Source organism: Schistocerca piceifrons, chromosome 4 (assembly GCF_021461385.2).
Source record: "Schistocerca piceifrons isolate TAMUIC-IGC-003096 chromosome 4, iqSchPice1.1, whole genome shotgun sequence".
NCBI lineage: Eukaryota > Metazoa > Arthropoda > Insecta > Orthoptera > Acrididae > Schistocerca > Schistocerca piceifrons.
The window spans coordinates 166,173,061-166,317,239 of NC_060141.1; the positions used below are offsets into that span (position 1 = coordinate 166,173,061).

A 144,179-nucleotide genomic window follows, 5' to 3' on the forward strand; every position below is an offset into this window, starting at 1 on the left:
CATACTTATAAACTTCTTCCTTAAATTGACGCTTATGTTTGATACTACCAGAGTGCTCTTGGCCATCAATGCCCTTTTTGCCAGTTCCGGTCTGCTCTTTATGTCAGCCTTGGTCTGTCCATCATGGATTGTTTTGGTGTCCAAATAGCAGAATTCCTTAACTTCGTGAGCTTCGTGATCGCCAGATCTGATATTATTTCTAACTGTTCTCATTTCTGATAATTCTTATTGCTTTCACCTTTCTTCGATTTGCTCTCAATCCATACTCTACACTTATTAGACTGTTCATTCCATTCGACACCGCCTGTAATTGTTCTTCACCTCCCCTGAGGATAGCAATGTCATCAGCGAATCTTATCATTGATATCCATTCAGTTTCAATTTCAATCCCACTCTTGAACCTCGGTCATACCACACGCATTTACAGAGAAGCATTCTTCAAAATGTGTCTCCAGAGAGGTGTATGAATGTTCGTCTGATCACCGATGTGGGTGATGACTGTTACCGATACTTTTGCAAGTGAAAGCGGCTTCGTCAGTAAACGGGATTAATGGGAGTACTTGGCAATTTGCAATTAGCCAACGCCGAAACTTCAGTTGTCTACCCTCATCGCCTTCTCGAAGCCGTTCAATTCCTTGTAAATTATAAACATCGAGGCCGTGCGTACATACATAATGTCCGTCATATCTTTTTAAGTGGAACATCAACATGTTCGACTGAACAACGTCTTCTACTTCATCCACAGTCTGTGTTTTGCACATTCAGATAAATATGACTGTTAGGCACAGCACTAGTCACAGGCAGATTTGTGAAAACACGATTAACTGCTCTTGAATCCAGTACCCTGCGATTAGGAAATCGTCTGTTGTTTTCTCTAGAAGCTGCAACAGCATTTACGTTACAGAACCTGTACACAATTTTCATATAATCTTAAACGATACAGTGAATCTGGAAACAAATGATAATTACTGTTGAAAATTTTCTGTTTTATGTGTGTGAGGGTGTGTGTGTGTGTGTGTGTGTGTGTGTGTGTGTGTTTCCAGTGGCTGTCCTGTTTATTGCTTTCTTCTCACTTCTTTTTCAAGGTGAGGGACTAAAAAAAAAACTCTAATCACTATGGGACTTAATATCTGAGGTCATCAGTCCCCTAGACTGAGAACTACTTAAACCTAACCAACCTAAGGACATCACACACATGCTTGCCCGAGGCAGGATTCGAAACTGCGACAGTAGCAGCAACGCGGTTCCGGATTGAAGTGCCTAAAACCGCTTGGCCACAGCGGTAGGCGAGGGACTGCAGAATTGAGAGCCTACGAACTGGATTGCAAAGAGTTTTCACAAAAGAAACAGGCTAGACCATAGAAATGTTCAGCGTTCAAGGGGTTTCAACTCAGGTGACAAACACAGCATTCACTTGAAACTTTCCGGCAGTTTAAAACTGCGTGTCGGGCCCAGGCTCGTATTCGTTAGCTTTGCCTTTCACAGGCACGTGATCTAATAATTGAGCTGACCGCACCCGACTCAGGACAAATCTTTACAGCTTTACTTCCTCCAGTACATCTCCTACCTTCGAAAATTCACTGAAGCTCTCCTTCGAATCAGCGCACACCCCGTAGCAGAGTGCAAATCTCATTCTGGAAACATCCCCTAGGCTGTGGCTAACAAGGGAACCTCCCCATCGCACACCCCTCAGATTTAGTTATAAGTTGGCACAGTGGATAGGCCTTGAAAAAGTGAACACAGATCAATCGAGAAAACAGGAAGAAGTTGTGTGGAACGATGAAAAAAATAAGCAAAATATACAAACTGAGTAGTCCATACGCAAGATAGGCAACACCAAGGAGAGTGTGAGCCCCGGAGCGCCGTGGTCCCGTGGATAGCGTGAGCAGGTGCGGAACGAGAGGTCCTTGGTTCAAGTTTTCCCTCGAGTGAAAAACTTATTTTCAGACAATTATTAACGGTCCGTCCGTCCGTCCAATGCGAGGTAACTGCGCCGTAGTATGGGGACGCTACACCTAAACAAACATCGAAACAAACTTTCTTGGGAGTGATTATCACATCCACAAGAAAACCTAAATCGGGCAAGGTAGAAGAATCTTTTTACCCATTCGCCAAGTGTGCAAGTTAGGTGGGTCGACAACACATTACTGTCATGTGACGCACATGCTGTCACCAGTGTCACATAGAATATATCAGACGTGTTTTCCTGTGGAGGAATCGGTTAACCTATGACCTCGCGATCAAATGTTTTCGTCTACTAATCGCACGGTTTTGCGGTGCGGTCGCAAAACACAAACACTAAACTTATTACAGTGAACAGAGACGTCAATGAACGAACGGACAGATCATAACTTTGCGAAAATAAAGAAAGTAAACTTTTCACTCGAGGGAAGACTTGAACCGAGGACCTCTCGTTCCGCAGCTGCTCACGCTAACCACGGGACCACGTCGCTCCTGAGCTCAGATTATCCTTGATGTTGCCTATCTTTCGCATAGACTACTCAGTTTGTATATTTTACTTTTTTTTCATAGTTCCACACAACTTCTTCCTGTTTTCTCGGTTGATCTGTATTCACTTTTTCAAGGCCTATCCATTGTGCCAACTTGTAACTAAATCTGAGGGGGGTGCGATGGGGAGGTTCCCTTGTAAGCCATGTCTCCGCAGTATCCTTTTTTCCAGTAGCGCTAGTCTTGTAAATTTCGCTTTTGTGAAGTTTGAATGGTAGGAGATGAGGTACTGCCGGAAATAAGGCAGTGAGGATAGGCCCTGAGTCGTGCTTGGGTAGCTCAGATGACAGAGCCCTTGAGCGGGAAAAGCAAAGGTCCCGAATTCAAGACTCTATCTGGCGCACAGTTTTAATTTGCAGAAAGTTTCGTATCAGCGCACACTCTGCTGCAGAATGAAAATCTCATTCTACAGTGTTCACTTCCACCGCTCATGCACTCCAGGCAGTGGACGGGACAGCTACATCCTGAAAAAACAGCACTGTCTGAAAAAGCCTTTTAGCTGGATAAATAACACAGCCGGGTGCGCTTTCTCGAAGCTACCGTGAGAACTGAAGTTTCACTCAGCGGCCACGCTGAATACCGTTCTGTTTAAACTTCTGAAACAAGAGTTGCTATTAAGTGTCATTTTGCAAAGAGAGCGCGCTTTTTTATATGTGCTTACATGTGAGCCCTGCAATGATCCGTTTCAGAATCATATCATGGAGTGGGAGAAGTCTCCCGGCTTCTTCCTCATGCCACAACACCATTAATTAATAATAACTAAATCTGCAAGAGTGGAAGTTTGTTTAACCAGTTATTAATAAAATTTTACTGGACAGAGCCCGCAGTTTCTTCCTCTGTTGGCCGGCGAGTTCTTTGCTCTGACAGAAACAGCGACGTTTCAGAGCTTTAAGATAGAGATCGCTTGCCGCTAGGCGTCGGAAGAGAAACGACTTGCTGCTAGAAGATTGTAGAGGATCGGGCAGATGGCAGAGCAGTAAAGACGACTGAGGAAATGAGCCTTGCCGTTATGTGTGACGATGCCTCTACTTCAGCACTGGGTACAGAGAGAGACCCGAACTCAGAGTCTGCAGCCGGTACCACCGCTGCGTTCCGTTTCCACGCTAAGAGTTTGGTAAGATGGACCATCACTGCAAACACCGATGCGGTATGGACGCAAAGTTCGTTCACTTCTTTCAGAAGCCAGCTGCACAGTTTTAACGCTTTACAGCCAGCTGTCTGCTCACACTATGCAATTTGGTGAGCTTTCATGTGTTCCTCCCCTTTTTTTTTCCATGTTGTTCCTGTAATCAGCTAACCACTCTTGCAGTTACTGGTCGTATCTGCGAAATATTCTCACAACTATGGTTTTATCGTGCCCACCCGCCTGTGCCAGGATTAGATATTACTATTATACACTCTTCTCCAGTTATTAAATGTTCATTCAGTTATGTCAGTGGGTAATTCACATATTGATGTTTACGATAATAAACCTGTTTGCTATACCGACAACATGTTTCTGTTATAGGTAGATCATCCTTCCCCTTAGATATCTATGTGTGTGGTATAATACCCATATTTTCGTCTGGCCTGCTGCTATTAATTGTCATTTCGGTGAGGCATTTCCGTTTGTGTGACAGTATAATTTCCTTCCAATGAATTTGCATGATCATATTGGGTGCTTGCCTTCTCTGAAAGTCACCAGAGATCGGACTATAGGATCATAGTGGTATGTTAAACCATACCACCAACACCCCTTATCTTGCTTGCTCAAGAGTAGCCACCTCCAAGAATTTATTTATTCTCGCACTTGGACTGGAAACTAAGAATAGCGTATTTAGGCAAGGTTTGTATTAGTGTTAATAAATTAGTAACTGATTTTTCATTACGATTTGTGTGCTACATTTGTACTTTTAAAAACATATGAGTGAAATAAATTCGTTTTTATGCTGTAAGACAGTCATTTTTTATCCTATATACTCGTAGTATAAGGTTGGGGTAAATAAGTTAGTGATCAACACCAGGTTATAAGATGGCAGGTAAACACATGATGTCTCACGAAAGACACCCAGGAGGGGTCCATAGGTGACATGGCAGTAGTAGGGCAACACGAACATCGCCACAATCTGCATTGTTGTCAAATTTATTCAAGATGGCGAATTCAAGTTGTCGGCCGTATGTGTGGCAACGTCATACTGACATCATGCCGAGAAGTTCAAATTTTGGAGGAAAAATTGGTGAATTGGGATATCTCCACTAACCTAGCTTCACCCCCCTCTTTTTATTATATAGTTGGTTAGGGATACTGCAAATCTTATTATAGCCTTCATACAAGACAATCTGAATTTAAAACACATTTACCAAACACATGTATGAACTGATGTGTTGTTCAACGAATTTTATTTTCCTAAGACCCACGAAAAAATCAATAAATCATTGAGTTAATGATAGGGAAAGGTACCACGAAATACTGCATTTGACTGATGTGCAGAAGATCGCAAAAGGCCAGGTGTTCTCTCAAACTACCTATCACCAATCTGTATTGTGTCCTCAGTTACATTTATGGGCTGCATACACATCGAGTATGGTCTTCCCCTGCTGACGCCAAATGTTGTATCCATCTGGCCAGAGGTGTGAAAGATAATGAATTCGTCAATGGCAACACCGTCGTTATCGTGTCGTTTTGTTTTTGCTAGAAGCTGCCTGAGAGATTCAGTAACCGGCTTAAAGGTCTCTCTCAGTGTTTGCTGTCGATCCACATGCCCTGACCTTAGCAATCTAATTTCTCTCGAACGGCTTTCAGCGCCTGATTGATTTTCTGACATCTCGATGTATACTAAGCAGACGTCTCTTCAGCGAGAGGCATTATATATCCATTCTTCTTCCTCTTATTATGTGCCTGCTCCCCCTTCTCAATAACAAGAAACTCTACATCTATTTTCCCCTCAAAAACCTCAACCTTTTCAGTTAAGTCGGTTACTTTCAAAATGGTTCAAATGGCTCTGAGCACTATGGGACTCAACTGCTGAGGTCATTAGTCCCCTAGAACTTAGAACTAGTTAAACCTAACTAACCTAAGGACATCACAAACATCCATGCCCGAGGCAGGATTCGAACCTGCGACCGGAGCGGTCTTGCGGTTCCAGACTGCAGCGCCTTTAACCGCACGGCCACTTCGGCCGGCTCGGTTACTTTCTTACGATTTCGTTAACTAACTCATTTCATGCATTGATCATTCTCAGAAGTGTCTGGTAATACGTCTCTAGCTTCCTGCGAATACCTCCAACTTTATGCACTATAGTCTGAGTTTTCACATCCATGTACAAGTGAATGTTCTGTCTATGTACACCCATTCTCGCAGGCTGAGAGACAGAAATCTGCTCGAATTTGTCCCTGGTGCAGTGTATACTGATGTACTCACCTCTACCTAGCTATATATTCAGAAACTTACGGAAAGTTTCACCTGTACCTACCATCATTCAGTTTTCTTGTTTTATCAATAACAAGAAACACATACTGTGAATCATTCCAGCAATTGGCACATGCCATTACGAAATCATTGAACGACATGTCAGTTCCTACATGTGTTTGGTAAACGTGTTTTCTTCAGATTGTCTAGTTTGAAGGCTATAATGAGGTTTGCATTATCCCAAACCAACTGTTTAGGGATTCTGGAATATATCTGGCTTAGATAAAAAACATCAGCACACATATGACGATCAAAAAAGAAATATTTTCGTAGTTGGTCTTGGCTTCCCACATCAACATCATCAACTATGAACACAATGTTTGGCTGAACTTTTTCAGGTGGGGTGATATCACTGCTTTCACTGAAAGTCGTGTATGTAACGCCTTTTACACTGTGCAGTATCTCCTGTAATAGCCGATACTTGGGCTGAAACAGTATTTTTGAAAATCCACAAACAAGTTCAAATCAGAGTGCATCTACGTGTGTTAGCAGCGTCACAAGGACATTAGTCTTGCCACAATTGGATGGACCTACAATAATTGCTCATATATTGCCGGGAAGTAGTATTCCATTCTTCTTATTCAGGTCTTCTTTTGAATTTTCATAGGATCAGTCACCAACAACAAAGTCCTTGAGACAAGGATGTTTCAGCCACCCTGTCATGATACCAACTATGTCAGGTACCAACAAGTAGTGGGTATATACAGAAAGACACACTTGTAAAGATAGTAATAGTACGTGTATCCACTATAGATCTATCACTTAACCAACTGAGCTTTTTGGCTACACAGAGAATCCAGCTATATATACATGAGGTGCGACAATAAAGTAATGAGACTGATGTGAAAAAAATGTTGCTTACCACTTTAGTCAAGTTTAGTGTTGTCTCCTTCAAAGTAATTCCCTAGTTCAATGCTGATTGCACACACTTTTTCCAGGACTTCTGCCATTGACCGCCATTTTGATTCTTGGAAATAGAAAAAAGTCGCACAGAGCGATATCTGGTGAATAAGGTGGCTGTGGTAGTACTGAAATTTGTTTTGAGGTCAAAAAGTGCTGTACTGATAGAGCAGTATGGGATAGCGCATTATCATGATGCAGAATCCAATTATCAGCAATGTTGGCACAGACACGAAGAACTCTTTTACGAAGTCTTTCTAAAATTTCTTCGTAGTAATATTGGTTAACTGTTTGTCCAGGAGGCACCCACTCTTTATGAACAATTCCCTTGGAATCAAAGAAGCACACAAGCATGCATTTCACTTTTGACTTTGACATGTGAGCTTTTCTTGGTCTGGGCGATCTCTTGGAGCACTGCAAACTTTGGCGTTTTGTCTCTGGATCGGACTGAAAAAACCAACTTTCATCACCAGTGATAACATGGCTCAACAATTCTGGATTGCTTTCCATTTGGTCTAACAGATCGGCTGCCACATTTTTCTGTGTTTCTCACTGTTGTGGTGTGAGATTTTTGGTGACCATTTTTGCACAAATCTTTCTCATACCAAGAACTTCAGTTATTATTAGACGAACCATTTCTCGATTGATGTTCAGTTCTTCTGCGACCATTTTTATAGATAATCTTCGATCAGATTGTACGAGTTCACGCACCCTGGCCAAGTTAGCATCCACCCGTGAGGTTGATGGTCATCCACTGCGGTCTTCATCTTCAATACTCGTATTCGTTCTGCCTTCACTAAACATTTTATGCCAACGAAAAACTTGAGCTCTTGACATAACCCCCTCTCCAAAAGCCTTCTGAAGCTTACCGTAAGTTGTCGTCGCTATTTCTCCCAACTTATCGTTAAAAGAAATGGCATATAATTGCGCAATATTAAACGGTTCCATTTCCATGATGAGAGACACAAACACGTGTTAACTTACTACAGCACAACTCACTACTGAGCAGTTGCATCAATGTGCTGCTTGGACTAGAAGCAGCTTATAGACCAAGGTCAAAGATATTGTGCCTATGCAAGCCTGCAGGGTTGCCAACACAAGCCTGCAGGGTTGCCACATCTTGCAAAGAAAATCAGTCTCACAGACTTTATTGTAGCACCTCGTATATGAAATAAAATACATACACAGTGTGAGATTATATATATAAACACATTATTTATTTAAATATAGTACATCGGATGTAGTATTTCAAAGAAATCATCAGATTCTATCTTCTTTGTGCCTGTACACTATTCCCCATATAAAGCTTATTGATGTGCAATAAATTCTACATGTATCTCCTTCAAACCGATGGGCACCTCGCAATATCCTGGTTTTTCACACGTTCATTTAAGCTGTTTCTCTTTTGGCTCTGCATTCATGCAGAAACAAATGTACTGATCCAAATCATCAACATGTACACTACACACGTGTAGAAAGTTTACATCATCATCGTATGCAGAGTCTATGCTTGGCAACCAACAACTCAGTCTCTGCAATGCAACGGTAGCACAGTATACACATCATATAAATTCGTGACTGAGGCAGAGCCATTAAACGCTGTTGTAACAGATAGTGTCACACCAGTAAGGTGAATGTCCAGCGGTAAGGAGGGAGGGGAGAACGAGTTGGAAAAACCCTGTGTGGTCATTTGCTGGTTAATGTAGCGCACTGCTGTTGTTATAAGCAATTGTTGTCACTGATGTGACAAGCCCTTGATTCTAGGGGCTTTAATTTTTGCATATGGACATACAGACAGTTGCAAATTAATATCATATGGAGATAGCTTTTACTGAGTGAATTGATAATGTGAAGCTTGTCTGTCCTTCTGAGGAAGACGGGTTTAGATCCATCGAAACCGTCGTCAAGGTTATTTGAAGGCCACCATTTTTTGCAACTGGTTGGGTGTCCTTTTCTCTTCTGTAATCGTTGCTGTAGTGCGGCCATATTCAAAATAGCAAAGCGAACATTGTATTCGGGTATAACAAAGACGGTGGCAGTATCGTTATAAGGTGACTGTGAGCAAAGCATGCATAGCGGCGTGTCCAGTGGCGTTTGGCTGTAACCGTTCTTTTCCTCCTCATCGCTCCCACCTATGTAGACATAGGCTAGTCAGATATGATATAGATCCTGACTGGTTGAGAACTATGGATGACATGTTTTTACCTGCTTGGTGTTTATTTCGGCTGGTATATTGTGTGTGATACTGTACATCGTATTAATGCTCTCAATACTGATTATCCGGAATAGTATTCAAACTTTGTACACCTCGCTGCATTTAATTCTCACGGCTGTTATTATAGGCAAGATTTTGACTGAAGCTAATTTACTGGTTTTAACTATTGTAGCTTACATTATTATGAATTCCCAGCTAGACACATGCCAGGCTTTTCCACTGCTCACAGTACAAGTGGAAACGAACATGACTTCAAGATGCTAGGGTTTCCAGGAAACAAAGACGTAAGTAGTGGACAATGTTTGTTAACTCAGAAGACAGTAAAATGGCCTAGTTGAAACTTACAAATAATATCTGTCTATATAAAACAAACAATTTCTCTTGTGAAGTAAAGTAAAGCAAAGCCGTATGGCATGGATGGCTTGGAGACCCCGAAGGGCAGGTTCCGCCTCCTAATCGGGAAGGTTTTCCCTATCCTTTGCGAATACAGGCACCTTTCCTTCGTGAAGTATGAGAGCTGTATGCGTAAGTGTATGTAGGTGACTGTAATGTGTGTGTGTGTGTGTGTTATGTGTATTGTTATGTTTGTGCTGAAGAGGGTGAGAGAAGGGAGAGCGTGAGACCTGGTGCCAAAATGTAGCCTACTCCTCTCGAAGAACACCAAGGGGACCACCGAGTTTAATGTCTCATTTGACAGATGGATCACCATCAACAATGTCATGTGCCCTGACTTCATGAGGCACTGAGGAGTTGTTTGGAATTTAATCCAGGAGACTGGCGAAAAGACTGGTGAGATGACATCAGTAATGCCCAGCAAACAATATTTTTTAGTATTTACAGTTCAAAAGATTTTTAATTTATAGCATACAATTTTTTTGCTGACAGAAGAACAAAAATATAAAATTTTTATTTGCCACACAGTATAATTTTAGTTCTACACAGCTCGTTAAAATCGTTTCTCAGTTATTACATGACACACTGCAAGGTGCCGAACAAGGACATATCAAACTATGTTGCTCCTTTCTTGGTGTTTCCATGGGCAAAATGAGAAAACTTCTTCCATTTGTCTTTCATATATCTTCCTATAAACTATTGTTCCTCATGAAGTTGCATTCATATCAAATGGAAGAGCACCTTGATTTTCATGTACTAGTGATATTAAATGCATGTATGGGGAAACGATTTCGCAGTCCTCCAGTAGGTCAAACAGACATTAGAGCAAGAATGATTTATAAAAAAATACATTGTGTGGAGACAGGCTGCTAACTTTTTCAGTTATTAACAGGAACAACTGAAGTTTCTTCAGTCTCCCTGAAATTAAACAAATTAAACTTATTTTTCTGGATGGTTACAGTTATTTCCAGAACATCTGGTTATGTGACTAATATTTTTCTCTAATTCTGCCGTTCATCAAACATAAAAATTATTTTGCGGGAAACACACGTTTAATTATACAGATCTACAGCAATGTTGTTTCTTTTAATATGTCATCAAATAATGGATTTGAATTCCAGGCCTGGTGTCACTTGTCAGGTTCATGTCCTGTCAAATTTGGCAGGTGACTGCGTTCCATCTTGCGATGCAGCTTAATTGTAGACGCCAGGCACAATCGCTTAAAAAGTGCAGTGAACTGCACTCTGTCGTATACGTTCTCTAGCTACAGTGCACTGAAGACCTCAAAGAGGAGGAGGACTTGTCTTGCAACGTGACTCATGATGAAATGGGAGGCGATGTCAAAGGCATAGAGGCTCTAGTTCAAATGGTTCAAATGGCTCTGAGCACTATGGGACTTAACTGCTGTGGTTATCAGTCCCCTAGAACTTAGAACTACTTAAACCTAACTAACCTAAGGACATCACACACATCCATGCCCGAGGCAGGATTCGAACCTGCGACCGTAGCGGCCGCGCGGTTCCAGACTGTAGCGCCTTTAACCCTCGGCCACTCCGGCCGGCTAGAGGCTCTAGTGTTAGAGTTTAATAGGGCGTTGAAGTTGCGGTCAAATACAGCAAATGGAACAGGTAATATTCCTTTGGAATTACTAAAGTTACAGGGGAAGTGACAATCAAGATACTATTCAGTTGGTATGTACAAGCGATGAGTCTTGAGACACACCATCAGACTTCCAGAGAAATATCGTTTACACAATCTCAAAGATTGCAAGAGCAGATAAGGCCGAGAGCTAGGTGACAATCAGCTTAACGATCGTCCATTCAGTTTGCTGACCAGAATAATGTAGAGAAGAATGAAAATGAAAACTGAGAATCTGATGATGACCGTTTGGTTTTAGGAAATCTAAAGGCACCAGAGAGTCAGTTCCGACGTTGTGATTGATAATGGAAGTAAGACTGAAGAAAAACCAAGACACATTCAAAGGATTTGTCAAGCTGGAAGAAGTGTTCGACAATATAAAAAAATGCAAAATGCTCAAAACGTAAGCTAAGGAGAAAGGTGAGAAGTATGTAGTATGTAGAAAAATAAAAAATGGTTTTTTCTGTAATCACTTCAACATATAACCACCTCCCAGTGTTAAGTACAAGTTTATGGAAACTTATTTTTGACCCATTTTCTGCCACTTTTGAAGACTGTGGACCATATATGTACACATGCGTAAATATAAGACTTCAAATGCTAAACAATTAGTAAAGTAAGCTATTTTAACAAATACCCATTTCCCACGTTAAACAATTATAACACTGCAGCAAATACACTTTTCCTATGTACCAAGTCTATGAGGAAGTACTTCCTGGTGTGTTTACTGTATCTACTGTGGGATTAATAAGAATTCAAGAAGTTGACAGGTATAGAAGCACACTTCCCAGACAATCAAGACCAATAAAAGGTTATAAATTGTGTTTTGCCTGGAACAATATACATATTATATATAATTATTATATTAAAGCTGGAGAAAATATATTTTTCTCATGGTAGGACATTGTTATTCACAACATCATCAAATATGGATGTTGCTGGTTTAGATGTGATTCGCATGAAAAATGTTATTCCACGAGTCTTAAGAAAAGAAGACATGTTATGAACAGACCTAAAACATACCCTATTAGAAAAACTGAACCTCAAGGACAGTTAATGTGTTATGTCTACTAAAAAGAAAACTGGAAGTGGAAGAAGTCGAATTAAAAAAACGAAGACTGTCGTTTATGACAAAGAAATTCTCCACGAAGGGGGGAGATAAATTGCTATTGGAAAAATAATTGCAGTTGTGCAAGTAAAGCTCACATACTACTTTAAACACAGTGCACAAGAAATCCGGATGCAAGTGGGTATACAATATATATACCAATTGAAAGCGATCATAAAGTGGAGTGTGTGCATAAATCTTTGGATCAGTGGACTTTCACTACATTAAAGGATGCATGATAACATTTTCTAAATATTCGCTCCCATTTGAATCAGCTTGAGGAGGATTATTACACTGTATGTAAATGTGGTGGACTGGACATTTTGCAACAGAATAGTCTTTTGCAGAGTTAAAAATCTGATGGAATAATTACATTTAATGGACATTCGTTGGCAAAAGGAAATTTCACAAGAATGTGGGGCAGAAGAGCTGCCAACATACACACAGGAAGATGAGGAACGTTTTAACAGTATAGTAATGCTAGAAATAAGAGGTAAAATTAAAATTCGCCATTGGTCTCAGCTAGAAGACGTGCCGTAAGGAAAACAGCTAATTGTAAAAGTCATAAAAGAGATAAATTACAAATTAAAACATTAGATGCATATTAGAATTCGAGAATATACATGCTTTGAATTTATCAAATTACTGATTGGAGAAAGTATTAAATGATTCAGATGTAGATTTAAATTATAAGTTTATAATTAAGCTGGATGTTATTAAAACTACACCAAGCTAACACAAAGATACAGTTGTTTGCTCTGTGTAAATGGATATGCAAAATTAATAATATTTTTGTACCCATATATTTGCTTTCTTATTCGGTGTCACGCCAGAACAAGAAAGCCTAAAAATTATCCTATTTATGGTGATCCATATGTGTCTTTTAGATGACGATGTTAAACAATAGCATGACGTCAGTTCTTAGGGCCAAATGTAATTTTTTGACTTTTATCTGCAAAACACGGCATAACGGTAAACATAGCATTTCTCCTGCATGTGAAGGATAATGTGTGACAGAGAGAGGCAAACAGAAATGTACAATTAATGGTTCAGCAGTGAGGCTTATTAGATCATTGCTCCGGACAATTGTTAATCTGCCTCCCTGTATATTCTCGTCATTAAAAAACTATTGTTGTCGAGATATTCAGCGCCTCTGTTTCTATAATTGATACATCACAATTTGGTGATCGACCAACAGCGCACCCGTCCTGTACATGGCAGAACGTTCTTGATACCTCAAAACTCTGTATGGCATGTTTGAAGGCATATCATCCACGTAACCATAAAAAAGTAATCTATCAAAAAAATGAAGCATTGTAAAATTCTATAATAAGAACTGTGAAGATATTGAATGAGAAATAAATGTAAGGAGGACTGAATTGAGAAGCTGACTTGAAAGATCAGCGCTTTGCCACGATGTAGTACTGACTATTCTTCGTATTTTAACGTCCCTGTTAATACAAACGCCAACGGTCTTGCCGCAATGGTAACACTGGTTCCTGCCAGATCACCGAAGTTACGCGCTGTCAGACTGCGCTAGCACTTGGATGGGTGACCATCTGCTCTGCCGAGCGCTGTAGGCAAGCGGGGTGCACTCAGCCCTTGTGAAGCAAACTGGGGAGCTCTCTGATTCAGAAGTAGCGGCTCTGGTCTCAGAAACTGACATACGGCCGGGAGAGCGGTGTGCTGACCACACGCCCCTCCATATCCGCATCCAGTGACGCCTGTGGTCTGAGGATGACACGGCGGCTGGTCGGAACCGTTGGGCCTTCATGGCCTGCTCGGGAGGAGTTTAGTTAATACATACAGATAAGACAAGTATTAAATGGCCACGTAAAATTCTGCTTTAAAATCATTTTGTTCATAATGGGGCACAAACCAACAAAAAATGGTTCAAATGGCTCTGAGCACTATGGGACTTAACATCTATGGTTATCAGTCCCCTAGAACTTAGAATTACTTAAACCTCACTAACATAAGGACATCACACAACACCCAGTCATCACGAAGCAGAGAAAATCCCTGACCCCGCCGGGAATCGAACCCGGAAACCCGGGCGCGGGAAGCAAGAACGCTACCGCACGACCATGAGCTGTGGACACAAACCAACATTTTCTGTCGCATTATACTGAAACACAGTGCTTGCGAAGGATACACTCTATCTCTGAATACTAAGACAGTGGTGTTAAATTTTCTGATACCTTCGATCAGATACTAAATACCATCAGAGAACGACGAGTTTTAGTGTATGTTACAGCCAACATAAAAATGACTACTGTACAGGAGAATTTTGTTAGCGGTAGTAGTATGTCTTTTTTTTTTTTTTTTTTCTTCATTGATTTTCAAGTCCCCCCGAAGGGGGCGGGCTGGCAGCAGCGTAGTACGCTGCTCTACAGCCTACAGACTTTGTTTCTAAAATGGGAACAAGAAAAGAAACAAGAAAAACAGGCGATAAAACGGTGACTTAACGTGTAAAATGGCGGAAAAATGCGGAAAGTTAAAACAGAAAGCAAAAGGGGTTGGCAATGTTTATAAAAGACACAGGAATCAGAAAAGTAACATAGTACACACACAATTAAAAAACATTGCGACAGTCTGGTTTCTGTTCGCAAGAGATAAAAAGCACACCCAGCGACAATGTGATGGCCGTTCGCAACACTTCCCAAAAAACACAACACGGAACACTCACTGTAAAACACTGCACGAAAATGGCGGCACAAAGATGACACTCCCAAGCCAAAGGCAGATGGGGGGGGGGGGGGACCTGGAGGAGGGGAAAGAACAAGCAGGGAGGAAGGAAAAAAAGAAAAGGGGGGACCAAGGAGGGAGAGGACTCATAAAGGATGAGAGGGGCAGGGCAGACGCGAGAGGGAATGAGAGGAGGCAGAGGAGGGAAATACAAAAGGGCTCCGGGGAGAGAAGGGGACAGAGAGTGGGGAGGTGGGGAAAAAAGAGGATGGAAGGGGGGCAGAGGGTAGTATGTCGGGGTTATTAAGCGTTAAAAAGACATATTATCGAAAATATCTTCGAGAACTAGACAGATATTTAATTTAAAAAAATATTAGAGAGATATTGCCTGCGTTCTGTTCCTGTGATCTCAGAGTTACATACTGTCGGTTTCTGCTGATACACTATGTGATCAAAAGTATCCGGACACACGCAAAAACATACGTTTTTCATATTAGGTGCATTGTGCTGCCACCTGCTGCCAGCTACTCCATATCAGCGACCACAGCAGTCATTAGACATCGTGCGAGAGCAGAATGTGGCGCTCCGCGGAACTCACGGACTTTGAACGTGGTCAGGTGATTGGGTATCACTTGTGTCATACGTCTGTACGCGAGATTTCTATACTCCTAAACAACCCTAGGTCTACTGTTTCCGATGTGATAGTGAAGTGGAAACGTGAAGGCACACGTAAAGCGCAAAAGCTTACAGGCCGACTCGTCTGTTGACTGACAGAGACCACCGACAGTTGAAGAGGGTCGTAATGTGTAATAGGCAGACATGTCCAGACCATCACATAGGAATTCCAAACTACATCAGGATCCACTGCAAGAACTATGACAGTTAGGCGCTGTAACATTATGTGATTGCCTTATCATTTTAAATCATTCACAAATCGAGCAGTCGCTCGGCAACAGCTACAGTTAGCAAATAATGTTGCGAGAATGTAAAAGGTGAATGACCTAGGACGTAACTTGTTTATTGCCGAAGCGCCGTCAGAGATGCAGTGAGTTACTGACTTTGAAAACCGCGGCGGGAAAAACGGACAGAAGAAGAACACTTTTACACATTCTTTTGATGTAAGAGATATTCTCGATTAACAGTTACTCAGTTACTCATTTTTTTCTCTTATCTCTTGTAACTTGCGTCGGACGCGCATGTCTTGCCGTAGTATTATTATTGTTAAAATAATATTATTTTAGTGTAAAGTAAAAGTGCAATACTGAAAGTGCAATACTGCATAGCAGTAGATTTATTGTGCGACGTGTATGTGAAAACGTCAAAGGAATTATTTTCATTACGAGAAGAGAAGTGCTAGTCAAAACGGCATCCATGTTAAATCCTTCATTGCAGTGTAAGTTCATCTATTAATTGCCATAAATTCAGAGTTAAATGGAACTGGTGTATGGACTATTTATTTAGTATAGAATCTATGTCTCACTCCTTCATGAAGTTAATTAATTTTCTTTATGTTTCTGCCAAATAGAGAGTTCACAGTCACGAATTCTTTCGTCGAAATCGGACGGAAGTTACATGCGGCGAAATATTTTCTCCGCGCTATATTCTACTGGTAAATGCATGATAAACTACGATCCCTTAGGAAATTCATGTTGAGCTATCCAAAAATAATTATATTTTGAATAGGCATTTACTCTCCTCTGCAATGCAACTTCCGACTGATCAGACGATCCAACAAGAAACAGCCGCACACGGTCGGCGTTCGCAAACGTATTTCCATCGCTGATTATGGCTATATGTTACAGCACAAAAGTAAACATATTGTTATAATTAGCGGCTACGAACTGGTACATTTATAACTGTATGTTTATGTGTACACATTACGTAAACATATCGTTATAGCGGGAGGTGAGAAAACTTGGATTTCATGGTCGAGCCGCTGCTCATAAGCTACACATCACGCCGGTAAATGCCAAACGACGCCTGTCTTGGTGTAAGGAGCGTGAACATTGGACGATTGAACAGTGGAAAAATGTTGTGTGGAGTAACGAATCACGGTACACAATGTGGCGATCGGATGGCAGGCTGTGGGTATGGCGAATGCCCGCTGACGTCATCTGCCAGCGTGTGTAGTGCCAACAGTAAAAATCGGAGGCGGTGGTGTTATGGTGTGATCGTGTTTTTCATGGAGGGGGCTTGCACTCCTAGTTGTTTTGCGTGGCACTATCACAGAACAGGCCATGTGAAATGTGAAATTAATAGTATCTGCTATATAACAGTCATGCTAATCAACATAATTATATAACTACATCCCCTGCTAATAATAATAATAACAGTGATAATAATAATATGGATAAAGTGTCTGAAAAAAAGAAAGACTTGTTTTTTGGGAATTTTGTTGTACTGTTCATAATCAAGTACAGTTTAGGGCAAGCAAGAAATAACGTTCAAACTTTCGGTAATCTTCATTTCCCATTTTTGTGTATATAGGTGTTTTCCTGCTTTTTTATTTTATTCGGTCAAATGTACGAGATCCCCACACAACAATATACGCTTATTATACATTTCTTTTCTAGCCTGTAGTCATTCTCATTGATCTCGTCACTTTCTCAATCAACGAATCTCGCCTGGGCTACCTTTGCGGCTACCTTTCCCTGGTAATTTTCTTTTCTGTTAGCATTTAAAACAGATTCAACAGAGTTCATGTTTACACTACACACGAAAACAGATTCCTGAACAGTAAACAACCAACTCCAAACACAAACTGCTGTTTGTGGAAATGATTAAATTCAAGTACTACTGTCTACCAACATGATCACTTGACTAAAATAAAACTGAAGCGCTGAGAACCATAAGACCCAAAAGCACACCGCCGTCGATCCCACATTTAAGTGAATATCAAAGAAACCAGTGGGACATCTTTTCGTGAATATTCATGTATACAGTGTGGGCCTAAGCACAGATAAACGTGACACACCATAAGATCCAAAGATATCAGAAGCATGGATACAAAGTCTCACATTTGACGCTGATGTATTTTATGGTTCTCAGCGCCTCAAAAATCGAAAACTTAAAATACTTCATCTCATTCAGAATCCCATAAAACAGGTTTTTCTATAACATATAATGATGTCCAGTCTAATTTTACTATATAGTGAGCGAATTGTCATATCTGAAGAGCGTGCTGCCGTCAAGCGGAATTTATTCCAAGCGAACGGGGATAAACGTGTGCTGCAGTGTGCTTCTACCTGGTGGCACTGGCGTGAACTTCTAGTTGAGCTAGCTATGCACGCTGTGAACCCTGCGCACTCTTTATCAAATCTGTATATACTGTACTTGGCCAGCAGAGCAATTATGTCACCCAGTTGCCCCTGCGCTAAAGCTTCTTAAAACGTGCGCAACTGAAGGTGTGCTCATGACCCTCATGCCAAGTTTCACAGAATCTAGAGAATTAGTAATGCAGCAAAGCTCGGTAGATTTAGTGCCGTGTGTTTCAGAGTACCGTATTTCCATTACATTCAACAGTATTCAAAGAAAAATAACCAATAAATGGTTCAAATGGCTCTGAGCACTATGGAACTTAACATCTATGGTCATCAGTCCCCTAGAACTTAGAACTACTTAAACCAAACTAACCTAAGGACATCACACAACACCCAGTCATCACGAGGCAGAGAATATCCCTGACCCCGCCGGGAATCGAACCCGGGAACCCGGGCTTGGGGAGCGAGAACGCTACCGCACGACCACGAGCTGCGGACTAACCAATAAATCCGAAAGATGTCAAAAGCTAGGATGTTCACGTGCTCTTGTACTCTTACACAACAGACGCCACTGTTTATCCATACCGAGACGACTGGAAGCGGTTTTGAATGTCAGTGGTTTCCCTACACCGTATTAGACACGGTAATGTGCTGCGTTTTTGGTGTTTCTATATTTTTGTCCACCCCCCTTTTTCTGTAAATGACCCTACTTAAAAAATTCTCCAAGTGCTATTACAAATTATACAATAAAGGTTCTTGAGGTTTTGCCACAACTTTTATTTATACACGAAATAGTTTTCGGCTTCCTACACCATCCTCGGGTGACAAGGTGTTTTCTCAACTATAGATAAAATAACCGAACCACTGAGGGAAATATTGATAGTACAGAAGTTTTCTGATATAAAAATTGTCAAGTTGGGCATAAGCACAGATGACATACAAAACCAAACGGTTACATTTAAAAAAATTAAGTTGATATCCTTGTAATTGTGAAGATGTCTACATAAATGGTGAAACACATTGGAACAGAGGAGAAAAAAGGAAATTGTTGCTTGTCCGTTTTTAACTAAGTCGGAATCGCTGTGCCCTTTGGGTATTGATTTCTAACATTTCCAGTGGAAATGAAATGAGCGTTTGGCGTCATTGGCCGTGAGGCTCCTTAGGGGGCAGGTCCGGCCGCCTTGGTGCAGGTCTTATTACATTCGATGCCACATTGGGCGACCTGCGCGGCAGATGGGGATGAAATGATGATGAAGACAACACAACACCCAGTCCCTGAGCGGAGAAAATCCCCGACCCAGCCGGGAATCGAACCCGGGCCCGTAAGACGGCAATCCGTCATGCCGACCACTCAGCTATCGGGGCGAACAATATTTCCAGTGGAATGACTTTTTACGTTCATTAACAGTATTTAAAAATTCAGATTCCACATCCTACGGATGATTTTCTTTTGAAACATGTTTAGCGGCACCTTTCGTGTTCTTACAACATAATTACTGTGATTCTGCCTTACGGGCCCTTCAAACTCTTCTGATGAAGAGAACAATCTTCACCTGCACAAGTTACTTCAGACACTTCCCTTGCTTCGGCTAGCTTATGTAATGTTGCATATCACATAAAATAAGTGTCTCAGTTCTTTTTACTGTATCTCCCGCAATGTAACTGCAACGAAGTCGCTATTCCCCTTCCTATCACCTTTCGTTGTGGTCATCTTTCCTTTCTTTATCCTCAATACAAATTTGGTGCTATAAAGAGAGTCTATTGTACTAAAGAGTTCATCCAGTACTTACTTTCACGTGATATCAACTGAGAACCTCAATATTTGTGCAGAATAGAGAATAACAGAAAAAAAGCAGAGGGCGGCTCCTTCGATTCGTGTGAAGTCAAGCGTTGCTCTCGGTGCCATACTGAAACTACTGCCACTCGAAATGAACATTTTTACTAAACGAAATAATCCAAACGAATAAATGAAAAGTTTCGCGAAAGGAAAAGCAAAACAAACAAATTTAGGCATATCTTTTGTTAAAACTTATCACATAAGCTTTTAAATTCAGCCGGCCGAGGTGGCCGAGCGGTTAACCGGCACGGTAGCTCAGCTTGTTCGGCCAGAGAGCTGTTTAGCCTCAGTAATAAAAAAAACTGGGTGGAAGGATGAACAAAATGAACTTTAAAGGATGTCATGTGACGTCCGCAACGACAAAACACAACGAACAAAATTAAGAAAAAAAAAGCGATTTTAGGCGCTACAGTCTGGAACAGCGCGACCGCTACGGTCGTAGTTTCGAATCCTGCCTCGGCCATGGATGTGTGTGATGTCCTTAGGTTAGTTAGGTTTAAGAAGTTCTAAGTTCTAGGTGACTGATGACCTCAGAAGTTAAGTCTCATAGTGCTCAGAGCCATTTGAACCATTTTAAATTCATTACTGTTAGCATGTGCATGCTGGAACTGCCACTGCTTTTAGCTTCAGAGGACAATGAAGCTACTTTGTTTTGTAAATATATGTTTTTTTCTTCCTCGTATCAATTTTATTTTACTTCTTAAGTTTTCTTTTCTAGGTACCATGAGCTGATAAATCAACTTCAGTTCTAACAGAAACAGCTGTTACGGGACTCTCTGCAGGAGTTCCAGTGTTTGCATCAGTGCTGAAAATTTCATATGTAAACAAAAGTGTTGCTTTAAATGAAGGCAGTAGGCTGTATTAAAATTTACTTCATAGAACTGTTTTAAATCAGGCCCTGAACTATAAGTTCACTCTTACATACACAGAAGAACCTAAGAAACTGGTACACCTGCCTAATATCGTGTAGGGCCCCCGCCAGCAAGCAGAAGTGCCGCAACACGACATAGCATGGGCTCGACTGACGTCTGAGCTAGTGCTGGAGGGAACTGACACCATGAATCCTGCACGGCTGTCCATAAATCTGTAAGAGTACGAGAGGTGGATGTCTCTTCTGAACAGCCCTTGCAAGGCATCCTAGACATGCTCAGTGATGTTTATGTGTGCGGAGTTTGGTGGCCAGCAGAAGTGTTTAAACTCAGAAGAGTGTTCCTCGAGCCACTCTGTAGCAATTCTGGACGTATGGGGTGTCGCCTTGTCCTGCTGGAATTGCCGAAGTCCGTCGGAATGCACAATAGACATGAATGAATGCAGGTTAACAGAAAGGATGCTTACGTACGTGTCACCTGTCAAAGTCGTATCTAGGCTTATCAGGGGTCCCATATCACTCCAACTCCACACGTCCCACACGATTACAAAGCTTCCACCAGTTTGAACAGTCTCCTGCTGACATGCAGGTTCCATGGATTCATGAGGTTGTCTCCACAACCGTAGAGTCCGTCCGCTCGATACAATTTGAAGCGCGCCTCGTCTAACCAGGCAACATGTTCCCAGTCATCAACAGTCCAACGTCCGTGTTGATGGGCCCAGGCGAGGCGTAAAGCTTTGTGTCATCAAGAGAACACGAGTGGGTCTTCGGCTCCGAAAGCCCATATCGATGACGTATTGTTGAATGGTTCGCACACTGACACGTGTTGATGGCCCAGCATTGAAATCTGCAGCAGTTTGCGGAAGGGTTGCACTTCTGTCACGTTGAACGATTCTCTTCAGTCGTCATTGGCCCCGTTCTTGTAGGATCTATTTCCGGCCGCAGAGATGTCGGAGATTTGATCTTTTACCGGATTCCTGATACTCACGGCACACTCGCGTAATGGTCGTACGGGAAAATCCTCACTTCATCGCTGCATCGGAGATGCTGTGTCCCATCGCTCGTGCGCCGACTATAACACCACGTTTAAACTCACTTCAATCTTGATAACCTGCCATTGTAGCAGCAGTAACCGATCTAACAACTGCGCCATACACTTGTCGTCTTATATAGGTGCTGCTAACCGCAGCGCCGTATTCTGCCTGTTTACATATCTCTGTATTTGAATACTAATGCCTATACCAGTTTCTTTGACGCTTCAGTGTATAATGTATTGTTAATCACATCCGTTTAATAAACGATGGTTGATAAGTGTAAAGAAACTTTCGTCGATGCTTATCCTAAAGATAGCACATGTTTCAGCTTTTCCGTCACTGGCATGCAACTGTTGGAAATTAACGTCTTCTTCTTCATCGTTTTCTTCCGGGAGTAAGTACGACAATAAATCACGATCACTGATTTTGAGAAACGTGCGTCTACTTGCACGAAGTGATCACGACTGAGCGCAGGCTACTTGCACGCCGTCAGGCAGCGCGCTCGAAGTCAGCGTGCTCAAATAAAATACTTTAACGTCTATTTTCTCCTTAGCGTGGCGGGATGTGGCTTTTCTTCCATCTTTAAAAACAATTTCGATATGTTTGCTGAGTTTAATACGCAGCAGTGTATCACCTGAAATGAACCAAACTAAAAGTAGTTAGCGACCACATTTTTCACCGCAAACCGAGGCCCACGAGAAAGACAAGCTGTGGAGCGTACGTCACAGCATGTGACACTATAGGTCTTACGAGTGCATGCAGCCGCCTCCGGTGGAGAGCGAGTAATTATTTCACACGAATTTAATAATTCTTCACTGCAAGTTTCAATGCGTGCAAATTCTCGATAGGCGTGCAAATTCTCGATAGCACACGACAAAATTAAGACTTTCAATAGGTACCTCTTCAAATACATATCTATTTCTCGTGGGCTTTGCACGGAGCCGAGCTTTCGCGAAGTGTGGCGGACAAGTCCACTAGTGTGACGTTACAAGTTCTTTGCAGGGCCCGTATATCTCGTTGGCCCCACTGCAAACCCTTCAAATTTTATGCTACAGAGTACTTGTAAATTGTCATAACCATTACCAATATCGAACAAAACAGACACTTCATCATCAGTCTGAGATATCAAACTATATAATACGAGAGAAATCAATTGTGTGTTTCATTTTCTTTCCTCAGAATCGAATGAGATGTGTTATATAGTGAAGAAAATGCGCAAACTGGAAACAAGTCTTTTTAATTTTTAAATGAAAAGGAGAATCTCTACCAAAAAACTAACTCCAGAAGTTGATGTAGCTTTGCTTGGTTTACATTAAGTATTTTTACCGGTCAATAAACTTTTATTGTTTACATTGAGATAATCGGAACACTCATTTTCTCAAGTGCTGCTACAGCCTCTTCGTGAGAACGCTCGTTATTCTCCTTTGTGGTCTTTTTTTCTTGCTATTGCTCATTCTAACAATGGTAAGACTCTAACTAAATATTAACACATATTTCTAGTTTTTACAATACATCATACAACTTCAACTTTTATAGTCCTGTCTTCCTCATTTGCGTGTAATATTACGGTATATTAATAATTTTTACTTGTGGACCGTCTGACAGCAACTGAATAAAACACAATTTTAGTGCCATACGCGTTTCGCCTTTATTTTCTGCAAGGCATCATCAGTGGCAGGTTGCGTGGACAATTTCCTACATATTATGCTCCTGTTGAATTTTTGGTGTTGTTCTTCTTCTTATGAACGCCAATTTGCGGTTTTTTTCCCCATTCCACAACACTATGCACTGAACGCTTGTTTTAAAGCATAATATGTAGGAAATTGTCCACGCAACCTGCCACTGATGATGCCTTGCAGAAAATAAAGGCGAAACGCGTATGGCACTAAAATTGTGTTTTATTCAGTTGCTGTCAGACGGTCCATAAGTAAAAATTATTAATATACCGTAACATCATACAACTATTTACTTGTAGGTAAACTCAGCAGCTAAAATGAACAATTAATAAATAAAACGTACCCTTTCGTCTTTCGTTTTAAACACGACTGTTTACTCGGTTTGAATATGGTAGACCTCGCGCTTGCACGCTAAATTTTGGCGCTTCGATTGTAGCTGACTTTTCTTTCTCTATGCTCCCTACTCTGTTGTACTGGTACAACAAAGCGACGTTAACGTGCAACCGTGCGTCACATTTTTCTTAAACACTGCTGTCTTCCTTGATCTTCCTCTTCATTGCTCCCATTTGGTTGTCCTAAAGTACGTTTCTCTCTCTCTCTCTCTCTCTCTCTTTCTCTCTCTAGTACTTCGTCCCTCGCTGACACTGCTGTTTTGAGAAAAGTGGCTGTAATGGGTGAATGCAAAATATTGCTTGAAACAAAGAGAAATGACCAGATAATATCAGATTACAAAATTACTGGTAAGCACATTAGTACGTGACATCGTAGAAGTGTTTCGTAGCAGTATTAAGAAGAGGTACGAAATGGTAGAATCACGTGAAACGAGCATTAGGGAGAGCGAGAGGAAGGCTTACATTTATTAAAAGGATTCTGGGAAAGTGCGAGGCCCCTGTAAAGGAAATATCATAGAAGACGCTAGGGCGAACAACTCTAGAATATTGTAGCAGTATTAAGAAGAGCTACGAAATGGTAGAATCACGTGAAACGAGCATTAGGGAAAGCGAGAGGAAGGCTTACATTTATTAAAAGGATTCTGAGAAAGTGCGAGGCCCCTGTAAAGAAAATATCATAGAAGACGCTAGGGCGAACAACTCTAGAATATTGTAGCAATATTAAGAAGAGCTACAAAATGGTAGAATCACGTGAAACGAGCATTAGGGAAAGCGAGAGGAAGGCTTACATTTATTAAAAGGATTCTGGGAAAGCGCGAGGCCCCTGTAAAGGAAATACCATAGAAGGCGCTAGGGTGAACAATTCTAGAATATTGTTAGAAACGGCGTTCGGAGTCTTTATCAAGTAGACGTGACAGCGGACATCGAACGAATTCAGAGCCGTTCTTGTACTGTCGTAACAGGACGGTAAAGTGTAACAGGAATGCTCAGCGAACTTAAATGGAATCCTTGGAAGAAATACTACGTCATTGTCGGGAAAACCTGTTGGGCAAATTTCTTTTTCTTAAGGAGCCTTCTCCTGACGGGGGCTGGCTCTGCACATAGCCAAATGCCATTGTACCATCTCCGAATGTTCTTCAGCCACGAGTTACTTCGCTCTTCAACATACGTTTTATCTTGTATTTCCCCTTCAACGACGAGTTGTTAACTGGTATTTTTAGACTCGTATAATGAGTCCTAGGTACCGAGTTTGCCTTTGTTTTAAAGTAAGCAATAGTTCTTTTTGCTTTTTCATCATATGAAGGACCTCTTTGTCTGAAATTTTCAGCACCCAAGACGTATGTAAGGTACAGCGATACAGATACATTTCAAAAGCAACAATTCTGTTTTCTAAATGTTGGTCAAGGGTCCAGCGTCCGCGTCCGTAGAGAGATATGGAGGAACTGTAACAACAAATCATTCGTATTCTGAGCTGCAGACTAAAATCCGATGTTATGAAAAGTACTTGCTAATAAATTGTCTCCTGGCCTGTGCTATGGTAGATCTGTCCTCTTTCTTGCAGCCACACTGCTTACCAACAATTTTCCCAAGTACTTCAAGTGGACACTTACTGAATCTTATTTTATTGACAAGGTTGTTGGGATTCTTCAGTTAGAGAAGACAACAACTTTGGTCTCGAAAGTTTTGATAGACAGGCCAAACACTTTACTGCGCTGGACTGAATTGTCTATCACGTCTTGGAAAGCAGGTTGACCATTTTTTTGTATGACAACGCTGTCATCTGCGTACCTAATATTGTTAACTGTCTTTCCTTTTGTAATGATCCCGTTGTTTTATTCCGCCAAGCTCCCCTGAAAATTACTTCGGAATAAATGTTAAACAAGAGATAAATATCTTCAATGCTTGGTGCTCCTCAGGTTTCAGATATTTATTAAAGACATCATCTATACACTATGAGCTGCTCTAGAAAGTTTATTTTGCGCACTATGAACCGAGAGTAACAAATTGGTTTTTGGAATCTGTTTGCACATTGCATTTATTAAACGCAGAGAATAGTGATGTTTATAAAGAGTAACTAATCGTGCCTGAAGAAACTGTCAAACGTTGTTCACTAAAGATCTCTGCCATTTGTGTTCCTGTGCAGTTACTGAAAGGAAAGCAGCATTAACAAGAGTCTGCGATCTTTCCTTCGACAAGTCACCAGTAACATTGTTCTCCCTGAAACTGTGTTTTATTTTGGAGTACGCTATTCCTATCGGATTTAGACCGCAGTTGTAGGGCGATAAATATTCTATCTGTGGTCTCTGCTGCTCTCAGCGATTTTTATCCACGAGGTACACTTTTACGGCTGGTTTGTTTTCCGTTATTGTAGGTAACAGTTCAGCCTTCCTCACTGAATCATTGCAGTTTATTTGCCCATCTTGCAACCGCTCTAACGTCGTAATCCTGAAATCATATTTATTAGGCATTCTTTCGAACTTCCTGCTGTAGTATGGCGCGTTATCCATACAATCACAGAACTGGGTGGAATATTACGAACGACCATATCTGCAAAATATCGTCAAATTCAAGAAGTTCACAGGTTAGTGGAAACAGTTTCTTGCATGAAACTTCCTGACAAAACAGTGTTCCAGATCGGGTTGCCAGTTTTGAGTCTCGGCTCGGCACAGGGTTTTATTTTGTAATGAAGTTTGAAAGCAGCGCCCATTTCGCTGTGGGATGAAAATTCGTTCTAGTTTCTTGCGTCTTGCTGCAAGTACTAGCTGAATTTGTGTTTTCGTGGAAGTTATTCTCAAACTTACAGAAGTTGTGTGTGTTCAGTACCAGTGCGAAGGTATCGCTTTCGAAAAGAGGAATGTCACAGATTTGTCGAAACAAATGTACTGTCGGAACCCCTAAAGAAATATAATTGTCACCATCAGTCAAGGAACTGCGAAATGAGTTTGCGAATTAATTTGTTTCATCAGAGGACAGAGTAGAACGGCAGTAAAGACGTCTTTAAATTTTAGCTGATTTTTTTAATGTTGCTGCAAACATAAATGCATTACATTTGTGATAAAAGTAGTAACTACTACTTGCAAAAATCGAAGAGTAGTTAAAAGGCAGTCTCTTGGCGAGATACCGCACCGCATTTTTGCTTCCTGCTATCGAATACTGACTACACAATAGACGAGAGATGTTAGAAATTTGCATACGACATACTCAAAGTTTTAATCTAAGTGAAGTCCTCTAATTTTAGTTAACTGAATAGTGTTTCGTGGTGACATCAATAATTACTCCTCTACTATTTTTCCCGTTTTTTTTTTTTTTTTTTTTTTTAGTTTTGTGTTTCGTCACGATTTGTATCCATTAGTAATAATGCAACACCAAAGGCAACTGCTGTGGCTTTTAAGAATAACTGCACTTCAGTAACAAGTACTTGCGGCGAGTTCCTAAAATAAACTTCCCCAGTGACTTGCAGAAATAAAATTGGGTAAGTTTTTGTTCTAATGTAAACACCTCAGCAAGTACTTACAGAAGTTATTTGCTAGTGGGCGCAAGTCTTTTATAATACTTCGCATATGGGGGCAGCTTGACGTTGGCAGCACTCAGAGACAAATGAATGTGTTTCAAGTAGTCCCGATTTTCTCCGCTTGTAGTAGCACTAGCGAAATCGACAAGTTATCGTGGTCAAACGGCAGGAACAAATCATATCCGAAGATATACTACGAGGATTGTAATTTACTTTATGGACGCTTCTTCGTGATGTATTATGCCCTGTAGGTCCTTGTTACTATCACTGCATGAATTTGTCACAAAATAAATTAGAAACAGTTTTTCCCTATTTTAGGGGCGCATTACTTTTGAGCAGTTGTTGCAAAGTTCTTACATACAAGGTCGATGTTTCAACGTACTTACACGAAAGATTATAATTAATTTAGAGAAGAAATGATAATTAAATAGACACCCTAGCTGCAAGCAGGCGTTGATACACTTTGTTGGGGACATGTTGAAAATGTGTGCCCCGACCGGGACTCGAACCCGTGATCTCCTGCTTACATGGCAGACGCTCTATCCATCTGAGCCACCGCGGGCACAGAGGATAGTGCGTCTGCAGGGACTTATCCCTTGCGCGCTCCCCGTGAGATCCACATTCCCAACATGTCCACAACACTGCGTTCGTAGTGCGCCCCCTTGCGGGGAGCGTGCAAGGGATAAGTCCCTGCAGACGCACTCTCCTCTGTGCCCGCGGTGGCTCCGATGGATAGAGCGTCTGCTATGTAAGCAGGAGATCGTGGGTTCGAGTCCTGGTTGGGGCACACATTTTCAACATGTCCCCAACGAAGTGTATCAACGCCTGCTTGCAGCTAGGGTGTCTATTTAATTATCATTTCATTTCTAGCAAAGCTGCATGGTCATCCACGGTAACTGTTCTTTCGGGAACAGATACTACCGTCATATATAGTTAATTTAGAGAAATTTGTTGATTAAGCTATATATGTCTTTGTTCACAATTATATTTGATTTTTGTTCATCATTGGTTTAAATGTGACTGTATGCAATTTCCTTAAAGTAACCTGTAAATGTTTGTTCTATTATTGTGGAAGCACTTCATTTTCGAATGGCTGTTCACAAACCATAATAATGGAGTAAAACCTTACATGACTTTGTCTGTGGTTGCGTGATCTTTCGCGTTACAGTCATATTTATTAATGAGTATACCAATAACTACCGGTATACATTCTATGGCTCTGTGATGCTTCGTTAAACAACTGGTAGAAAGTTGTCTGCGAATTTTCTATTTCACAGATCTTTCTGTTCAGTTAAAAGTGTGTCCGATTGGTCTTTTAGATGGATGGAAATTTCAGTTTCTTCCCTCATTTCCATTATTTTAGCTTCCTGTAGCTGTTAAATGCGCTACCAAGTTGGATGGGCTACTGTCGCTCATTGCCGTAAGTTCTTTAAATCGTGTGCTAACTTTCCTTCCTGTTTGTTCAACACAAAATTTTGAGCGTTCTTCGCTGTTAATTTTGTAGATTCCTGATTGCGAAAAGGGCTATTATTTCCCTGTTATGTGTCTCAATAATCGTTGATTGTTGGTGCTCGTGTAGTTAATGTATAAGTTTGCGTTCTTGAAACATCGAATAATTTTGTCGTGAACAATACTTAAATATGGCCGTACAAAAACTTTGTTTTTCTGTTGTTCGTTTATGTCTATATGACTGTTATGTCGAACATTATTAAGAATTGTCACCGTCCAAGCAGTAACATAAATGACAACGTATATACTATTTGATAGGACAGATATCATATTCTATCATATTAACTGACACGCATTTCATTGCTACCGTGGTACGTAACATGCCATTGGCTATGGACTATAAACCCCAAAACCGGTTTTGCGCAAATAAACATTTCTAGTGCAGCTCATGGTGTATAGAAGATGTACTATATTAAACAAGAGAGTTGATAGTATACAGCCCTGAGGAACGCCTTTACTAATTGTCATTACCGGTTACCTCACCTTCTTTTTATGTCTCACGCAGCCAAAGGCTTTTTTTTATAATCGATGAAACAAGCGCAGACATCGACATTTATGTATCTGCACCTCTGAACTAATACGTTTAAGGAGTGCTTCACGAGTTCCAAGTCAGTTTCGGAACCCAAACTGGATCACGTCCATTCGGGATTCACATTTCTTGTAAATCCGTGCGTGTAGGCCTATCATTCGCAGTGAGACATAAAACTAATCGCACGATACTCATCGCACTGTGAGGAGTTGGTCTTCGTCGGAAGTGATATGAATGTTGATGTCGGCCGGGTATCTTTCCTGAGGCACAGATAACATTAAACAAAGAAGGAGGCAGTATTCGAAGAAGACTGTGCTATCATTACCCTGCCACCAACGCGTATATTGCAGAGTGATGATGAGACTCATCGATTTTCATTTCAAGTTATATTCGAGGCAGTGCGCGGTGTCAGTTGATTTACTTCGTTGTTTTTGTCAGATGCAAAAAATGTTCAAATCTGTGTGAAATCTTATGGGACTTAACTGCTAAGGTCATCAGTTCCTAAGCTTACACACTACTTAACCTACATTATCCTAAGGACAAACACACACACACATGCCCGAGGGAGGACTCGAACCTCCGCCGGGACCAGCCGCACAGTCTATGACTGCAGCGCCATAGACCGCTTGGCTTTTTTTTTTGGTCAGATGCATCGCTGATGTTCCTTGCATTTATCCTCGAATGTTCTGATTTCTGATAGTCTGCCCGACGTAAGACATGCCGTATTCGCTAGAAATGCGATACTGCGATACACACGCGGCTCTCGGTAACCTAGATCATCTTTAACATTATAAAGAACATTTTTGAAAAACCTGAACAGTCAACATAAAAATATCGAGTTCACAATGGAGGCTGGCAACAAATCCATAAACGTCTTAGATCTCACCATGGACATAAATACACACACACATTATTTCAAAATTTACAGAAAAACTACGACTACAGACACAGTAATACCCTCTTGCTCACAATACCCCATGGCTCATAAACATGGAGCTTTCCTCTCAACGGTACACCGTCTCATATCCATCCCCATCTTCAGAGATGATTTTAAAGCGGAGTTAGATACAATAAAATTTATTGCCACAGCCAATGGCTACAATCCAGTTCTTATTGACCACATCTTGCACAGGAAACAAAAACGGAAAATTATACCCCTCCTCTATGCCCCACCTGCTTCCCCATCCACTGTCTGCAAGAAATGGTGTACACTACCATTTCTAGGTGAGGTATCACAGATTGTAGCCAAAGCACTGAAATCCTACAAGTGTAGGCTTTCCTACTATGTCAGGAACACGACAGCCCAGTGTGTTTTTAATAGCAAAGATAAGATCCAGTCATTATCCAACAGTGGGGTATACAAAATCACCTGTTCTGATTGTGACAAATTTTACATTGGTCAGTCACGCAGAGACATGACAACTAGACTGGCTGAACATGAACGCAGCTGGAGGTTGGAGAATTCTGACTCTGCATTTGCTGAGCATGTACTGAGTGAGGGTCACAGCTACCAGCCAGTGTCCCGTGTGCTTCAGCTAGCAAACAAAGGCCATAAACTCAACCTGCTGTAAGCCCTGGAAATTAACAAACATCTTGCTCACAGTCCAGATATAATCCTAAATGACCAGACACAGCTCAACACTACCCTCTCCTAAACTTCATGTAATCATCTCTATTGTTCATTACTTCCCACACTGTCTCTTCCTACATATTCCCATTTTCCTGTATTCATTAAGTTCTTTTGTCTTGAAGTTGTCTTTGTATTCCATATAGACTGTAGTTTCAATAGCTAAGGCTTTCTTTTAACTGGTACCTGTATAACTGTCCATGTTTAACACCCCTTGTAATTGTCTCATCAAATATTGTTCATATTTTTCTTTGTTCATTTATTTAATGCAAACTGTTACATAGCCACTGTTTGATTATAATGTTAATGTTAAAATGCAGTACCAACACACTCTCAAAGAGTGTGGTGGTAGGTTCTCTCAAACGCCTCCATTTTCCTGCATTTATTTATTTCTGTTATCTTATTTATATTGCTTAAGTTCCTTATGCATTCTGTAGCTACACTGATAATTGTCTCTGCTTTAAATTGGTTTGTGTCTCACTCTCCATGTTTCATACCTCCTGATGTAGCCTTGTCTAGTACTAATTTTATTTTATTTCATTAGTTTTGTTTATTAATAGAAACTGTTATGTAGGCATGCTATTCCTATTTTGTGTTAAAGGTTTTCCTGTCTACTCCATTGATATTTATGTACTGTTCAATTTTTACTTTTTCATTTGCATTGCAACCACACTGTCAAAGATGTTACTTACTCTATGTTTCTACTTCAGTTTAGACGTGTTACTTCTCTTCCAATGTTATTTGCAAATATTATAACTTCTTTGGTGATAATACTCAGTAAATGCCTGAAGATGGCCTTGCAAGCCGAAAACCGGTTAACACAATAAAAGTAATATTGTAGAACAAAAGCAAACTGGTGCTTTTCATTTATTATAATGAAGACTTTTCGACAGAACATGCGGAAGCACGTCATTAAGTAGCCGTCTTTTTTTATTCCGTCAATATGCGAATGGAACAAGACAGAAAATGGATCATATTGGAACGAATTATCCTCCGCTGTGTACTGAGCAGTGGGCTGCAGAGTGTATGTGTGAATGTACATTCGACTTAGCATTCAAACACCTTGTATTTGTATTCTGCATTGTCGAAGGCTTTTTGTAGATGTAAAAACGCTACGGTCCCAAACTGAGTTTTCCTTGATCGCCCCACCATTACTACATGCAAAGCCCGAACTAAGGTCATCGGACAAAAACTTAATCACTTCAATGCGCTCTCATCGATAAATCCTCAAGCCTTTGCATACTGCGCAGCGATCGAATCATGTGCTCAACTGTGTGCGCACTGGCTCTGCGGGAGCATAACGCAGTAGTGATCAGTGGGACACGTATGTTTCAAGCGGACATTGTACGTAAACATGGGTAATTTAAGGACGTGACATAGAGGCTAAGCGGGGCAATCGTGTTTAGCCGTGCCCATGGCCATACAGTGTGCGAAGTTGCTGGATTTGTTGGTGTCCCGCAGCCGACCGTTCAACGTGTCTACAAGCAGTCGTGTAACACATGTGACCTCGAACATAACGCCAGAATTGTGGTCGGAAAAAGATCCTGACTGAGAGGTACCGGAGAAACGTTTCACAAGATAGCGACTGGAACTCTATGCAGTGAACACCTGGAGCCCGTCACCTCGCAAGAGGCCATCGCTCGCACAGTCACATAAAGACGACAACAGCAAGGTTCATCGGGCTAGAAGAATACGTGACTAGTTTTCTGATCGCTTCCCCCACCCCCCCCCCCTTTTATTACGTCTCGACTGGGCTGCAGAATCACCTGACTTGAACCCTGCAGATGATCTGTGAGACGTATTGGAACAGTGAGTAAAACGCCGACAGCAGCATTCCCGCAATTTGGTGTAAATGTGCAATCAAATCCTCAGCGACTGGCTTAACCTAGACGCGACGTACCTGCACAACCTTGTGGACTCTCTCCCTAACCGAATCCAGGTCTACCGGTGGAATTGCGTGGTATTAAATTATGCTTGTAATGATTTTTCTAGGGGTGACTAATTTTCTGTCCGATGAGTTTATTTCCCTGCTGCCGTTACCTACACTCATCTTCGTATAGTAACTCTTCACTCCTGAATAACTTATCACAAAAGTTCACTCGCTGTTGCTCATTTTACTCGGTAGTGAACCAATGTACCTTCGGTACCAGCATTGCCAATTTTAATCGATTTCGTGCGTGTTCTTTGCTGGGCCACACGACCGCATGAGGGGAGGACAGTAAACTCCAGACGTAAGATGACCGGGAACAGCGCGTGACGATTGTGGTCGGACAGTGAAAACAGTGTCGTAAAGTCCCGCAAATTATGCATTGTGTGCAGTGGCAAAAGGTCTCTGGAGATAAGCCACGTGCCGATACGGACTCACGTTCAGCCGCTCAAACATCACGCTCCGACACGACGCCTGATGTCTGGCACGAGATCAAGGCGGAACCTTGAGGGCCGGTCAACCCGTTTAGTTAGCTTCCAAGATTGAAATTTTTCATTTCGTTTGGAGCGAGCTGTAATGAATCTGGGGATACGTAACTTCCGCAAGAGATTTCCTAAGTTCCGCATTATTGTTTAGTGTAATGGTTCCCAACCTTTCTGAGACTGTTATCCCAGAGTGCAATCAGATACCAGTATTTCTTCCGTCTCCCCCTCCACCCCTCCCCCCCCCCATCCTTCTTCAGGCAACATTAGCGCACTTTAGAACGCACGGGAGTTTCTTTTGAACACCTACATTTTTAAAATGGCGAAAGATAAATGATATTTAGTTTCGAAAGGTGTTTTATTAAATCACGACCGTTGCTAGTCACAATATACATAAATGACCTTGTGGATGACATCGGAAGTTCACTGAGGCTTTTTACAGTTGATGCTGTGGTGTATCGAGAGGTTGTAACAATGGAAAATTGTACTGAAACGCAGGAGGATCTGCAGCGAATTGACGCATGGTGCAGGGAATGGCAATTGAATCTCAATGTAGACAAGTGTAATGTGCTGCGAATACGTAGAAAGATAGATTCCTTATCATTTAGCTACAAAATAGCAGGTCAGCAACTGGAAGCAGTTAATTCCATAAATTATCTGGGAGTACGGATTAGGAGCGATTTAAAATGGAATGATCATATAAAGTTGATCGTCGGTAAAGCAGATGCCAGACTGAGATTCATTGGAAGAATCCTAAGGAAATGCAATCCGAAAACAAAGGAAGTAGGTTACAGTACGTTTGTTCGCCCACTGCTTGAATACTGCTCAGCAGTGTGGGATCCGTACCAGATAGGGTTGATAGAAGAGATAGAGAAGATCCAACGGAGAGCAGCGCGCTTCGTTACAGGATCATTTAGTAATCGCGAAAGCGTTACGGAGATGATAGATAAACTCCAGTGGAAGACTCTGCAGGAGAGGCGCTCAGTAGCTCGGTACGGGCTTTTGTTAAAATTTCGAGAACATACCTTCACCGAAGAGTCAGGCAGTATATTGCTCCCTCCTACGTATATCTCGCGAAGAGACCATGAGGATAAAATCAGAGAGATTAGAGCCCACACAGAAGCATACCGTCAATCCTTCTTTCCACGAACAATACGAGACTGGAATAGAAGGGAGAACCGATAGAGGTACTCAGGGTACCCTCCGCCACACACCGTCAGGTGGCTTGTGGAGTATGGATGTAGATGTAGATGTAGATGTAGATGTAGAAATCAGTGAAACAATTAGTACTGATTATTTCTAGTTTAATGAGTAATGAAGCATTTCTCAGCATGTCGCGAGTGCTACCAACGCCTCCTTCTCAGCAAAGAAGCGAACTATCCACTTTGTGAGTAGACGCTTGTTATAAAATTTGCTTCCTCTGCATCATCCCTCTCCTCGGCGAAAGTTACATCACCCTCACCGTGCACACAGATTTAAAATCAACCAGGTTAAAATCTGAGCACTATGTTTACTGTTTGTAAATCACTTGAGTACACTTAATTCTGAACTGACGGAAACCGGAGGACTTCAAGCTGTCAATGCGTTGTTTCTTATCATTGCTACGGAGAACAGTTACAATAATAATAACAAAAATAATACTGTGTAGGCCCCAATTCATTGTAGTAGCTATTGTATAGCTACTGTTCTGTTGTGCAGTGAATTAGTTCATTTATCTGTTGCGAAAGTGAATAATGAAGCAATTTTTGGCCCCGTCCGTGAACTACTTACAACTCGAAGGAGGCCTTTTCAAAAGATAGTTGTGCGTATGTTACCCGTATGTCTCAATTTTTCTGTCATCTGTCACAGACGCATCGGTCAAAGCACAAAGGATGCGTCTAGTGGGTGGGTGGACATGTAAGTCATGTAAGGAAGATGACGTCCATATACACTCAAAAAGAAAAAAAAAGGATGCACCAGCATGGAATTATCCGAATAGGATGGAAACCGGTAGATGTGATGTGCATGTAGAGAGAAACAAATGACTGTAATTTCAGAAAAAATGGATGATTTATTCGAAAGGAAGAACTTCACATACACGTTGGTCCACCTACAGCTCTTACGCAAGCATTTATTCGGCTTGGCATTGATCAGCAGAGTTTTTGGATGTCCTCCTAAGGGATATCCTGCCAAATTCTATCCAACTGGCGGGTTAGATCGTCAAATTCCCGAGATGGCCGGGGGGGGGGGGGGGGGGGGGGGTACTACCCATAATGCTTCAAATGATCTCAATTGGGGAGAGATTTCCGACCTTCCTGGCCAAGGGAGAGTTTTGCAAGCACGACGACAAGCTGTAGAAACTCTCGCCGCATGCGGAGAGATTTCCGACCTTCCTGGCCAAGGGAGAGTTTTGCAAGCACGACGACAAGCTGTAGAAACTCTCGCCGCATGCGGACGGGCTCTTGCTGAAATGTAAGCCCAGGATGGTTTGCCATGAAGGGCAACAGAACGGAACGCATAATATCATTGACGTACTGCTGTGCCATAAGGGCGCTGCGGATAACACTCAAAAGGGTCCCGCTTTGAAAGTAAATGTCACGCCAGATCATTACTCCTAGCTGTTGGGCCGTATGGTGGGCGACAATCATGTTGGTATCGCACTGCCTGCGGCGTCTACAGACACGCCTGCGCTGATCATCGGGGCTTCGTTCAAAGCGGGACTAGAAGACATTTCTACTCCATTCAATGAGATTCCAAGCCAAAAACGTGTCTAGAGACGCCCCGTACAGCGGCGGGACGCCAGCCTGACTGTCGCTTCCACACTGTCCGACAGCTAGGAGTGATGGTCTCGGGTGCCATTTCATTTCATAGCAGGATGCCTTTGGTTGTCACCCTCGGTACCCTTACAGCACAGCGGTACGCTGACGATATTCTGCGTCCCGTTTCGTTGTCCCTCCTGAGAAGCCATCCTGGGCCTGCATTCCAGCAAGATAATGACCATCCGCTGGCGGCAAGAGTTTCTACTGCTTGTGTTCTTATCTTGGCGAGCAAAATCGCCTGATTTCCCCCCAACTGAGAACGTTTGGAGCATTATAGGCAGGTCCCTCCAACCAGCTCGGGATTTTGATGATCTAAAGCATCAATTTGATAGAATTTGGCATGATATCCCTCAGAGGACATCCAACAACTCTATTAGTGAATTACAAGCCGAATAACTGCTTGCATAAAGGCTAGAGGTGGACCAACGCGTTAATGACTTGCTCAATTTGTGAGTCTCTCATTCTACAGTAAATAATCTAAACTTTCTTAAACTGCAATAGTTTGTCTATACATGTACATCACATCTATCGACTTCCGTCAACTTTCGTGATGCGTCAACTTTTTGCTGTTTTTATTGTATCTGAAATGTAAACTTTTCGATTATTCCCTCTCTAAATGGGCTCAGATTTCACCCATTCCATAGCTTAATAAGAGTTACATTACTATTTCCAACACTATCCATGTTAAAGTTACTGTATTCTCGTGCATTTTAGAGAAGTGTTCTGCGTGTTGTCTTTGCATTTGGTTGATACAGCACTAAGTAACGAATTTTTTCAGGCATGGCTGGATAATCTCGTTAATCTTAACAAGTCCGCACACCTAGCTGCTATTGTTCTTCTACAGTGCCCGCATTTGAGAAGGTCCCAGACCAAAAGGTCTAGGGAATTGAGGACTGGTGAACTTGGAGGCTAACGTGGAGGTTTCGCCTGATCTGCTCATCTCACACACAGTTGGCGCTTTATATTTTCGTCTTACATCAGTACAAAGCGTTCCGTTGCCCCGCCATGCCTGTACCTCATTCCCCAAACATGACCCATTAGTAAAACTTGAGCCCAGTTACAGGTAGCCTTAACCAAAAAGTTTATACTTTTTAAACACATTTGGACAATATTTTATACTGAAGTCAAAAATAGTTTAAATGGCTCTGAGCACTATGTGACTTAACTTCTGAGGTCATCAGTCGCCTAGAACTTAGAACTAATTAAACTTAACTAACCCAAGGACATGACACACATCCATGCCCGATGCAGGATTCGAACCTGCGACCGTAGCGGTCGCTCGGTTCCAGACTGCAGCGCCTAGAACCGCACGGCCACTCCGGACGGCTACGGAAGTCAGTGGAGCCTCGAAACCATACTCTCGGAGTTATTTTGCTAACGGCTCGTTTGCAAACCCGTGTTTACTGTAGCATTTTGCTTCTATAAGAGGCAGTGAGACGAAAACAGGACAGATAGGAAAATTGAAACTGTTTATTATTTCGAAAGTAATCGCCATACCTGTTAATACATTTATTCCACTGTGAGACAAGACAACGGAAAAATATTTGAATTTGCCTACGCAACCGTGATTACAGCCAGCCGTGCACCTCTTCGTACGAAGCAAATCGACGACCACGGCTGTCTTTCTTCAGGGCTCCAAAAGTATGGTAATCGTATGGTGACAGATCGGGACTCTACGGAGGATGTGTAAGGACTTTTCAGCGAAACTTCCGCAGCGTATTCGTCACAACCTTGTGAGGGCTGTCATTATCCTGCAACAGAATGATACCGTCCGTGAACATTCCTGGGCATTTCGACTAGATTGAGCACTTTAATTAATGTACATTAGTACGTGGACACTATGCAAAAACTAAGCGCACCGTCAAGTCCAGCACCCAGGAATGTTGACGGATGGCATTTCCTGTTGCAGAATAATATCCGCCCACATGTTGCCAAGGTTGTTTCGAGAGCGCTACAGAACTTCCGCTGTGAAGCCCTTACACTTTCTCCATACAGTCCCGATCTCTCCCCCTTCCACATTTTTGGGACCATGAAGAAAGACATAATCCGCCTGGGGTCAGTTGCCTTCCAACAGCCACCGCCGATCCCAAGGAGGAGGGTTGGGCATTGGGCTAACTATCCAGTCCCGTAAAAAGGTGTTTGTTACAAAACACAACCTTGCCTTGGACATGGACGTATGTAATGGAAGACGAAAAGTGCAATGGGGTATGGCCTACGATTTATAAATTTAAATTTTGGGTCTTGGCATATTCAAAGACTATGTAGATCAGGAACCATCCAGAGTATGGTCTCAGAAATTAAGCATTACAATGTGGACTTTGTGGCAGTACAAGAGACAAGATGGCTGGGTGAGGGTACTCTCAAAGAGGATAAACATGTGCTATTTCATGGAGGGTGTGTAGATAAACGTAATTCGGTTCTCGTTTTGTGTTACATCACAAAGCAGAAAATTCAGTTAAAGAATTCAAAGTTGTTAACAAAAGGATATCCTACATAGTAGTCGAAAACCAAGTGTCAGGCATCACACTTATCAATATTCACGTCCACACAGAAGACAAAAGTCCGCAGCTCGTGGTCGTGCGGTAGCGTTCTCGCTTCCCGCGCCCCTGTTCCCGGGTTCGATTCCCGGCGGGGTCGGGGATTTTCTCTTCCTCGTGAGGACTGGGCGTTGTGTGATGTCCTTAGGTTAGTTAGGTTCTAGGGGCTGATGACCATAGATGTTAAGTCCCATAGTGCTCAGAGCCACAGAGGACAAACCAGACGAGGAGGAGTTCTGTGACCAACTAGAACAAACAATTAAGAGCACGCCAGCTAGAAATATCAAGGTAGTTCTGAGAGATTTTAATGTAAAAGCAGGCAAAGAGTAATTATATATACCAGCAGTAGGAAGGCACTTTTTCACGACGAGAACAATGAGAATGGTCAGAGGATGATCAACTTATCTATCTCAAAGAACCTGAGAGTAAGTTCGACTTACTTCGAACACAAGAAATACGCAATGGAACGCGGTGCTCACCGAATAGAAAGACTACCAACCAGATACATCACATCTTAGTGGACTAGCACTATAGCCAGAGAGTTGTGGACATTTCAGATCGTACAGAGGAGCCGACTGTGCACTTCCTCATTGTGCGTAGACTTAAAGTGATGTTCACCTGCATGTATAGGAAGAAGAAGGAGACAGTAGAACCTGCTTTCAATGTCGGGAAACTGAGAAAAAAATGCAGTTAAACAACAATATGGTATAGAAATAAAAAACCATTTTTAGAACCTAGAAAGCCTAGAAGCAAGACAAAACGTAGATGAAAAGAAGGAAGAAATAAAGGCTACAGTACTAAGTGTAGCGGAGGATACGTTGTGAAGAAAGAAGAGAATGAAGAAGAGAGAATGATTCAATGAGACGTGACAGAAGGCTAAAAGAAAGAGAAGGAACATGAGGAAGGAGTGGCTGGCTGACAGGGAAAACAAGCAGACAAGGCGACATTTTCTCAACATCGGATGGGAGACAAAACGAATCCTGAGAACAGAGAAGTGAATATATCTAATAAGTTTATTAGAACAAGTTGAAGTAGAGAGCCACGACAACAATTCAAGACAATTTTTACAATGAATCGAAAATCGCTAATGTGAATTCTAGAGCCCAACCTAGTTCATTAAAGATAAGAACAGCAACTTGGCAAACGACAAGGAGAGAATTGTAGAAAGATGGAGAGAATACTTCTCAAAACTCTTGAAAAGTCCAGACCCAGATGAAATGCTACCTGCAGACACCACGGAGGAAAGGAAAGATGAAGAAGAATGGGAAATGACTGAAGAAGATGGGAAGATTGCAATAAAAAATCTCAGAAATAACAAGGCCTCAGGGGAGGACAGAGTAACAGGAGACTTAATCAATGACGGAGGAGAGAGCTTGCAATTAGAAATATATGAACTGATTCAGATGATATGGAAGAATGATGCATTGCATGAATAATGTAAATTGAGCATTGTATGCCCGATATAAAAGAAGTGAGGCAAAATGGAATTTGGTATCCACAGAGGTATCAGCCTGCTGAATGCAACCTACAAGGTACTTTCTATCATTATCCTCAGAAAATTACAACGATTCATAGAGAATAACATACAGGAATACCAAGCTGGTTTCGACCAAACTGATCGGCATTTTCACCTTAAGACAATTGTCTGAAAAACACTAGGAATACGATGAAAATATCTATATCAACGTGCTACGACAGCATCCATAAGAACAGCCTATACAATGCACTATGTAACTTCACAATCCCTGAGAAGCTAGTGAGAATGGTGCAAACTTGTGTGGGTGGATCAAGGGCAGCTGTGCGTTTGCGAGGGTTCGCGAGAGAAAAATTCGAGACTGAGACAGGTCTCAGACAAGGGGATGCCCACTCATGTGTTCTGTACAACGTCATGTGGGCAACAGGAATTGGCTGGAGTACAGATGGATGGCAGTTTCAATTGTCTAGCACATGCAGATGATATAGTACTGCTAAGTGAGTCAGTCCATGAGTTGAAAGAAATGTACAAGGAAATGGACAACTATTCACAGAAGATTGGGTTAAAGCCGACTCAAGACGAAACGGAGTTCTTGTAATTAGGACGAAGACAAGAGCAGCAAGAGTTCCTTCAGATACATGGCATGAGGTTCAAGAGAGTTCACCAGTTCAAATGCGTGAGATCTTGCTTTACCAGCAACAACAACATAGAAATAGAGTTTAAGGAAAGAATAGCAGTGGGAATTAAATGCTTGTATTCTCTCACGGAGACGCCCAACTCAAAATCTATTTCAGCGAATACTGAGATGAAAATCTATAAAACGGTGATATGCCCAGCCGTCATGTACGGTTCAGAAATATGGAGCAAGTCAAAATGCGAAAATGAAAAAGTATTAATATTTGAAAGGAAAGTAATGAGGAAGATATTATGACCAATCTTAGATAACAGAGAATGGAGAAGGAGGGGAACGAGGAAATCTACCTCTTGATGCAACAACCAAAAGTAGTACTGAAGCTGAAGAGCAAAAGAATCCAGTGGGAAGGCCGTGTAGCCCACATGCCAGAAGCATGACAGGCGAAGAAAGCATTTGAAGGGAAACCAAACACCAGACGCCACATAGGACGACCAAGGCAGCGCTAGCTGGACGACGTGGCGGAGGACCTAGCAGCGCTGGAGCCTGAAGACACCTGGAGGAACCGAGCACAAAACAGAAAGGAATGGAGGCAATTTGTGGAAGTAGCGCGTGGTCTACAGGGTCTGTGACTGCTGGATATGTATGTACGAAGAAAAACCTTCGTGGGCGTCGATTCGCTCCGGACGAAGAGGTGCACGTCTGGATACCATCATTGTTCCATAGCGTAATACTAATAACCCAAGGGAAATTCTCTCTATTCCAAATTGACTCTGTGGATGCCGATCCCACTATTAATACACTACTGGCCATTAAAATTGCTACACCAAGAAGAAATGCAGATGATAAACGGGTATTCATTGGTTGGTTCAAATGGCTCTGAGCACTATGGGACTCAACATCTGAGGTCATCAGTCCCCTAGAACTTAGAGCTACTTAAACCTAACTAACCTAAGGACATCACATATATCCATGCCCGGGGCAGGATCCGAACCTGCGACCGTAGCGGTCGCGCGGTTCCAGACTGTAGCGCGTAGAACCGCTCGGCCACACCGGCCGGCGGGTATTCATTGGACAAATAAATTACACTAGAACTGACATGTGATTACATTTTCACGCAATTTGGGTGCATAGATCCTGAGAAATCAGTGCCCAGAACAACCACCTCTGGCCGTAATAACGGCCTTGATACGCCTAGGCATTGAGAAAAACAGAGCTTGGATGGCGTGTACAGGTACAGCTGCTCATGCAGCTTCAACAAGATACCACAGTTCATTAAGAGTAGTGACTGGCGTATTGTGACGAGCCAGCTGCACGACCACCATTGAGCAGACGTTTTCAATAGGTGAGAGACCTGGAGAATGTGTTGGCCAGGGCAGCAGTCGAAAAAAATCACAGCTCACACCTGTCTAGAAGAAGGGTGGTAGAAGTGAAACTACAGTCCAGTATCCTTGACATCGATTTGTTGTAGAATCTTAGAACATATCCTGAGCTCAAACATAATGAGGTATCTTGAACAGGATGACCTCCTCAGTGCCAATCAGTAAGGGTTCCGAAAACATCGATTACATGAAATCCAATTCGCACTTTTCTCACATGACATACTGAAAGCTTTGGATCAAAGCAATCAGGTAGTGCAATATTTCATGATTTCTGAAAAGCATAAGACTCAGTACCACACCTACGCTTATTGTCAAAAGTACGATCGTATGGGGTACCACGTGAAATTTTTGACTGGATTGAGGACTTTATGCTAGGTAGGACATAGCATGTTATCTTGGATGGAGAGTCATCGTCAGATATAGAAGTAGCTTCGAGTGTGGCCCAGGGAAATGTCTTGGTACCCTTGCTGTTCATGTTGTATATTAATGACCTAGCAGACAATATTAATAGTAGCATCAAGCTTCTTGCAGGTGATGGAGTTATCTATAATGAAGTACTATCAGAAAGAAGCTGCGTAAACATTCAGTCAGATGTTGATCGGCAACTTGCTTCAAACGTTCAGAAATGTAAAACTGTGCACTTCACAAAACGAAAAAACGCGGTATCCTATGACTTACACAAATATCTGGGTGTAACACTTTGTAGGGATATGAAATGGAATGACCACATAGGCTCAGTCTTGCGAAAAGTTAAGTGGTAGACTTCGGTTTGTTGGTAGAATACTAGGGAAGTACAATCACAATACAGAAGAGATTGCTTAAAAATCGCTCCTGCAACCAGTTCTAGAATAGTGTGTGGACCGGTACCAAATAGGACTAACAGGCAATATTGAACGTACATGTATACAGAGAAGGGCAGCACGAATGGGCATAAGTTTGTTCAATCCGTGGGAGAGTGTCACAGAGGTACTGAAGGAACTGAACTGGAAAACTCTTGGAGATAGACGTAAACTATCCCGAGAAAGTCTGTTAACAAAGTTTCGAGAACCGGGTTTAAATGATTACTCTAGGAATATACTACCATCCTTTACGTATTGCTCCCATAGGGACCGTGAAGATAAAATTAGAATAATCGCTGCACGCACGGATGCATTCACACAATAATTCTTCCCGCGCTCCATACATGAATGGAACGGGAAGAAACCCCAATTACAGGTACAACGGGTCGTACCCTATGCCACGCACCTCACTGTGGTTTGCAGAGTATATATACATAGGTTGATGAAGATTGTGAAAACATAGGCTGCAGAGTCATGGTATTCTGCTGGTCGGGGAACGAGGTGTGATCAAGTATTCTGTGGAAGTGTTACGCAACCAAGGGCGTACGGATTTGGAGAACACAATTCCGTAACGAGACAATGCCACGGATAGTATTGCATGATCTAGTTTAGAGATTGCTGTACACACCAGTAACTCTAATACCCAGTAGCACGTCCGCTTGCACTGATGCATGCCTGTATTCGTCGTGGCATACTATCCACGAGTCCATCAAGGCACTGTTGGTCCAGATTGTTCCACTCCTCAACGGCGATTCGGTGTAGATCCCTCAGAGTGGTTGGTGGGTCACATATCAATTTATCCCAGGCATGTTTGACATGCTGGCCACTCTAGTCGAGCAATGTCGTTATCCTGAAGGAAGTCATTCACAAGATGTGCACGATGCGGGCGCGAATTGTTGTCCATGAAGAAGAACGTCTCGCCAATATGCTGCCGATATGGTTGCACTATCTGTCGGAGGATGGCATTCACGTATCGTACAGCCGTTATGACGCCTTCCATGACCACCAGCGGCGTACGTCGGCCCCACATAATGCCATCCCAAAACATCAGGGAACCTCCACCTTGCTGCACTCGCTGGACAGTGTTTCTAGGGCGTTCAGCCTGACTAGGTTGCCACCAAACATGTCTCCGATGATTGTCTGGTTGAAGGCATATGCGACACTCATCGGTGAAGAGAACGTGATGCCAATACTGAGCAGTCCATTCGGCATGTTATTGGGCCCATCTGTACCATGATGCATGGTGTCGTGTTTGCAAAGATGGACCTCGCCATGGACGTCGGGAGTGAAGTTGCGCATCATGCAGCCTATTGCGCACAGTTTGAGCCATAACACAACGCCCTGTGGCTGCACGAAAGGCATTATTCAACATGATGATGTTGCTGTCAGGGTTCCTCCGAGCCATAATCCGTAGGTAGCGGTCATCCACAGCAGTAGTAGCCCTTGGGCGGCCTGAGCGAGGCATGTCATCGACAGTTCCTGTCACTCTGTATCTCCTCCATGTCCGAACAACATCCCTTTGGTTCACTCCGAGACGTCTAGACACTTCCCTTGCTGAGAGCCCTTCCTGGCACAAAGTAACCATGCGGAAGCGATCGACCCGCGGTATTGACCGTCTAGGCATGGTTGAACTGCAGATAACACGAGCCATGTACCTCCTTCCTGGTGGAATGACTGGAACAGATCTGTTGTTAGACCACCTCCGTCTAACAGGCGCTGCTCATGCATGGTTGTTTACAACTTAGGGCGGGTTTAGTGATATCTCTGAACACTCAAAGGGACTGTGTCTGTGATACAATATCCACAGTCAACGTCTATCTTCAGGAGTTCTGGGAACCGTGGTGATGCAAAACTTTTTTTGATGTGTGGATATTCATAAATGCATAATACTACCAAATGCATAATACTACCAACCTTTACTAGAAATACTTCGCTAGTTAGGTATATCCATTGTTCGACGTATAGCAGCAACAACATGATGTTGTCCGATGCAATATTAATCACGTTCGAAGCCGTCCTCACACTGGGCAAGGCAGCTAACGTTGACGTGGACGAGATATCCTACCTCACGAGAGATGGCGGCGTCTGCATACTGGGTGTAGAGAGCCTATATAGAGGGATGTGCTACTTAACGTGATTTTTGCTCTCTAAGCGGATCAAGCGACCGTTGTCGGCTTTATTTGGCTCGCAAACCGCACAGTTTCTCTATCAGGGTGGACGCCTGTAAAATAACTGCGTTAACTCGCGAAACAGATTCTGTACTTGTCGATGGCTTGAAGAGTGAACTGCTGGAAGTGGAACACTAAAAAACGCTGTGCAACGATCTGAGATACATACTTGTTGAAGTCATTCGTTAACTCGATCGTATTTTCATCTAATTTTCGGTTTTAAATTAAATATAGTTAAGATTGTTGTTGTTGTTGTTGTTGTGCTCTTCAATCCTGAGACTGATTTGATGCAGTTCTCCGTGCTACTCTATCCTGTGCGAGCTTCTTCATCCCCCAGGACTTACTGCAACCTACATCCTTCTGAATCTGCTCAGTGTATTCATCATCTCTTGGTCTCCCTCTACAATTTTTACTCTCCACGCTGCCCTCCAATTCTAAATTTGCGACCCCTTGATGCCTCAGGACATGTCCTACCAACCGGTCCCTTCTTCTTGTCAAGTTGTGTCACAAACTCCTCTTCTTTCCGATTCTGTTCAATACCTCCTCATTAGTTATGTGATCTACCCATCTAATCTTCAGCATTCTTCTGTAGCACCACATTTCGAAAGCTTCTATTCTCTTATTGTCCAAACTATTTATCATCCACGTTTCACTTCCATACATGGCTACACTCCATACAAATACTTTCAGAAACGACTTCCTGACACTTAAATCTATACTCGATGTTAACAAATTTCTCTTCTTCAGAAACGCTTTCCTTGCCATTGCCAGTCTACATTTTATATCCTCTCTACTTTGACTGCATAGTTAAGATATAGCGTCTAATATCAGTTTGTGCATGCGTAATATCCATAATCTCAATGCTTTCCAATAGAGTGCTGAAGATTTGTTCCCATATAGTAAGCCAGGTATTGTCCGAAATATGTAATGCATCACCAACTCAAGTCATTTTTCCAGAGAGACTAAAATATGCCGTTGTTAAACCCCTCTTTAAGAAAGATGGTAAGAGAGACGTCAGGAACTACTGACCTATTTCACTGCTGATATCATTTTCCAAATTTTTTGAGCAGGTGATGTATTCTGGAACAGTATCTCACCTTGGCAACAATAATATCCTCAGAAAATCACAGTTGGAGTTCCAGAAGGATTGCTCTACTGAGAATACCATTTACATGTTGACACACCAGATATTACAAGCATTAAATAACAAAATAGCATCGGTAGGTATTTTCTGTGACCTATCCAAGGCATTTGATTGTCTGAATCATAGTATACTCCTAGATAAATTGAAGTTTTATGGGACTGATGGTATGGCCAACCAATGGATCATGTCATATCTAACCAAAAGAATGCTGCAAGTTGTCCCTAGTACTAATTCAACCACAGAATCCAGGAACATAATTCTGACTGGGGAGAAATAACGTATGGGGTTCCTCACGGCTCAATCTTATGTCTACTACTGTTTCTGATATAGACTATGTAAATGATCTACCATCTAACGTACTACAAGCAGAATTATTTTGACAGATGACACCAGTATTGCAATCAATCCCAGCACACATACAGAAATGGAAGAAATGTCAAACAAAGTTCTCAAAAGTATCATTGACTGGTTTTCTGCGAATGGTCTCATCCTGAATTTCACAAAGACACATCTGCACCTCTCGGGGTACTGCACCAGTGATAAGTGTAACACATGGCGATGAAATAATACATAGGGTGGAAACTTCAAAATTCTTAGGTGTTCACATTGATAAGAATTTAAACTGGAAAAATCACTTTTTGGAATTCCTAAAACAACTTAGTTCAGCCACATTCGCACTTACAATCATAACAAATTCTGGGGAGAGAGAAATCAGTAAGTTGACATATTTTGCTTATTTTCATTTAGTAATGTCAGGAATTATTTTCTGTGGTAACTCATCTTTAAGAAAGAATGTCTTCATTGCCCAAAAACATGCTGTAAGATTAATATGTGGTGCTCATCCGCGATCATCGTTTAAGGGAGTGGACATTCTGACTACTGCTTCAAAGTATATTTTTTCTCTCATGAAGTTTGTTGTAAATAATCCACTACAGTTCAAAAGGAACAATGAGGTACTTAATTACAATACTAGAAAAAATGAAATTCATTGCTCAACATTAAGGTTGTCTTTAGCACAGAAAGGGGTGCACAACGCTACAACAAAAATTTTTGACCGCTTACTCAGTGATATAAAATGTCTAACAGCAAAGTAAAATCTGAAGATAAATTGAAAAAGTTTCTCCTTGACAACTCCTTGTATTCTGTAGAAGAATTTCTGTGTTTGTAATGCGTAAAAGCTGGTGCGTAGAAATTGCCAACTCAATCTGTATATCTTGTTTTCATTTCAGGGAAAAAATAATTATATGGTGATGTTTAGAGTACAAATAGATTTACAAATTAATTTGCAATATGAATGTAAAATGACTCGTTCCACATCATGAGGATTTATCGTGCAAAATGACCCACGGAACATGAAAGTAACTAACTAGCTGAATTGACTACCGCCCCTCTGAAATAAGTACGTCATCACATATGTATAAAAATTTCAAGGTCGAGATTAGTTTCGTAATTTCATTCAAATGGAAGTAACAAATTTTTCGAAGCAGCTGACATCACTGAGAAAGACATTTACCGGCAAGATACAAACCTTAGCGAGTCCATAAAGTTAGAGATACCTATACATATTTTTCAGGAAGTTTCATAACAGCTAAAACTTCCAGTGTGTAACTTGTATTTACTTTCAAGACTGGAAGTCACGTTAAGGTTTCTGGCCGCAGGGGAAACATTCCAGTCCTTGATCTTTGCAACAAGAATTGCAAAAAATACATTATTTATATTAAATGAATCGTCTTTTAAGATAATGCTTCTGTTAAATGAATAAGAAAGACACAGTCTTTTAGAAAACAAAAGATGAGAAAAAAATATTTCGAAGGAAATGCGGCCGCTACGTTTAACTTCACTACTGTGGGCCGAGCACATTACGCTACCATCTGCGCTACAAATTCGACTTACTAAATTACCATATATGGTATACACTCCGTACAGACTGTACTGAATGTCACTATTTGATATTTAATATACAAATTGTAGCAAACAGGCGCGCGATTGATATATCATTGTGATGTATCATTGAAACTTTCGTAGAACACAAATTTTCACAGTAAAAACATCAACTACTGGAAGTCTTTTCTCAGGCCAGCTGATATCTAGTTTCCAGTCATTTTATTATAACAAATCGCAACTAAAACGACACGCTATCGAGAGATCCTCAGCTTATATTCATACCACGAACTCTGTGAGAAAGAAAACCCAGTAATTACGATGTTTATCGCCATACAATATGAAGGGGGGGGGGGGGGGGGTACTCTATTCTGTTTGTGACGCAAAACGATATCACATCTCACTGGTCACGTTCCTCTCCACGAGGCAAAAATCTGACACAAGAGATTCTTTATTTCACGCTCGGCATTGTAGTGGAACATGGAATCCCATGCTGTGACGTCACCAGCTCCTCGTCTACGTGCGTTGTCAGGTCCCATGAGAGGGCGGCTTTAAAGATATTTATGTTTTTCTGGTAGCCTGACACTGAACACGTTTCGTCTAGTCTTGGCCTATCGTAGACACATAACGGAAAGCGCTGACACTGCGGCGGCTGCTGACGTGTAATTTAGCGATTGGTTACTGGCAATCATCAGTACATTTGCCACGTGACGAAACCACAATACCTCCTCCAGGGAATTTCCCGGTACAAGTTGCCAACCCTTAAAAATGTAATCACTTGCAAGGGCGTGAACTTGTGAAATCTTACGTACCGCTAAAGTTGTTTTTGCAGTAAATCCAGCAGAACATTATTGCCTACCTGTTGGGAACTGTGCTGCAGCCAACTTTTATATTCATCATTTCCAATGGGATTTTCCGTCTCTTTGTCATAGAGATCAGTGGAGACTGAACATTATTGGTCCATCTGTACGTGGGTTGTTGGAAGGAACTGTTCGCCTTCTGAAACGAATGATACGATCTAACTTAGCAAACACGGAAAATCTGAATCGCGATGGAAGAAGGGGGACGTAAGCATCAATTTGTCCCAGATACAAATCTACTGTATTAAACTCTAACCGTACAATGTATTATATTTTAATTAATAAAGAGAGAGAAGGAAACAATGCAATTTAAAAATAGGTTCTGTATGTTAGTAGAGTTAGTTATTCCTCGTCTTAAATACTTTCATAGTTGGGCGCATTCGTTCCTTTACGGTTACAGAAGATTTCAACATTTGAGGCCCGTCGAATTTCTCTCACAGCGTCGCAACATCACCCTGTTGACGAGGGAAAACAATACAGTACGTCCTGCTAAAGCTTAACTTGTGGCATAGATTTTATGTCCGGTTCGAAGTTCCATAAAGCTACTAGGTTTTCGAGGTTTAACTGGAAGACTAGTCCAGTATCAAAATGGTTCAAATGGCTCTGAGCACTATGGCACTTAACTTCTGAGGTCATCAGTCCCCTAGAACTTGGAACTACTTAAACCTAACTAACCTAAGGACATCACACACATCCATGCCCGAGGCAGGATTCGAACCTGCGCCGTAGCGGTCGCGCAGTTCCAGACTGTAGCGCATTGAACCACTCGGCCACACTATCCGGCTGTTCGGTATTAGCGGGGGGGGAAAAAAAGAAAAGGAAACGCTTATTATCAATCATATCAATGTTCGCAATTTAAATGACATCATAGATTACCTGATATTTACACATAAAATCTTACTTTATGGCATCTGACGAAATAGTAGTTCACTTAAGGAGTCTGAGGAGTTTACCCAGCTTTCGAAATTTCCTCCAAGCTTCTCGATCAGCAGAAACAATAGCCAAGCGGAACAGAACTTCCCAATCACTGAAGTATGAAATCACGAAAACAATTTGAAAAGCAGCTATGACATATCTCCGAGTCAATTGTGTATTGCTCGTTATAAACAAACATTTTATGTACGTAAGAACTGATTTTATCTTGTAACTTGTAAATATTACAACGATGAACAAAATTATTTAAGTCACCTGACAGTTGCGTTCATTCCACAGACGTTGGCAGCCGTGGGCCATGTGGCGTAAGGCCGGAGTACCGTAAGCGCGACCGGTGAATGTGTGTCAACGAAACAGTTGTGAATGCTGTGGGTTTTGTGAGAGTAGGTAACCTATTTTATTTTCGCGACCAACGAGAAGAGAAGAAATGGCGAAGAAGAGTGTGTTTTTAACATATCTATTATGGTTAGTTGGTGGTGTCTTTGGTTTGCATCACTTGTACTTAGGAAGAGATTTGCAGGCTTTTCTGTGGTGTTGTACCCTCGGTGGATATGTTGGATGTGGTTGGCTGCGAGATATAGTTTTTATCCCGGAATATGTGGCAGATGCAAATGAAGATGAGAAGTTTATGGAAAAGTACGTCGAAAAAATCAGGAAACATAATACAGTAAGTATTCAATGTTTCATTAAATACTGTGCTTGCTAATTAAGCATTATATCTATTGATGTTTTCATTACATCATTTATTGTGATAAAGTTAAATGCTCTAGATAGCAACGACGAACAATAATAGACATTTGTTACCTTCAGTTGCGTAATAAGGAACTTCTAATATATGCATTTTTGCGCTGTTAGCTGCAGATGATTTGTGGGGACATCAAAGTGTAGTTACATATCATTGGCCTTTGAGCACAGAAGTGCTCTGACAATGTAATCTTGTCCCAACAATAGAACATCTGCTGTCAGAAGTTACTCAATGTTATAGTTTAATTTTTTGTATTGTTTAATTTTTTATTTCAGTAGCTCTATCAGTAGGACAACATATCAGATAAATTGGGACACTCAAGTGACATGTCTGTCTGCGTTGCTGTATTCAATGATCGGAAAAGCCTAATTGGGAAGGGTATGAAAGAAACTAACTTTTTGAAAATTAAATCTTCGTGCAATATACTTATGACTTGCCCAATTTCAGCCTCCATTCTCACTGACGAGGTACACAGGAATGATAATTGTGGCCTACGTATTTACCTCTGTTTTGATGTTAGCAATACCAGAAGAAGAAGTTGGTGGTATTGACTGGAACTGGTTGGTTGTCTTCGTGCCTCTTGCATGTGCCTTAGGTGAGAAATAATTTAAAATACCTACCTGAGCATCATTTAATGAGTGTTCCAAAATGAAGTGTGCTATAAACATTTTATCTTTCTGTCTCAAAGAAATAAATGTTCTCTAACAAATAACAAACATAATGATGGAATTTGTGTTTCATTGATAAGTGAAACATTTGTGAATAATGTTCCTTTTAAATACAGAATTGTATGATGACCATATGCTACGGACATTTAATTTATTTGGATACAGTGTATCAGTTCAGTCTCATGGCCTGCTCTGCGTGAAGTATTTAATCACTGGATTTCTGAGTCCAACTGTCTGGATCTTAATGGAAATATTACATGAACTTTTTCTAAACCAAACTCAACAATAAAGCAGTCCATTTCACAATAATTTTGCTTCTGTGGCAGCTTTAACTGATTTGTTCTGTAATTCAGTACTTTTCATGTATTGTTATTTTCTGGATTTACCTTTGTATGAGCTAAGGGTGAAAGCAAGAATAATAGAAACACACATTATTCATAAGTTAGGGATACTGAATAGCTGCAAAGGAGGAGAGGGTCTGGAGTGCAGCATTAGGGTCATAAACAGTTAGTCTGAGAGACCTTGTGAAAGATGCACTCAAAAAACTCAAACCACACACACAAACACACACACACACAACGGATAGCTCAAAGGCTATAAATTGAATTATTTGGGTAATCTGCATTGGTGATGTAGGTTACATGGTTGGGTTGAAATGTGGTAACTCGTCTTTTTGGAGACTGGACCATTAGTTTGTTCAGTTATTAATTTGTCAAGTTTTGTAGATTCCATCAAGGAGAGCCTTCATAAATGTGAGCAGAATGAGGTATAAATTTTCAAAAGACACAGAAATTAGTAAAGCTGGCATTTATTTGCATTAGCAATAAATTACCACTACACTCTTAATGCTTTTCATATCTATGTCAGCTATAATCAAATAAGTTACAAAGAAAGTAGATAGGCCCTACTTTCAAAAAAGTTTCTGGCTCTTCTGTTAAACTAATTATCTCCTATTGTAGTGTAATTTTTCCATGATTGTTGGCATTCATAAAGGAAATGGCATCTTACATCTATAAAGACAGGCTATTAAAAACAGTGTCACATACTCATACAGGAGATAGTAGTGATCAAAACTAGAAGAAAAATTTCTATAACAATGTGTGTGGAAACCAGTACTTTATTGAGATACGGGCCTGTACATCCTGTCCTTCCCCGTGTGTCTGTTACATTAAGGTAGACACTGTAGGCAGTGCTGCTTGTGGTTAATATGCTTCCTGACTCATCCTTCAGCCCTCCCTTGCAGCAAATCGTGTACTAATTCAAATACATGTGGCCATATGCAGAGTGTGACGCATGCATTTGCAACATGTGTATGCAGTGTCTGCACAATAACCATTGTCAGTGTGTCAGGATGTACACAAATGCCTTGAAATGTCCCCATAGTCAGATATCCCTGGATTAAGGTACGTTGAACACAGAGGCCATTGGACACCTTCAACTAATCCATCACTTACGAAATATTTCAGTGAGGTGACGTCACATGAACTGTATAAAATATGGTGGTGCTCCTGTCACGCATAAACCAGTCATTGTCTTCTTGCAAGAGTAATCGTTTCCAATAGCACTGGTATTTCATCACACAATGTAGTGCAATAGTAAGGTGGCTTACCCATTACAAATTTCTCATCACAAGTAGAGTGGCCAGATGCAACAGGTATTGGTTTCCGGGCATGCAGTTATAGGAATTTTTTGCCAAAGTGTCCAATTTCATGCTGATGTTGGCAGTCCATAGGCATTGGTTGTAGTCAGTTGGGTGATAGTGTACGGAAGCCAATGACTGTCACTGAATTTAATAATTTATTTTGCCTCTAGTCATGAATTGATTACGTTTATGTTTGGGTAATTTCTAAGAGTAGGTGCGCATCAAAGTTGCAGACCCACTGCGAGCAATATATTTCGAACGTTTGACTCTGTCAAGTCTCAAAGTGGGAAATACTACGTACGTACAAGCTCTATTGTATTTGTCTTCTACAAATATGCAACATGCCTAGATGTCTTGTTATTGAACATCACACTGTACATCGAGAACCAGTCATTACATGGGTTTAGCAGTTCTATTTCATTGATGGAAATTCAGTGGGGGAGTTACTGGTAGAAGGTGGCAACATGCTTAGATGTTTATCAGACATCGTGACAAATGTTTTCAAGGAACACGTAAATGTAATTACTGATGGTTTCAGTCGCAGTAATTCAACCTGTACACTTATGTTACTGCATAACCGCATATATGTATATCATGATACATTAGTAGGAAATAGGAATTGTAGCTTTCCCCTTCCACTTCCATTAATTAAATAAAACTGTTACACCCACTTAGTGACTGGTTCTTGATTTATGTCTTGATATTCAATACCATATAGTATCTTTCTGTTTTGGATATGTTCATCTTTTGTTGCATGTCTTGTCAACATCTCTGGAGGCAACTATTTGATATGTATCAAAATGGGTCAGCTACTTCAATGTGCACAGTTTCTTGGAAATTACCTATTTTTGGTATGGAGAAAGCGAAAATTACTTTTACTGAACTTTTAATATTGGTTACCGTTTCCGTATTCCTTCATATGGCTGGCAAATTCCAGATGAGCCAACAGACAGACCTATAATAAAGCCTGAGGCCTAGGTTTGATTGGAATGTTGTAATTTGCTTATGAGATGACAAAGCCAGTGAATCTCAACGTGAAAGTAAAAGATTGCCATAGTAGATTGATGAGTATTGTAGCTTGTGGATATGGTTGTCATTGCAATAACTGATGTTTTATTTTGATGTTACCAAAAATTCAAATGAGTAAATTCTAACCTAATTGAGCAAAGTACCAGCTAACTTCATTTACAAATCATAGGAAATCTCATTGCTGTCTACATCTGACTCATAATTTGTCATGTTGACTTCCCATGATCACCATAAGTGCACTTTTAGCTTTAAAATTTTCTTCTAGTATTGGCCAATGCTACCTTCTTTATAAAAATGTGGCTTAAAAAAAAAGGCGGTGCATAAAGCTCTGTTTATGACTCGTGTGTTGTGGAGCTTTACAACAAACCCTACTACCTGCCACATAGCTCCAGAATTTTGTATTCCTTAATTCTAGATACACAGATAATTCGTTGAATGAGTGGCTGATTGGTATGTTTTTAATTTTGTTTGAAGTGTTTGAGATTCCCAGTTTCTTGCTGTTGATAGGATGGCTAGTGTACACTGTAGTTCAGCTGAAGCTGATTTTTGTTGCCAGCAACAAAAACAATCAAGGAGAAAATATGCAACTGAGTGTAAGGATTCGGAAGATGTAGAATCATGTACTTCACGTGGCATTTTTTCTACTTACGTCTTCTGAACAAACACTTGATTAACTTTATGTACACTACCCCAGAAGATCATTCCATGAATGGAGTGCAGATGTACTTAATATGCCAACACCATTGTCATTGGCTCAAGACAATCAGAGGTGCTTAATAAGCAGAATATGATGAATTTGGATTCTTAATTAGTGTAGCTATGTGTCAACTTCATTTTAAATAATTGTCCCACAAGAACTGAAGGAATTGCGGAGTATTTCATCAATTCTATGCCCATTGAGGTCTCCTGGTGCTAGCAGGTTATTTTTGCTCATTGAAGTAGCATAACACCTGAATTGTTAGCAGAACTGGCCTATAAATGGTTAATATCTGTTACCCGAGTTATGTTTATGTCGACAAACATAGTTTTTCAGCTATCCTTTTAAAATCACTGGAATATTAAATGGATGGATTAACATGCCCTCCCACCCTCAAATTGTAAACTTTGCAGCTGTGGGTTGACTTCCATGTTTCGACAATACCGATAGCAGTGCCATAAGTACAAGAACATCAGAGAACTATCTGTAGAGAGGCCAGATGTATAGTTCCTGAAGAGAGGCAGCAGCCGTATTAGTCCAGTCAAATGGTGATATCAGGAGGAAAAATTTGTAGAAATTTTTTGATAAGTTTCCTTTATATTTTCAAGTATGCTGAATCCAAATTTTCAAAGTCTCCTCAAAATTTTGGCCTGGAAATGGATCAGAAACAGAAGAAAAACAAAAAATGGGCCTTTTTTTTGTTTGTAACTCTGAAATGGTTCAGTTTTTGGTAGAGTTGATTATGAAAATAAAGAGGATAAAATTTCCCACAAACTAGGTATGGTGACCATTTTCATCAGACCAACCATACGACATGTAGCACATGTTGAAGTTAGCATAATTTTGCGTGCCACCCCCAAACCGAACTTCACATCCCTCAGTATGCTATGATGTTCATTTAAAGAGCAATATGAAAGCTTCAGTCACACCTTCAGTTACAAGGTGTTCAAATAACTTATGTAAAGACATAATAATATTTCTTTATTTGGCATTTGGTAATAATAATAATCATCTTTATATTGTTAATATAATCACTTTAAACAAATTACATAGGTGTTAGTGCTAAAAATATGTTAATTTCAGTTCATACCTCAAAATAGGAGAATAATTCTTTACCTACTAAAATTATAATTAGTTATAATACATTAGAGTTGAAGTCAAAGTGTAGTGCTTCTTACAATTATGAGGTCATGAGATTTCACAACAGGAAATTATAACAATAATAATGTGAAACACAGCTTGCCTTTGGCTATAACCATCCTCATTTCAGTCTCCTGTTTCTTCTCTACTTCCAGTATGGGATATGTTAAGTGTTGTGAATTGAGGTGCCTGACATTCTCACAAACCGTATTGCATTTGATGCAGAGCTTCAAGCAGTGGAGGCCTGTTGTTCGGAAGCTACAGGAGCAGCCACGACACCCTGTTTTGCATTTGCCTGCAATATGGGTCAGAATAACACTGGGTGCTGGCAGCTGAAGTATAGTGACTGGAATCCAGCAATCCTTAAACATCATCCTACCCCATTCCGGAGACTTTTACTTCTGCCCAGCCACTGTTGTACCTGGTACACTGGACTCACATTTGGGAGAACGACTGTTCAAACCCACATCCTGCGTTTGTGACTTAGGTTTTCAGTGATTTAAGGAAATCACTTCAGGCAACTGCTGGGAGGTTCCTTTGATAAAAGGCATAACTGATTTCCTTCCCCATCTTTTCCTAATCTGAACTTGTGCTCCGTCTCTAATGACCTCATTGTTGATGGGACGTTAAACACTGATCTCCCCTCCTCCCTGTTGTACATAGTGGTACACTGAGAGAATATGCTGGCAAGCCGCATCCTCAGTTGGTGGCAGAGAAGCAATGTTGGTGCTATTTTGAATGTCTATTTGATGTAGCTTCTGTATCTGAGGTGGTTTAGAGACTCTCCACTTACACCACCACACACTTTGATGAGGGATCGTTTACCACACTCCACTATGGCTTCCTTGTCTGCTTCCATACCTTTAAATATACCTGTTACAATTCAGGGTTTTTCTTCAATGTAGTGATACATTTCACTTCACCCGGACTGTAAATAGCAGAGTAGTGTCACAGCCAGTGACTGCATTCAAAAACAAGATATTCTCTCAAGCAGGCTGGCCAATTCCATGAGAAGAGTAAAATTGCTGTAGGGTTTTGTCTCCCAGTGGTTTCATCAGTAATACAACACTGCATGTGTTGAGCATCAGTGTCCATTAACCACTCATACACGGCAAGTGGCAGCACTAATAGAGGAGGGTATATGAAGTGTGTTGGGGATACGCTGAAAAACTGTGCAATCATTGTTGTAATGTGGTAATTGAGCAGTTTATCTGACATCGTAAAGGATATGATAATTGGCCTTCGGGCTGAGAGTAGAAACATTTCTGAAATGGTTATGTTTGTGAACTGTTCGTGTGCTGCCATGTTTGATGCATACTGTGCATGGAACAATGGCGCTATCCAGAATTGGCACCGAAGCAACTGTGGTGCACCACTGTCATAGATGACAGACGAACAGCAGTTGCGGAGATGTGTACGGCTTAATAGACATTCAAATGTTGCTCAGATGAACCAAAGGACTACCAACAGTGTCTCCTTAATGACAATTCAGCTAACATTGCTTTGTACGGGCCTCTGCATCAGGCACCTGGTTCAAGCACTGATGCTGACTGCTTTTAATCAGCAGAAAAGGTTGGAATTAGCATGCCAAGTGGATGTCCACTGGGTGACGGCAGGTTGCGTTCTCAGATGAATCACGTTTTATGCTCAATTGGACAGATGGCCATTGGCGTGTAGGGCATGAAATGTCTGAAAGTGAACACCCTGCAACAATCATTGGGGCATTATTGTCTGTGAAATGTTTTCATGTCATTCCGCGGGGACCCCCCCTGGGGGTCCGGGATAAGAATAGGCCCGAGGTATTCCCGCCTGTCGTAAGAGGCGACTAAAAGGAGTTTCAACCGTTTCGGCCTTCCATGTGATGGTCCCCCTTGGGGTTTGACCTCCATTTTTCAAAATTCTACAGAAGTACGAGCCTTTTGGGGAAGGACGCCTTATGTGGTGTCTCACTGGTCCTCAGTGCACTAAGACCTTGGCACGCAGCATTGTAACAGCGTTGTAACCACACCCGCTATTCCTCAAATTGGGCCTAAACGCCTGATGGGTTGCACAAGTTACGCCCATAGTGCGTCCCCATCTGCACCTACGATCATGATGGACTTTCCATGGCACCCGAAATCCAGCACGGTAGCCAGCCCGTTGTGGTGGGGTCGTCATGTACCCTCCAGGTTGTAGCCCCCTGACAACACAGGGATCGTACTGCCGATACTTGAGCTGCACCCTCCACACGTCGGCCAAGGAGTAGATGCCCATCTCCTTGGGGCATCAGGACTCCCGGCAACGGTCATCCTGCCAGGTGGCCCTTGCTGCGGCTGGGTGGCGCCCGTGGGGAGAGCCCCTGGTCGGAGTGGGTGGTATTGGGGCGGACGTTTCGCAGATGAAATGTCAACATGTATCGGGTCACTCTGCGGCCGAATCTTTTAAAAGGAAAGGTACTGTCTCTGGTTCTGGTTCTCCTACCCCTTCCCCCTTGATCACTCCCTGGGAGGAAGGACAGGCCCGCCGGCTTGGGGCGAAGTACTTCCCCCGCTATTTAGTCTGTTCTCGGACCGATGGGGGGCGTTCCCGCCTCCAAGCCCATGTTCTTTGTCCAGCACATCGAGGACATCTTCGGGGAAATCGAGGCTCTCAGTAAAATGCGTTCGGGGTCCGTTCTTATAAAGACCACCTCCGCCACTCAGTCGGCGGCGCTCCAGGCATGCGACCGACTAGGGGACATCCCAGTGTCCATTGTCCCGCATCTGGCACTGAATAGGACGCAGGGGGTTATTTTTCATCGGGACCTCCTGCTGCAATCTGATGAGGAGCTCAGGGCCAACCTGGAGCGCCGAGGCGTGCATTTCATCCGGTGAGTCCAGCGCTTCCCCAAAGACCGTCGCGTCGACACCGGGGCCTTTATCCTCGCCTTCGAGGGGGACGTTCTCCCGGAGAAGGTAAAGGTGATGTGCTACCAGTGCGACATGCAACCTTACGTCCCGCCTCCTATGCTCTGCTTTCGGTGTTTGCGCTTTGGGCACATGCTGTCACGGTGTGAGGCTGAGCCAGTCGAAGTGGCCGTGTGGTCAAAGGCGCTGCAGTCTGGACCCGCAAGACCGCTACGGTCGCAGGTTCGAATCCTGCCTCGGGCATGGATGTTTGTGATGTCCTTAGGTTAGTTAGGTTTAACTAGTTCTAAGTTCTAGGGGACTAATGACCTCAGCAGTTGAGTCCCATAGTGCTCAGAGCCATTTGAACCATTTTGTGAGGCTGAGCCCCTTTGTGGCGATTGTGGATGTCCTCTTCGTGAGGACCATACATGCATCCCACCACCTCGGTGCGTCAATTGTCCTGGCATCCACTCGTCTAGATCTTTAGACTGCCCCGCGTATCAGATGGAGAAGAAGATCCAAGAATTAAAAACTTTGGATCGCCTCTCTTATTCTTAGGCCAGGAAAAAGTATGACCGCCTCCATCCCGTGACGTTGACAACTTCGTTTGCCTCAGTCGTGTCCACTCCTTCCACAGTATCCTCACCCCTATCCCATCTCCCCTCCACCTCCTCACCCCATCCGGGGTCTATGCCGCCGCCTCCCAAATCCCTCCCTTCCAAATCCTCCTCCCTCGCAGCCCCTGCCCCAGGGGCCACCCTTCCTCTTCCTCCCCCTCCGCCGCCTGAGAAGCGATCCTCTTCTCAGGCGTCCATCGGGGAAACGTTCCAGACCCCGGCTTCCGAGGTCCGGCGTTCCTAAACAGACCCCGCGCGTGAGGACCTTCTTCGGGTCCAGCCCACCATCCCCGTGCCTCATCGGACTTCCCAGAAGGCCTCCAAGAAGAAGTCTTTATCCCCCTCTCCACCCCGGCACATTTCGTCTGACGCTCCATCCGTGAGTCGCTGCTCTCGGCCGTCCTCAGTTTCGCCGGGACGCTCCGCTGCCAGGCACTCAGCTGGCCTCTCGTCGGCGAATGATGCTGCCCCTCCTACACAACCCGGGAAAGCGGCCGCAGCTGGCGACGACTCGGAACAGGATCCGCCTCCCGCCGGTTGTAGCGTTGTTCCCTCGAAACCTGGCCGTCTGCGGCCGTCGAGGTGACCAGCTCTTCACCCGTTTCGTTCCCCCTTTTTTCTGACTAGCGATGGCTTTGTTACATTGGAACATAAGAGGTATTCGATCTAATCGGGAGGAATTACAACTGCTCCTCTGCCTGCACTGTCCGCTCGTCCTTGGTCTCCAGGAAACCAAGTTGCGCCCAACTGACCGTATTGCTTTTACCCACTATACCTCGGAGCGGTCTGACTTCACCCCTGTGGACGGTATTCCAGCTCATGGTGGGGTCATGTTGCTCGTTCGGGACGATGTCTATTACCATCCCATCCCATTGACCACCCCACTCCAAGCAGTAGCTGTCTGTATTACTCTTTCTGACTTAACTTTTTCCGTTTGTACCGTCTACACTCCATCGTCATCCGCAGTTAGTCGGGCTGACATGATGCACCTGATCGCTCAGCTTCCTCCGCCGTTTTTATTGTTTGGCGACTTCAGTGCCCATCATCCCCTTTGGGGCTCTCCTGCATCCTGTCAGAGAGGCTTCCTCTTGGCGGATGTCTTCAACCATCTCAGTCTTGTCTGCCTCAATACTGGCGCCCCGACTTTCCTCTCGGACTCTACTCATACTTACTCCCACTTGGACCTCTCGATCTGTTCTACCACTCTTGCCCGTCGGTTCGAGTGGTATGTCCTTTCTGACACCTATTTGAGCGACCACTTCCCCTGTGTCGTTCGTCTCCTGCACCACACCCCATCCCCACGTCCTTCGAGCTGGAACATACCGAAAGCTGACTGGAGACTTTACTCCTCCCTGGCGACCTTTCCGGACCACGATTTTCTCAGTTGTGACAGCCAGGTCGACTACCTCACGGCTGTTATCATCAATGCTGCCGAACGTTCCATTCCTCGTACTACCTCTTCTTCACGTCGCATTTCTGTCCCCTGGTGGAATGAGGCTTGTAGAGATACTATCCGTGCTCGACGACGTGCTTTACGCACCTTTCGCCGCCATCCTACGTTGGCGCATTGTATTGAGTACAAACGACTCTGAGTGCAATGCCGTAGAGTCATCAAAGACAGCAAAAAAGCTTGTTGGGCCTCTTTCACCAGCTCCTTTAACAGTTTTACTCCCTCCTCTGTCGTCTGGGGTGGCCTGCGCCGGCTGTCGGGCATTAAGGCCCACTCCTCGGTACCTGGGCTGACTTCAGGTAATGAGGTCCTTGTTGATCCTGTGGATGTCTCTAACGCCTTCGGCCACTTTTTCGCGGAGGTTTCAAGCTCCGCCCATTACCACCCTGCCTTCCTTCCCAGGAAAGAGGCAGAAGAGGCTCGGTGACCTTCCTTCCACTCGCTGAATCTGGAAACTTAAATGCCCCCTTTACTATGCGGGAACTCGAATGTGCACTTGCACTGTCCCGGTCCTCTGCTCCGGGGCTGGATGCCATTCACGTTCAGATGATGGCCCACCTTTCTCCGGCAGGCAAAAGCTTCCTTCTTCGTACCTACAATCGCGTCTGGACCGAAGGTCAAGTCCCCATGCGTTGGCGTGACGCCATCGTTGTTCCTATACCCAAACCCGGGAAGGATAGACACTTTCCTTCTAGTTACCGCCCCATTTCTCTTACAAGCTGTGTCTGTAAGGTGATGGAGCGCATGGTTAACGCTCGGTTAGTTTGGATTCTTGAATCTCGACGGCTACTTACCAATGTTCAATGCGGCTTTCGTCGCCGCCGCTCCGCTGTTGACCACCTTGTCGACATTCATCATGAACAACTTTTTGCGAAAGCGCCAAACGGTAGCCGTGTTCTTCGATTTGGAGAAGGCTTATGATACCTGTTGGAGAGGAGGTATCCTCCGCACTATGCACAGGTGGGGTCTACGCGGTCACCTGCCCCTTTTTATTGATTCCTTTTTAACAGATCGAAAGTTTAGGGTACGTGTGGGTTCCGTATTGTCCGACGTCTTCCTCCAGGAGAACGGAGTGCCTCAGGGCTCCGTCTTGAGCGTGGCCCTTTTTGCCTTAGCGATCAATCCAATTATGGATTGCATTCCACCTAATGTCTCAGGCTCTCTTTTTGTCGATGACTTCGCGATCTACTGCAGTGCCCAGAGAACATGCCTCCTGGAGCGCTGCCTTCAGCGTTGTCTAGACAGCCTATACTCATGGAGTGTGGCAAATGGCTTCCGGTTCTCTGAAGAGAAGACGGTTTGCATCAACTTTCGGCGATATAAAGCATTCCTTCCGCCATCCTTACATCTCGGTCCCATTGTTCTCCCATTTGTGGAAACAACTAAGTTTCTAGGGCTCACACTGGACAGGAAACTTTCGCACGTCTCTTATTTGGCTGCCCGTTGTACACGTTCCCTTAATGTCCTCAGAGTTCTCAGTGGTTCATCTTGGGGAGCGGATCGCACTGTCCTGCTTCGCTTGTATCGGTCCATCGTCCGATCAAAGCTGGATTATGGGAGCCTCGTCTGCTCGGCCATCCCTCTTACGCCGTCTCAACTCCATCCACCATTGGGGGTTAAGTCTTGCGACCGGAGCATTCTACACTAGTCCCGTCGAGAGTCTTTGTGCTGAAGCTGCCGAATTACCATTGACCTACCGGCGCGACGTACTGCTTTGTCGGTATGCCTGCCGGCTGTTGTCAATGCCAGACCACCCCTCTTATCAGTCCTTCTTCACTGATTCTCTCGACCGTCAGTATGGGTTGTATGTGTCTGCCCTGCTGCCCCCTGGAGTCCGCTTTTGTTGCCTGCTTTGACAATTGGATTTTGCCCTCCCTACCACCTTCAGAGAGGGTGAGAGCCCGACACCACCGTGGCTCCAGGCTCTGGTTCATATTTATCTTGACCTCAGCTCACTCCCGAAGGAGGGTACTCCGGCTGCAGTGTATTGCTCACGGTTTGTCAAACTTCGTGCGCGACTTGCCAGTCACACCTTTATTTACACTGATGGCTCCAAAATTGACGATGATGTCGGCTGTGCCTTTGTCGTCGGGGCCGGCACCTTTAAATACCGGCTCCTCGACCGGTGTTCCAGCTTTACGGCCGAGCTTTTTGCTCTCCATCAGGCCGTTCAGTATGCCCGCCGCCACCGCCATTCATCGTATGCACTCTGCTCTGATTCACTCAGTGCTCTTCAGAGCCTTGGAGCTCCATATCCGGTCCATCCCTTGGTGCAACGGATCCAGCAGTCCATTCTTCTGCTGCTGATGGCTCTCCTGTCAGCTTTCTGTGGGTTCCCGGCCATGTAGGAGTGCCTGGGAATGAGGCTGCTGATGCTGCAGCCAAGGCTGCAGTCCTCCTGCCTCGGCCAGCCTCCCATTGTGTCCCGTCATCTGACATTAGTGGGGTTGTTTGTAGGAGGCTTGTGTCTTTTTGGTGGGACACTTGGTCATCACTTCAAGGAAACAAGCTCCGGGCAGTAAAACCATTCCCAACTGCTTGGACAACCTCCTCCCAACCATCTCGGCGAGAAGAGGTCCTTCTGACCAGGTTGTGGATTGGGCATTGCCGGTTTAGCCAGCACTACCTGCTCTCCGGTGACCTAGCCCCGCAGTGCCCTTGTGGTCATGCATTAACAGTGCGCCATGTTTTATTGTCGTGTCCCCGTTTTAGTCAATCTCGTGTTGTCCTGTCTATGCCGTCTACTTTATAGGATATTTTAGCTGATGACACTCGAGCAGCTGCTCGTGTTCTTCGTTTCATTACATTGACTGGCTTGTCCAAAGACATCTAACTCCTTCACTTATTTTATCTGCATCTTTGTAAGAACTTTCTGGTGTCGTGTCCCCCCCCCCCCCTCCCCCCTTGAGTTTTACTAGATTCTGTGTGCTCTAACAATTGTGACTGGGCACTAATGACCTCAGTAGTTGAGCGCCCTTAAACCCCAAACAAACAAAAGAAAAAAAATCCGTGGGTGATCTAACCATACTGGAAGGCACAGTGGATCAACACAGGTATGCATCTATCCTTGGGGACCATGCTGTTTGTTTTTCCACCGCATGATATCTACCAGCAGGACAACACAACATGTCACATAGCTCACGGTATATGTATGTGGTTCGAAAAGCATCAGGATGAGTTTTCCTGGCCACCAAACTCCCCGTATTTAAACCCAACCAAGAGTCTGTGGGATGACCTCAATTGGGCTGTTCACAACATGTGTCCTAACTGAGAAACACAGCGCAGCTGGCCTTGCCACTGGAGTCAGCCTGGCTCTATATCGTTGTCAGTACCTTCTAAAACCTCATTGACTCTCTCTTCCAGCACATCTTGCACTGGCCTGTGCTGCAAAAGGTTATCAGGTGTCTGACAGTTAGTCACATTAATGTGACCGGAGAGTGTACATTACTTTGTTGATTGAGGCCTTTGACAATGATAAAAAGGCCTACAACTATGATAGTTGAATGTGTAGGGGTCATAGATCTTGCAGTGTTGATAATCTGGATATCAGCATTGTCCATAACTTGTTTGGTAGCTATACCTGCTTTGGCCAATTTGTCCATTAAATTGGTACTGAGCGGTCCTTATGCTTTGAATTAGCGAGAAATTTTTCCTGAGTGACAGTTCTTACTATCATTTCATTGAAGATTATTTCTGCAGATCTGTGTTCATAGGTCTTCCTCGCTCACTAGTTATTTATGCTCGTGCTCAACTTACACAAACAACTCGATGCAACAGGTATCTCTCCCATCAGGAGAGCGAGTCAGTGCCATCTGACACAGCTTACCCCTGACCACTGCAATTATCAGCTACCAACCAGACACAATAACATTGTGACACCTCTGGAGCACAGAATTCGGTAATGGCTGTGCAATTAAGCACGGTAAGGTGTGGAGCGAAGGTCTTGAGACAACCCATCTCCTTAAAATTGAAATTGTGAATCTTCCAACATGCACCACTATAATGATGATGGTAATAATGGCACATAGAAAAAGTATTTAAAAGTTTAGAAAATTCATATTTGCTGATACAGCAATTTCTGGGGAGGTAAATTGAAGAAGACTGCACCAGGTAAGAGAGCTAGGAAATAGGGAAGATCTAGTTAGAAAGGAGAGTGTAATGGGCAACGAGTATGTGAAGGGACAAAGTTAGACATTACTGTTGATTCAGTAGATATGCCGTTAACTGTCTTAAGAAACTAGAGATGTTATTCAGTTCGCTGAAGTGATGATGGATTCTAGTTCCTGCTACTGGAAAGGACTTAAAGACAATGGCTGAGTGTTAGAGTGGGACAGAAAGGAATTTGCATTGATGGGAACAACTGTTTCTACTATGTTGATCAGACAAAACCATTAAGGTCAAGGAGAGACAAGAGCAACACTATATGTTATAAGACAATAGAGGACTCAGAGTGTACGGAAATCTATGTGCCTGTCTTCATGCGGTCATGTTAGCTGTGCATGTGGTAGTTAACTTTGAACAGTGCTGATATCTCAAACACAGGCGTTCATAACCAATTCCAGGTGCCATGAGTTTTCCTGAGACAGACGTTGCAGGATAACATAAATGTAATCAATTACTGGCAGTATAAGCATTTCTGCAATTGTCTTTTTTCAGGTCAAGAAGGAAGAGCTTTTTATATTTTGCTAGGGCGCAGAAAAATTCTGATGCCTTCTTGCACATTGCAGCTATTTGCTCCAATTTAGATTTTCGTCTGTTACTACTCTATTTTGAAAAGACAGTTGCAAGTGCTGTATTTTTGTGTTTCTTCAGTTTCTGGATTTGAAGTGTTTTTATGTCTGAAATGCTGTGTATAGGTTCAGATTGTGATGATGATGCTGATGATGTGATTGGTTTGTTGGGTGCTCAACTGTGCGGTCATCAGTGCTCATACAAAGTCACAATTTTTACCCAGTCAATTTTTTTACTCAGTCCAGTTGAGCCACTGTCATGAATGATGACGATGATGATGATGATGAGGAGGAGGAGGAGGACACGAACACCCAGTCCCCGGGCAGAGAAAATCCCCAACCCATCTGGGAATTGAACCTGGGACCCTGTGATCCAGAAGCAGCAACACAAGCCACTAGACCAAGAGCTGCAGACGGTTCAGATTGTGAAATTAGTTGCTCTCAAGTTGTGAACTGCTGCTTCTTGAAATACTACTCAGACAATCAAATAGTGTTATAACCTGTAATCACCAATAATGGCGTGGATATTCAAACACACTCACTTAGAAACAATAGCTCGTTACATGATAACAACTCAGTATCTTTTATTCGACTGCCGTGCCGTGACATGCGGCCGGCGCCGTTCGTAGCTAGGTGGCGCTCCCGCGCTCAGCCGAGTTGTGGAGCGCCTCTATCGCAGTTTGCGCGTACTGTCGTGGCGGCACTGTTAAATGTCGTGGCACTGTCACAACACTCCCCCCCACCCCCTCCCCCTTGGAGACATGGACAGTGCGGAGACATCCATGGTCTCTGGTGAGGCCTTGAGAAGATCCCGCGGAGAGACAAGTATGGTCAAAAATGTCCAGGACAGAAGCTCGTGTGTGGAACGTGCCTCCTGGATGAGATGATGGGTGAAAACTCCGGAGCAGCATCCATAGGTGTCGTGGACCTGGGGGTGTGCTCCAGCGAGATGGGTCCCGGAGAAGGCGGCATCGTGACTGGGGCCGGTTCCGGCGTACTCGGAAGTGGTAGTGACGTCGGCTGCATCAATACGTACGGTAGATCGGCAGCAGCGACAGGACTGGCTTCTCGGGCTGGTGGAGGCGAAGGAAGGGGCGGTGGCACCGGCGTGGCCACCACTCGTGGGCGCATCTGGTCGTAATAGCGAACAACCATGCCGTCGTCCGTACGTATTTCACAAATCTGGCAGCCGCAAGAGCCTTGACCACCCCTGGAATCCATTTAGGGCGAGATCCATACCCTCGTGCCCACACGTCGGCACCCACCGAGTATTTTCCCGCACTAGGGGACACAGCACAAGGCTTGGCAGGGTGAAGCAAGTGCAGTAGAGTGCACAGTTGGCGGCCATGCAAGAGTTCAGCAGGGCTGCGATCACCCAGAGGCGTGAAGCGATAAGAACTCAGAAATTGCAGCAGAGCGTCATCTGTGGAAAAGTCACTAAGGAATTTTTTCATCTGGCTTTTGAAAGTGCGGACTAGGCGCTCGACCTCCCCATTCGATTGCAGATGGAAGGGCGGTGCTGTAACATGATGAATCCGTTGTCCAGTACAAAAATCACGGAAGGCCTGCGAAGAGAACTGAGGGCCATTGTCCGTGACGATCGTGGATGGAAGACCTTCTAGCGCAAAGATTTTGGACAAAGCCAGCGTCGTCGCCGCAGTGGTGGGCGACGGACATCGAACAACAAACGGAAACTTTGAGAAGGCGTCAATCAACAGTAGCCAATAAGTACCGAGGAAGGGGCCGGCAAAGTCAGCGTACACCCGTTCCCATGGCTGCGCCGGATCAGGCCACGGAGAGGGCATTGTACGAGGTGCAGCCAGTTGTTGAGCACACTGACCACACGCAGCAACCATGTGGGCGATGTCCAAATCAATACCGGGCCAATAAACGTGCCTGCGGGCCAGGGACTTAGTCCGAGAAATACCTCAATGGCCTTCATGCAACAGGTTGAGGACATCTTCGCGAAGAGAGGCTGGCACCACGACCCGTGGAGATGCGCCATCCGTGGCCAGAAGAACAGCACCATCACGAACAGACAGACGAAGGCGCAAGGCATGGTAGTTGCGAAGGGGATTTGATGCCCGGCCCTTGGTCCTGTCCGGCCAACCCCGTTGAACAAAACCAATCACCTGACGCAGGACCGGGTCCCGCACAGTAGCCGACACGACCTGCGAACCTGTAAGTGGAATACCCTCGACCGCACGACGTTCTTCCTCATCAATTTGGAAACAGAGTAGTTCATCATGATCAAAAACCGGGTTGGGGCCCATCGGCAATCGCGACAATGAGTCAGCGTTGGCGTGCTGAGCCGTGGGGCGATAGTGAATCTCATAGTGAAAACGAGACAAGTATAAGGCCCAATGTTGCAGGCAGTGAGCTGCCTTATCCGGAAGTGACGCCGATGGGCTGAACAGAGAGACCAGCGGCTTGTGGTCGGTGATGAGGTGAAATATAGAACCATACAAAAACAACGCTGAACTTTTTTAGAGCATAAATGATAGCGAGCGCCTCCTTTTCGATTGGCGAGTAACGCTGTTGCGTATCGTTGAGGGTCTTGGAAGCATAGGCGATGGGTCGTTCCGACCCATCCTCATACCGATGGGCGAGAACAGCCCCTAAGCCATACTGTGACGCATCAGTCACCAGAACCAAGTGCTGACCCGAACAGAATGTGGCAAGACAAGGCGCCGACTGCATATGAGCCTTCAGGCGGACAAAAGCCTGCTCACACTCGTCGGACCAACAGAAAGGGACGTTTTTGCGTAACAGCGGATGCAGAGGATGAGCTACCGCTGCTGCGGATGGAATGAATTTGTGATAATAAGCAATCTTGCCTAGAAACACGTGAAGTTCTTTGACCGTAGACGGCCGGGGTAGAGCGTTAATGGCCACAACGTGCTGACGTAGAGGACGTATACCCTCACGGGACAAGTGGAAACCAAGATACACAATGGAGGGTAGGAAGAACTGTGACTTGTCCAGATTGCACCTCAACCCAGCCGAATGCAAAACCCGAAACAGTGAACGCAAATTGCGAAGGTGCTCCTCAGTGGAGGCCCCCATGACAACAATGTCATCCAAATAGTTTATGCAGCCGGGAACGGAAGCCGTGAGCTGTTCCAAAAACTGCTGAAAAATGGCCGACGTGCTAGCGACGCCAAATGGTAACCGCTGGTACTGATACAACCCACAAGGAGTGTTGATGACGAGAAATTCCTTGGAAGAAGCATCCAACGGCAACTGATGGTACGCCTCCGATAAGTCAAGTTTGGAAAAGAACTGGCCCCCAGCGAGCTTGGTAAATAACTCCTCAGGACGGGGAAGAAGATAAGTGTCAATGAGGCTCTGAGCGTTGACAGTGGTTTTAAAATCACCACAAAATCGCAGACTCCCGTTTGGTTTAGAAACCACCACGATTGGCGATGCCCATTCACTGGAGGTAACAGGAAGGAGAATCCCCGAAGCTGTTAACCTGTCTTTCTCGGCCTTGACAGGTGCACACAACGCCACCGGAATAGGGCGTGCCCGGAAAAACTTAGGGCGAGCTGTAGGTTTAAGAGTAATGTGGGTTTCAAAATCCTTGGCACGACCCAGACCAGCAGAGAACACGGACGAAAATTCCGAACAACAATCCATCCAGCTGTTGATACGGAATATCCTCAGATATGAGGTGCACATCATCATCAATGGAGAACCCGAACAACTGGAAAGCATCATAACTGAACAGGTTTTCAGTGCCCGCATGATCCACCACATAAAACGTGAGGGGCCTAACAACAGACTTGTAGGCAGTGGAAGCATCAAACAGGCCAGTGATAGGAATTTTCTGTTTATTATAAGTTCTCAGATTTCGCGTAACTGGAGACAAGGGAGGGGAGCCCAACTCCAAATACGTGCGAGAATTAATGAGAGTTACTGCAGAGCCAGTGTCCACTTGCATGCGAATGTCTTTATCCAGAACACGAACAGTAACAATCAACTTATTTGTTTGAGAAAGCACACAGTTAACATCCATGTCCGATGCCTCGTCCTCGTCGACAGGAACTTTAGGGGACTAACACACAGAAGCAATGTTGCCTTTTTTCCTACATGAATTACACGTGGCCCAACGTTTTGGACACACGGCCCTGTCATGCTGTACGAAACAACGTGGACAAGAAGGAAGTGCGGAACGAACCTGCTTCTGTGGTTGCTGTTTACGCTGCGAGCGTTGCGGCCCAACGCGACGTTGTTTACGCGAGTGAACCGCCGCCACATCTTCGTTCTCCTGTAAAACAGGCAAATTGTCCGTGTCGAAAGTTGACTGTACAGCGCCTACATCACACCACACGTCTATTTGCGCGCCAGCAGCATGAGACACTTCAAAGGATTGAGCGATGCTTAGAACTTCCGACAATGACGGGTTTGGCAGTTGTAGGGCACGTTGCCGAACTTCTTTATCAGGAGCAAGCCGTAGAATAGCATACCTAACCATTGAATTAGCATAAGACTCGTGATGAGTGTCCGTGACAAGCTGACATTTCCTACTCAGACCGTGTAGTTTCGCCGCCCAAGCCCGGTAAGATTGATGGGGCTGTTTATGACACCGGTAGAACGCCACGCAGGCGGCAACGACGCAGGTGTTTTTTCGGTAATAGTTAGACAATAAGTCACACATTTCTTGGAAGGACAGAGAGGCAGGCTCCTGCAGAGGGGCTAACTGAGATAGCAGCTGGTAGATCCATGGGGAAATCAAAGATAGAAATAACGACTTACACGTAGCAGCGTCGACAACGCCGAAAGCCAAGAAGTGTTGCCGTAAACGCTTCTCATAATCCTCCCAGTCTTCAGCGGCCTCGTCGTAAGGAGGGAATGGAGGTGGAGAAGAGGAAGACAGACGATGAGTAAGTGACCTGAATAGCAGCCGTCAGCTGTGTTTGTTGTTGTTCAGTGAGCGCTTGCATAAGCTGTTCCATGTCTGCCCCATCACGAACACACAAATCCACAATGCAGTGAAAATATCCGACCTCGTCGCCAAAAAGTGTTATAACCTGTAAACACCAATAATTGCGTGGATATTCAAACACACTCACTTAGAAACAATAGCTCGTTACATGATAACAACTCAGTATCTCTTATTCGACTGCCATGCCGTGACATGCGGCCGGCACTGTTCGTAGCTAGGTGGCGCTCCCGCGCTCAGCCGAGTTGCGGAGTGCCTCTATCGCCGTTTGCGCGTACTGTCGTGGCGGCACTGTTAAATGTCGTGGCACTGTCACAACAAATAGCTTTTCTTAACGTGTACTTCTTCACTGCTGCAGCCATTCTTGTGCTGGAATCTTGAAGCTTTTATAAATTCTGACTCTCTTCTGTTTACTAGAATGTATATTTCCTCTGACAAAAGTTAAATTGTGTCTTCTGCTACAATTGATGTGTAACGGACGATCACATTTACAAAGAATGTTCATGCATTCAATAAGATGTTCCATAAACACAGCCTGACAGTACTGATAACAGTTTTGTAACAATCTGACAGATAGAATGCAATGATTGTCATATGTCCTCTGTGATGTTAGCACCATTTTCTTAGAGGCTCCTTTACTCAGTTGCGCGCACCACTTCTTAGAGCTGTATTATCATAGCACAGAAAAACTGCCAAGTGAGCGGATATGACAGTGCACAGCAAAATTGCCATTGTTGTTGTACTTTGGGGACTGCAGTAACTATCCTTCCCATTGTATAAGCACAAACAATAACCAACTTAACTTTGAGACAATTCACAATTCTAAACAAACAAGCTAATAATAAATCATTTCACTGTTTAGATCTTTTGTTGTATATCTAGATGTTCAATAACACTCGCTTTACGAAAAGCTATGTGTTACAACACAGGTTATTGTAGACAGTGCACTAGGGCAACTCGTACATGTACCTGGGTGTAACACTTTGTAGAAATATGAAATGGATTGATCACGTAGGTTCAGTCATGGATAAAGCAGGTGGTAGACTTCAGTTTATTGGTAGAGTACTGGGGAACTGCAGTCAGTGTGCAAAAGAGATTGCTTATAAATCATTTGTGTGACCCATCCTAGAATATCACTCAAGTGTGTGGGACCGATACCAGATAGGACTATCAGGGGATATTGAACATGTACAGAGAGGGGCAGCACGAATGGTCACAGGTTTCTTTAATCCATGGGAGAGTGTCACAGAGATACTGAAGGAACTGAAATGGCAGACTCTTTGAAGAGAGACGTAAACTATCCCGAGAAAGTCTGTTAATGAAATTCCAAGGACTGGCGTTAAGTGATTACTATAGGGGTGTACTACAACCCCCTAGATATCACTCGCACAGGGACTGTGAGGATAAGATTAAAATAATTACTGCACGTGCAGAGGCATTCAGACAATCATTCTTCTTGCATTCCATATATTAATGGAACAGGAAGAAACCCTAATAACTGGTACAGCAGGATGTATGCTCTACACCTCACAGTGGTTAGCAGAATATAGATGTAGATGTTGATGAGAAAGATTTAAACTAGATGAAAAAATAGGCTAAAGTGCACTTAACAATACACCATGGCTCTTCTGTTGCGTGATTCTAATGGCAATTTGTTATTGGTGTTTGTAACCAGTCAGGTGGCAGTATGTGGTAGGCAATGAAAATCACCCAATCTTGTAATTCTGGTTGTCACAAATAGACAATTATTTTTCCCAAATTTGTGAAGATTTCCATGGTTGGGACATAATAGCACAGGTTTAATTGCTGCAAACCCACATGTGACTCATGATTTGTCATATTCAGTTGTGTCATTCATTACGTGAACCCTTACCAACAGCAACATGCATTGGAAAAACTGTGGAACACTGTAGGTACACTTTTACAAAGAAATAATTAGGCTGTATACTTATTTAATTATTTTTATTTACTTATTCCAAAATTTATTCTTGATTAAGACTCTTGATCAGTCATACATACTACTAGGCACAATATTATGAAAAGGAAAGTTACTACTCACCATATAGTAGGGATGCCGAGTCACAGATAGATATGACAAAAAGACTGTCACAAATAAAGCTTTCGGCCATTAAGGCATTCATCAACAATAGCAGACACACACAAACAAGACGCACACACTGTGGCCGTGTGGTTTCACATTCTATTCTGGATTTTCCATTGTTTGATACTGCTAGGTACCTAACGTTTTACAAACTATACATATATTTGTGTGCAATTAATTATGAACACAAGAGTAGAATGAATCTGCCAGTGCAGTGGATTGTATATTGTTTTGAAATGAAAATAGTTCACACACATGTCTTCATTTCTACCAGCCCCTGTCTCCTACTCACTCCTACATTAGAATAAAAAATGTCATGACTGAAAAAAAGGGAGGCAAAGGGAAAAAGTGAACAAAAGAAGGTAGTATGGTGTAGCAAGTCTTCACATTATAACACTTTTGAGATCATTTAAAGAAACATCAAAGCATTTGCTGCGAGTGATTTAGCAAAACAACAGAACCATTAAATCGGGATATTGCACACAGTTCTGAACCATGTACCTTGTGAATAACTCTAGTGTTTAATCACTGCGCCTACCCAGTATAATAAGTAGGAAATTCAAAATAATTAAATAGTTTTGTGTCCACTGCTACTGATACCAAAAGCGCCAATTTACTTTTAAAATAAATTACCTGCTACTATGAATACACCTTTATTTCTGAATAGTTACTTTCCTTGAATAACTCCAGCTACGTACTCCTCAAAATTTTCAATAACATGTCACTGATTTTCCCCAGTAGTGAAAAAGAAAAGTCCAGACTAGCTGCAGTACGTTTAATATTCTGTACCTCAGCTTTTGTGGCTTTATTGCCATTCCGAATTAAGTTCTTATGTGATCTGACTCACATATGGCATCTGTAGTAAACTTCCATTGGCTAATTCATTGTAATTATGTGACATGATGATGATGATGATGATGATGATGATACATATTCCGAGGAGCGTAGGGGATGATGCGGGAGACCCACACCGCCATACTGGCCAAGGTCCTAGCAGAGGTGGTTTGCCATTGCCTTCCTCTGACCATAATGGGGATGAATGATGATGATGAGTGTGACACAACAACACCCAGTTATCTCGAGGCAGGGAAAAATCCCTAACCCCGCTGGGAAACGAACCTGGGATCCCATGTGTGGGAAGCGAGAACGCTACCACAAGACATTTAGTAATTGTAAACAAGTGAAATACTCTTTTGACACTTGCCTGATAGCGTATTTCATCATAGGAAACGAACTATCAAATAAATAATAAATCTTACTTTTAATTCACAAAATTTTTGTTTGTGCGGTGCGGTGCCGCGGCGCGGTTTAGGTGCGCTCACCGCGGATGCGGCGCGCGAGCTGGATGTCCTTGGGCATGATGGTGACGCGCTTGGCGTGGATTGCGCACAGGTTGGTGTCTTCGAAGAGGCCGACGAGGTAGGCCTCGCTGGCCTCCTGCAGGGCCATGACTGCGGAGCTCTGGAAGCGCAGGTCGGTCTTGAAGTCCTGGGCGATCTCGCGCACTAGGCGCTGGAATGGCAGCTTGCGGATGAGCAGCTCTGTGCTCTTCTGGTAGCGCCTGATTTCTCGCAGGGCGACGGTGCCCGGCCTGTAGCGGTGGGGCTTCTTGACGCCGCCGGTGGCGGGCGCGCTCTTCCTCGCCGCCTTGGTGGCGAGCTGTTTGCGCGGCGCCTTTCCGCCGGTGGACTTGCGGGCCGTTTGCTTTGTGCGGGCCATAGCGGTAGCGGTAGTGGAGCGGCGTGGAGGTTAGGTGCGGCGCTGCGTCCGGTGCTGCCTTGACAACGGGCCCGCGCGACGACGGCTTTTAAACGAACTCTTAAAATTTCCAAAATGCTGTAATGTATGTAATGTGGCATAATTCTGGATTAGAATGACATCAGTGATGTAGCCCTAAAATTATGTTAACTGTTTTGTCACCCTTCTTGAAAATGAGAATGTTGTACATTTTCTACTAAAAAATTCTTAGTAGAATACAAACAGTAGAATGAGTAAAGACAACTGCTCGGTGTGTAGTTGTGGCAGTAAGTAATAGGTGGGCACATAAACAAAAAGTGAAACACAGATGATGGATTTAAATACTTGTTATTCTCCAGAAAACACACACACACACACACACACACACACACACACACACACACACACAGGTATTGTATGACAATTTCAAATTTCAGTCCAATAAATTGTGATAAAGGTTACACTTGTATGATGCATTCATTTTCTCTTTGTTTCCCATATTAAGCCTTAAAAATAGTGTTGGGAGGTTTTTTCCCTATCAAATGCTGTCTCAGGTTTTCCTGTTTGTGTGTTCCATGTTGTACACTCTCCGTTAGAGTACTGGTAGACTATCGTCAGATTTCTCCAGGAGGCACAGTGTTGTTGCATGCTTGTAGCATGGCTGCCAACTATTACGGATGTCCAAATTGTTACAGTTTCGTCACCTTAATTATGGAGTTAGGGAAGTTACTAAAAGATTACAGAAATCGACATTTTACAATTTGATGTTACAAAAAAAAATCAGGATAGTTACTTTTCACCTATTACTAATCATTTGCTAGTAAAGTGTGTTAACAGATGGTAATGGTTTCCTTCCTGAGTATATAGTAAATGTGTCAACAAACGATTTCACCGCCACGGCATACTAAGATGGTTATGCTGAGTGACGCCAAAAATTTTTGTTTCTGTTCATATCAACTGAAAGGGTAGGAATAAAATTGCTTTCGTATAAAGTGACGTCACAAGGTTCAAGGCATTTGTCTGTAAGCTGCTGAAGTTTTTCTTAACATGTGAAGTGACAAGACATGCAGTTCCTCTGTTCATCCGTGCTTAGTGTTACACTCCACACTGATGCTATTATAGTAACGGCCGTCTCCTTAAAGCTTTTAAAAAAATTTTTGGGCATAAGTTATTATAGACCGATGATATTTTCAGTTATTTTGTGCATTATGTGTGTTCGGTGATTTTATTCATCTTTTTAGATTTAAAAAACACTGTTTTTTAGTTGATATATATGTGTATTGATTCTGTAGTATTTGAAAATTACTAAACTGTTTCTACAGCACTCTTGATGTTAACTAAACAAATTTTTAGCCTTTTCCATTGAACCTGATCTTTTTATTTGCAATTCTTTTTCCTGGAAAATCTTCTTTATTTAGGATCAGAATGTTTGTAAAATGTAGTGCCTGAAGGACTAAATCGGGCTTCTTATTTACAAAATGTTCTGGGAGGGATGGCTCCTTTGGTCCCCTCCATATTTGCCATGTGATTACGGTAATAACCGCCTCTTCTGAAGGTTGGCAACTATGTTATTGGACATAATAGCACAGGACAATTCATATCAGACGACCTTTCATATAATTGTCGTTCTGTAAAGATGATGTCATTTTATTTTGTTCTTTATGTTCTTTTTCACCTTCATTGGCTTGTAAGGATGCCATCTGTCTTCCCACTTGTACACTATCATTTTTGTGTCATTTTATTGTGCATTTTTTGTTCTCAGTTTGTCACCATTACATTCTCAATATTTTGGTGTATATTCACTGACAGGTGTTTGGGCTGTGGGTAATATTGGGCGACAGAAAGGAACAATATGGTGGGCACTAGCCGCAGCCTTTGCAGTATATCCTTTCCGAACATACTTTCCAGATGATTCCACATGGCTTACTACAATGACTTTTTTATCAGCATCAGCATTTGATAATAAATCCAAACAATGGAGGAGGACACACAAGAGGAGGTCTCTTTGCAGGTAACTGTGAAACATTATTTTTCTTAAATCAGAGATGAGTTAGAATATTTTTTTCACCTTAGGAACCATCTGTTAATTTTATGCAAAGTTTATGAACCACTCCTTTTCTACAGGAAAGGCAGTGGGATAACTGTTCTGCTCTATATCTATTGCTGATGCTTTCCTTTTCTTACAGATAAATTATAATACTTTTTTCTTAAATATGTGTGCAGTCCCTGCAGAATCAATGAGCAACTCATTGACCCTGTGTTCTGTGCCCCTTGAGCACAGTTGTGAACTGGTGGCACAACTGCTCTGCAGTGTCATATGCAGCTATGTTGTAGGCTATAGGTCTCAAAACATTTTGTTTGCAGTAGCAGTATCAAAGTTCTGTGAGATCATAGATTTGAACATTTCTTGTTGATCTGTGGTTATGTGAAGGTGTAGTGTAAAGCCTACGAGCCATCCTTGTACGAAATGCTTTACAACAAGTGCATTTGCCTCTGGCATTGGTAAAAATTTTTACTGACTTGGGTAGTGATGGCTTTAACAATAAAAGATTCCTTCTGGTCTATGAGCACCTGATCAAAATGCTGATTGGACGATGCAGAAGAATCTTAGGGGATTGACAAACTGTTGGCAGTTTCTTGCTGTGCATGTCCAGACGAGTGCAGCTGTGATAATGCTTTGGTATGATCAAGACTATGGGCCACAGCCGTGGCAGATCAGTGCAAAGAGGGCAAAAAGTAGGAGAATGACTGTAGAAAAATAAAATTATCTATGGAATTTAAGTCTATATGTTGTCGTTGTGGTTATTCTTTTAATATATGCTAGATGCATGGTGTCATCATTTACAGTACTATTCAAGTATCATAATTTATTATGTGCTTCAGTTGTATTTCCTGTCATAATGATCCATTCTACGAACATCTCCCCCACCCCACCCCACCCCCACCCCCCACCCCCCCCTCTCTCTCTCTCTCTCTCTCTCTCTCTCTCTCTCTCTCTCTCTCTATATATATATATATATATATATATATATAATATATATATATATATATATATATATATATATATATATATCATAAGAACTGGGTAGTCAAAATTCTTACTACATAAATCATGTCCATTTTTAGATATGTTAAAATTACAGTAATCATACACACAATTCAGTGCACACTGCACACCTAGCAATTAAGGTGCAACATTTCATATGAAGAGCTGAACCATTCAATGAAGTTTAGAATACTAGTAACCCTAGACTACTCCTTAACATCTTCCTTTCATAATTACTACCTAGCAGAACCTTTCTGAATTTTTACTCAAAAATCCTGTGCTGACTTGCATATGTAGTCAGAGCATTCTGACTGCCGCTTTTCTATGCAGGTTGTATGCACAGTCTTGTTCACAATGTCCAAAGTGCTGAAGTTGCAATGACTGTGTAGATTAAAGGTCCCTCATGTAATACATAAAAAGGTGTAATTGTTTTTGTCTTCTAGCATACTTCTTGTGTTCATCTGATTACTATGAAACTTTTGTGAGTTGTTGTTGTGTGCGCCAGCAAAAGTTTTTAACGCAAAAGGAATATTTCTTTGTTCATCATTGTGTCTTAAGCTATCCGTAAACTTGGTGAAACAAGTTGGCTCTTCTGATGTAGGTTTTCAGGCTGTCCCGGTGAGGTGTTGCCGTCTTGAAAAATTGGGTTTTCTGCCAGTGATCCATGTTCTTCTTGCACAATATTTCAATAGCGTAACTCGCAGTCTTCATCAAGTCCTCTGTAAGGCTGAATCCGTTGTGGAACAGTTCCAGTATTTATGCCTATGTGGGGCTAGGCGCTCTGTCATTGATCCACGCCCCGCCAGTCTGAATTACTCGCCAGCCAGTGGCAGCAACCATATTATTTTCTAGCTGTTGCTTTTCTGACTGTTGTGTACATTCTCTTTGGCTGTTGTAATTTTGTCATCTGACGTTCCGTACCACTTCCAAGGTGTACTGGGAGTTCAGTCTTCTGATTGCCGTCATTTAAGCAGTGCTGTGCGCTATAGTGTTCTATTACTGTAGTTGATTGCATCAGGTGCTCATCTGAGGTCCACAACCACTTGGAGTGACTATTGGATTGTTTTCTAGCTGCTGTTGTTCGAATTGCCATTCGTTCTTGAAATGACCATCCTCAGGTACTTGTTTTGCTATCTGAAGTACCACCATCTGTGCATTCTATGTTGGTTTTGGTGGACAATGTGGTCTGTCACAATTTCCAAAGTTATTTGCTCAGTGATTGGACGTTGCGTCATTAGGAGATAGACTATGTGAGATTCGCCTGCTTTATTTCTTCGTTGATAGTCCTCACTGTTGACCTGCTACATTGTTATACTCACTGAAAAATGGGGGGAGGGGTTAAACACCGACTACTGTAAATAATGTAGCTGACAGTTGCACAATTATGTTTCACAGTTCTTTACTTTCACTGTTCACAATCCCCCAATATTGAACAATTATATGGCCAGTTCACTATTGGTAAATGTTGATAAACCTCATTAATAGGTTGCAGGCAACATCAGCATACTGCTACAATAGTTGGATGTTGAACATCTATAAACAGTAATAACCTAACCACACAGTTCACAATTCTTGCTGAATAATACATCCACATTTCTTGCAGAATAATACGGTACGTATTTTTCAAATAAATTAAACAGACATTGTCATTAATTGTTCTAACACACGGCCTATTTGTGTCACACTTACCCCACTGTTAAGCTGATTCATTGTTGTTAATCTAACCAGTACATGTTTCATGTCTGAAAATCGGCCGTAGACTGACTGACTCGGGACCAAAAATTGGTCCTTTATATATCCTCACAATAATAGGCACTGAAACTATACAATGTTCAATGTTTTAAGTTACAGAAATTACAATTAAGACATAACTCATTCAATTACCTAGGTACATCAAAAAATTCCTTTTTACCGGTTGCTTCTACCATAAAGGTTAGGCCGAATTATTTGTTGAAATAATGAAATTAACATATACAAAAAACAAAGATGCTTTAACTTACCAAATGAGAAAGCACAAGTATGTTGCTAGACACAATAAAATGAAAAACACACAAACACACACACACACAAATACTCAAGCGTTCGCAACCCATGATTGATTCATCAGGAAAGAGGGAAGGAGAGGGAAAGACGAAAGGATGTGGGTTTTATGGGAGAGGGTAAGGAGTCATTCCAATCCTGGGAGCGGAAAGACTTGCCTAAGGGGGAAAAAGGACACACACACACACACACACACACACACACATATCCATCCATCCACACATATACAGACACAGGCAGACATATGTAAATGCAAAGAGGTTGGGCAGAGATGTCAGTCGAGGTGGAAGTAAAGAGGCAAAGATGATGTTGAAAGACGGGTGAGGTATGAGCGGCGGCAACTTGAAATTAGTGGAAGTTGAGGCCTGGTGGGTAACGGGGAGGGAGAATATATTGAAGGGCAAGTTCCCATCTCCGGAGTTGGATAGGTTGGTGTCAGTGGGAAGTATCCAGATAACCCAGACGGTGTAACACTGTTCCAAGATGTGCTGCCTATGCACTAAGACATGTTTAGCCACAGGGTGATCCTCATTACCAACAAACACTGTCTGCCTGTGTCCGTTCATGCCAATGGACAGTTATTTGCTGGTCATTCCCACATAGAAGGCTTCACAGTGTATGCATGTCAGTTGGTAAATCACATGGGTGCTTTCACACGTGTCTCTGTCTTTGATCATGTACTCCTTCCGGTTACAGGACTGGAGTAGGTGGTGGTGGGAGGGTGCATGGGACAGGTTTTACACCGGGGGCAGTTACAAGGGTAGGAGCCAGAGGGTAGGGAAGGTGGTTTGGGGATTTCATAGGGATGAACCAAGAGATTTTGAAGGTCAGGTGGACGGCGGAAAGACACTCTTGGTGGAGTGGGGAGGATTTCATGAAGGAGGGATCTCATTTCAGGGCAGGATTTGAGGAAGTCATACCCCTGCTGGAGAGCCACATTCAGAGTCTGATCCAGTCCCGGAAAGTATCCTGTCACAAGTGGGGCACTTTTGGGGTGGTTCTGTGAGAGGTTCTGGGTTTGAGGGGATGAGGAAGTGGCTCTGGTTATTTGCTTCTGTACCAGGTTGGGAGGGTAGTTGCGGGATCCGAAAGCTGTTTTCAGGTTGTTGGTGTAATGGTTCAGGGATTCAGGACTGGAGCAGATTCGTTTGCCACGAAGACCTAAGCTGTAGGGAAGGACCGTTTGATATGGAATGGGTGGCAGCTGTCATAATGGAGTTACTGTTGCTTGTTAGTGGGTTTGATGCGGACAGATGTGTGATGCTGGCCATTGGACAGATGGAGGTCAGCATCGAGGTCAACATCGAGGAAAGTGGCATGTGTTTTGGAGTAGGACCAGGTGAATCCGATGGAACCAAAGGAGTTGAGGTTGGAGAGGAAATTCTGGAGTTATCCTTCACTGTGAGTCCAGACCATGAAGATGTCATCAATAAATCTGTACCAAAGTTTGGGTTGGCAGGCTTGGGTGACCAAGAAGGCTTCCTTTAAGCGACCCAAATATAGGTTGGCGTACGAGGGGGCCATCCTGGTACCCATGGCTGTTCCTTTTAATTGTTGGTATGTCTGCCCTTCAAAAGTGAAGAAGTTGTGGATTAGGATGAAGCTGGCTAAGGTAATGAGGAAAGAGGTTTTAGGTAGGGTAGAAGGTGATCGGCGTGAAAGGAAGTACTCCATCAAAGCGAGGCCCTGGACGTGTGGGATATTTGTGTATAAGGAAGTGGCATCAATGGTTACAAGGATGGTTTCCAGAGCTAACAGATTGGGTAAGGATTCCAGGCATTCAAGAAAGTGGTTGGTGTCTTTGATGAAGGATGGGAGACCCCATATAATGGGTTGAAGGTGTTGCTCTACGTAGGCAGAGATACGTTCTGTGGGGGCTTGGTAACCAGCTACAATGGGGCGGCAGGGATGTTTGGGTTGGTGAATTTTAGGAAGTAGGTAGAATGTAGGGGTGCGAGGTACCGGTGGGGTCAGGAGGTTGATGGAGTCAGGTGAAAGGTTTTGTAGGGGGCCTAAGGTTCTGATTCCTTGAAGCTCTGCCTGGACATCAGGAATGGAATTACCTTGGCAAACTTCGTATGTAGTGTTGTCTGAAAGCTGACGCAGTCCCTCAGCCACATACTCCCGACGATCAAGTACCACGGTCGTGGAACCCTTGTCAGCCGGAAGAATGACGAAGGATCGGTCAGCCTTCAGATCACGGATAGCCTGGGCTTCAGCTGTGGTGATGTTGGGAGTAGGGTTAAGGTTTTTAAGAAAGATTGAGAGGCAAGGCTGGAAGTGAGAAATTCCTGGATGGTTTGGAGAGGGTGATTTTGAGGAAGAGAAGGTGGGTCCCGCTGTGACGGAGAACGGAATTGTTCCGGGTTCAATTTGGATAGTGTCTTGGGGAGTTGGATCATTAGGAGTAGGATTAGGATTATTTTTCCTCATGGTAATGGTTCAGGCAGAGACTACGAGTGTAGGACGGTAAATCTTGGCGAGGGCTGTTTGGTTGAATCTGGGAGTAGAGCTGAAGGTGAGGCCTTTGGATAGGACAGAGGTTTCGGATTGGGAGAGAGGTTTGGAGGAAAGGTTAACTACTGAATTAGGGTGTTGTGGTTCCAGATTGTGTTGATTAGGATTTTGAGGTTTTGGGGGAAGTGGAGCTGGAAGTGGGAGATCGAATAGATGGGAGAGACTGGGTCTGTGCAATGAAAGGAGGTTGAGGTTTGTTGGAAAGGTTGTGGAGGGTGCGTGAGTTGCCTTTCCGGAGGTGGGAAACCAGGAGATTTGGATAGTTTTTTGAGGTGGAGGGTGGCATGCTGTTCTAATTTGGGGTTGGCCTGTAGGAGGATGCTCTGAACAGCCGGTGTGGATGTGAGAGAGGAAAGATTGAGGACTTTGATTAGGGATAGGAGTTGACGGGTGTGTTAATTGGCTGAGTTGATGTGTAGGTGAAGGATTAGGCGGGTGAGGGCTATGGATTGTTAAGTTTGGAACTGGTATAGGGTCTGATGGAAAGAAGGGTTACAGCCAGAGATGGAAACTTTAAGTGTGAGGCCTTTGGGGGTAATGCCAAATGTCAGACAAGCCTGAGTAAATAAAATATGGGAGTGTAATCTGGCTAGGGCAAAGGCATGTATGCGGAAGGAAATGTAAATGAAACTTGATGGGGTCGTTGTGGGGATGTTGTGATGGTGACACGGTATTTAGAAGGTGGAAAGTGTAACATAAGGCTAAAATGAAAATAAAAATATATGGGGAGAGATAAAGGTGAACTAGAAATCAACTGGATTTCTGGTGTGAGAAAAGTCAAAAAAGTGTTGGTTATAGCTGAGCTATGTTGATCCTGTGGTGAACTTAGGTTGGTAAACAACGATGTGCACTAAGGTTAGGTAATTGTATTAACCTCCAAAACACGTTAAAGGGTGGAGAAATTTGGGAAAATTTCGAAAAAACTGCGTGTAAATGTGTTAAAAGGACTGGTTATGTGGTGGCAGATTATTAAAATGAGGCTAACAATTGTCTGACGAAGTAGTAATGATTTTAAAACCTGTGGGAAGCTGCTAAAAAATGATCGGTGATGTTGGAAAAACAGGAATGGAAATAAAGCGAAAGTTATTAGTACTTGCTGAAATGTATTCACGAGGTTACACGAGAAATGTTTGTAAATGGGGAACGGTAGATTTTATAGCAGCCGTAGTGTTGAAAGCGATAAAAAATTTTTTTGGTTATGGTTTGGAAGTAATATTGAGTATATGTAGGCAGGATAAAATGGTATGGTAGATTACGGTATACAGGGAAGGTGAATACAAAGTGAAACTACTTGCACAAACAAAAAGAGAAAGTAAGATGACAGAAAAGATTTCAAAATGCAACAGTGATAATAACAAATGTTAATTGTTGGGTTCAAATTAATGATATGAATATAATAGAGGGAAACATTCCACGTGGGAAAATATATATAAAAAACAAAGATGCTTTAACTTACCAAACTAGAAAGTGCTGGTATGTTGATAAACACAATAAAATAAAACACACACACACACACACACACACACACACACACACACACACACCCATCCGCACATATACAGACACAGGCAGACATATGTAAATGCAAATAGGTTGGGCAGAGATGTCAGTCAAGGCGGAAATACAGAGGCAAAGATGTTGAATGACAGGTGAGGTATGAGAGACGGCAACTTGAATTTAGTGGAGGTTGAGGCCTGGTGAGTAACGGGAAGAGAGAATATATTGAAGGGCAAGTTCCCATCTCCGGAGTTCGGATAGGTTGGTGTCAGTGGGAAGTATCCAGATAACCCGGACAGTGTAACACTGTGCCAGGATGTGCTGCCAGGCACCAAGGCATGTTTATCCACAGGGCGATCTTCATTACCAACAAACACTGTCTGCCTGTGTCCGTTCATGTGAATGGACAGTTTGTTGCTGGTCATTCCCACATAGAAGGCTTCACAGTGTATGCATGTCAGTTGGTAAATCACGTGGGTGCTTTCACACGTGGCTCTGTCTTTGATCATGTACACCTTCCGGGTTACAGGACTGGAGTAGTCGGTGGTGGGAGGGTGCACGGGACAAGTTTTACACCGGGGGCGTTACAGGGGTAGGGGCCAGAGGGTAGGGAAGGTGGTTTAGGGATTTCATACGGATGAACCAAGAGGTTATGAAGGTTAGCTGGACGGCAGAAAGACACTCTTGGTGGAGTGGGGAGGATTTCATGAAGGAGGGAGCTCATTTCAGGGCAGGATTTGAGGAAGTCATACCCCTGCTGGAGAGCCACATTCAGAGTCTGATCCAGTCCCGGAAAGTGTCCTGTCACAAGTGGGGCACTTTTGGGGTTCTTCTGTGAGAGGTTCTGGGTTTGAGGGGATGCGGAAGTGGCTTCAGCTATTTGCTTCTGTACCAGGTCGGGAGAGTAGTTGCGGGATCCAAAAGCTGTTTTCAGGTTGTTGGTGTAATAGTTCAGGGATTCAGGACTGGAGCAGATTCGTTTGCCACGAAGACCTAAGCTGTAGGGAAAGACCGTTTGATATGGAATGGGTGGCAGCTGTCATAATGGAGGTACTGTTGCTTGTTAGTGGGTTTGATGTGGGCAGATGTGTGAAGCTGGTCGTTGGACAGATGGAGGTCAACATCGAGGAAAGTGGCATGGGATTTGGAGTAGGACCTGGTGAATCTGATGGAACCAAAGGAGTTGAGGTTGTAGAGGAAATTCTGGCGTTCTTCTTCACTGTGAGTCCAGATCATGAAGATGTCATCAATAAATCTGTACAAAAGTTTGGGTTGGCAGGCTTGGGTAACCAAGAAGGCTTCCTCTAAGCGACCCATAAATAGGTTGGCGTAAGAGGGGGCCATCCTGGTACCCATGGCTGTTCCCTTTAATTGTTGGTATGTCTGCCCTTCAAAAGTGAAGAAGTTGTGGGTTAAGATGAAGCTGGCTAAGGTAATGAGGAAAGAGGTTTTAGGTAGGATAGCAGGTGATTGGCGTGAAAGGAAGTACTGCATCGCAGCGAGGCCCTTGATGTGCGGGATATTTGTGTTAAAGGAAGTGGCATCAATGGTTACAAGGATGGTTTCCGGGGATAACAGATTGGGTAAGGATTCTAGGCATTCAAGAAAGTGGTTGGGGTCTTTGTGTTTTTTATATATTTTTCCCACGTGGAATGTTTCCATCTATTATATTCATAATGAAATTAACAGGTGTAGTTATACAAACAATACTTTTGACAAACCCGGTAATCATTTTGGAGTTAGTTAAGGGCTAGCTTTGCTAATGTTTTTGGATAGAGCCAAATAAATACTTAAAGAATCCTAGTGGGTCTTCTTCCAGATGTTTATAATTAGTACAGTATTTATATTTCTTTGTAAGTCAACAGTAGAATCTAAGTCCGAAACAATTTCAGATTTCACCCTGTAATGATCTGTACCAAAAGGTATTAACTAGGAATAGTGAAAATAAACGAGGAAATTAATTACATACACAAAACTAAGCAGAGAATTAGACCTGGTGCTATATTCCTTAAGACTGAGGGCCAATGTTTCTCTTTTATGGAAACACAAATTATACTCATGCGCATTAATGGTACTTTTGCAAAAATGAAAATAAAATGAAGTAAAGGAGGCAGATGACAAAACGAGAGAGGAATTAAGAGAGCCGAGCTTGCTTCGTCACAATTGCTTTATTCCAGGCAGAGCTGAGTTGATATCTCATGTCATGGTTGGTAGACTGTGTGACCTTTATTTGGATCGATTCTTTAATAATACTATCCCAGTTTCTGGGTATTTGTATCAGAATCTTGACATAATCGTAGATCATGGATTGATTTATCTAAACAATGTTCTGCTACAGCTGACTTGGAAGCCTGTTGGAGTGTGGTGTGCCGTTGGTGCTCCTTATACATGATGTCAGTGGTTCTGGTGGCCTGGCCGATATCTGACATACAACATTGACATGGTATGTGAAATGCCCAGTTTCTGTTGGCTCGGATCATCCTTTACACTCCCTGACAGAGCTTCAATCTAATTTGGTGAGCAGAATACACTCTTGAGGCTATATTTGAGAAGAATTCTGCTGATTTTGGCATATATTGGTCCAGTATATGGCAAAAAGCAGCCTTCTTTGCTTCTTCTTGTGCTGCTGCTAACTCCTCTGCCAGAGAAGCAGGATGCAGAGCTTCCTGAATATCTCTGGAAAAATATCCATTCCTGTAGAACACAGACCCCAGTTGTTCTTTCTCCATTATCAAGTTGTCTGGAACCAAAAGAGTTTGTGTCCGATGAACCAGAGTTCTGAGCACACCATTCTTCTGGGCTGGATAGTGGCAGCCACTGGCTCACGGATATAGATTGGTGTGAATTGGTTTTTGGTAAGTGCTATGATCAAGTTGTCTGGAACCAAAAGAGTTTGTGTCCGATGAACCAGAGTTCTGAGCACACCATTCTTCTGGGCTGGATAGTGGCAGCCACTGGCTCACGGATATAGATTGGTGTGAATTGGTTTTTGGTAAGTGCTATGATCAAAAGTGCTACCAGCCTTCCTCTGGACAGGAACATCTAAGCATGAGAAATTTTTGTCCGTACTTCTCCATTTCTATTGTGAATTATATGTCAAATGACAAAATTATTAACTGACAATAATCAGCAGTCTGAACAGCTACACTGCTGCTAATGACTGGCACATATGTTGGATGGAGAGCCTTGTGTGGCGCAGACTGATGACGGAGTGCGTAGTCCCACATAGGCATAAACACTGGACCCGTTACACACTGGATTCAGCTTTGGGGAGCATCTGATGAAGGAGACGAGTTATGTAATCGAAATATTGTGTACATAAAACACAGGTTACCAGCAGAAAATCCGATTTTCCAAGATGACAAGCTGAATCTTAGCTTTAGCCCATCATAATATTTTAACCGTGATAGCTATAACTGTAATTACATCAGTTAACACTATGAATGTTTTCATGTCTAGTGACATGTTATATTGGTCAGAAACCCTAAACAGTGTGCACATCATTTTATGTTCTTATGCGAGGCCCTAATTTCATTCGTTTTCAGTAATTTATCCATGATAATGCTGTTATGTGATCAGCTCTTATCGATTGCTTTCTTGTATTCTTACTTATTCCCATCCACAGTGAAATAAAATAGTGTGTGTGTGTGTGTGTGTGTGTGTGTGTGTGTGTGTGTGTGTGTGTGTGTGTCCACCATGGTAATAATTTTCTTCTCTATTTTCTCAGGCGGCTGACAGTGTTCACATTGTGTTTATCACTGTATATGTCATTGTGGTGTAGCTACATATACTTCAATGCTAAACTCACAGACAGTAATGGTGAAGAAGTTAGAGTGCATGAAGCTTTGCATCATCTTTTTACATCTCCACTGTGGACCGACCTAAAACAGTCATTAAAAGACACATACAACTTTGCTCAGCATCATGGATGGTATGAAACATGGAAATTGGTTGTTGACTTGTCAGATCCTCATGGGGAGCAAAATGCCTACAAGGTAAAATTTTCTTCAAATCTTGGAATTCTTTTGAACTTACAATACTATGATGTTAACATAATTACCAGTGATATTGTTGCAGCTAATTTAATTACAAAAAAATATGTTTCAAGATTGTAGTTTGGAGTGTGGTGAAGTCCTTCAACATTTTTTTAAGAAAAATGAGGAGCTAGTATAATACTACATGACTACTAGGGTTGACATTTATATGTCTGTCTACCATTAAAAATGTCGTAGAACTTGAGATAGCATTTATGTAACTGGTTATTGATTATTCAAGCAAAGTTGATGCATCACCTTGCAACACTCTTTGACTGTAACCTTAACTGATATTGCATAAATAGCTTAGTCTATATGAAGTGGTCCAGTAATGGTTGCTTGATCATTTTTAAATATTTTAATTTGCCCTATATTTTATTTATATGTATTTATATGTTATATTTATGTGATTGCCCTATATTTGAGAAGTTCAAAACAGTTTATTAAAATTATTTATCTTGCACCTTTACTGGATGGTGGCCATTTTTATTTGTAGGCACCGGATGATTTTTCAATCTGGTGACATTAGCGAAAATTTGAATATCTCTGCACTGGGTTAGGTTAGAACATTGCAGTTGACATGATTTTTTTTAGGTAAGTGTCCTTTACAACATTGTCTATTACACAAAATACCCTAAATTAAAAAATAACCAGTCAAAATGACCTCCAAAGTTTGGTATCCAAATTTTCAAAAATCCACTTTTTAGGCCCAAAAAATAACAAACAAGGAATGATTCATGAGAGTCTATTTTTTCCTATAGTTAGATATCATACACTACTAGCCTCATATAGAGCAAGAACACCTTCAAATGTTTCCTTAATTTTTTATGAATTTGAATTTTTTGTAAATTTTGGGGTTAGTTATCTCAAGTGGGACTGAATATAAAAATGTGATTATGGCACAGTTTGTACACCTATATGATTGCAACGTACTGTAAAAATTTCAACTTTGGTATCAGACTGTGAACAAAGATATTAATTTTTGAAAATTAAGAAATAATTCACATTACTCTACAATTGATCTTATGGCTGTTGCCTATTTAAAAGGTTTATTGTTTCATTGTAGTAAAATTTAATTGCGACATATATTTAGTTAACACTATCATCCAATATTCATTAAGTTTATTTATTTTTAATAATGCAATAGCAGCTTTCTCTTTTGTTCTATGGTAATAAAAAAGTCCATTTACATTTAGGTTTATTGTCAATAAAGAAGTACATTATTGCTGGGTGTGGCATTGTTGTGTCTGCTGTGAAACCTCTGTTAGAGTAGATGTACATACAGAGTGTAGAATGTGTTATGTGCTTTGTTCTGTGTGTAATTTGTAATTAATTTTCAGAGATTAACTGTAATGAAATAACATGGATGAACAGTGCTCTGTTGGACAGGTAGCAAGTGTAGGGTGTCACAAAACAGTTTACGGTTCAGTTTAAAAAAATTTGAAAAATGAAAATGTCAATGACTTTGATGATGATAGACAAACTTTGTTTAAATTTCGAGTAAGTTTTTCAGTAAGATCAGTGTATGAGTATCATGAGGAGAAATATATTCTGAAGTACAACCACATTTTTTGTAAAATTGCTGTGATCCACTAAAGTTCATAAAATACCTGTTACTAAAGGTTTGGGGAAATAAAACTTGAGCATTTGTTCTTGGTATGTGAGAGTGAAACAGCTTCCCAAGTGAAACGTAATGTGATTCCTGGAAATTCCCTGTGCCCAAATTGTTACTCAAAAGTATTTGTTGTGAATCCAGAACCAGAATCATGTAACCTTGTTAATGACATTTATATTCCTAATAAGGAAGCTATTAGCATATTGGATTTTGCTTGTTCTAAGTTAGACGTATCTCCTGCTTCGAAAATAATAAAATTAAATAGCAGAAAAAGAAAATCAGCTATTGAAAATAAGGTAGAGCAAATTTCAGACAAAATTAGAAAATACTTGGAGTTGTACTTCAATAATACAGATACCAACATTGTTTCTAAAGAAGAAGATAACCTACCACCAGCATCATCTGACACTGAATATTTCAGCTTAATACAGAAATTAAATATTCAGTGACATCTAAAAGGAAAAACTTAAAATTTCAAGTTTGCTCCCTGACTCATGATCAAGAGAAAAAAATAGTTCATGAATTTAACATTTCTCATTGTTTGGTTAAACTAACCCGAAAATTAGTGAAAGAGCAAGACATTCTTCCAGTTTCAGGAAAGAAGAAAGGAGTAGGCCTAGGTGTAAGTGAAGAAACAATTAAAAAGATCCAGCAGCTTTTTTGAAGATGATGAAAACAGTAGAATGTGTTCAGGTTGCAAAGATAGCAAAAGAGTTGTTATAAATGAGTTAAAGTAACAAAGCAGAAACCCTAGTTATGTCAGATTTAAATGAACTTTATGTAGCTTTCAAAAATTCTCATCCTGAATGCAAAATTGGAAGGTCAACATTTTGTGACGTCTGCCCTAAGTGGTGTATTTTGGCTGGATCCTCAGGGACACTCTCCATATGTGTTTGTTTATATCATCAAAATGTCAAACTGATGATTGCGGGTACAAAGCTCAGTGATCTTAACTACAAAAAGTTACTAGATTTAATGATCTGTGACACTAACAGTTATGACTGCATGATGAGTTTGTGTAATAAATGCTCTGGTAAGGAAACCATTATTGAATTGTTTCATGAATATGATGAGGAAATGCCAGACAGTATTACCTTCAAACAGTGGGTCACAACTGAGAGGGCAGAAATGATAAGTTTTTGAAGGACAAAAAGCACAACTTCTTGAAACTGAATGCATAGTGCTAGCTGATATTGCAGAAAATTGTACATTTGTGATTCAGGATGCAATACGAGGGTACCACTGGGTCAATGACCATGCAACAGTGCATCCATTTATTCTCTACTTCAAAAATGAGAAAGATGAAGTTTGCATTCCAAACGACTTCTTGCAGCACAACACTTTGGCTGTACATGTGTTTCAAAAGTATGTAATAAATTACATAAAAGTTGAGAAGCTAATATACTTTTCAGTTGGAAGTGGTAGTCAGTGTAAGAACAAAAAGAATTTTTCAAATCTGTGCAACCACAAAGTAGCCTATGGGTTGGAGGCTGACTGGCACTTTTTTGCATCTTGTCATGGTAAAAATGCATGCAATGGAGTAGGAGGTACAACAAAACGTGAATTAAGTAAAGCCAGCCTACAAAGACCAACCACAGATCAAATTCTCACAGTTCAGGGCATGTATGTCTTCTGCGAGGTTAATATTAAAGGCATTACCTATTTTCTGATCAAGAAAGAAGAAGTGGTTCTGCATATGAAAACGACACTTCAAACCAGATTTGAAAACTGTATAGCAATAAAAGGAAAAGGCATTTCTACGAATTCCTTGGCATTGCAGAAGACTTAGTTCGATGCTATGTAACATCAGAAACCGAAATTTATGAGGATCATTGTGTCAGTAAAATTACATGTCCGTCTTTAACGTTGAATGACATAGTGGCATGTGTGTATGATGGACAGTGTTGGCTCGCAGAGGTTGAAAGAATAAGTTTGGAAAACAATGATGTTTCTGTGCATTCTTCCCAACCTGCTGACCCAAGACCATCATTCAAGAAATCTACTAGTGATAAAATTCGGATACCAATGAAAAATGTTTTAAGGAAACTTTCAGTGCTTGAACTTACTACAGCAATTGGGAGGTCTTATTCTATATCACAGAAGCTGTATGAAGAAATAAGTGTTCTTAACATTCACCACCAGGTTTACGAACAGTCGCATCTCGAAGGATGTTAACTGAAAATATTTATTTTAAGTGTGCCAAAATAATATAAATGTTAATTTCAGTGATGTTTCCACTTTTTGTATATAATTCAGTACCTTAACTTCAATAAAAATTGATTATATCCTGCCATTATCACACATGAATAGGCAACAGCCATAAGATCAGTTGTAGAGTAATGTGGATTATCTCCTCATTTTCATAAATTCGTGTCTTCGTTCACAGTCAGATATCAGTGTTCAAATTTTTACAGTACATTGCTATTATATAGGTGTACAAACAGTGCAAATATCATATTTTTGTATTCAGTCCCACCTGAGATAACTAACCTCAAACTTCACAAAAAACTAAAATTTTCAAATTTCAAAAATTAAGGAAACATTTGTAAGTGTTCTTGCTCTTTATGAGTCTAGTAGTGTATGATATCTAACTATAGGAAAAAATAGACTCATAAATCACTCCTTGTTTGTTATTTTTGGGCCTAAAAAGTGGATTTTTGAAAATTTGGATACCAAACTTGAAGGTCATTTTGATTGGTTATTTTTGAATTCAGGGTATTTTGTGTAATAAACAATGTTGTGGAGGACACTTTTCTAAAAACAATGTCAATTGCAATGTTGTAACTTAACCATTGCAGAGATATTCGAATTTCGCTAATGTCTCCAGACTGAAAAATCATCGCGCGCCTGCAAATGAAAATGGCTGCCATCCAGTAAAGGTGCAAGGTAATTTTTTTAAACTGTTTTGAACTTCTCAAATATAGGGCAATCACATACAAAAAATTAAAATATTTAAAAATGGTCTAGCAACCAACTTAATTTTTATTGGACCACTTCGTTTGAATTGACTCAAATTATATTTTTGTTATACATAAGACATGTTTTTAACAGCAGCATAACATTGGTTGTTGCTTGCTTATTCCGTAATTACCGAACAATCCTTCTGAAATTGTATTTTAGAATCCAAGTAAGGTATCTTTATTTCCATATTTTTCTACCATGAATTGAGGATCTATATCAACTAAATACCATAATAGGTTTCCTGTGAAACCCACTCTTTTGCTAATTCTAGAACTGTACCATGTATTGACAAGTGGATATGTTCTGCAGTATTCACATTGAACTAAAAATGTTTCCAGAAGTGAAATTCATTCAACTAAGGTTAGGAAACAAGATATAATGTTTTACACATGCAGCAATTGTAACCCGAATGCATCAGGTGTATCAAAATTAATAAAATGTTAATCACAATACTAAATTATCTGTAACTTTGGAAATACTGCTGACTTGCAAAATGGAAGACCCATTTTGGAATCATTACAACAGTTCTTTTAAGGTAAGACATTCAACACATCATTTCACAATCATACTAAAGTTCATAAAAACTACATTTATTTTGCGAAGATCACAGAATGAGTTGTGGAAGGAATAATTGACTGAGATATTGTTGCTACTGCGTTTATGCACATTCAGACCGATTTAATGTGCAAAGGACGATCTTTATGCTAAAAGTATTAGAAATTAAAATAGTGCTTGCCACCAGGCAGCTTTATTGTACTTCAAAGTATATATTTGTTCTTCCGTTTATGTGGCCTTACATCCCTAAAAGTGATAGGGAGAGGCATGTCTATATATAGATTTTTTACTTTGGAACATGTGAACTGTGGTCCCAGAGCCCTGGAATGGACTGCAGCCAGTTCATTTCACTATTTGTATCAATGAAATCCAAAATATTGACTAGTGGCCCAACTTATGATGCCTCAGTATTAATTGATTTTACTCATCCAGCTACAAATAACAAACTACTATTTGTTGTGGAAATAAAAGCTAAATGGGCTTGTCCACTTCAGTAATACCATCTTTGATACTGTTAGGTGTCATTTTAAATCATTTTGTATTTTCCATTCAGTGTCAAAATGCTTTGAGAGCATTGACATCCCTGTTCTCATCTACACTGACGGTTGAGACGTCACATGATTTTATTCCAGTGGTTACTAAATTGATCCAAATTTAAGTATAAGTTGGCATTATGAGCCCCTTTATCAATACAGAGTTACATCCCCTATGGCCTGGATGCATGCACTGACTTGTTTGGGAAGGATGTTGTAAAGCTGTTGTATGTTTTGAGGGAAGCTGGACCACTACTGTTGGAAATAGTCCTTGATTTCCTGTATCCCACATACTGAAACGTGGTCAGAGTTGTGTCCCAACTGGCCCCATGCTTGATCTAGGGATCTTGTTGGACATTGGAGTACCTCTACATTATGCAGACAGCTCATAGACGTGTGCCATTTGGATGAGTGTTATCCTGTTGAGATATGGCACATATAATAATATGGTAATATAATAGGATATAAGAGGATGCAGAATATCCGTGACGAACATTGTGCAGTCAGAGTTCCCTCAATCAGTGCCATCCATAATCCAGTATCTGATGGCTCCTCTTACCATGATACCAGGGTTAACACCACTGTGCCTCTCCGAATCATTGGAAGGATTGAACTTTCCTCCAGGTCATCACCATACTCACCAGTGGTGGTCATCTGGGTTAGTGCAGAAGTGCAGTTCATTATTTAATGACATTTATCAGCAGTCTATGTATCCCTGTCACTGTAACACTCCAAACAAAGTGGTTTGTGTTCCTGTGTTGACAGCCTACACATGGGATGAGAAGTCCCTTGTCCAGCTACTGCTCGTATCTGACCAATGTTGCAGCGTGAGACAAAATATTGCAGGAAGTCCATTATTTGTTGTTGGACGGCAGGAACAAATACGAAGTGGTTATGATGTGCCTGGTGCACAGTGAGTTGATCCTCTGTAGCGGTGATCAAATGTGGCCGACCACTACCCTGACAACGATGTTCCTATGCAGTCCAACATTCATCCAAATGACCCCAAAACTGTATATTGCTAGATGTGAGTTCTGAGGTCCACAATGAGACCCCTTTCAAACACCTGTCAGGTGCTGATAAAGCTGTCTCACATGAACACTCTGTGTCTTTCAGAGATCACTCAACATCTGACACTTTCTGTGGCCCCTTATGTACTCAGTCAGTCAGGCCTGGTAACAACACTAACATGAAAAACACTGACACACTCTCGTGGCCGCCCCACCTGTCACAGTGAGTTTTATCTCTATAATCATTTACATACCCGCCAATGTGTTTGTGTATATGTACAAAGTTACATTGACATCCAACAATGTCTTCTTAGTGCTTCACCTTTTTGTCAGGAAGTATGCTTAGTGCTTCAAATTTTTGTAAGGAAGTATGCTTTTGAGTAGTATTGTAAAGCGTTTTTGATTTCTTAGTGATTTTTTTTAATTTTTATGTTTATTCTTTTTTATTGGTCCAGTAATAAGATCTATAGCTGTATTCAAAGTTGAAATTAAGAGGACGTTCAAGTGGCGTTATTTCTGCATCATAGATGAATCTTTATCATAACCAGTTGAGATACTTAACACTATACCGTGTAACTTGAGTGGTGTGTCATATGATTCTCTGGCACAGCTCTAGAGCACTAACATGATCTGTGTTCGGATAGGAGTTGCAAACTGTTCTTGTTTTGGATTATGCCGGCTACAGTAGCTGTGGAATTCTGTTATACTCTTCAGTAAGTTATACATTTAAATATTTGTGGTAAGCTATCAAATTAATGTGTAAATGGAAAAATATCCCTGTCCTTTGAAGGTCATTTTACGTATGCTCTGTATAAGGAACATTAGCTTCAGCTGAAATAAGTGTTTTGATAAGATCTGCTGCATCAAGAAACTATTTTGCCACACATTGTCAGAAGAGATATGTTTCTGTTGTGTTCTACTCTTCCATCTGCTGCTGTCCCCCCCCCCCCCCCCCTCCCCCCTGCGGGTCCGGGGGTTAGAATAGGTCAGAGGTATTCCTGCCTGTCGTATGTGGTGACTAAAAGCAGTTTCACACGTTTTGGCCTTTGTGTTGGTCCCCTGTAGGATTTGACCTCCATTCTACAAAATTTTTCCAAAGAGTGAGCCAATTGGGGAAAGGCGCCTTTACAAGGTGCATCGTGTCCATTGTGCATTGAGTTCTTTAGCCCACTTTCTCGTCGTCACATTGCAGTCGTGCCCATTCTCCATCTCTTGGGCAAGGACACCTTCCTAGGTGCATTTTGCATCATGCACTATGCAGTTTAGATTTCTATGTCGACAATGACCATGGACTTCTTTGCACATGCTTTGCACCTGATACCCAGCACGGTAGCCAGTCCGCTGTGGTGGGGTTGCCATGTACCCTATTGGTTGTAGCCCCCTGACCATACAGGGTTCGCTGTGCTGATGCCTGTGCCATTATTTCCCCACTTATACCAAGGGGTAGATGCCCACCTCCCTGGCGCATCAGGACTCCCGGCAATGACCACCCAGCCAGGTGACCTTTGCTGCGGCTGGGTGGTGCCCATGGGGAGGGCCCCTGGTTGGAAAGGGTGGCATCAGGGCGGTGACACGTGATGAAGCGTAGTCCATCATCTCTTGCTGGTGGTGAAACACCAGTGGTCTCTAAGCGATCACAAGCTCAATTCAATGCATAGAAGTACGACCCCAAATCGTTCCCCTCCCTGGCCACATTATGGGAGGAACGTCAGGCTAAGGATGGCAGCGGATCTTATTCACTTCGGTACCTTGTGTGTTCGAGAGCTGATGGGGAGTCTTTCATGGCAATGAAGCCTCAGTTTTTTACTGAGCATTTAGAGGACAAGTTCGGGGAGGAGGAGGGCTTGTCCAAAATGAGATCTGTGTCAGTCTTGATCAAAACAGCATCCTCGCTCTGTCACGGGAGTTACTCACTTGTGACAAGCTGGGAGATGTTTCTGTAACCATCATGCCCCATAAGAACTTAAGTATGGTCCAGGGTACCATATTTCAGAGACCTTCATTTGCAGTCCGACGATGAGCTGTGCGCCAATTTAGAGCAGCGAGGTGTACATTTCGTCCGGTGTGTCCACCGGGGTCCGTAGGATAATCAGGTTGCCACCAGTGCCTTCATCTTGGCCTTTGAGGGTGATACATTACCTGAGAAGGTCAAGGTGATGGTCTACCTGTGTGATGTAAAGCCCTATATCCCTCCCCCGAAGTGGTGCTTTAAGTGCTGGAAGTTCGGCCATGTGTCTTCCCGCTGTACTTCCAGCGTCACATGCCAAGATTGTGGACGCCAATCACATCCCAATACTCCATGTGCCCCAACTCCCATCTGCGTCAACTGTGGAGAGCACCATTCGCTTTGCTCGCCTGACTGCAGGATTCTCCAGAAAGGAAGGAAAATCATGGAGTAAAAGACACTGGACAGACTGACCTACACTGAGGCTAAGAGAAAATTTGAATGCCTGCATCTTGTATATTGACATTCTCTTACGCCGCCACTACAACAGGTCTGGCACCATCATCTCCGCCAACCGACGTCACCTCTTGGAGCCGGAAGACTAAACATGCCCCCTTGATGGTAGGGGGCATTTCCCTCCTGGTTGCTCCTGCACCACCTACTTCGGAAACAACAACCCCCACCCCCAACCATCGGGGACGTCTGTCCCCACTTCCAATCCGGAGAAGCATAAGTCTTCTTCGGCTTCTCTCGCTAGGAAGGGGTCCTCCCCAGGTTTCTTCTAGTGGGAAAGACGACACCCACTAGTGGCTGAAGAGCCCAAAAGCAGCCAGTCGTAGGGCTTCACGCTCATCCTCAGTCCCAGAGAATGAGCGAGTGAAGTCCTTCCAGCCAGGGATGCCCAGGAGCAGGAAGAGAAATCAAAAAAGAAAACCTCTAAGACCAAGGAAATTGCGGTGGCACCTACACCACTGCTACCTAGATCTCGCCAGACCCTCAGACACAATGGATATAGACTGCTCAGGCAATAACTCGGTGGCAGCAGGTGACTCTGAGGCGTAAACTGCCTCATTGAATGTTCCATGCCTTCCCAATCTCACGATGTCATCATCCAGTGGAATTGCGGCAGTTTTTTCCACTGCTTGGCTGAGCTATGGCACATGCTATCTGCATTGCCCTCCAGGAAACCTGGTTGCCAGCAATGCAGACCCCTGCCCTCTGCGGCTATAAGGGATATTACAGGAACCGTAGCGACTATAATCGAGTGTCATGTGGAGTTTGCATTTATGTCCTAAACTTGGTCTGTGGTGAACATGTGCCTCTTCAAACCCCTCTTGAAGCTGTGGCTGTCAGAATGAGGACGGTGCAGGAAATAACTGTCTGCAATGTATATCTTCCTCTAGATGGTGCAGTGCCCCTGAATGTATTAGCTGCACTTATTGATCAACTCCCTAAGCCTTTCCTACTTCTGGGAGATTTTAATGCCCGTAACCCCTTTTGGGGTGGTACCATGCTTACTGGCCTTGGCAGAGATGTTGAAACTTTACTGTCGCAATTCAACCTCTGTCTCTTAAATACTGGGGCCGCCACACATTTCAATGTGGCTCATGGTAGTTACTCGGCCTTTGATTTATCAGCTTACATCCCAGGACTTCTCCCATCTATCTACTGGAGAGCACACGACGACCTGTGTGGTAGTGACCACTTCCCCATCTTCCTGTCACTGCCCCAGCATCAGGCACACGGATGCCTGCCCAGATGGGCTTTGAACAAGGGGGACTGGGGAACTTTCACCTCTCCTGTCACCGCTGAATCTCCGATGTGATGGTTGAGCAGGTGACTAGCATAATTGTTTCTGCAGCAGAAAACGTGATCCCTCACTCTTTAGGGTGTCAGAGGTGTAAGGCAGTCCCTTGGTGGTCGCCAGAAGTCGCTGAAGCAATTAAGGAGTGTCAGCGAGCTCTACAGTGGCATAAGCGCCACCCTTTCCTGGAGCACCTCATAGCCTTTAAATGGCTCCGTGCCCATGTTCGCTATCTTATCAAACAACGGAAGGAGGAGTGTTGGGACAGATATGTTTCTCCACCATTGGGTGCCACACATCACCTTCCCAAGTCTGGGCAAAGATCAAACGTCTTTTCAGGTACCAGGCCCCAACAGCCGTCTCCGGTGTTACCGTAAATGGTGAGTTATGTACCGATGCAAATGCCATTGCCAAGCACTTTGCTCGAGCCTCTGCGTCGGAGAATTACCCCCCAGCCTTTCACACACTCAAACGGTGGCTGGAAGGGAACGTCCTCTCATTCACTACATGCTGCAGTGAATCCTATAACGCCCCATTTACAGAGTGGGAGCTCCTCGGTGTCCTTACACGTTGCGCCGACACAGCTCCTGGGCCTGATCACATCCACAGCCAGATGATTAAACATCTCTCACGGATCTGGTGCGATGGCATCTTTCCATCGCAATGGCGGGAGAGCACCATGATTCCAGTGCTCAAACCAAGTAAAAACCCGCTTGATGTGGATAGCTATTGGCCCATCAGCCTCACCAGTATTCTTTGTTAGCTGCTGGAACGTATGGTATGTCGGCGGTTGGGTTGGGTACTGAAGTCACGTGGCTTGCTGGCTCCATATCAGGGCTGCTTCCGCCAGGGTAATTCTACCACTGATAATCTTGTGTCCATCAAGTCTGCCATCTGAAGAGCCTTATACAGATGGCAACACCTGATTGCCGTCTTTTTTGACTTATGTAAAGCATACGACATGACCTAGTGACATCATATCCTTGCCACATTGTATGAGTGGGGTCTCTGGGGACCACTCCCAATTTTTATCCAGAACTTCCTGTCGCTCCATACTTTCTTTGTCCAAGTTATCGACTCCCATAGTTCCATCCATATCCAGGAGAATGGAGTCCCGCAGGGCTCTGTATTAAGTGTCTCTTTATTTTTAGTGGCCATTAACGGTCTAGCAGCAGCTGTCAGGCCCTCCGTCTCACCTTCTCTGTATACAGGTGACTTCTGTATTTCGTACTGCTGCTCCAGTACTGTTGTTGAGTGGCACCTCCAGGGAGCCATCCACAAGGCTCAGTCATGGGCTCTAGCCCATGGCTTCCAGTTTCCAGCCACAAAGTCGTTTGTCGTGCAGTTCTGTCTGTGTCGTACCGTTCATCCGGAATCTGCACTTTACTTTGATGACGATCCATTCTCTGTAGTGGAGGCATATCAATTCCTAAGACTGGTTTTCAATGCTCAATTGACTTGGCTCCCTCCTCTTTGTCAGCTTAAGCAGAAGTGCTGGCAGCACCTCAATGCCCTCCATTGCTTGAGCAACACCAATTGGGGTGCCAATCATTACGCAGCACACAGTCATAGTTCCCCTCAGCATCCGAATTACCGTCTCCTTTTCCCACCCGCGGCAGTCTCGGCAGCCCAGATCGGGGCAAACGATTGCGGTTCACATGCGGTACCTTCTCTCTGAACTGGAGTCCTTCCCTTTACCACCTCTACTTGCGGTCCGTTCACGTTCGCCTTCATGGTGTACGCCTCAGCCGCAGTTTTGTCTGGACCTTTTGCTTTGCCCCAAGGACTCCCCCCATTAACCCCGCCGCTCTCCGCTGTCACTTCCTTCCAATTCTTGACGTGTTCCGGGGCTCTGAAGTGGTTTACACTGACGGCTCAATGTCTGATTGTCATGTAGGCTTTGCATATGTCCATGGAAGACATATTGAGCAGCACTCCTTGCCAGTTGGCTGCAGTGTTTTCACTGCAGAGCTGGCGGACATATCTCATGCTCTTGAGTACATCCGCTCATGCCGTGGCGAGTCATTTCTCCTGTGTAGTGACTCATTGAGCAGCCTACAAGCTACCAGTGCTACCCTCGCCACACTGTGTTAGCATCCATTCAGGACTCCATCTATGCCCTGGAACAGTCCCGCCGTTCCGTGGTGTTTTTGTGGACCCCAGGACACGGAATCCCCGGCAACAAACTTGCCGGCAGGCTGGCCAAACAGGTGACATGGAAACCGCTTCTGGAGATACGCATCTCCGAAACTGACCTGCATTCTGTCTTACACCGCAGGGTTTTCTGGCTTTGGGAGACAGAATGGCGTAACAGCATGCACAACAAACTATGTGTCATTAAGGAGACTATGAATGTGTGGAAGTCTTCCATGCAGGCCTCTCGCAGGGATTCGGTTGTCCTCTGCCGGCTCCGCATTGGCCATACGTGGCTAACGCATGGTTACCTACCCCATCGCAAGGACCCACCTTAGTGTCGCTGTGGCTTCCAAATGACAGTCGTCCACCTCTTGCCGGACTGCCCACTTTTAGCCGCTCTGCCTTCGGTGTTGGGCGACAGTGCCTGCACAGCAGCTTTAGTTTTAAGTTTTATCCATGAGAGTGGGTTTTATACTTCTATGTAGGTTTTAGTGCATGTCCTTTGTCCCTCTGTGTCGTCCACCCTAGTGCTTTTAGGGTGGAGGTTTTAATGTGTAGCAGAGTAGCTGGCTTTCTCTTTTTATTCTCGTGGTTGGCCAGCCACTGTAATCTGCTTTCATGTTTTACTCTCTTCTGTTTCTAGCGTCTCTATGTTGTTTTCTTCTCCTCTTTTGTTCCTTTTAGTGTTTGTTGCCTTCTCTTCGTTCTTGTGGCTTTTCCTGTCTTTCCGTTTTGTGTTTCTTGTTTAGTCCATGTTATTCTCACACTTGTAGCATTGTTTTATTAGGACCTCGTAGTTTGGTCCCTTCTCCCGCCTTTAAACCAGCTAACCGATCTTCCATCTGCTGTAGAAATATAGTTCCAGTGAACTGTAGCTAATTACAAACTGCAAGTGCCATCTATAGACTTGACTGCTGAATTATGTTATGAGAACCTTTACGTGTGCACTCGCCCTTTCCTCCTCCTCTTACTACTACTACTACTACTACTACTACTACTACTGCTACTACTGCCTCCCTCACTTTCCAACTACGGTTACACTCATCTCTTCTAATATTATCTTTTCCTGTTTGAGGTTTCTCAGTCATCGAGAACAAGCTTCAGTTGAAGAATTTTTAACACTTTGAGGACTGAGTGTGAGTGTGGATGCTCAACCGGCTGGTACTGAGCGATTTCACAGTTTTTCTGAATTTTCTACAGCAGATCCTATACCACAGAAAATAGATTATCTTTTGCATTTAAAAACTACGTCCATTCCCTTCAGAGTACTGCAAAGAAATAAACATTTATGTTAGTGACAAGGGCTGCATATTAATTTGAGTGTATGCTGTTTTCACAGTGAAAAAAAAATTAGGTTTTAGGGCCTCTAAGGGACATAGGATTGAAGTTGTTAGTTTTAAATGAATAACTGTTGAAATATGAACTTTTATTTTATTAATATCACGCAGTTACATTGGCTTTTGTATGAAATATTTCGAAACATTTTGGAAAACAAAGCCCTATGTCACAGGTTTCACAATAATATCGCGTATCTTTCCTTGAAACTTTACCGTATCTGGCCTTGCTTGTTTCTGCGCATACTTTACACCTTCTCTGAGGCCACTTAGACAATTTTGTGGGTGGAATTAATTTTGGAAAATGTTTTCCGCTTAATCTGTTAATGGGTGAACTATTCTGAGAAGTGCATGAGTCTAAGAGGCCAACTTTGTGAACCAAGTTCTCTGCTAACTCTGTAATGTATTCAACCAGATGTTTGCTTGTATTTCACGGCATTTTGTACAAAATGTATGAATTTAAAGTCATGAGCATGAAAATGTGAAAGAAAACTTTTTTCCAACACTTTATTTGTTTTCGTTCAAAAGGATAGTAAGCCATTAGGTGGCTCGCTATGATCCACATCAGCTTTTTTACTATTGTAGTTCAAAACACAGTCTGACTTCATTTTTTCCACCATTCCAAATTTAGTTTTTACACTGACATTTGTTGCAGTCATTTTATTTTTTGTTGTCAAAAGAAAAACGTCTCTGTTGTCCTTCCATTTTACAAACAGTAAGTGATCTCGTCTAGTCCTTTTCTATTTTTCTGCACAGTACCAACTGCCTTAGTTCTTTTCCCCCACAAATAATCCAGTAAATCAGGGCTGGTGTAAAATTGGTCCATGTATAACGTGTGACCTTTATTATGAAACGAATGACACAATTTGTCTACAATGTGTAAAATGCTGTTATCGGCATTAGACTGTTTCCCAGAATAAATCTCACAGTTCAGGATGTACCCACTTTCATTTTCACATAGCATAAAAAATTTTACGCCATATTTATTAGGCTTATTTTTCATATACTCTCTAAAACTCAGTCTACCAAGGAAAGGGCAAACTCCTTCATCTATACTAATATTTTCACCTGGCTTGTAAGCCTTTCCACTTTGGGTCACGCATCTGTCGAATATAGGTCTTGCCTTATGAATAGGATTGTGACCTACCTGGTTTTTAGGAATATATGATGCGTTATCTACGATATGTAACATTCGTAGAATTGACAAAATCTATCTCTTGGCAGGCACTTTGCCGTAAATGAGGACTGCAACACGGGATTTGTTGACCAGTAGTCAGACAGTTTTGGTTTCTTGACTAGGCACATATGCAAAATAATACCAAAAAATTTATACAGTTGACTGAGTTTCACTGTTGTCCACTTACGCCACACTGACTGAGGCTTCAGTTTTTCTATAGCACTTAGTGTGTCTATTGCCATTCTAGCGTAGCGGTTTCTCTCTCGTTTGATCAGTGTCACCAGTTCTTCATCGAAAAAGTACGTGAAACAATCAAACACTGAAGAATGTTGGTCAATCCAATCTTGAATTCCACAGGATTCGGAAAAAACAGGAAGCTGGGGAGTGGTTGTATCGTCATCTGTCCACTGGCCAGAAGAATATGGCAATTTGCAATGACCAGTTGTGTTTGTTGTGACAACGATGTCAACAGCCTCATCTTCAGGTCTTCCTGACGGTTCACCGTCAGAGGGATCGTTTTCATCTATAAGAAAATTCGTAAAAATGATCATTTTTCTGACCAGGAATCAAACCACAGAATTATGGAAAATTCGGACAAAAAATAGCTTACCGTCACTAATGTCCAAATCTGCAATTTCTTCATCTAATTCTGAACCACTATTGTTAAATAAAAACTCTATTTCTTCATCTCCCAAGGCCATGACGAAAATAAAGCGCAAAGCTATCAGCCGACAACAATCTAAAGTTTCGAACTGCCGTGCGCCTGTTGTAAGTCGAGTGTGAGCGCGGCAAAGCAAATGACTCAAAATATGCTCCTGTACCATCTCCAACAGTGACATGTGCTGCCATCTATAATTTTTTCTTGGTACTAGGATAACCAGACAGTACTTTTAAACCTACAGAATATGAAAGTCATGCGCTGCGAGTCATTAACATCGCTGATAATCGGCCGACGTAGGAGCTACGTCGATTGTCTTTTTGGGGTACTGTCGGACCGACGTAGGAGCTACGTCACTCGTCTCGAAAGTGTTAAAGCTTATATTTTTTCTCCATGAAAAAAACTTTGTGACAACTTCTGAATGTTTGAGTGCTTGAAAACAAAATTTTGGCCTGGAAACTAGTACTTAACAAATATAGAAACAGTGTGGCTATGAAAGACTTTATTTCCGGGAGAAGAAAAATATTATCACTTACTGGTCCACAATAAAATTTACTTTGCAGACAGGCTGATCACTAATAAACTTGTATTATAAGTATCTATTAAAGTAGAAGAGAGGGAGTAAATATAATATAAAGACTTTAGTTTGCCATTGTGTGTTCACTAATCTTTCTGAAATTCAAACTAGGCTCAGCACATAAACACGAAATTTTTGAACAAAGAGAGTGAAATTTATTGTCTCTAAACCTTTGAATTTTCTACTGACGACGACTTTTTCCCCCATATACCTCACACATTTAGCATCGCCTAATAACTTTACTGATTTGCAAATATGACTTGGACATCTCTTGGTCTTTTGTTGTTGATTGCCCTCCTGCTAATAGTGGACTTTATGAACATATGTTGAATAAAGTATGTTGTACTGTTGCAAATGATTTTTCAAACTCTTCATATTCATTTATGCACAATGATCTGTTCGTATGATGAGCTTTGTAACATGCAGCAATCTCAATATTTGAACCAGATCAGAAAGCTACACAAGTTGATACCATACCACTACGTTCGTTTGTGTCAGAGTAATATATTATTTTACGTGATGACGTAGTAACCACGTGGTAGCAATGGTGAAATGTAGATCAGGTGCAAGTTCCCAGCTGTGGCCTTTCTGACACACACATAATACCTGTATGTTCTATAGAAACAACTACACAATGTTTACAATTTCTGTACACTGCACAGTGTGAACATTATGAGACAGATTGTTTGTATGATGATTACTAGCCTCTGACTCACATCAGGCTTTGTGTACAATACCTATTTAAGACATGCATGATATGGATAATTACTGTTTGTTGAAAGGAACAAAGGTACAGTTGGCAGTTGTGGAAGTTGTTTAACTAATAGCACTATAATTAGAAAATGGTAGCCAAATTATAGGTACACTTTTATAAGAGAGCATTTCATTGTGAAAGATGATTCCTAAAATTCACTGGAAGCTCTGGAATAATTAAAGGACTAATGAAACAATGGAAAATCCAGGATAGAATAATGGCAATATGAAAATGATAATTGCTACTCACCATACAGCAGAGATGCTGTCTCAAATAGGCACAGCAAAAGACTGTCAAATAAGTAAGCTTTCGTCCAAAAAGGCCGTCATTGGAACAACGCGTGCGTGCACGCATGCACACACTACCACAGTCACTTGCTGCTGAGGCCAAACTAATTAGCTGTTTCCAACAAAAAAAATCAGGGTCATAACACTGTGGTACTGAATTTTGGAAATCATTACCTTTTAAGGTTGGAACATTTTAGAACACTGAAATTTTGAAATGTTAAGATTTTGTAGTAAGTTCAACAATTTTTGTAAAGTGAAAAATGAGGGCTTTCAAATGAGCTGTAGCAATCTAGAAACATCTTCCAGCTCATCGTAGGTTTCGCCTTTGCATGGTTAACGTGTGTAGTAAGTCATGAATATTTCTCTTAAGTTGAACTAACTGTACTATTGTCGTTAGTAATTGAGAAAGTACACAGGAATTATTATTAATAAAATGAGACCAGGTTAGAACAAAATAATACTGATGTTGGGGATGGTATAAGAACTAGGATACTCCCACATTGCTCTGTTAAAACCTCATTGGCATAATGCAGAGAGGCAAGTCTCTCAGCATCTTACAATTTAAATTCCAACAAGATTTCTGACAGTTTACATTTCTTCTCTCTGACAGATTGTCTTGAGCAGAAAGGTGAATTTTTAAAGGACTGTCTAAAAGAAAGAAATCTTATACAGTGGAACCTCACTTAACGTGCTCCTCCCATAACATGAAGTTCACATAATGAGCAAAAGAGAGAGAGAGAGAGAGAGAGAGAGAGAGAGAGAGAGAGACTCTCACAGTGAGTGACAATGATTTAATGTAATATCACCAGCCGTTTGCGCACGGCTGGGGAAACATTCAACAGTATGAACACCTTTCATTGTTGGCAGAAACATATGATCATTATCTTTAGTACATACTGCAGTCTGCCAGGATCATCAGTGGCCGAAGAAGTATTTAAGGGATGTCATGGGTGGTTCAAGAAGTTTAAGAGAAAAACCAGCATCCACAGCATTGAGGATGGCGAAGCAGCCAGTGCCGACACAAAGGCAGCAGAGAACTTAATCAGGAACTTCAAGATACTAATGAATTCTGAGTGTTACCTCCCGTAACAGGATTTCAATTGTGACGAGACGGGTCTAATCTATAAAAAGATGCTGAAGCGTACCTTTATAAAAGCAGAGTAGCATTCATTGGCCACAAGCCAATGAAAGACCATCTCGCATTACTATTTTGTGCCAGTGCAAGCGGCGATTTGAAAACTAAAATGCTGCGTGTTTACCATTCAGATACGCAAATTGCCCTCAAGAAGTGTAAAGTCCAGAAGTGCAGATTAAATGTGATGTGGAGGTCTAACAATAAGGCTTGGGTGACGTGATCTTTTTTTTGTGATTGGACGAATGAAGTGTTTCATCCTTCAGTGTAAAAATATTTGCTTGAGATGAATCTGCCTCTCCATGTCTTGCTTGCTATGGACAACGATCTTGCCCATTCTCCAGGCCTAGAAGACCACCTCCGTGAAGAATTTCAGTTCGTCAAGATTCAGTTTCTGCCTCCCAACACCACCCTGTTACTCCAGCCTATGGATCAGCAGATTATTTATAACTTCAAGAAGCTTTCACTAAAGCATTCTTCGAGCATTGCTTTGAGTTGATTGATGCTACTACTCTCACTCTGAGAGTTTTGGAAATATCACTTCTACATTGTTACTTGCGTCAAGATGACCCAAAAGGCATGGGAAGGGGTTACCAAGAGAATTCTCCCATATAATTCGAAGCAGCTCTGGCTGGAGTGTTATTGAATGTGATACTGAGGCATTTGAGTCAGTACCTGTGGAGCTTGTAGCCAACAAGATTGTGTCTTTGGCCTACAGCATGGGACTAGAAGTGGATAACAATGATATCGATGAGCTTGTGGAAGATCACAGCCAAGAAATGATCACCAAAGAGCTTATGGAGTTGCAGTGTGTTTCACAGCAGGAAGTTGTGGAGAGAAATTCGGAGGAGGAGGAGGAGGCGGTATCAGCAAAGCAACAATCTTCTGGTGCAATAAGACAAATGCTGAAAGCATGGAAATCAGTTGTATTGTACATTGAAAATGATCACCCCCCCCCCCCCCCCCCCATAAAACAGTGGCTATGCACACTACAAATTTATTTAATGATGATGCTGTGTTGCATTTTCGCCAAGTGTTGAAGCGTCGGCAGAAACAAATGACTAGGGATAGCTTACTAATAAAAAAGAATTAGTTATGTATCAAGAATAAAAAAATTCATGATACTGCTTGTGTAATTTTCTTTGAATTAATGGCATGAATAAAATTAAACTTTTAGTACTTTTTCTGCATGGAATGCATTATCATGTTTTACATGAATTTGTATGGTATAAATTGTTTCGCTTAATGAGTGTTTCGTGCTGTGAGTAAGATTCTGGAGTGAATTATGCAAGGTTCCACTGTACAGTCTTCATGTTAATAAAGGAAATAAATTTTGTGCACAGGTCCATGATCAATGTGAATATTCTGTTAATAAAACTGTCTAAATTGCGTAAGATATGTCTTTATTTATAACATTTTTTTGGCTGCTACCGTCATCAGATCAAAACTTAGAATGTGTAAAACAAGGACCAGTGTTAGTAGTGATGAAACCTGTTGTTATTGTCACTGAGCCTTATTTCACAAGTTCTAAGTTTTGATCTGACGATGACTGTTGCAAAACAATCTTATAAATCAAGAGATATCTCGAGTGATGTAATTGGTTTTGTTCATAAAATAAGTCTTTCTGGTAGAGATGAAATTCTTTTTATGCCCAACACAAATCGTCACATTCCAAAGCATAAGGACAAGTAGTCAATCATTTGACTTTTACTGTGCCGTCAGCTGTCCTACAAAATGGTTAATTTTGAAAGAAGTGTCCCTGGACAAGGCTACTTCCAAAAGCTGTTTATGTTTTTGGCAATCTTTTAAAATATCCTAATGCAGTCTGAAGCACATTGCTACAGTGAAGGTATTAAGAGTAACCAAGATATTAAATATTAGTATGTGACTATGATACTCAGTATCAGTAGAAAGCTCAACTTAAAATGCGAACTGTTTCTGTGTTTGTAAGTGTGCTCCTCATTGTAGCTTACAGAATGCTTTGCATCTGATGATAAATTCTTGGGTGTAATTTTCTAGAGGAAGTATTTTGATATGTGTTTGTTTTTCCTCATTGACAAGGCTTTCAGTCCTGCTCTTCTCTTGTTTTGGCATTTGGTTGCTGTTCTTATATTTGGAATACCATTTACTCTCAACTCTGTTGGAGACAAATTTGGTTTAAAAGGTTATTGTCCTATTCTGTTTGTGCTGTTCATTGTCTATTAATGTTTGCTAAGCTATTTTCACATGTCAGGTATAATGATCTTTCATTGACTTATCTGATAATATTTCACTGCAGGTTTTGGAAGTATCAAGCAGTGCGACTCAGGCTGAGATAACATCCAGTTGGAGAGCTTTGTCAAGAAAATACCACCCAGATAAAGTGAAAGATCCAGACAAACGGCGAGAGGCACAGGAAAAATTCATGGAAATTCAGCAGGCATATGAAATTGTCTCCAGCATTAGGGCAAAGAGAAGTAGCAGAAACAAAAGATACAATCCTTAATGTTGGAGAACATGGATCCCTGTGAGGACTTTCGTGTGTGTGTGTGTGTGTGTGTGTGTGTGTGTGTGCTGTTGTGTTGAGTTTGTCGTGGTTTATATATTTTATAGTGTTTACTAATGTTTTTACCAAAGCAATATATCAGAGTTCTGTGATGGGAAATCAATCTTAACAATAGATTTTAGTGTCATTTTGACCCGGTATTGTTAATGATAAGTGTAACTATGAGTTCACCTAGCGTTTTGTGAGAAGAGTTCAGGCTGTAAGGAATATTTCTATGTTTTGTGATCTGTTGAGACAGTGAGTGTCATGTGATTATAAACATGTGACACACAAAGGAAGTAATTCAGACAATGTTTCTTATTTTTATAACTGAAAGGTTCTTGAAACCTTTTTTATATTGGGCTATTGTTGATGTAAATAATGAAACAAAGATATTTTATTGAGGTAAATAAGCATGTGGATCATAAAGCTGCTTGCATTCCTGGTGTAATCTATGGCTTTGACTATATTGCACACACAGAAGTTACGCTGTTATTGTTGGTTGAACTCCTTAGATTGTATAGTTTTCTTCCTTTTCCAGTGTCTCAGTTATTCAGGTGATTATCTACAGAGAGATTAATTGAAAATTTCATTTTATCTGCAATTCTGCCGACAGCAGCAAATGGGTGAACCTCATACTTTCAGGATTAAAGGTGCCTTTTCAAAACATCAAGAAATAAAGTGAAATTGACAGCTTTCTATGAAGCCATGTCCAAGTCCATCTGCATAATAATGAAACAGATGTGAGAGGTCATCGCAACGTAATATGATATATGAACAAAAGGAGATGAATACCTGTAGAAATTGTGAAGTACTTATTTTAGTGGTTGGTGCAGCTACTTCCACTTTATTTTTCAAATAATAATTACTGTTTAATGATTGTGAGCTTTGCCTAAATTAGTTGTAGAAAGGTGTGTTATTTAGTATCACATTTGTATGTGTCACTAAAATTTAGTGAAACACAGGTGTCTGTAAGTAGCTCCATTCTGTTGACTTCTACACTCCGACAAAAGAAATAGTCCTGTGATGGGAAAAGCCACTTACAACACTCTTATACGGGAAATTGTGCATATAGTTTACACATCATAAATGTGCCTACTTTCCACAACTGTCAAATAATGTAACCCTTTTTACAGAACTTGACTGATGTATGACTAATGGATATGGAAGCAGACTATTGGTTCCTTTTCCTAAGAGTTTCCTAGGTGTTAGAAAGAAACACATTAAAAATGGAATAATACTGAATCTAGAACCTTTCTGTAGCAAGTTCATTGAGTGGTTTGTGTAATGGATTTACAGTAGCCAGCCTATCTCAGCAAAGAAATGGTTAAGTTTAGGAAAAGCAGAAGAAGTAAATTTGGCCTACTTTCTTGCTGTTCCCTAACTTAACTTCACAAATAATATAACTTTTCAGGATATGGTTTTGAGAAAGACACAGGAATCTTTTAGCTACTACACCCACATACATATTTAGTTTTCATCTAGAAAGGCCGCAAATTTTCAATTGTCACTACGTGCTAAAAAAGAACTGGCCAGTGGATACTTCTGTGTTTGCGTTTTGTGTAACAAAAAAATTAAATACCTAACTATTCTAATAGCACAATACACACATTTAAATTTGTTAGGACACGTGGTTCATATCTTTATCCTAGCAAATTATCTGTCAATAGAAAAAGGTAGGGTGTGATCACTCTATATGGTCATTCAGTATTTTCTTGCAAAGGTACTTCAGTGTCACTGAGCCACATAAGCAATTTTCTTTTTATAACTCTTTGTACCTTACTGAATTTCAGTTATAACTGAAAGAAATTTATCTTTACTTCACTGAAAGCTTAATCTTGCAAAACCTCAGTATTTAAGCTTGACAAGTTCATTTTTTCAGCAAAACTTAGTTAATCACTTTCACTTTACTTACTACCACAAAGAGAGTAAAAATATTAAAATCGTTAAATTCGTGTGAAAACATTTACTTAAGTGCTTCAGCAAAATTTCTCCTCAGCATTTCTACTACTTAAATCATACAGTACTGTTATGTGTGCTGTAAAAATTAGTTCACAACAATTAGTTACAGACATTTATTCAGATATGAAAATTAGTGCTTGTAGATACTGAATGAAGTACTTCAAATGTTTTTATAACAGATTTACTCGGAATAATCAAACACCAGGAAAGGACCCTATGTAGGTCAGTAATTAAGAATAAAACAACAGGATGAACAAAATTTTGTGATCAACACAATAATTATTTAAAAAAATTAATTTTGAGTTAATGGTTCACACTTCCATAATTCTAATTATACATTTCTTAACCTGTTGGGCATGACAGATAGTAATGGTGGCTATACTACCCATGGTATGGCATACACGTTTCTTGAAGTTCTTCTTGGCATCTTTTAAAGTCCGTAACTTAGCCTAACAACCTACATCAAAGCTTTAATAATTCAGCAGTTGTGATCAGGGACAGTTGTGCAACAATTTCCAGGCAAGGCATCGCTTGCTTAGTCCTCTTTCACTTCAGCCTACAGACTGTGCCCTCTCATTCCTGCTTTCTGTGTAGGTAGTGCTTCAAAAGCCCAAGCCGCCTTTTACACTTCTCACAGTGACTTCCGGGCAGTACAAGAGCTCAACATCTTTTACATACCGCATATCCTACACATTGTCCCTAAGCGTGTACCATTTTATACAAATGACAACTTGCACAAATACATGAAATTACATACACAAACATTTTCAGTTCATTAATTCATGACAAAATATTATTTAGTAACTTACACATTTCACGTATTCTTTACATAAGTTACAAACACACTTTAACAAAGCACTCTTCACATCACATATATCACATCTCCCATATAGTCTTCGCATATCACAATTATATTATGCCAAACTCTGAAAACAAAAATTTTTTTATGGATTAGATGACTGAAAGCACAATAATGTTACAAACTGTTTGTATATTATTGTATTACTCCGTCCTTCTCGTCATGTTGGAACATAGTATATCTAAGTTTTCATGTGCAATACAAAGATATCTCTTGCTCAGTAATGAATGCAAGCTTAAAATACTGTCTAAAACATGTTCCTGATCCATAGGATTAGTGTTAGAACTTTGTTAAAAATATCAAGTGTTACATGTTTGCTTTTTAAATGAAAGTACCAGTTCATTCTGAGTACAGTAATTAAACATTCCTACATTTGCTAACGATATTCTAAATTAGTCTGTAGCATTTGTTTTGGAAGTTGCACTGCACTTCAATATGTTCATTGGCTCAAAGATTTTTATACACAAAATAATTTCTTATATGTATACTCGTGCAGAAATAATATTTTTTCACAAAGTTTGGTTTCTGTGTCAAAATTTTCTCTCGCCCTTGTAACATATATGTACATGTGTGAGCTTTTAACTTCATGCATGATAATGATCTGGAAGCAAATGTGTTTTGTAATTGTGTGTACAGTGTAATCATTTTTCTCCATTTTTGCTGCATGTATCTGTGTATCTTCACATATACTCTGCAAACTGCCATGATATGCATTGCAGAGGGTACTTCCCATTGTATGAAACATTGGGGTTGATTCCCGTTCCATTTATATACAGGGCACGGAATAATGATAGCTTACCGCCTTGGAGATGAGCCAAGTTGCTCTTATGTCGTGCGCATTATGCTCCAAAAGAACAAGTGACAAGGACCAACGTCAGATATTTCTGAGCTTTGTAAATGTATTCCAGTGTTTGTATTAAGTCCGTCATCTCTAAATAAAATTATAAACAGCCGACCAGTTTCAATGTGTATGTAATGGTGGTTTTGTCACGATGTATGTTTGCTACTACATCGGCCCTTGTGTGATTTTGCCTGGCTCTAAAATTTTGTTTTTCCTGTGAATGTGTATTAACAAGATCGTGTACCAGTGTTCGTAATTCTTTCTTGACAAGAGCCATTATTGTCAATTTTAAAGTTCTGACATGTATACCGTTTGTGGGCTTCACTAATATAGTATTGTAATTTTTTTATATTTTGGCTGTATATGCCACTGGGCATAAGTTTCTCGGCGTAAGTGCCACCTGCCTTTTTTTATGTATAACTACATTATTTGTATCAATGCTACCATACTGTAACATTGCAATTGGTCGGCTGTTTGTAATTTTATTACGTGAAACCGTTGCTGTTGTGCAGCTATGTTTAAAATATGTCGTCTCTATGAAGGTACTCTAATGTTCGTGCTGCCGCAAAAAAACATGGGGGCAGCATCTGTCACTCATATTGGCAGGAAAGGATACAGACAACATTGCGTGTTACTTTATTTGTGGTATTTAAGTTGCAACATGCAAAGCCACACAGTCACACACAGTGCAGAGAGAACAGATTGTCGTCTGCTACAAGCTTTGTATTTATATTCTAAATGGTTTTACACTACAGTACTCAAAAATAGAAAAGAGCTAGCTAACATCTAATTGTTTAGAAACTGAAAAAAAGTGAACTTTCTGTTTTGCAAACAGGATCATTCATTTGCTATTTGTGAAAGTCAAGACACTGGGGACATAATTCTTTTGATGCCAAAACACAAAGTGACTGCATCCAATGTCAATGTCAGAAGAAAGCTCTCAATGCAGAAAATATGAAATCTGTGTTTTGAGTTCTAATAATAACAACCAGATAGTGGGTTACTACCCTTTTGAATGGAGACAAAGTGGAGGAATAAAGATTTTTTTGATATTTTCATTATGCTGATTGTGAATTCGTATGTTGTAAAAAGCTAAGGTGCTCTAGCAGTCATCTTGACTTCATTGTTGAGCTGACAACAGCTTTGATAAGTTGAGTGAACTTCAACTAGAAGTCATTCACCTGTAAATGGGCTATGTGGAAGACATTTTCCTAAATTGAAACTTCCTGGCAGATTAAAATTGTGTGCCAGACCGAGACTCTAACTTGGGACTTTGCCTTTCGTGGGCAAGTGCTGTACCATCTGAGCTACCAAAGCATGACTCACAACCCATCCACACAGCTTCATTTCTGCCAGTACCTCGTCTCCTACTTTCCAAACTTCACAGAAGCTCTTCTGCGAACCTTGCAGACTAGCACTCCTGCAAGAGCACTTGCCCGTGAAAGGCAAAGGTCCCAAGTTCAAGTCTCGGTCTGGCACACAGTTTTAATTTGCCAGGAAGTTTCATATCAGCACACACTCCGCTGCAAAGTGAAAAATCTCATTCTGGATTTTCCTAAATTGGTTCCAGCAACAGAATGTCAAAACAGCATCGGAGATTATGTAAGGTTTGTGGAGAATGAAGCAAGACGAGTGGCTATTACTATTGTGAATAATGTGATGTAGGATTTTGTGTTCCAAAATCGTTAAAAAATTTTCATACTGACGCGAATGTAACCAAGTAATTTTGATTAAAAAACTAAATTTTCAAACAGCTTTATTTTTAGTACCAATAGCTTTGAATTCAATCTCCATTTAGGGAACAAAAAATAAAAACAATTTTTGTCATGAAAACAACAAATTTTCAGTTTAATATAAGAAAACAGGGTCTGATGTAAGTGTGTTTCTTTGCACTATTTCACAGAAAAAAGTATTTCAAATGCATCAAAATGATGTAAGTTCTGTGCACTAGAATGAACTAGACAAAATATAGTAAAGATGGCATAAGAAGACTCCTGACAGCTCGTAGTGCTGTTGCCAGCTTTCAGCTACAAAGCACATAAGGCTGCAGTCTTTAAACAGTATATTAGCTGTGTGCAGAGTTGGTAGCACTGAGGTGTTGCCACAGAGACTTTTACAAGACCATGTTACATTATTGGTTGAGGAAGATACACAAAGTTGTTCACTGCAGCTGTCAGAGGCCAACTTGGGCCGACTCGACTAGAGATTTCTCACTTAATACTGTGTCTTGAAACTTCATATGTTGGCTTTAACAGAATAGTTGGTGTCCATGTTCGAGCATCTGCCACTTCAGATTTTTCAGGGGTCAGACCGAACTTTGCAATCATTTATGCTGCCTTTCTTTGTAAAAGTTCAGTATGCCCTGTTAGTGTTATTTACTAAGAGTCCCAGACACTTGAGTAATACTCTATGCATAGTAGCACGAGCGTTTAGTAAGCAGTTTCTTTCCGTAATTCCAGTCAGTTATCACAAAGCAATTTCCATTGCCAGCTGATTGCATTTTTACACTATCCTACCATTGAACGAACTGAAGTCTCATATGCTTCACTTTTGATTATCCTTTGTGTTCATTTCATTTCTTTTCCCTAAAAACTGATCATCCAGATGAGTTTACATCTAATTGTGACCCACTGATACTGTAATCTGGGATTCTGTGTTTTTACATTTGTGTTTTTGAACATTTTGAGCAACTTACCAGTCTTTCCACCACTTCAAAATCTTGTGAAGATATGAAAATATTTGTGCAGTGGAAAGTCTGTGGAGTGGCCTGCTTAGTGCACATTAGCTCAAAATGTGGCACAAAAGGTTTCAAGTCTGTAATTACAAGCTAAGTTTGTGCACAGTTTATACAGTAAACAGTCTGAACTAGAGTCAATATTCGTACATCATCACAACACAAGGTTCTTAGTAGTGCTCTGGTTGCAGTTGTGGAATCTTCTGAGGCAACAGCAAAAGTCAGAAGAGTCCACTATCAATGGACTTCTGTGTATCACAGGGCTCATCTGTGTGATAATAATGGTGAGCCATCTGGTCATAGTGGCTCAGTTTTTCCGTAGTATCAATTATGCTCCCACAAGAGTATTTACATATGGCTAGATGCTCTTTGCCTGAAATTCTGTGAAGTTCCATCATCTTGCAGCCAGTATCTGAGAATCTACTATCATTTATTTATTTATGTATTTATTTCTGTTCTGTTGATCCAGTAAACAAAAGAATGGCGTGGATATAGAATGAGTCAGATACTAAAAACAAAAAAATCAAGTATTATGACAAGGAAAGATGCCATTCACCATATAGTGGAGATGTCGTCTACTTTTTACAAAGGCCTTGTTGGCCAAAAGCTTATTTTGTGACAGCCTTTTTGTTGTCCCTATCTGTGACTCAGCATCTCCGCTATATGGTGAATGGCAACTTTCCTTTTCATAAAAATGAAGTGTAGGAACAGTAACTAAAAATGCAAATAATTTTGAATTTGATCATTTACTACAGTTAGACCGAAGTCTGAAACAATAAAATCATATATTACAATTATTTCACATGATTAGCTAGAAAATTGCTAAAATTAAAGTGCTTCATTAAACTGCGCATACAACCTTTTGTGGACCATGTTCGCTTTTGTTAAGCATTTAGAGGCTGTATTTCCCTGCAAAAACAAAAATTTCAGTGGGAAGTGGGGTACAGTATTCCATTGTGAAATGGTAGTAACAAATATTAATTGTACAGTTTGTCATCCCAAACTACACCGGAGAAATAATTACAAATATTGTCGATAAAGGAATGAAAGATTGTGTCCCACACCCTGCCCCAATCCCCCGTCAAGGCATTCACGAGCTTGCCAGTTAGCTCCTTCCTCCATCTCAATGTGACTTGAGCTTTGATGCCGAACAAGCACACCTTGGAATTTTGGCACTCGCAGAAAATCCCAGCAAATGTGAAATGTGTAGTGTCATTCATTTTCTGAACACACAAAATGTTCAGCCTATCAAATTTTATAGGTAAATGAAGAATGTTGTTGATGATAGTGCAATGAATGGGTCTTCAGTGAAGAAATGATGCATTATGTTTAATCAGTGTGCACGATGAAGATCAGAATCGTAGGCCATAGCGCATTATGGCATCTGCACAAACACAGCAATAATTTAAATGTCTTACATGGGACCAAGCAGTTTTTCACTTACTCCTGAAACTAAAGGAATTTTTGGGTGGAAAACAATTTGCAGACAACAGACATCGAACAGCCAGTGACATCCTGGCTCAAATCTTTGACAGTAGAGGAGTATAACATGAGAATTGAAAAATTGGTCCCACGTTACAATAAGTGTTTTGACAGTTACGGCGACTACATTGAAAAATAGAGTAAGGTGCTGTAACTTTGTTAATAAGGTGTTGTATTGATATCTTTTGTTTTTATTTAGTTAAGTCAAAATGTTCTTACTTTCCAGATTAGCCTCTTACATTAAAAAATTCATCTAGAGGGTAAACAGAGTTTTTCAACGAGACTCGAAGATTTTACTCTTGGTATGCAAGTCATGTTTTGACCTTGTATCATGGTCATGATAGGTACTGTTAATTTTGTACAAGGAGTGGTCTTTAATTACAAAGTACATAAGAAATAAGATATACTGTGAGGCCACAAATAATCCTGATCTAATAGAGAGCGTCGTGACGAATACAGGGATTAGTGAACACAAGGTCATTGTAGTGAGGCTCAAAACCATTTCAGCCAAAACCAATGAAAAATAAATGCAAAATATATCTATTTAAAACTGCAGGTAAAAATTCGCTTGATATCTTCCTAAGATTGTCTCCATTCCTTCCAAGCTAATTATGTAAGTGTACACCAGATATGGCTCAAATTCAAAGATACAGTATTGATAGCAATAGATCGATCATACCGCGTAAGTTAATTAGAGACATAACTGATCCACCATGGTACACAAAACACATCGGAACACTGTTGTAGAGGCTACGAAAAAAGTGTGCCAAATTCAGAAGAACGCAAAATCCCTAAGACTGGCTGAGTTTCACGGAAGCTCGAAATTTAGTGCGGACGTCAATGCGAGATGCTTTTAATAGTTTCCACAATGAAACATTGTCTCAAAATATGGTAGAAAACCCAAAGAGATTCTGGTTGTATGTAAAGTACACCAGTGGCAAAAAACAGTCAATACTGTCACTGTGCGATAGTGATTGAAATGTTACCGATGATGGTGCCACTAAAGAGGAGTTACTGAATACAGTTTTTGGTAATTCCTTCACGAAAGAAGATGAAGTAAATATTACAGAATTCGAAACCAGAACAGCTCTTAGCATGAGTGACATAAAAGTAGTAGATATCTTAGGTGTTGCGAAACAAATCACTTAAGAAAGGTAAGTCTTCCGGTCCAAGTGGTATACCAACCAGGTTCCTTTCAGAGTAATCAGACACAATACCGCCTTTCTTAGCAATCGTACACGACCGATCACTTGATGAAAGGCCTGTTCATAAAGACTGGAAAGTAGCACAGGTCACACCAATATTCAAGAAAGGAAATAGGAGTAACCCATTGAATTACAGACCGATATCACTGGCCTCAATTTGCAGTAGGATTTTGGAGCATATACTGTACTCTGACATTATGAATCACCTTGAAGAAAATGACTTACATAACCAACACAGATTCAGAAAATATCGTTCTTGTGCATGAAGTAATGAGTGCTGTCGACAAGGGATCTCAGATCAATTCCATATTCCTAGATTTCCAGAAGGCTTTTGATACCGTTCCTCACAAGCGACTATTAATCAAATTGCTTGCATATGGAGATCATCTCAGTTGTGTGACTGGATTCGTGATTTCCTCTCAGAGAGGTCACAGTTCATAGTAATGGACGGTAAATCATCGAGTAGAACAGAAGCGATATCTGGTGTTCTGCAAGGTAGTGTCATTGGCCGTCTGCTGTTCCTGATTTACATAAATTATCTACGTGATAATCTGAGCAGCAGTGTTTGCAGGTGACACTGTAATTTACCCTCTAGTAAAATCCTCAGACGATCAATTCCAATTACAAAATGATCTAGAGAGAATTTCTGTATGGTGCGAAAAGTGGCAATTGGCACTAAAGAAATAAAAGTACGAGGTCATGCACATGGGTACTAAAAGAAATCTGATAAATTTTGGGTATAAGGTAAGTCGCACAAATCTAAGGGCTGTCAATTTGACTAAATACCTAGGAATTACGAGCAACTTAAATTGGAAAGAACACATAGATAATATTGTGGGGAAGGCGAAACAAAGACTGCGCTTTGTTGGCAGAACACTTAGAAGATGCGACAAACCCACTAAAGAGACAGACTACATTAGACTTGTCCATCCTCTGCTGGAGTATTGCTGCGCAGTGTGGGATCCTTACCAAGTAGGATTGACGGAGGACATTGAAAAAGTGCAAAGAAGGGCAGCTCGTTTCGTGTTATCGCACAATAGGGGTGAGAGTGTCACTGATATGATACGCGAGTTGGGGTGGCAGTCACTGAAACAAAGGCGTGATCTATTTACGAAATTTCAATCACCAACTTTCTGTTCTGAATGCGAAAATATTTTGTTGACACCCACTTACATAGGGAGAAATGATTATCATAATAAAATAAGAGAAATCGGAGCTCGAACAGAAAGTTTTAGGTGTTCCTTTTTCCCACCCGCCACTTGAGAGTGGAATGGTAGAGTAGTAGTATGATGGTTTGATGAACCCTCTGCCAAGCACTTAAGTGTGAATCACAGGGTAACCATGTAGATTTAGATGTTTTGTTTTTTAAAAGATTTCAGCATGAATGATTGCTATTAACTCCCACTAAGAATTTTGTGCAGTAGACACTTGTTTTGCTTTTGAAACTTGGTTACCCCAAAACATGTCATAGGAAAACAATGAATGACAATAACCAGTCAGCCTTAACAGTGTCAGTATGAACAGTTGATAATCAGCTCTAACAGCATCAGTATGAACAGTTGATGCTATAAGGTATAGTGCATAAGATGGTAACTATGTCTTTTAGTCAAATCCAAAATATGGCAAGACCAATTTCATTTGTCAATGTGGGGACCTAAAAGTTTTGAAGAATGTACTTTTAATGTTTAAAGTTAGTCCATTGCAACTGAATGACTTTTGGAGATCAGAAAAACAACATAGTTGGCAGATATTTTAAGGTGGTTTGGTGTTATATCATGTAAAAGAGATGCATCTCCTGCAAAGAGTAAATTTGCTTGTGGCTTTTGTACATAGTGAGAGATCATTAATAAAATAAGAAAGAGCAAGTAGCCCAGTACAGAAGCGTGTGGCACTCCTGTACTTCCTGTTCCCCAATTAGATGAAGCTGTTGTACCATTTCTATGATTACACGATACTCTGTTTTCTGTTAGTTAGGGATGATCTAAGCCACTTCCCTATTGTGTCACAAACCGTAAAATACTGCTTTTGTAAGGAGCATGTCGCGTTTCTGGTCGAAAGCCTTGGTCAGATCACAAAATTTTTCTAATTGAAGTCAAACTATTGTTAAGTGCTTCTAAAACATTACTGATAAAGGAAAATATAGTGTCATCTGTTGATAGGCCTATTTGGAAACCAAATTGACTATGACTGCCTTGTGGATGTTCAGATTTTCAGCAGTTCTCTCATGCAGAATTTTCTTCAGAACTTTGGAGAAACATGTTGAATGGGAAATAGGGCGTTAGTTTGAAGCATCAGTTTTATCACCTTCCTGAATAGTGGTTTCACAACAGAATACGTCTGTCTAGGACAATACCATGATGATGAGATCCATTAAATATATAACAAAGTATTACACAAACAGTGGTATGACTCTTTAAATAACACAGTGGAAATATTATCAAAGCCAAATGAATTTTTGTTTTCCATGGTAGTGATGACCTTTCTTATATGACTGTCTGTGGAAGGGGCTTTGTCCATTTGCCTTATTCTCACAATCCAGTTCCTTTCAGAAGGTCCACAGCCTTTTTGACTTAGGCCTTAACAGCCACAGTAATCCAGGGTTTCATTTTGATAGCCTGGGAGTTAATTTTTAGTGTTCTTATGAAATACTGTTCCAAACAATGTTATGAATTCACTCGTGAAAAGGTTAAATATATTGTTTTCTACATGTAGGGTACCACAGCCTTATATTCGTTAATGTTTCGGAGTTTTCCACTCATTTATTTTTGACAAGTATTCGCTTTATTACATATTGAACAGTTGGCCAGCTTCTGCCTTGAGGGCCATTTTCAAGCACAGTAGGTGTCAATGGATGGTACAAGTATCCTGTTACAAAACAGCAGGTATAACCAATCACAAAGCGAGCAGACAAGTGCTAGCAGTGGAATTAAAACCAGAAAGCTTAGATTGTAACTAACACAATGTTATAGGACACTATATGTGCTCACTTTCTGATTGGCTTTATCCACCATTTTATAATAGAATAATTGCACAGCATGACGACACCTAATATGCTTGAAAATGGCCTGTTAGGCAGAACTTGGCCAGTTGTGCAAGATGTTATGAAGTGAATACTTGCCAAAACAGCTGAGGTGGAAAAAGTCAATATGTTTTTTTAGGTTAAGTTTAGAATTATTATTTCTTTCTTTGTACATGGGTCTCCAGTCAGTCTGATGATTGAAAGTTTCTAATGTGTTAACATTCATTTTTTTAACAGATCTAAAAACTGGTTTAGGTTTATCAATTAAATAAGTGTCATTAAGACTAAGCAACTGCCCAAGATTTGTAACAAATATTCAAGTTCTTTTCTACTGGTGTTGTCTGTTACAAAGTTGATATTGAAGTCATCAATAGTGCTTTACAGCATAGTCTTTGAATATATTTTTATAAAAACTAATTCAAGCTGTTGTAAGCAAACACTAATTCTCCCTGCAGAAGCTCTGTATATTTTCACCACTGTAAGAGACCTATCAGTAACAAAAAATTCAGTCACAGGCTTCGAAATGAAGAGCTATACAATGCAGACTAAAGTCAAGTGATTTATGAGCTACACCAGTTTTGGCATATACTCAGAAACATTGAAAATAGCCCCCCAAGAGGGGAGCATCGATTGAAATAAAATTTATTAGACATAGTGATACAGGTGAGAGATTCATTTTATCCTAAAATCAAAACACCCAAACAAATGCAGTGAGTACAAGTGGACAAATACAGTGCAACATCAAAACGCATTGGACCACCTTTTGCTGTAATACATACCGCAGCACAGTCTGGCACATAGTTGATTAGACATTTGATGTTGTTCTGAGGCAGATTGGTCCACATCTCTTGAACAGCCACCTCTAAATATTTTGCAGAGTGACATGGGGGGCATCTTGCATGTCAGCTGGTCCCACACATGCTGTATAGGGATCAAGTTCAAGGAGTAGGCCATCCGTGGAAAAGTTGGAACATGATGTAGGAAGTCTTGAGCAACTCAGTCTGTGTGCAGACAAGCATTAGCTTGCTGGAAAAGTGCCCCAGGTAGACCACGTAGGAAAAGTGCTTTATGGGATTGAAGAATGTCTATGCAGCATAATACTGGCCCATAGAGGTCCACACGTTGCAGTTAGAGGGGACTGGCTGTCGTAGGCTGTGGTCCACCAGATCATTACCCCAGCTGTGGGCGGTGTGGCGCACAACAGTATGGATGGAACTGTACTGTCCACCACGCTGCCTCCACATTCATATACGATTATCATTCATCCCTGAAACAAATCATGAGTCATCACTAGACACCATATTTTGCCAGTCTTTGGCAGTGTGTGTTGTTCTGATGCGACCCCACTGCAGATGGAGTCGCTAAAGTGCTTGTGTCAATGGCAGTACACAACAAGGGCGCCTTGATTGCAAATTCACATCCACAAGGCCCCTGGAAATGGTTTGTGGAACAACTTTCACCCATACCTGTGCTTGTACCATGGAGCTAGACCCTGTAGGATCCTTGATTGCTTGGCTCACACTTCTTCAAACCTCTTGCCTTATTGTCTTCCTGATCGCTCAAGACCAGGTTTGTTTAATGTAGGTGCTGTCTTGTGCCAACTCCTCACAGCATCATCTGACGGAAAACTTCAAGTGATCGACCTGCTGAGCAGCACGGCATCTTGACCAGCCTGTGGTTTTCATGCTGATGATTACGTCCCTCTCAAAGTGGATTTACTGTGAGAAATGCCATGTAACACGTCCACCTGGCATTCTGTGTGTACTAATATCCTCCTCCAGTTGGGATGTGGTTGTCAAGGATGTGACTCGTCCGCTACGTGCCATTTAAATAGGGTCCCCTGACCAATTACAGCACCACTGCAGGGTCTGTGGGCACAGTGTCTGTGGCCATGCACATTGGCAGCAAACTTGGATCATTTGCGTAACAGATCTCACATTTGTATCTTTCTTCCCTCTGAGTGCACTATTTTCAGTGTTCCTGACTGTTTAGTGCAACTTCACTTTTCTCTCTAATCTACAGTAACTGTCAGCTAACAAAGACGTAACCCTCTAACTGAGGCATAAGCATACCATTTCTTACATGTGCTTTGTGAAACACATTAAATGGTCTTGGCCTGTGAAATGATTTTCATTTATATTGAGGGCCTGAAGCTCCAGTTTGTCTAAGGCCAATGATATTTTGGTGGAATGTATGTGAGTGTTAAATTAATTTATTTCAGTACATGAGCATTATTATTACTAAATTTACATCAGGCATTACTTACAAATGGCCGAAAGACTTCCCTTAGACACTCTCTAAGGTTTTGGTGGTAATGCAGATACTGTTTGTGTGCATCGTATATGAGAAACATGATTTGCATACACTCAGAAATGGCCCAGCATAATCAATGTTTAAGTTTTGATATTGCAGAGACAGGCAAGATGAAAACTTATGCAGTGGTGCCCTTATGTAGTTGTGCCAGCTACTCTATTGATTTCTACTGAGACACACCACCAGTGAACAAGACCTTATGTGAAAGCTGTCATTCATTTGATCCCTTAATGGTGCAACAGTCATAGGATGTGGGGACACCACTTCCGAGCATTCATTGTTCTCCACTGCATGGAGCAGGACACCCCATGATACTTGCTACTGCTGTTTTATTCGAGCAAGTGGTCAGAGATTTGACCTGATTGATGAGGGAAGAGGCAGGGACCATCTGTGATGTGTATATCACGACACATAGTGGAGGAGAACTTTGTCTTGCATAGCTGTTACCACCACCTTGGCTATGACTCAAAAAGTATTCAATGTTTGCTGAAGTTCTGCATCAATTGCAAAACGCTTTGGTTCTGTGGAATCAAAGTTGGGACCCTGAACCAAGGGTAACCTTCAGAAGGCCATCTCTGTTTGCGTCTAAGACTGTTGGGCAGCAGGGAATAGAGTACTGATACTTGCTGAGGAATGGTGCCCAGTGTTTAATCAAGTGACTTATTTTCAGGGTCAAACGAAGTATTAAGCTGTTTGTGATCCATTAAGATGGAACTTAATCCAAAAGAGAAAGGAAAGGAATTTCTTGACACCTATAATGATGGCAAAAGCTTCCCACTCGATCTGACTATAATTAATATGTGATAATAGTGTGTTTTGAGACATCTGTTGCTGGCGCCAAGGGTTGTGCTTGTTAAACTTGGTCAGGTTAAAATTCAGTTTTAGTCGGTGTTTGAGTTTCTCATAAGCTTGCTGCCATGTTGTTGTAATTTTTATGTTTTTCCTAAATACCATTTAATGGCCTAGGTGTGAGGCATGGAAGGATACATGTTTCTGAGTTGGCTGAAGACCTTTCTTACGAATGATATGGTGCAGGTACTAGATTTCAGGTCTGAAAAATTCATGACTCTAAAGGCTGAAATGCAAACCATTGGTTGTATTATCAGCAGCAATTTGTGAAGACTATGAAGATGATGATGATGATTAAATGTACCACTAAAATGGTATTGTATAAGGACTGTTATGTATTAGTTCTAGGTATTACTAAAAAAAATTAGAGCACTAGCTACAATGAATAGTAGCCTATTATTTGATACACACTTTTTGGCTTGTTGATTGCCATAAACTCTCTGGACTGCTTATCTGACTGTAGCTGAAAATACGGTTTTGACAAGTTTTGGAAAATTATTATCTACTGGTAAGATTCACCATGAGCTCTTCAGGTCATGGAATCAGGTTTGTGTCTGTTACTGACTGAGCATTTATTATGGATTTGAAGTTGTAACATACATGAAGTTGTTGATCTGGTTTCTTGAAAATGATATGGATGTAGCCCACTATGATGAAGGAACTGGTGTAAGAAAGCCTTGTTGTAATCAATCTAATTTGATCTTGATAAACATCATACATTGTGACAAGATAATGGGTGCCCTGTGGAAACAGCTTGTACCCAGTGATGGGATGGCGAGGCGCGGCGACTTGGAGCGCACCGAGAATTTCTCGAGCCTCTAGTTCTCAAGCAATTCTCGAGAAGCTCACGAGAAACGGCTCGGCGGCGTGTGCCGCTGCGCGCCAATTGGCTGCCACAACATACACCGCGCCGCTGTTATTTTATGCATTGAATGCCGCCGTTAGACAAACACGCTCGCTGTGCTCGTAACTAGTATGTCTCAGGTTTCATTCGAGTAAAGTTGTTATTCAAATCAATATGGACACTCAAAACGAACGCCATGGTGCTGGCAATACTTTACGGAAGATGGAGATAACGTTACTTGCAACATTTGTCGTAAAAATCTCCGTAATATATCAAAAAATACAACGGGCATGATTAGACATCTTAAACTGCACAATTTATCGAGCAATAAAACAGCGACGTCCGTGGATACAGAGGCTCATGCTTCCAATAGTGCGAGGCAGACAAAATATCCAGGTACGTATGGTACAAAAAGTGAATTCCGTGCAAAAGTTCGGATAGTGTCCGAAGCGGTCCGTCACGCTTAAAAAACATTGATTTTTTAATCGTACTCTGATAATCTACAACATACGCCAAAATCAAACCTATACTATCCTAGCTTTTGCACGATACGATATGTAATTTTATTGGACTAGTTGTCGAGCATAACGTATCCCCTCGCAGGAGCACTGATCTAAATCTTACGTTTCTCTTCATAGAGGGAAGTAAACGGTGACAACAATTAGATGAAGCACTAGTGGCCATAACAGACGATTTTCAACCGCTTTCAGTCGTCGAGGACACTAGTTTTCGACGTTTTGTTTCACTGTTGGACCCATAATACTCGATACCAAATCGAAAAAAGTTGCGCCTCATGATTGAGGACGATTACCATAAACAGAAAGAGGCTGTAAACTTGGCCTTGGAAGACTCGTGTTTCTTTAACGACCGATGTTTGGACCTCACTCAATAGTGAGGCAAATATTGCTGTAACTGGTCATTTCATTAACACTAATTGGTGCCTGAAAGCTTTAGCTCTCGAGACATTCCGTTTCCCGGAAAAGCATACAGCGCTAAATATTAGTGAGGCCTTAGATGACGTAATTTCAAAATGGAACATTGAAAACAAAGTTGTAATCATCACAACTGACAACGCCAGTAACATGACGGCAGCCCTACAACTTATTCACAGTGGCAACATAGATATGCAACATGTGCCTTGTTTAGCACACACCACTAATTTAGTTGTGAAAAGTTCTTTGAACAGCAACAGTGAGCTCTGCATAATGCGGGAAAAGGCCAGAAAAATTGTTATCTATATTAAAACAAGTTGCAATGCTAATGAAAAATTCCATGAGATCCAGGCTCTAATGAAAAAACCTGTTCATAAATTGATTCAGGAAACCGAAACCCGATGGAACAGTACGTTTTATATGCTACAACGTCTGGTGGAGCAAAAGGAATGCATTACAGCCTGTTTATCATCTTTGTATTCAGGTGTAGAGAACCTCACAGCTGAGGAGTGGCGAATGTTTGTGTGTACTAGAACCATTTGAAGTGGTAACAAGTGAAATCTCAACTGAAAACTATACCTCTCTTTCGAAAGCAATTCCAATAATTAGACAGCTAATCATAACCGCATACAATGGGAAGTGGGCTACCACGACAGCGCAAGAGCTACAGCAACATCTGCACAACTCACTAATAGCCCGGCTAGGATTAATAGAAACAAAGTACATGCCGTTGCCACTGTTCTCGACCCAAGATTCAAAACGTTACCATTTACGAATCTCATTCATTCAAAACATGCCGTTGCAAGCGTAATTGCAGAGTGCACAAACGTGGTAGTGACCTACGATCTACTCATTCGGCTGTTAACTACACTAACCACGAGTACCATTTCGTACAAAACGCCAGTAGTTCCTTATGGGCTTCTTTCGATGAAGAGGTTTCCAATAAAAATCTAATGAAAAGCGGTTGTGATAGCATAGACCTGGAAGTACAACGATATTTGGAAGAACCGTGCCTACAACTCACGGATAATCCTTTACACTACTGGAAAAAAAATGAAAACAGCTACCCAGGTCTAGCTGTCGTGGCAAAATAAATCTTGCAATACCTGCAACTTCTCTTCTCAGTGAAAGAATATTTTCAAAAACAGGACTATTTATAAACAAACAAAGAAGCAGACTAAAAGACCAATTGGTTAATAAAATCATATTTCTAAACAAAAATCGACGGCAGTGTAGCAATGGGATGTAAAAATGCCTTCTGGGCTTCTGTTGAACAACTTTTGTTTCCTTTCTTTCTTCAGTAAGTAAACGCATGTACGCAGTTTCTGTACATAAAAGGCTATAGCACTTCTCTTTTGCGTTTAAGCATGCATTCATACATGCAGAATGTACAAGGTAATTTATTTTGTAAGAATAAAGCTTCTGTTTTATGCGAATTCTGTGCTTTGTTTTAAACAACAATTCTATGATTTTTATCTTATGAGTCATATACGAATACTTCAGTAGACATTAATAACGGTAGTACAGTTGATATCAATCATAGAATTTCAAAGTTTTCCGAGCACGTACGTACGACGAGTACGTCTGCTGCGGCTCGGTGCTTCGTGTACTGAAGGTTTGCGCAATTTCTCAGAGAGCGCAGCATGTCAACTTCTCGAGCGTACCCGAGAAATTCTCGAGAAATTGCCTTCGCGTCGCGCGTTTCTCGAGCGCGATCATAGCCAATCACTACTTGTAGCCGCTGATTAAATGTGGGCAGAAAAACAGTACACAGATCAAGGACACAGATGCTCATGTCCACTTGCCTTCTGAAAATCAGTGTGATGAGCAACTTTTGAGATTGTGCCTAAATAGCATATGTTGTGGTTGTCAAGAGGTTTACGCACAAGTGTCGTGGCCAGGTTCCCAGCCAGTGTGATTCCTGCTTGTTGCATACAGCAGAAATGTGGCCCACAATCCGAACATCATGTCTCCCACAGTAGGCACCGAGGATGTTGGTGGCTACCAAAACATTTATAGTGTAATGTTGAGCATATGTTCTCACGAATAATAAAGAAAAGAAAGTTTATGCTTTTTTAAAAAATATATTATATTTACAACCATGTGTGTACCTAAAACTAATGATCTGAGAAGCACTTTAAATATAAATAGTATTTGATCTGCTTTTATAATGACAATAACTTCTATAAGAAATGAGAAACCATCTCAGCTATTACACTATACAAAATGGTACGAAATCTAACATAATCTGCGTATTTGTAATCATTACTTTTAGCTGCAAAATCATTACCTTTTGATGATCTATGTGATGTCTGTGCCAGAGGAATCCCCGTCGCATCTGGAAACAAAAAACTTTCCTGCAGACAAAGGGGGTTGGGGCTATAAGACTGAGCTGAATTAACATGAACCGGTGACAGCCAGTCGGTGTTTGTTTACATGGTTTATTCGGTGTGTGAATAATCAGTGTTATAATTATTAGTGAACTCCATAGATTCAGGTTACCAGAGTGGAAATAAACAGGTAACAGGAATAATGGGTAAGAAAAATTACATATTATCTTCTTGGTATGTCCAAGAAAATGAAATTTTGACAGACAGTTTTTGCCAGATCGCTACGGTATTAAGGCTGCGTTCACAGTGGCCAGAGGTCACCCAAAAACATCAGCTGATAGTTTGGTCATAGTGCGTCCGATCTCCTTCGTCAGTTTTTGGCAGTGTCAAAGGAAGTGAGATTAGGTTAGGTTAGAATCTGTTCTATGTATGAAGAAGGTTAAATTTTCAAATCTTAGGGTGGGATGAATACCATGAGGCATCTGTGCCCGGATACGAGTGCTGCATTTGACTTATGCTATTAAAGAGACGCCAGATGCATGTGAATGAGCTTTCCTGTCTCATAAAGAATGTGGCGAGTACTATACATTCTGTCCTCAGTTATCGGAATAACCAGACAAGTTTTATGAATATATTAGATGATGGGAGAAAAGTTCTGTTACATAGTCGAGATAATTCATGGTGACCTTGAAAAGAAAGTAATACACACACTGTTTCACTGTATTTGTTTAAAGTTGTGCAGATGTACGTCAGTTAACCTTCAATGACTGGCATTTAGCACACGAGTGAAACAGAAGCCCAAGTTGTAGTATAAGATACTCTGATAACCTACAGCACTTGAATGTCCCCAGTTAGCAGCTGCTTAAGGTCAATTCTTGGACTAGTGTGGAAAACACATTGTACCAACACGTAATGACGCCTAACCGAAGAATAACTGCAGGATAACTGAACTGGTGATTGTGGCAGGGTTAGTGAAGTTAACCAGAGAATAAGCTTTGAGTGTAGCAGAAATAGTTACAGAATTAGTGATAACAAGTTTTTATGTTAGAACATGGAAGGAGAAAAATAATGGGGACAAATTATATGGAAGAATATGACGATTCCAAATTTATAGAAAAATTTTGTACTACTACTTTTTGATCACATGCTTGAGAAACTGGAACATATGAATGAAATGAGAAACTATTTTCTAACATAAACCTTTTTGCTTGTAGTAGGGCCAATAGGCATTTGATATTGGTACTCCATGAATTATATTCAGTGTGTTATTTATGTAAATGAGGGACGTAAAAATAACCATATGTATATTGCATAATCCTTTTTCTTGTTCTGTATCGGAGTCTATTAGATACACTGCTTTTGGATGTGGTATATTGTGAACTTCGAAAGGTCCACTGTAAAGCTGAAAAAAATTGCTCGTTTCCTTTCTTAAATTTGAGCATTGATGTAAATCACATACTAATATCAAATCATATATTTGAAAGTTTGGAACGATAGCCTTATCATTAAAAGTTCTGACTCTTTGTTGTGCCTGTGTAATCAGATTTTCTTGTACCTCCTCCTTCAACTTTTGCAAGTCAATCACCGGTGAATTCGGCCATGTAAATAATATTAAAAAGGGCTGTCCTATAAAAGTTTTATTCATAATTTCCACAGGAGCTAATCCTGTTGACATACAGTAATTCATTAAGGAATTACTTGAAATTCCAGCGCTAGTTGTGCTCAGGTAGTGTGCCTTGTAGAATAATAAGTTTTACATAATTGTCCTAATTCCTTCATGACACATTCACAAGAATTAGTTTGTGTAATACACTTGGATATAGCTGCATTGCCTTACCCCTTCCCAAGCCAATAATTCCTTAATATTATGGTTAATACATTGTGGGCCGTTATCAGTTAATAGACGTGGTTTAACCACATCTTAAAAAATACTCTTGCAAACAATGAGTTATTGTATTGGTACTTGTTTGTTTAGTGGGATAAAGTTTAACATACTCTGACTAATATTTGACTGATACCGATAAATAATTTACTCGTGTCCTACCTGTGGGTAATGGGCCAAAGAAGTCCGCTGCCATTAAATCATGCAAACCTTTTTGAATTATTGGATATAGTTTATAGTGCACATGACTATTATCTTCGAACATATATTCTTGAAATAATAAAATTCCACATTTGTTTAATACACTTCCTTATTTCAAAATGATCACCTTCCATAGAAAGAGTGTTAGTATTAATTGATTCTACTGTCTCTGGTATGGTAGAATTTACAAATCTGTGTAATCATTATTCCTTTATGTACCCTTTATTATTCTTATAAATAGTTACTGCACAGTTTCCTTAAACATGATAACACTGAAACACTGTGTCACAGTCTAGATGAAAAAAAGTTTTCAGAGTAGATTTCTGTATTTTCTAAACAGCTCACCCTTTCCATTGAACTACACTTTTTCATCCTGTGGCCGATGCAACCACATGTAAGTGGCGATATACCACGATGATGTGTACCGCAGAACTCAGCCAATGTCTCTAATACAGCTACAGGTGGACTGCACAGTGTTGTACAGCAGCACCCCTGCAGTGTTGCTCAGCTGCTACTGCATCCCTTCCGTTACCAGAATTTCAAATCTTCTTCTGTCAATGTGCCGAAAAATTCTTCTCCTCCAAATCCACCGACAAATTACTCCATCATAGTTAAAACATCCTTTTATTCATGTGTCGCCATTGTTTACTTGACACGTAAATTTAACTGAAGTTTCCATAATACTTGTACCACAATTGTATAGGTATGGTTTGTCTTCAGATTTCGAAAATTTTCCGTTATTACCTTTCAGTTTTTTCTTAACATGTTGTTACTAAGTGTTATGTCCATTCACTTGTAGTTTATCCATTTGTTTAACTGTTGTTGCTTTTAGCAATGCCATGATTTATCACTTGTTGAATTGCAAAATTTTGCAATTTTGTAGTTTTTTTTTCCTTCTTTTTGCTCCAGTGCTCCATGTCTTGTACACTGGAAGCCAAATGAAGTGCTTTTCTTGTTGGTTTAGGGTTTTATGTAGCTGCTGGCTTGCTCCTTGTCACTGAAGCTGAGTCAGAACACTTCATGAGATCTGTCATCCGACGTAATATCTGATATATTTACCTTTTTCTTTTAATCCGCTTGCTGTAGTTGATTCTCTTGAAATAGAGGCCCTTCTAATCACTGCCTCGGAAATCCAGTGTGTAGCCAAGGAAAAGCTATTTCTTTACGTTCTGCAGCTGCTATTGGACCGAAAGAAAATAACTTCTACTCGCTTTCATGAAGAAGCACATCCACTACTTTCCTTTTACAAAAATGTATTTCCTGGAATGAGAGTAAAGATCATTAGTATGACTCGTGAATTAGAGTAGAACACAACTTTTCATAGTACATACGCCTTGAAGGCTCAATGTGACATTCAGAATGGTCACAAAACCATTACTGGTCACAAAAACCATTTTGATTTTTGCTTTAATTCTTGGAGAGTGGTTGCTCTTTGACAGTCAAGCCACTGCAAAGCTGCGATGTCATAATGTAAAAAACCCCACCCATAGCCAGCGAAGCCATTTATTTGTCATCACATCTTTCAGTTTTCTTGTGTTTAAAACCTCCCGTTTAATGCCTGCACACACAATTGTGCACAGTATATGTTCCACGACTTACTCCCTACTTTGTAATATTCTGTCATAATCATTTCCGTCTTCTACACAAGCAGTTTGAAATTTCATTTGCCTAAATGGCTTGTAATGCTTCACTAGAATCCCACACCTGTCACTTGACTAGATTCATTGATGACATCAAGGTATGGACCAGTGGTGAGGACACCCTACTAACATTCCTTCAGAACCTCAACATGTTCTTTCACCTGCTCAACCTCAGCCCAAGCCACTTTCTTCAATGTTGACCTACACCTTAATGATGACTACATCAGTGCTTCCATCAACATCAAACCTATCAGCCACCAACTCCACTTTAACAGCTGCCACCCATTCCACACTGAGAAGTCCCTCCCTTATATCCTAGCCATCTGTGGTCACTGTATCCACAGTGATGAGCAGGCCCTCTCCAAATATGCCAACTGTATCACTGAGTCCTTTGCAGACTGAAGTTACTCACCCCAACCTGTCCAGAAAGAGTCCCATGCCTTGTCTTCCAGTCACCTACCATCCCCACATACCCATAGTCTAGCCACAGAGAAGCATTCTCTCATGTCTCCATGATACAAGGTCTAGAGCAAATAAATAGTATTCTCTGGCAGAGTTTTGACTGTGTCCCACCTACACAGTATCATTGTGTGTCCTAATTCCATCCCTTCTCCTAGATTCTTACTTCATGGCTTTTAACCCTGCAACAGACCTATATGCAAGACTTGTCCCGTATGTCCTTCCACTATCACCTGCTCCAGTCCTGTCAGAGGCATCTCCTACCTCATGAAAGGCAGAGTTATCTTTGAAAGCAGCCATGTGATCTACCAAATTAGCTATAATATTGTACTACATTCTACGTGGGTGTAACCACTAACAAGCTGAATATCCACTGCCAAACTGTAGCCAAGAGACTGCTGGACCACCAAATTGCTGAGCATGGCCCCCAACTCAGTGTGTGCGACTTCAACAACTGCTACACAGCCTGTGCCATGTGGATTGTCCTCACTGACGTCATATTTTCTGAATTGCACACATGGGAACATTCTCTGCAACATATCCTTAGTGGTACTTGAGATTCTCCTGGCATTAAAAGAATTCTGTGAAATTTCAGGATTTCAGCTGTCTACTTTCAACATTTCCACGATATTTCAGCTGATGACCATTCAGCCATCTTCAGGTGAATATTTTAGATGAGACTGCTAGTGCACATCATTAACTTTGTTCCAAACATCGGCATGGAGATGCAAGCACATAGGCAATGTAGCGTAAAAATATATTGTGGGTCAAGTCCTGTTCTGCTATATGAAGAATTGTCACGTCAGCTAAAGATGTTTAAGTAAAGTAGGGGGGCCAAATATTGACGAACCTACTGTGTGTACTGTATCTGTTCCTACAGAGAGGGTATACGAAGAAAGATGTAGCTGCAGGGTGTGGCAGCCAAAAGAATGCTAACTACTTGCTTGGCGTCTGGTATGCAGTCCATGGACCCAGAAGACACGCACAAAATAAATGTGATTATGGAATCTTTTAGGAGAAAAACAAATGCTGTTTCTTTGAGTATAATGTAAGAAATCTTTTGTATTACTGTTAGGTCTGTATTGCTCTTGTTTGAGTTCTCATATAGAAAGAATGTATTAGCATCATGTTAATGGACTGAATTGTAAATGCATCTATGCAATAAATATCTGGAAACTGATTGTGGAAAGTGAAAACAGGTTTTCAGTCTTCATTTGATAATTTGGTATAAGTTGTTAGTTGGAAAGCTTTAGCAATTTCCTGCAGCAGAGAAGACGCTTCGGAGAAGTCAGCATGGGCGTGGCACAGTCTGGCTAGTCCACAATATTCCACACAGCGAACAGAATTACATACAAGCCAGATTCATCAAAAAGAGGTAACACTTTAATAGAACATTGTGATGTGTGGTACAGGACGCAAGTGAAGTAGTACTGGGCGATACCAAACTAAATTGAACCAGCGTACAAGACCAAAAGCAAAATGGATAATTTATTTTTCGCTGTAGCAGCCACTACAGGAGAGCCCTCTATCACATTTCAAGCTAAGCACTCTCTTCGAATATTGCTCCATCTATGCTGTCGAGTCACTTTTTTAGTTTCAAAAATAAGGAATGCATATGTTAATGTACACAGAGTGGAGGTAAGTCATGGGATGGCGATATACACATGTATGGATGGCGGTAGTATCTCATACACAAGGTATGAAAGGGCAGTTACTGGCGGGGAGCTGTCATTTGTATTCACATGATAAATGTGGATAGGTTTTCAATGTGATTATGGCCATATGATGGGAATTAACAGACTCTGAATGCAGAATGATAGTTGGAACTAGACGCTTGGGACACTACATTTCAGAAATCATTAGGGAATTCAATATTCCGAGATCAAAAGTCTCATGACTGTGCAGGGGATACCAGATTTCGGGCAGTACCTCTCACCAAGGACAACGTAGTGGCCGATGGCCTTCTCCTAACAACTGAGAGCAGTTGCATTTGTGTCGTCATGCTAACAGACAAACAACACTGCATTAAATATCCACAAAAATCAATGTGGGACGTACTACAAACACATCTGTAATGACAATTTGGCAAAATTTGGTGTTACTGGTCTGTGGCAGCAGACAACCAATGTGATTGCCTTTGCTAACAGCACATTGTCACCTGCAGCACCTCATCACCTGCAGCACTCTCCTGGGTTCGTGACCGTATCAGTTGGACCTAGACAACTAGAAAACTGTGGCTGGTCAGATGGGTTCCGATTTCATTTGGAAAGAGCTGATGGTAGGTTTCGAGTGTGCTGCAGACCATATGAAGCCATGGACCCAAGTTATCAAAAAGCCACTTTGCTAGCTGATGGTGTGTCCATAAAGTTGTGGGCTGTGTTTACATAGAATGGACTGGCTCCTCAGGTCCAACTAAGTTGATCATTGACTGCAAATTGTTGTTTTGCTAGCTGGAGACAATCTGCAGCCATTCGTGGGCTACATGTTCCCAAACACCCATGAAACTTTTATGAATGACAATGTGTCATGTTACCGGATCACAATTGTTCACAATTGGATTGAAGAATATTCTGGACAGTTCGAGCAAATGGTTTGCTCACCCAGATTGCCTGACATGAATCCCATGGAACATTTATAGGACATACTGGAGAGGTCGGTTTGTGCACAAATCATACAGTGGCAACACTTTTGTGATTATGGACAGCTGTAGAGACAGCAAGGCTCAATATTTCTGCAGGGGACTTCGAATGACTTGTTGTGTCCATGCCACGTTGAATTGCTGCACTATACCAGGGAAAAGGAAGTCTGATATGGTATTAGGAAGTATCGCATGAGTTTTGTCACCTCAGTGTAATTATTGTGATCAGTGTGTAGTACCATACCTGAACAAGATTTGGCAGTAGCAGAGCCACCTACCAGTGGTGGTGGTGGTGGTTAGTGTTTAACGTCCCGTCAACAACGAGGTCATTAGAGACGGAGCCACCTACCAGTCAGAGCATGGACGATATTTGCAACCAGGAGGCGAAGGTATCTCACTAAAGAACTCCAGCCAAGCAATGGTGACAGCCAGAATTCTTACAATGGTTATGAAGACTTGATCTGTAGACAAAATTATACTTTTGCAATTTTAAGGTCAGCATACTTCCATGAAAGCAGAAATAATATTTAACTAATATAACTATAGGTCAGGCAATTAAAAGTGGTAGTCAGATGTAATTAAGTAAAATACCAGGTGAAGATTTTTTATGTATGTTTCGAAGACAGTGAAATTATTTCTCTCATTCCATTGCTATGTAATGGGATCCAGTTCATGGTGAGTGAAATAAATCCTCACCTTTAGAAGTGCTAGGCTTGCCTGATGTGTGATGAACTTCGTAGAAGCAGTCTTGATAAAATATGTCACTCCGCCAAACTTGAGAATGATGTCATTATCGTGGAACTTCAGTAAAAAACACTAAAAACTTAACAATCTCACTTGTTTATTCCATAACTTTTTCAGCCTCTGGATGTGTGATGCCATCTCGTTCTCGAGGAGGTGTCTGATGTGATTCTTGAAAGAGTATTCTACGAAGTTTTGGGTTGCAGGCAGTTGATGTTGTTATCTTGTCACAATATGAAGTGTGATATAAGTCGACATCTACATCTATACTCTGCAAACCAGCATGAGGTGCATGACAAAGGGTACTTTCCATTGTACCAGTTATTAAGATTTCTTCCTGTTCCATTCTTGTATGGTGTGCAGGAAGAATGATTGTTTGAATGCCTCTGTCATGCAAAATTATTCTAACCTTATCCTCATGATCCCTATGAGTTGTAATCCGTGTAGAGAGTTGTAATATATTCCAGAGTCATCACTTAAAGCTGATTCTTGAAACTTTGTTAATAGACTTTCTCGGAATAGTTTACGTTTGTCTTAAAAGAGTCTGCCATTTAAATTCCTTCAGTATCCCCGTGACACTCCCCACAGATTAAACAAAGCTGTGACAATTCGTGCTGCCCTTCTCTATATACGTTCAATATCCCCTATTAGTCCTATTTGGTATGGGTCCCACACACTTCAGCAATATTCTAGAAACAGTCACATGACTGATTTGTAAGCAATCTCCTTTGTAGATTGACAGCACTTCCCCAGTATTCTACCGTTAAACCGAAGTCTACCACCTGCTTTACCTATGACTGAGCATTCCATTTCATATCCCTACAAAGTGCTGTACCCAGGTATTTGTAGAGTTGGCTGATTCCAACAGTGACTCTCTGATATTATAATCATAGGATACTACAATATTTCATTTTGTGAAGTGCACAATTTTACATTTCTGAACATTTAGAGCAAGTTGCCAATCTCTGCACCACGTCAAAATCTCATTAATATCTGACTGAATATAAATGCAGCCTCTTTCAGATAATACTTCATTATAGATAACTGCATCACCTGCAAAACGCCTGATTTTAGTATTGTCTGCAAGGTCATTAATATGCAATATGAACGGCAAGGGCCCCAACCCACTTCCTGGGGCACACCCGAAGTTACTTCTACATCTAACAATGACTCTTCATTCAAGATAACATGCTGTGTCCTCCCTACCCAAAAGTCCTCAGTCCGGTCACAAATTTCACTTAATACCCCATACTTTTGACAATAAGCATAGGTGCGGCACTGAGTCTGCTGCTTTTTGGAAATCAAGAAATACTACATCTACCTGGTTGCCTTGATCAAAGCTTTCAGTATGTCATGTGAGAAAAGTGTGAATTGGCTTTCGTATGATCAGTGTTTTTGAAATCCATGTTGGTTGGCATTGAGGAGGTCATTCTGTTCAAGATACCTCATTATGTTTGAGCTCAGAATATGTTTTAAGATTCTACAGCAAATCAATATCAAGGATATTGCAGGGTAGTTTCGTGGATCACTTCTACCACCCTTCTTGCAGATGGGTTTTTGTTTGAGGGATCTACAATAGATTGTAGGTAGAAGAGGGGCTAACTCAGCTGCAAATTCAGTACAGAATCTGACACTGATTCCATCAGGGCATGGAGCTTTGTTAAATCTTAGCAATTTCAGCTATTTATCAACACTAATACTTATTACATTCATCTTTTCAGTGCTACAAGGATTAAATTGGGGCAGTTCTCCTGGGTTTTCCTTTGTAAAGGAACATTTGAGAACGGAGTTAAGCATTTCAGCTTTTGCTTTGCTACCCTCAATTTCAGTTCCTGTCTTCTTTCGCTAGGGACTGGAAACTACCTTTGGTGCCACTAACACACTTTACATATGACCAGAATTTCTTTGGTTCCTGTGAAAGAACGTTTGACAATATTCTGCTACATTAGCCATTGAAGGCTTCAAGCATTGCTCTCTTGACAGACAAATGTGTTTCATTCAGAATTTATCTGTCTATATAGCCCTACGCTTTGTTTTACACCTATTATGCAGCAATCTCTGTCTGTTTAGAAGTTTCTTTACAGTGACTGTATACCATGGAGGTTCCCTACAATTATGAACTGTTCTACTGGTACATATCTATCCAGTGCATGGTCAACTATTCTTTTAAACTTGACCGAGAGTTCCTCTACATGCTCCTGCCCTTTGCTGAAAGTTTAAAGTTCCTCATTGAGATATGACACTACTGATTTTTCACCTACTTTACTTATTTATTTACACTTCAACTTCCGTAGGACCAAATTGAGGAGCAAATCTCCAAAGTCATGGAACGCGTCAATACATGAAATCACAACATAAAAGTAATAACAGATAAAAATAACATGTTTGTGAACCCGAAAAGAGTCAATCCATAAGTTTAAGTAAACACAATCAACAACACAACAAGAATGAGCTTACTTTTTCAAGGAACTCCATGACAGAATAGAAGGGAGTGTGACCCATGAGGAAACTCTTCAGTTTCAATTCGAAAGTGCATGGATTACTGCTACGCTTTTTGAATTCGAGTAGTAGCTTATGGAAAATGGATGCAGCAGTATACTGCACACCTTTCTGCGCAATAGTTAAGGATGTATACTTATAAGGATATGGTGTCTGTTCTATTGGACATGTCCGAAAGAACAGACACCATATCCATATAAGTATATCTTTCTGGCAATAGCGGCCATGACCTTCTTCTGTGCAGATGCAAACATATTCCCCGAACTCTTACGGAACCTGGTAAGAATGTCTTCCATGAGGAATGAGAGTGTTGGGGTGGGACACTACGAATGTAGTGTGTGGACATACAAGGTGAAAATGTGGGTCTCGCGGGAGGCGTGTGCAAGGTAATCCCAGCAGTTGCGCTATCCTCTGTGTCCTCGGTGGCTCAGATGAATAGAGCGTCTGCCATGTAAGCAGGAATCCCGGGTCTGAGTCCTGGTCGGGGCACACATTTGTACCTGTCCCCGTTGATATATATCAACGCCCGTCAACAGCTGAAGGTATTAATATAATTCTAATTTTGTTCTAGACAGCTGTAGGTCATCAATGGTGTCTGTTCTTTCGGACATGTCTGAAAGAACAGACACCATGTCCATATAAATATATCGTTCTGGCAATACCGGCCATGACCTCCTCCTTCTGTGCGAATGCACACACATTCCCTGAACTCTTATGGGACTTGGTAAGAATGTCTTCCACAAGTAATGAATGTGTTGGGGTGGGACACTACGAATGTAGTGTGTGGACATACAAGGTGAGAATGTGGGTCCCGCGGGAGGTGTGTGCGAGATAGTCCTTGCAGTCGTACTATCCTCTGTGTCCTCGGTTGCTCAGATGGATAGAGCGTCTGCCATGTAAGCAGGAGATCCCGGGCTTGAGTCCCGGTCGGGGCACACATTTTCACCTGTCCCCTTTGATATAAATCAAAGCCCGTCAACAGCTGAAGGTATTAATATAATTCTAATTTCGTTAGAGTCAAGAAAGTCCGATTCAGATGCAGGTTTGATTTCTGTCAAGTATTCACTGAGTGAAAGCTGCTTATTCTTGGGAATAAGCTAATATTGTTAACAAGAAATGACAGTAAGGAATATATATATTGAGAGGCCAATGTCTAAATACCCCGATTCATGAACGGGGGGTTCATGAACTTACACCACTTATTTCCCAAACCTCCCATTTCTGAGACAAAAATACCGTTTTAGAATGGGAAGAGTTACCCCAGAATATAATACCATACGACATAAGCGAATGAAAATAAGTAAAGTAGACTAATATCCATGTCAAACGATCACTCACTTAAGATACCATTTGAATAGTAAAAAATGGCAGCATTAAATCTTTGAACAAGATCCTGAATGTGGGCTTTACACGACAGTTTACTATCTGCCAGAACACCTTGAAATTTGAACAGTTCAGTTTCACTAATCATATGCCCATTCTGTAAAATTAAAACTTAAGGTTTTGTCGAATTGTGTGTTAGAGACTGTAAAAACTGGGTCTTACTGTGATTTAGCGTTAGTTTATTTTCTACAAGCCATGAACTTAGGTCATGAACTGCACAATTTGAAACTGAGCCAATGTTGCACACAACATACTTCACTACCAAGCTAGTGTCATCAGCAAACAGAAATAGTTTAGAGTTACCCGTAATACTAGAGGGCATATCATTTATTTAAATAAGAAACAGGAGTGGCCCCAGCACTGATCCGTGGGGCACCCCACCACTTGATTGTACCCCACTCAGACCCCACACCACAGACGTTCTCAACATTGTGAATAGTGACCTTTTGCTGTCTGTTGCTAAAGTAAGAGGTGAACCAATTGTGAGCTGCTCCCCATATTCCATAATGATCCAACTTCTGGAGCAATATTTTGTGATAACACAATCAAATGCCTTAGTTAAATCAAAAAATATGCCTAGCATTTGAAACCTTTTGTTTAACCCATCCAGTACCTCACAGAGAAAAGAGACTGTAGCATTTTCAGTTGTTAAGTGGCTTCTAAAGCCGAAGTGTACATTTGATAGCAAATCATGTGATATAAAATGATCAATTATCCTTACATACGCAGTCTTTTCAATAACTTAAGCAAACACTGATGGCATAGAAATAGGTCTAAAAATGTCTACATTATCCCTTTCTCCCGTTTTATAAAGCGGCTTTACTACTGAGTACTTTAAATGTTCAGGAAACTGACCATTCCTAAAGGAAAAATTACAAATATGGCTAAATACAGGGCTAACATGTGTAGCACAGTACTTTAAAATTCTGCTTGGCACTCCATCATAATCATGAGAGTCCTTAGTCTTCAGTGATTTGATTATTGACTCAGTCGCCCCCTTGTCTGTACCACAGAAGAGTATTTCAGACATCAATCTTGGAAAGGCATTTGCCAAGAAATTTATATGATTCCCTGTAGAAACTAAATTTTTATTTAATTCACCAGCAATGCTCAGAAAATGATTGTTAAATACTTACATATATCTGATTTATCAGTAACAGAAATATTTTTACTGCGAACTGACTTTATATCGTCGACCTTATGCTGCTGATCAGATACTTCCTTCACAACCGATCATATGGTTTTAATTTTATCCTGTGAATTAGCTATTCTATTTGCTTACCACATACTCTTTGCCTTCCTGATAACCTTTTTAAGCACCTTACAATGCTGTTTATAATGGGCTACTGCAGCTTGATTGTGACTATTTCTAACATTTTGATATAATTCCCAATTGGTTCTACATGATATCCTTATACCAATAGTCAGCCACTCGGGCTGCCTATTACTGCTAGCACCCTGTTTACAATGTTCTGATGGAAAGCAACTCTCAAAGATCATGATAAATGAGTTAATGAAAGCATTATATTTATTATCTGTGTTATCAGCACTAAAAACATCCTGCCACTCTTTTTCCTTCAGAAGGTTTAAAATACTGTATTGTTGTTGGATTAACTTTCCTACATAGTTTGTAGTTATATGTGACATTTGTTTGACTACAAAAGCCTTTTAGTGTTAAAATTTGTGCATTATGGTCTGAAAAGCCATTCACCCTTTTACTAACATAATTCCCATCTAGCAATGAAGAATGGATAAAAATATTGTCTATGGCTGTGCTACTGTTCCCTTGCACCCTAATTGGAAAAAAACACAGTCTGCATCAGATCATATGAATTTAGGAGATCTACCAACGTCCTTTTTCTTGCACCATCATACACAAAATTTATATTGAAGTCACCACATATAACTAATTTCTGGTATTTCCTACAAAGTGAATCAAGAGCCCTCTCTAGCTTGATCATAAATGCTCTGAAGTGAGAGTTAGGGGCCCTTTAAACAACAACAATTACAAGTTTAGTTTCACTAAATTCAACTGCCTCTGCACAACATTCAAATATCTGTTCAGTGCAGTGCTGTGATAGGTCTATGGGCTCAAATGGAATACTGATTTTTATGTATACAGACACTCTCCCATCCTGATAAAGGAAGCCTCTGAATTGTCAAAATATTTAAGTGCTGCTCCAACATACCAATAATTTCAGAGTCAACATCTATAAGCAGTTCACTAACTTTATCTCTAATACCTCTTATATTTTGATGAAATATGCTAATTCCTTCTCTACTTGGAAACATGACATCCTCTAAAGGTGAGCCCTTAGAGGGATTTACTTTAAGAAACCCACTACACTGTCACCTATAAGCTTTGCCTGTCTCCTCTTCCCATACCTGTTGAGGTGCAGGCCATGCCTAGTGAAACCTGATCTACTGATAGACCCAACTGGCACCACTGAAATGTGACCCATGCCCTCTGCCATCAGCACCCTCTCCAGCCCCATGCTAATGCGCCTAACAGCCGCATTAAGATGAGGCCGATCATGACGCTGAAACAGTTGCATGAAATACACATTAGTGCCACCAGTTTGAGTAACTATCTCTACCAGGTAACCACCTACATCACATTCCCTGTCCCTATCAAGACTGTTTCCTGCTCCACCTGCTATCACTACCTGATCCTCCAGTGCAAAATTCCTGCATAACTCCCCTTTGCTGTCAGTCACCTGCACTAGGCTTCACAATGCTGGTGACCTGATACTAACTCTCCAACACTTCCTGCAACTGCTGGCCCACACCTCTACTGTGCGAACTACCTAGCAGCAGAACCTCCTTCTTTCTGTTTGACTTTGCAACTAACCTAGGCCTCATAACTGCTGAGGATTGCTGCATGTTCCCTACATCTATAGCTACAAGAGGCTCCTCTCCACTCAACTCTGACAGGTGGTCAAATCTATTGCATATATGCAAAGTATAACTGTCTTAATACATCCTCCTCCTAGCTGCCTTCTTGTCAACTGCCAGTTCCCATTCGTCACCACCCTTCACCCTCCTCAACCTATCTAGCTCCTCCTTTGTGCATTGTAACTGCACCTGAAGGGCACAGATCTTACACTCCTGCTCCTCTGTCAACTTATTTCTACTACAGATTCTGCATTCCCTGGAGAGGATCTCACTAGAATGCCTACTGGCTTCCCCACTGCATTCCCCCCAATGAAGATACTGTGAACAAATCCCACACCGTAATCCACTACTCACAAACCTACAACAGAGCCCACACTTCTCACTCATGGTAAAATTTTACAGTTACTGAAAAAAACTATATGTCTACATTAACTAAGTTCAGTTACACCAGTAGAACTATTTATAGCACCAACAATAGTGGTCTCGAAATTCTCTGTCTACTCAGAAAACAACTACTTGTATTAATACTACTACACGACAGCTAATACCAGTATAAATGAAACTTCACAAAATTATTAGCTGAAACCAAAACTTCAATACTGAACATATGTATCTTTTTGCTTGTTTTAGCTGTTATTTGTACTTTGGTAATCATTGTTGTCAAACACGTCATGGTCAGGGATACCATTTTCGAGGTGGTCATGCTCAAAGAGATCAGATCTATTTGATGCCATTAAATCCAATATATTTCCATCATGAATGGGGCACAGGATGCCTTATCATGCCCACTACTAACAAAACTGTAATTTTCTCAATTAACTGTTGGATGATTGAAGTATTCCTCAATGATTACAATATGAAATGAGGTTTTCTCTAAAGTTTTCGGTTATGTCAGGAGATGAGTAAATCATTTTATGCCCACTCCTGATACTGGAGTCTTACCCAATCAGTCTCACGTGCAGCTTCAATTTCTACCTTGGTGGATTTGAGTTTCTTGTCTATTGCAACAAATACACCACCTCAATTTCCCATTTGCCTATACTTTCGATATACACTTAAATTTTCCCAAAAAATCTCACTTATATCAATTTCAGGTTTCAACCACATTTTTGTACCTAGTATTACATGATCTCCACTGCTTTTCATGAGCACTTCGAACTCTTGACACTTTGTTGTGAATGCTTTGACAATTTACCATTAGGATTTTAAATCTCTTGCCTGTGGGAGGCATTTCTTTTGATCTTGCTCTGATACTTCTGGGTTTTCTACAGATATCATTATCTGGATTGTGTGGAGAGTCATCTAATCTAAAAAAACTCTTGTGTGCAACCCACACGCAGTCAGCTACCTGACTAGCAGCCCCTGAGGTGCAGTGCATACTTAACCTATTTAGGGGAACCCTACCCTACAGTTCTCAGCACTATGATGCAAGTTGAGGATGTCACAGCCTAGCTTGTCACAGAACCTTCGAAGTCTCTGCTTCGGTCCTTCCACTCTACTCAGATCCAAAGGGCCACGAATTGTTCTGGGGAAAATGCTGCAAATTGTGAGCTTCATCAAACCCTCATGTGCAAAGATGTTTTCTCAGCCTTCTCTGCCAATTGCCGGAATGACCCAAGGATGACCTCAGAGTCCAGATGACAAGCATCATTTGTTCCAACATGCACCACAATCTGCAGTTGGTTGCACCCTGTTCCCTCAAAGACTGCTGGAATAGCCTCTTCAACATGCTGAATGAGCCCCCAGGCATACACACTGAGTGCACCTGGT

The 144,179-nt window shown here is 41.5% G+C and overlaps 1 protein-coding gene and 1 non-coding gene across 2 annotated transcripts; one reads left to right on the forward strand and one right to left on the reverse strand.

The window, feature by feature from the left end:
• Window positions 1-27,964: 27,964 nt before the first annotated feature.
• On the reverse strand, window positions 27,965-28,039 carry Trnat-ugu. Its single transcript has one exon. It is a non-coding gene; the product is annotated as a tRNA-Thr (tRNA).
• A 22,458-nt stretch (window positions 28,040-50,497) lies between these two features.
• LOC124794891 (dnaJ homolog subfamily C member 22) lies at window positions 50,498-111,981 on the forward strand. The gene is made up of 5 exons (XM_047258588.1): window positions 50,498-50,864; window positions 51,390-51,537; window positions 76,375-76,576; window positions 87,393-87,660; window positions 108,456-111,981. Exons 1-5 carry the CDS (start codon window positions 50,625-50,627, stop codon window positions 108,660-108,662), a joined length of 1,065 nt encoding a protein of 354 aa, XP_047114544.1. The 5' UTR covers window positions 50,498-50,624; the 3' UTR covers window positions 108,663-111,981.
• The last annotated feature ends 32,198 nt before the right edge of the window (window positions 111,982-144,179 follow it).

Coding starts and splice junctions, on each gene's coding strand:
- LOC124794891 (XM_047258588.1), top strand. CDS start 50,625: ATGGCGAAGAAGAGTGTGTTTTTAACATATCTATTATGGTTAGTTGGT. Junction 50,865..51,389: donor AAATCAGGAAACATAATACA/GTAAGTATTCAA, acceptor GCCCAATTTCAG/CCTCCATTCTCACTGACGAG. Junction 87,661..108,455: donor GGGAGCAAAATGCCTACAAG/GTAAAATTTTCT, acceptor ATTTCACTGCAG/GTTTTGGAAGTATCAAGCAG.